The sequence below is a fragment of the Leiobunum rupestre genome, chromosome 6, assembly GCF_980474605.1.
Source record: "Leiobunum rupestre chromosome 6, qqLeiRupe1.1.hap1, whole genome shotgun sequence".
In the NCBI taxonomy this organism is placed as follows: domain Eukaryota; kingdom Metazoa; phylum Arthropoda; class Arachnida; order Opiliones; family Sclerosomatidae; genus Leiobunum; species Leiobunum rupestre.
In genome coordinates, this window is record NC_143389.1 from 13,303,803 (window position 1) to 13,447,981 (window position 144,179).

The following is a 144,179-nucleotide window of genomic DNA, read 5'->3' on the forward strand; positions in this document are numbered from 1 at the left end:
TATGAACTGTTAAACCTTCTTCATTCAGGGTGGAGAATAGGTAACGTAGATCGTTTAAGTGCTTTTCCCAAGATGGAGAGACTGTTCCTATGTCGTCCAGGTAAACTCCTACTCCGTTATTTCTTCTTATTGAGGTTGGGAAAATTTGATCCATGGCTCTCTGGAAGGATGAAGGCGTGGAAGATAAACCAAAGGTAATTCGTATAAACTCATATTTTCGATTATGACAAATGAAAGCGGTTTTAGGGATGGATGATTCTTCCATGGGAATTTGCCAATATCCAGCCTTCAAGTCCAAGGTTGTAATATATTGAGGGTTTCCTGTGTTGTCCAAGATTTCATCTATGTAGGGAAGTGGGTACTGATCTGGGATTGTAACGGAATTTAGTTTTCGATAATCTACACAATATCTGGTGTCTCAAGTCTTCTTTGGAACCAAGACTACAGGTGCAGCCCAGGGTGAAACAGAAGGTCTGATTATGCCTTGAATTAGCATGTCACTAATAATTTCTTTTATCTTTTCTTGTTTCGGAATTGAAACTCGGTAAGCAGGCTTGGAGATAGGCAGTGCATTTCCAGTCTCTATTCGATGTTTCACTGTTTTGCATCTTCCTGGTTTTACTCCAAAAACCCCTGGAAATTCATTAACAAGGTTCTCTAAATCCTTACGTTGTTTTTGTGTTATTTCTGAAATTTGTGTTAGTAGCTGTGAGGGTTGTATTTTCTTCATGTAATTGGCTAGAACCGAGAAAAGGATAAGTTCACCTAGCTCCAGCTATAGTAATGGATATGTAGTTTCTATGGAAATCTGCGGTGGCTTTTGTTTCTGTTAAGAAATATCGTCCTAAAATTATTGAATAGTGGGTCAATGGAAATTTCTTGAGAAATTGGTCCCTTTCTTTCAGCCTTTGATTCTCTGGTTGCCATGGTGATATCGAAGCTTGGCAGTTCCTCAATTGGATAATTGGGTAGAATTCTTGAAAATGTTTTCTGGTTAATGATACTATTTGTTACCCCATAGCCAATTAGTGCAACAAACTCTTTACTTTCCCAAACAATTGTGATACAGGGGTCTCTGATCGGGTCTGCGGTCATCATTTGAACTGTAGTTTCTTGATGAATAATCTTTGGACGAGTTGGTCCTCCATTTTGGGGGGGGGGAGTTGGTGGTAACCTGTTCGGACAGGTTCTAGCGAAATGATCCGTAGATCCGCAATTGTAACATTGAAAAGGACTAAATTCGGGTTTTCTTGGTGGCATTCGGGGAATTTCGTTATCTCGCATGGGTCCAGGATAAGATTCTTTTTTTCTTAGAGTCTATTCTCCCTAAGTCATTTGTGGAATTTTTCAGGAGGGTGTGCATTATTGGCTCCTACTGAGAAATGACAAGTTGTAATTCTCGAAGACTTCGTACATTACGCAGATAGACCAATGCTGCTACTTCAGGCAAAAGTCCTGTCTTCACTTATTGTAGAATAAGTTGCTCTGGAGGTCGAAGATATGGAGCTAGCTTATTGTACAGTGATATAACTTTCTGTACATATTCTTCCGGGGTTTCATTTGGGGTTTGGCGATAATTTTTAATTTGTTGCAAAATTTTTTCAGTATAAAAATAATCTAGGTAGGTCTGGTGAAAATAATATTCAAAATTATACCAGGAATTAAATAGAGGGGCATTTTCCCTGTACCAATGTTTAGCAACACCTTCAAACAATAAAGGGGTAATTACCAGTAAATCGTCTTCTGTCATTCTTGCTGCTCTTTGATATTCTAGTATACTAGCCTTAAAATCTTTAGGATCAGAATTACTCTCACCATAAAGCGTGGTATTTTTAATGGTTTAAGATTCTGTCCTGGCTGCGCAAATACGGGCTGACTTGGAACAAATGGTGGTGGATTAGTTACACCAAGTGGTGGGTGGTAATAATAAATTAGACCTATCCCAGGATAGGAAGGTGGGGGAAATTGTGGTTGGGGTGGTACAAACGTAGGATTAGTTGTAATGTATTGATATCTGGATGGAGTTGGTTGACTCCCAGATGTCCATATGTACTAAAGAGATTGGGGGGTGTCCTGGTAAAGGTTGCACTAGTTGTAGTAGTCGTGAAAGCAGGTGGCTGCAGAGGGTATCCGAATGATGTTCAAATTGGACCCGTCTTTCTCTATCCATATTCAATGTTTGAAAACTTTGACCTTGATCTCTTGGCACTTGCAGGCTCTCTATAGGAAGATAATAACATCTGTTGATTGTGAAAATAGAAGCTATAGTTACATCCAAATTTTCTCTGTTAACTTGAACACCGTCTTGATTAAAATTATTGCAAATCTGTTTTGTTTATGACTTTTTTCTAGTTCTGCTTCTGTTATATATGTATTTATACAGTGATTTCAGTGTCATGTGATACGACGTCACCCATGCTTTTTGAGTGAAACTACTCTATATGTGTATATAGAAGTTAAATGCTGTCATTTTACACGTAATCCTTTACAATAATTTTTTTTCTCAATTTACTGTTACAGTTTCAAGGCTCAAATTTAAGGAAAGGGTTTTAAAATATAAAAAGGTGAGGAAAATCGATAGAAATTATTTTAGAAATATATTTCGCTTCTGAAAATTCCAAAAACTAAACTCTTTAAACCTAAAACATTTTCAATATCTGCGCCTTCATAGATCTCAACTACTCCCCCTTCAACCTTTCAACTGCTTTAATAAAAGCATTTTTTATTTAATAGCTTTCCCTTTGCTCTGCCTCACAGGTCATATTTTGCCTAAAATTTATGTTTGTAAGAGAAAGCCATAAGTTGGAAAATAAAAAGTTTAATTTTTAAAAATATTTTAAATAGAACAGATCAATACTATGCTGTAGGATATTTTACTATATTATTGGATGTAATTAACAGTATTTAAAATATGTTATACTACAACGGATAATTGTTTTATGTCAAATTGACTTCTAATTGTCCATTAGGGTTTAGATAACAAGCTACAGGTTTATAACTGGCTCTAGTGAGCAAGTTAAATATGCCAATTTTTTCAGACAACTAGTTAACTTTTGAAAAAGGTTATTGGAATCTGTTGATTCATTTAGTACGGTTGTATACTATTGGACCGAATCCCGTTTGACCGAATCCCATTGAACCGAAAAGTATTTTCGTTTATAGCCCAACATGGCGGGATTCAGTTGAATGGGAAATTTAAATCTGGTTCGTTTTCACTTCGGGTAGGTTAGTTCAGGTGGGGTTATGTTAGGTTAGGTTAGTTCATGTTGGTTTGGGTTAGGTTCAGCTAGGTTAGGTTAGGTTAGTTCAGGTTGGGCTAGGTTAGGTTAGGTTAGTTCAGGTTGGGTTGGGTTAGGGTAGGTTAGGTTAGGTTAGGTTATGTTGGGTTAGGGTAGGTTAGGTTAGGTTATGTTGGGTTAGGTTAGATATGGTTGGCAACTATTTCACGTCGGGTCTTATCAAGGTTATTTTAGAAAATTAAACCCGGAAAATATCAAATTTCAAGGGAAAAAGGTCTAAAAATACACGTCGGTACGAAAAAATAAATATTTAAGACATAGTTTAGTACAAATTAGATATACTATCGTCACGTAACCTACGATATATAAATATGTATCACTAACGGTATATTGAATGAAAACCGCGTTTTGCGCGGTTTTCGGTCGATTGGAATTCGGTTGAATGGTACATTCGGACGAATGGGATTTCGGTCCAATGGTATACAATCGTTGAGTCCCAGTGAAAGACACAAATCTCAGAGAAAACTTCTCTTGATTTCCCAGTGGAATATTTCATTAATTCTAATGCGAAACTTTTTATTTTACAAGTGACTCAGCATTAGATCATCTGGAATTGCCAATTGTAGAATTTAACAGATTGAATCCTCGGAATGTAGTTGGTTATTTTTGCATAAGGTCATTAATATTGAAATTGAAAGACAAAGCTACTTGGATAGGTTTTTTTTATTAAATAGACAATATTTTGACATTTACATTTTGTATTTATAGCATTTTAGTATTTGATGGTTGTGATTATGTAATATGAAAACTGAACAAGTGAAAACATTGTTACAGATCTGTTTCGTAATGTAATATTGATTAAAAATAGATAAAGAATACCCTCGCAAGAACGCTTATCTAATAATTACCATTTATGTACAATAGTTTATTTTGATAACAATGATGTGACAGAAAGCTTGTAAAATTTTATAACAATGATGTGACAGAAAGCTTGTAAAATTTTATAACAATGATGTGACAGAAAGCTTGTAAAATTTTATAACAATGATGTGACAGAAAGCTTGTAAAATTTTATAACAAAATCCGCGGTTGACGTCGGTCGGACGTTAACAGACGCCCAAATGTCCGGTTTGTCTAGAGCCTATGGACATCCCTAGCCTCTAGGACGATCATAGAGATGTCAGCTGGATTTTTAATAGTTCATCTGAGGTTTTATTTTGAATTAATTTTGCACCAGCAACGACGTCTTAGGGACGTTAATTACTATTTAAAATTAATTAAAAATAATTTATTCACAGTAAATTTCAAATTTTCAGTGAAACTTAATTTAATAATTTAAAATATGAAAAACATACAATTGTGAATTACAAAATAAATATAACAAGCCATACATATTTTCTGCTATTTTAATTTTGAAAGCTATATATTAATTTATTACTGCATTTCAATAAATTATCGCTTTATAAATTTGAGCTTTAAGTGAACCCTTGACTGAGAGTGAAAAATAATAAAATGTAATGGGCCAAAGTGAACTTTGAAAACAGTGATCGTTCCGCTACTTTTCAAAGAGACCACCCCAAAAGTTACTTTTGGAGTTACAATTTGACTAAATAAACTACTGCTTTATGAATTAGGGCTTTAAGTGAACCCTTGAATGAGATTGAACAATAATACAACCTAAACGCAAACTAATAATAAGTTGTTGGCAGTGGCGCCGCCAGGAATTTTCCCACGTAGGCACTACAATTTGGAGCCCCCTCTTGCCCACCATATTTTAATATATTTACTTTAACCATAAGTAACATAAGAATGACACTACCTATTTACCTAATGCATTTTTTAATACTAGTAAATTATTATGTGACTAAAGACTAATAACTCTTGGCGAATTCCTCTTAGTCTTTGGAAATCGCCGAGTGATACACCCAAGGCCCCTTGAAAATTGAAATGCTTTCAAAAATTAAAATAACGCTTTCTATGTGTGAAAATATGTATGCATTATTATATAAGGAGATAAAAATAGCTATTATAAACATTAAACATTAGCTAGTTATTTTCGAATTTAAAACATGTGTGTTCGCTGGTATGAATAACCATCTGAAACTATACTACTACTATAACTAACAAAGTTACTTTGTCAACTTATATACAGGGTGATTCAATAGTCAGTCTGGTGGTTGTAGGGGATGATCTGAGAAGTATGCAGGTTTTTGTCGCTTTTCTCTGCGACGAGTTTAAAGAGCGCTAGAGGGCTTCAAAGTTTGACCTATATACTACCCCTGGAAGTAGGCTGCTGTAAGCAGGTAAAAACTATTTCAGGGCGTATTCACGAGATTGAACGGCATCGCTAGTCATTAGGGTGGACTCAAAATATCGTTTTATAGATCCAGATTGGCTCTTAATTAGAGTCTCTTCCATTTTGCGTTTTCTCCGCTTTTGGAAAATAAACCGGGTTTTTCTCAAACTCATTTTAAACTAGGTTGTCTCAAACGAGGTCTCAAAATTAATTTAATCCTACACTATTTTACAATCTGTATATGTATATAATTCAACTGTGATCGCGAGTTCTAAATTGCTGCTTTATCGTACAAAAACTGACTTTAAAATGAAGATATACAGGGTCTTTTTTTTGCTCGGAAAAGTGTTTTTTTTTCAAAAACTATTTATAGTACCGATTTCAAATTTGGAAGGTCAATTCTCTATACCGGGGACATCAGTTTGAGAAATTTGAGCGTTTTCGGTAATGTTTTTCACCAATTTTGAAAAATTATTTTTCGACCACTAGGTGCGAGATAAAAAATTTCTATTATAGGCCGTCATCGAAAACCCTTAAAAATTGTTCACTCGACGAAAAACAACTTATTTATCAGTGAAAATTCGAGCTTGAAAAATTTACAAGTTGGTGAAGCCAAATTACGATTGTTTGAAACGATAATTGAAAAGGGAACAAGTCTAATACAAACGTAGTAGAGTTTTCACACTTGAAAAAATGTACACGTTTGGTTTTTAAATGCACTGATTATTCGTCTAATGAGTTCCTCCCTAGTTTCAATGGGCGTGGCGTATACCTTTGCTTTACCGAATCCCCAGAGAAAATAATCCAGCGGTGTTGGGTCAGGTGACCTTGCTGGCCAATGCACTGGACCATTTCTCCCTATCCACCTTTCAGGAAACTCGTTGTTGAGGTGCTCAGTTACTTGCCGGGAAAAATGCGGAGGGGCGCCATCTTGCTGAAACCACAACTGACGTCTTTCAGCCAATGGAAGGTCGTCGATTGCGTCACTCAGTTCATTCTGTAGAAAATGTAAATACCTTTGGCCGTTGAGGTTCGTCGGCAGGAAAAAGGGACCAATCAAACGGTTTCCAACAAGTCCAACCCAAACATTGACCCGCTCAAATTGAACCTGGTGATGATATTCAAAACCCCAATGTGGGTTGATGTCAGACCAAAGATGGCTGTTTTGATGATTAAAGGGCCCATCTCTAGAAAATGACGCTTCGTCGGAGAACAAAACATGGCGCAAAAATTGTCTATCTTCTTGGACAGCATTTAGTAACCAGTTGCTAAATTCATAACGTCTTTGATGGTCTCCGTCAATTAGTCCTTGGTGGAGCGTAGCTCTGTATGGGTGATAGCGATTCTTACGAAGAATTTTCCACACACGATTTGCAGAACAACCCAAATCAGCAGCGGCGTTAGCGCAACTGTGACGAGGATATGCCACAAAGTACGCGAGTACATTGTTCTCGAAGTCTAAATCCGGTTGACCCAATCCGCGAAACCTAGGTTGCAAGTGACCAAATTGATTGAAATCGTGAATTGCTCGTCTTACTGTATTTACAGATGGTGCTCCATTTGGATGTCTTTCTGCGAAGATTTCAGTCACTCTTCTAAGGTTTTGCGCTGCTTCTCCATAGTAAATGGCAACTATCTCGGTACGCTCAGCTACTGAATAACGAGGCATTGTTCGAAATATTATCAAACACTGATAATAATCTCCCAAAGTTTTCCTTTAAATACCCAATGCATGTTTAGGATTGACCTATAGCCTCGTGTTTTTTAAATCCGGTCGTTTTTTTAACCAAAGTTTCAACTGGATTAGGTAATTCGGTTTCAATTATCGTTTCAAACAATCGTAATTTGGCTTCACCAACTTGTAAATTTTTCAAGCTCGAATTTTCACTGATAAATAAATTGTTTTCCGTCGAGTGAACAATTTTTAAGGGTTTTCGATGACGGCCTACAACTTTATAATAGAAATTTTTTATCTCGCACCTAGTGGTCGAAAAATAATTTTTCAAAATTGGTGAAAAACATTACCGAAAACGCTCAAATTTCTCAAACTGATGTCCCCCGGTATAGAGAATTGACCTTCCAAATTTGAAATCGGTACTATAAATAGTTTTTGAAAAAAAACACTTTTCCGAGCAAAAAAAAGACCCTGTATAAAAATTGTAAAGGATTTTTGAAATAGGCTCTACATATCTAAAAACTTTTAACAAAAGAGAAAGTGAGTCACCCTTTTTTTCTTTGAAATAATACACTACATGTCTACATCTCTGCCACTGACGGTCATTTCAAAATATAGCGAAGATAACTATATACAAGCCTTAAATCTAGTCACAAGATAGCTTGTTGTTTGTTTATTTTTAACTCTGTCGCACCTGTGCGCGTTCGTGTTTCGTCTAGCCACGCACGTACCTCCCCCTCAGCGGGAGGAGAAGCAGTGTTTCCACTCTGGGAAATTTGAAATTAACTTTTTCTATATTAGGTAATCAAACAAATTCCCTTTTTTCCCTTTTTAATGATAGAAATTCCCTCAGAATTTCCCTATCAACTTACATTGTTTTCCAGAAAAAATGTGAAATTCCTTTTTTTTTCAAATAAAAATCCCTTTTCTAATTTTTGAAGTTGAAAATTCCCTACAAAGGAAAGCACTGAGGAGAAGTGACGGCCGGCGGCCGCGTAAGGCACCCGTTGAATTTTTGTTTACCCCCTTACCCCCTTGTATTATACAATGGGTATTTTCCATTTTAAGTGGAGTAAATATAAACCCATAAAATATGTGCATTAGTTGATAGTCACAAGTTTGAAATTTTTCAGCAATTTCTCTATTAATTCCGCTACGGAAAATTTACCAATATGAAAAAATAGGGCCCCTCTTTTTTAATAAATTTGGGGGGCCCTCTAGTTTTCCACGTAGGCACGTGCCTACTCGTGCCTATTGCTGGCGGCGCCACTGGTTGTTAGCCAAAATGAACTTTGAAAACCGTAAACTCTCCATTATTTCAAAGAAACCACCTCAAAACTTACTTTTGTAGTTACCATTTGACTAAATAAACTACTGCTTTATGAATTAGGGCTTTAAGTGAACCCTTGAATGATAAGGAAAAATAATACATCCTAGAAGCAAAATAATAATAAGTTGTTTGCCAAAATGAACTTTGAAAACAGTAAACTCTCCACTACTTTCAAAGAGACCACCTCAAAACTTACTTTTGTAGTTACAATTTGACTAAATAAACTACTGGTTTATGAATTAAGGCTTTAAGTGAACCCTTGAATGATATTGAACAATAATACAAACTAAAAGCAAAATAATAAAAAGTTATTGGCCAAAATGTACTTTGAAAACAGCAAATCATCCGTTCCTTTCAAAGAGACCACCCCAAAACTTAATTTGGAATTACAATGACGTATTTTAGATTGGTTGTAGCAGGGCTATATGGACCATGCAGGGACGTCCTAGGGACGATTTGTGTTTGCTGGGTACTGATCAAGTGATAATCTTTCCTATAGACCATGAGAGATGTCATACTAATTTTTATCTTTGAGGCACCAATTTCAAAATTTTATTAAACGGTAAAGCTCTTAATTAATAATTGACAATAGTTAACAATGATAAAAATAATAATTGATACTAAATAATTAATTTACTGGGAATTGATACTGCAGCTCTTATCGTGTTTCATTCATGCGTGCGTAGGCATAAATTTTTAAAAGTGAAATAAAATTAATTTAAAAAGATTATGGTTATTTAAATATTTTAATAAACGATGTACACATTATTTAAAGCAGCTCAACCAAATAAACCATTAACTTTAATAAAAATGTTTAGTAATAATAGTTAGTACTATGTGATAGCTAACATTAAATATGTAAAAACTAACCGATCCAGAATGATTAATTATTATATAAGAAAGTTGTATAATTTAGCTATTACCGTGTACGTACAGGGGTGCAAATGCTTAAGCTTTTAAATGTTGATTACAATTTATTTACACAAGATTATGGTTATTTTATTTTAAAAAAATACTTTATGTATAATTAAATGCGCCACAACAAAAATTATTTACAAATAATACGTTTATTAAAACTTAGAAGATTTAAAACTTTTAAGGCGGTACCGACTACCAAAAATTTTATTTTCAAACTTTGGAACAGGGTTGCTCATGAACTTCCCAGCCGATACGTAAAGCCGTCATGTCAAAAATGTTTCAATAAAGCAAAGCCTTCGGTAGCATTTTACCTACTGTCGAGTAAACCATGTAATGTATTGCGATTGTGAAGGGTTTTATATTTTAAGTTGACAGTAATAACAAACCCGTTAAGCTACCGCTAGCCTCCCTAATACTGAATCTTGGGCATGCAAATCGCTTAAAATTTAAAAGTGGAAAAAAAAGCTTACGTTTTTCATAGCAATAATAGTGCTTTCAAAGTCTATGGAGAAGCATGTTGGCCCCTTATAAAGATTCCACTATCGTGAAATCTAAATAAAAACAAACTAACCTAATTGATGAACTGCATTAAAAATCTTAATCAGTCGAGAAAACGCTTAAAATAAATAACGAAGTAATGACGACCCAGTTAAAATCCAGACCAACATAAGTGTAAGAGCACGATGTATCCAACTCGATATTTTCTTCATAAATGAACTATTACGCATGAAAACTGATACGCTAAACACACAAAAGATAAAAATATACAACTTAAAAAACTAAATAAATTACAAAAAACTAACGGGTTCTACCATTAAACCATTTTATCTGCTGACGGCGCTAAAACCAGATTTGACCTTTAAATTTTCTTAACTTAAAAAATTTAGACTTTAACAAGTTCCCAAAAATTAAAAAACAAAGTTCAATAAACAATATCAACAGATATTGAATTCATCCGTTTATTAAAAAAAACCCGCTTTATCATAATGGTTCCTTTACCTTAAAATTTGCCCTAAGGAAGTCAATGGCTCGGCGGCGAACTTTCCGCATGGTAACAATGCGACCCGAGTTCAATTCCTGATTACGATAATTTTTTACATTTAAGTACTTAAATGTTTAATTAAATATACGATTAATATAATTTATAAATATTTAACTAAATATAAGATTAATATAATTTATAAATATTTAACTAAATATAAGATTAATATAATTTATAAATATTTAACTAAATTAAGATTAATATAATTTATAAATATTTAACTAAATATAAGATTAATATAATTTATAAATATTTAACTAAATATAAGATTAATATAATTTATAAATATTTAACTAAATATAAGATTAATATAATTTATAAATATTTAACTAAATATAAGATTAATATAATTTATAAATATTTAACTAAATATAAGATTAATATAATTTATAGATATTTAATTAAATATAAGATTAATATAATTTATAGATATTTAATTAAATATAAGATTAATATAATTTATAGATATTTAATTAAATATAAGATTAATATAATTTATAGATATTTAATTAATTATAAGACTAATATAATTTATAAATATTTAATTAAATATAAGATTAATATAATTTATAAATGTTTAAAATGATGTATAATAAATTATAGTACCTAACGTTATAACTTCGTAAAGGACATAACATTCGCCAAAGCTGTTTTCGAAAACACCGTAGCTTAGGAAGCGTTGGTGGCTCCGTTGTTAGAGCAGACTGGCCAATAAATTGCAAATTGACACTTAAAAGAATACCGTTAACAATAGGACGTTGAGAGGTTGCCATAACACTCAACAGACTCAACACCCACAACCGTCATATCACAAACACAACAAACTCAACACCCACAACCGTCATAACACAAACACAACAAACTCAACACCCACAACCGTCATAAAACCAACTCAACATGCACATCCAAGACATAAACATTACAATAACGAAATATCCAATCAAACTGACATCGCGAGTTACAGCTGTCACGACGGTGAGCGTTAACGAAAAAAAAACATCCAAACCAAACCCAACCGCAAATTAGTCCACTAACGCTCACCGTCACAGTTTGGTTTTGCCAACCCTTCGACTTCATTCCCTAATTCCTAGCAACGGCGAACGCAGAGATTTCGAGAAACTGCGTACGCAATGATTAAGCTTTGCACGGAAAATGCGAACGCGTTCGCAGGACAGACAGACACTCAAACAGACACGGTGATTGTATAACCCCTCCTTAGTTACATAGTACCACACGGGAGTCGGTTAAGGGTTGGAGTGCGGTTGAACGGTCAGTTTCATATCCACGACCAAAGTCTGATCCAAAAAGCTCTTAAGAGTTTTAGAATTAAAAATTGATTTGGACGTTTTTCATACTTGAACAAGACCTTACATTTTTATGATAATCTAAATTTAGGACATTTTATGTGTTCCATGAATGCAAAATAATTCAAATAACACTTTGCTCACACAGATAAACGAGTTATTCGATAAAGTTTAGAGTTTTCTCATTGTCTCAACATTTTTTAAAATTCGCGCCCGATCAATCGTAGCTCCACGTGCGGTCGTATATAGTATATACATACGAAACGGAATGATCTCTCAAACTTGTGCGGGCCTTTTTGTAACCTTTCCTAGGAAAATAGCGAGGGATTACACCTTTTTTCCAAGAATTGTTTCTACGTTTTACTGGATATTTCAGATTTAAACCCGGGGTACTTTACAAAGGAGGGGGAAGTACGATTCTACTTCTCACTCGATTCTTTTCAATGGTCGTTTCTCCACTAACGGGATTTCACGATATCGGGTTCACAGAACGGGACGTCTTTGTGGAACTGCTTGTTTACGCGTTTGGTTAGTTCGTCAAGATTTCCAAATCACGTTTTTCTTTTTTTAATTCTTTTTCTACTTCTGAATCGACCGTTTAAGGTTTGACGGGTGGATTGCGGGATTCTTCTTACGGACTTCTTACATGCCTGCGTAGGTACCGTAGGTTTTGGCCTGAATCGTTTGGTTAGACGAGGGACTCGGTCTCTTTCATCTGGCTTTCTTCTCTCGGAAAGGCCTGGTAGTCAGTAACCAACAGGTGGTGTATAAGGATGAAGAAGACATTGCTCTTAATATTGGATTCACGGCTGCTTTGATAATATTTTCTGATCGCAATGCCCTGGGTGGATGTCATCTGGGTTTTGTTGACCATGATAATTTTGTTCACGACATTGCGCGAGGGCTCTTTGCTTAAGTTGCGTTATTATGAGATTGGCACATTCTTTCACAGTTATATTGCTTTTACATAGCTTCTCTCCTACTTAGATCATCCGAAAATCGTCTCGCCGCAGCTGGAAAAATAGAACTCTGAAGTTTTGGGATCTGTCTTCGGATTTCATTGTTTCGGGGATTGTTGGGTGGAGTTCAAAACAAAAACAGTTAGGGACCTCACTTTTTACATTGGTCATTGGATAATTTTCAAGGTTCGTAAATCGTACTTGCACTAGAAGGTTGGCTGATAGAGCTAGATTTTGAATCGAAAATCCGCTGGTGTTGGTAGGGAGGGTAGATAGCGCTTGGCTATCTACATTGACGTCAGTGGGTTCCATCAAAGATGTTCCGCGTAAAGAGAAAACTAGAATTAAGTCCCTCTCCATTTTTTATCTTTTCCCGTCTTCCGTGGGCCATAGTGGACCGGGAGTACCCGCAGTCTTAGTGGTGGCTACGTCACCAAGATATAAAGTGGCAAGGCTTATCTTTGGTAAGTACAAAATCAATTTTATTTTATATATTGCTCTAATTAACTATTTTTGGAATTAAATATTTTTGTTCTAGTTCTCCAAAATGCCGGGTTACACAAGTGGAGTTTCCTGATTTATAAACAACGTCCAGAAAACCAAAATCAAGAACATATCATGTTACAGGTTCCCAGTGGAAAGCGATCTATGAGTCTATGACAGAAGTGGTTTGAAATAATAAAGGCAGAGCTGAACAAGATTAACCTTAAAAATGTTCCTGCCATTTTAAACTAGATAATTTAAATCATGATTAAACGATTCTCGGTCTCCAAAAAGATATTCACCTTTAAAAAACCAGCTCAACGAATGCAGAAAAAAGTAGTGTTCCATTAAGCTCGACAACAAGAAGTCACAATAAAAATGTTTCCGCTTTTAACTCAGTATTAAATCCTTATAAACACCACATTAATCAAATTATTAAAGTTTATTCCTCTAATCAATTTCCTTTGAATTTTATGAATGATTTTCTAAGAGACAAATTAAGACTTACGGAGGAACGGTTTCCGGAAATTCTAAATTTTTTTCTACCAATTCAGAAGGTTTTTGATTAATAACAAACTTGCCCAACCATATTCCCCAACTAAACCCTTATTTACGTTATCCACCAAATCACGAGTTGCCGACCAGATATAATTATGGTATCTAGCATGCTTAGCTGTTTCGTAAATAGGACAAAATATTTGTTTGGTAGAGACACCTTCTTTTGGAGCTTCTGAATTCGCATCCATTACTTAAAACAGTAAAATTTTATCTTATGCCAGTTCAACAAGAGGAATTTCAATATTTTAAGATATTAATATTGAAATAAGTCTTAAAAGTCTAACTCCTGCAGCATATTCACACTAGTTTCAAAATTTAGGGCTGCAAAAAAAAATTACAAAGCCTTCAACCAAGTATTTCTTACTTTGGTCAAATCAGATTTATTCTGCAAATAAAAGAAGTCTACAACTAGAGCCTTGGGCACGTCTTTGATTGAATTTAAATAAATACAGATTGAAAAATTAAACCTTCATTTACTGCCACCAAACATCTACAATTTACATAAAATGATGTTATCATTTTTAATTGTCCCCAACCCGTGTTAACTGTCACAAAAATTGGAAATTAGTACAGGAAACGGTTTTTGAGATAATAATTTTGACCAGGTTTGGGCTCAGTTCGCCCCACTGTGCGCCGTTACGCCACCTAGACTCGTTTCGGCCGTGAATATGTTTTATTATCTAGGTTTGCGTCCTTTGAAAATTTATAGGTACAAAGCGATCGCTTGGCGTTTATTTCCAGCCCCTCTTAGCATACCAAACCAATGTTTTGTCATATTTACGAAACCGCAAAGCATGCAAGTTACCATAATTATATTTTGTCGGCAACTCGTGAGTTGGTGGATAACGTAAAAAAGGGCAAGCCGAAGAGCGCGGGAAAAAATAAAGATAACTTACAAACTCAACGCAGAATAAATATCTCTGATAAAATCCAAATTGTGAACTATGATTAGATATCCCTAAAAATAATCGTAAATCCATCTTGACAGTATAATTAAAATAAGTAATTAAAAACTTTTATAAAAAATATACATTTTTAATTAGAATATTAACTATTGTTGTTTGACACTAAAATATTATTTAGATATGTAGGTTTTATTTTTTAATAAAACCAGTGGTGGCGCCATCTGACTTAAAAATATTTATAATTATCACTGTACCTCAAATGAGTTTCGCTATTTTTTGTAAATATTTAATAGAAAAATATTTGAATCCGTTTTAGCCTCAAAAACTGTTTCGGAGTGACAACTTATATTTACTTTATAATAATACAAGTTTGATATGAACTTTTAAACTTTGTGTTTTTTTAATTTTTTCTAAATAATTTAAAACGTGAGGTAAATTGGGATAAATATTAAAAATTGTAATTTTTATGGATAATTATCAAGTCCCTTAAATAATGAAATTTATTGGTCTCCGCCATATGGTTATTTAAAATGTAAAATTATTGGTCTGCTATTTTCGAAAACGTTCAGCGTTTTAAGCGAAGGGCTGACCACTATCGGTTATCGGTGTACAAACCCGAAGCTTTGACTGTACTAAAGTTATTTCATAATCGATAACCGATTTAGCACTACCAAAGGCTGTACTCACTGAAATCGGTGTACATTATTTGAGGAAGTGGTTAGCCTCTCTGTTTTACCCGCTGATTTCTGATATCCTTAACATCGAGTGGCCGTGTCGACGTTTAAAAGATTTTGCGTTTATCTGACCTATTCGTTAAAACAAAATGGAGTCTCATGTTTAAGCTCTACAATTATATAAATTCATTTTATTTAAAATTAACTACAAGTTCTTCAATTATATCTCTTCGGTAATCTGATGGCTAATGAGTTCAGCTTCTCTGGCTAGTTCGTGAAAAAGCGAAGACGAATCTTGGATGAGAATTTCCGGTTTGTCAAATTCAGCAACAGACCCTTGATCGAACACGAGCACTCTAAACAGAAAGAACAAAAACAATCGACAATATTTAATTGTGGTTTTGCAGGTGTATGACATTTCCTGATAAACAAAGATCAAGTTTTATAACCTCTTCATTTTTTAAATTTTATTTAAAAATGTATTTATTCGATTAAATGTTTTCGGTTTCTACTTTTTCCTCAACACATTTTTATATTGTAATCAAAAAAGATTTAAAAAGGATTGAATTAAAAACTTTTTAAGTCTTTGAGGTATGTAATAACATTAACTAAAATATTTGTAAAACACCCTACTCGGAACCTTATTCTAAAATCTGAAACTTTTAAATTAAAAATATCCGTTAACCGTTTTTAATCACGGTTTAAGGTTTTTAATCCGTGTGTAAATTGTAAATTAGAAATTTCTATTATAATCATTGGGAACCTAGAAACAAGTGGAAGTACAAGACATTGTCAAAACCACTTTCAGCTTTATGGTTTCATTGTCGGTAAAGGTAGTCTATTGAGAACTTATATAGCACTTAACGCTTCTTACATTATTTCACGTAAGACTTCATCTGGTTGTAAAATCTTGGATATACTAATATAGCCTTGCTCCAAATTTCAACCTTTGGCGATGAACCATTTTACCTGTCGTAATCCATAATGGTGTTAATGCGATGAGCAATTGTCAAGATGGTACAAGAAGCGAATTCTGTCCTGATGGTAGTCTGAATAAGTTCGTCAGTTTCCAAATCCACAGAAGCTGTAGCTTCGTCCAGAACTAAGATTTTCGCTTTCCTCAGCAGAGCCCGGGCCAAGCAAACCAATTGTCGCTGACCGACACTAAATACAATATAAACCATCATCTAAAGGGTCAATTGTTAAACGACCCTAGATGGCGTTGTGAAAACAACAGCCAAAAAGCAAGCTGTCATGAAAGCGTGGAAAAAAGAAAATAACTTTAAATATGAAATACAATACAAATTATTCTGCCCAGCCGACAGCGTTTTTGAAAATTAGCGTTTGGAAGATTTCTTACATAAACGTGATCAATCATTATTCTTTGTAGTTAATTTTAACTTCATTTACTATTTAATATATTTAAGTAAAATTTAAGTTTGAACCAATCGAAATAATATGCGTAACCAAAAATATTTCTTCCCCAAATAAATTCGTCCTATAAAATACAAAGCGTTTTATGGAATTTAACTAAATAAAAATACACTAATATGCTCTATAACTTATAACTCAGTAAAAAACCTGCTCAAATTATTCGTTTTTTTTATTTCACTTTACATATTTGAATTCAATATCAATGTATATGGTTTCTTAGAAATGTTAAAGTTCTATAACATTATAAAATTTAATCTTGTTTCGAAAGATAATTTTTAGAAAGTGGCTTTGTAAAATATTTTTTTTCGAAACGTAAATCCCTAATATTGGAAACAATACCAATCCTTTTACAGTGTCATATCCTTAACTTGAGGTTATGGCTCACAGATCCGATTTCTCAAAAACTATTTATGTGCCATAAAAAAGAAATACTTATATAATATTCGGTGTTTTAGAAATAAAGGTTTTTTGTAATAAGTTCAGAAAATTTTCGTCTTCAATTGTATCGAAAATAAATCGCTAATAATAAAATAATTTTAAGATCCCTGAGAAATCAGAGAAACCAAATTCTTATGTTAAAGCACCAGAATCTGATGAGCATATTTTATCTCTTTACAAACCTCAAATTTTTTCCGCCTTCCTCAATATCGTGGAGCAATCCTTTGTCGAAAGCCTTGACAAAGTGCTTCAAGTGAGATTGTTCCAGGGCTTTCCAAACTTCTCCATCACTGTGTTTCTCAAAGGGGTCCAAGTTCAGTCGCAGAGTTCCGAAAAAGAGAACCGGGTCCTGAGGGATGATGCCGATCCGGGAGCGAAGGTCGTGAAGGCCCAGCTCCAGGACGTTCCTGTCGTCGATGAGAATCTCTCCGCTCACGGGTTCAATCATGCGGAACAAGGCTAAAGCCAGGGAAGATTTGCCAGCGCCAGTTCTTCCAACTACTCCAACCTAACGTAACAATGTGTGTTACTTAATTAAAATTATGAACTTATTTAATGTATGACGTTACAAACTAAGGATACTAAAGGAAAAAATGTGTTTATATATTCCTTTTTAAGTTGTTCGTTCAAAATTAATCCTATAGCCTACTTTTGAAAAGAGCTTTTATAATCAGGCCGATAAAAATATTAATGCCAATTAAAATATCGTATGAAATATTTTTATCAAACTAACGATGATAACCTTTTATTCTTTAAGTAGTTATAACGGTTTTAATAAATCTTGCTGTAAATCTAAATATATGCATAAAAAGGCTTTCTGTAAACTTCACTCCTTTTCCTAATTTGTTTAGTGCACTGAAAAGTATTTAGGAATTCAATACTTCATCGAATGGTTTTTGAATTATTACTTTTATCAAGAATGTATTTAATTAGTCTCAGGGAGAATTATTATGTCTAGATAATTTTAAGCGTTTCTCCAATTCCACCCGTTGGGGCCCCCGGTATGCTCCTCCGCTTAAAACAATCCAAAAAATACTGCAATCTCATTGGTTCCTTAAAAATAATGTTTCCCGACACGATTGACGTAAACAGCTGGCGAAAGTTAAGCAAAAATAAGACCGCCTTCTTTTTATCCCCCCCCCCTCCTTAACGTGACGGCGTTAGGGCCTCAACGTGTCCGTGGATAGTCTCGACATATTCATTCTCCCCGAGTATAAATAAATACATTCTTGCTACGCGATAAAACTTAAAAAAAAACTATTTGGCTAAGTTTATGACAGTCCAGAAGTGAAAAGTTTTCACCCAAGTATGAGAAGGAACTCTGTTAACAATTAAGCATAATATCAGTAAAATTATAAATATTTAATAACCTTTTCCCTCGGATTGATAACGAACGATACATTCTTTAAAACCAAATCCAGCTCCTTTCTATAGCGAGTAGAGTAGTTCCAAAAAACGATTTTCCCGTTTTGCGGCCAAGATTCATCTAAAAGAGATTCCGGCCTATCCCACTCTGCCTGCACATGAAAAACTATGTAAATTTCTACTTCATAAAATTTTTGATTTTTTCATAGCTACAAATATGTAATGGTCTAATTGCGCAGTTCTCATTTGCGCAGTTCCCATTAGCACATATGCGGATGCGATTTTTCATTGGCAGGTTTTTCATTTTAACTTTTTTTATAAGCGCAGTTTTCCACTTGCGTAAATATTTTCCATTTGCATGGTTTTCGGTTTGCGCGGTTCTCTCAGAACTTAAATAATATATATAAGCCTTTTTCTTAGGAAAAAAGTATTTCGTGTCGTTTTTTTTGTCATATCTTTGTATAGCATCCAGCTGAACTGCTAGTGTATGTTTTATGTTCGGTCGTGCTATAAATACCAATAATTTTCATGTTTTTCTACGGTTAAATATTTTTCGTTTAACCATTCTCTAGGGTATATATGTTCAGTGGAATAGCAAATCGACCTACTTAGGCGTTTCGGCTGAGAAGAGATAGAAGTATTTGTTAAGCTGTGAATACGTTTCTCGGTTCGAAGGAAAAAATGCAGCTTGTAACAGTTGCAACAGATCTTATTCACTTGTATTTTGGAGAGGTTAAGCTTACATTTAGGTGGAAAATTTAGCAATCTCAGCGGGACCTGTGATAAAAATGAGCGTTTATTTAAATGTAATTTCGTATTTCTCAGGGGACAAGAATATTTTGGTTCATTTATGACTTATGTCACTTCAACTTTTACCTTCACTTTTTTAATTTCATTATATGTGATTGGCAACCCCAGTATTGGTCATATGTTAATCGACTTTTCCGACGTCAAGTTAGATGAGAGCCATTGGGAAAATATATGGTCGTGCTTTAAAGGGAGTATTTACTTTTAACTTTATGGGGAAACCACGAATTTCACATTTATGCCACCAGGTGTAACGTTAACTAGTAATAATTGGCGGTAGTGACGTTAGAAGGCAGACGATTTTTCGATTAATTTAAAGGCCCAGACTTTTCACTTGGTTACTATAAGTTTGTTTATGTTAGGTTAATATGAAGGTGGACAATACTTGTTTCGTTTTGGCTAGGTACTTTTCTCTAGGTCGTGTTATAGACGGCAAGAATGAGGTTGCGGTCGCACCATGCGCCCCCAGCGCTCAAAGGAAGTGAGTGCCCGGCGCCAATACATTGCGTATGATACTAAAGATTATCTCACATTTCAAGCGTAGTACAGGGTAAAGTTCCGGTTGAGTTAAGGTTCGGTTAGGTTTGGTTAGGTAAGGGGGCCACCGCAAGCTTAGGCTAGGATGGGTTAGGTAAGGTGGCCACCGCAAGCTTAGGCTAGGATGGGTTAGGTAAGGTGGCCACCGCAAGCTTAGGCTAGGTAAGGTAAGATGGATGCCGCAGGTCGGAGCTAAGCAGATAATATTTTCCTCCTAGTCGAACGGCCGAGAAGCTGCGATTCGCTGTTTGGATGGAAATATATTCCCAATAAAGTAATTAGACGAACGATATTTCACCTGAGGAAAACATTAAAATCATAGGTATTTACAGCGCGACAGGACCTTAATCGAACGCTAGCAGTTCAGGTGGATGCTAAACAAGGTTATTAAAAAAAAACCCACAAACAGCCCTTTTTCAAAGTAAAATAGCTTAATACGCAATATTAACGTCATGGCTTAATATACAATATACACGTTATGAGAAGCCGGTCCAATGGAAACCCGCTCTAATGAGGAAAATGAGAAAACTGCGGAAACGAAGAACGGCTCAAATGAGAAAACTGGGGAAATGGGAAAATTGGCGCAAATGATAAACTGCGCTATTGGGAAACTGCGCAAATTCACAGCATTGCAAATGGTCAATGAGAAAGTGCGCAAATGGGAACTGGGCGAATGGAAACTGCGCATACGGACCCAAATCGCTAGAAACACGTGGAAGATCTAGCAGAACCCGGTTAAACAGTGTATCAACGGGCGCTTTACTATCATTGTTCATGGCCTTAGTACAAAAGTGCCTGTTCATGATATTATGTAAGGCAACGAAACGCAGGTAATCCTAGATCATTTCCACCAAATATTAAATAGAGTGATAAAATTTGGTTTTACTTCTGGTTTTAATTGGGAATATTCAAATATTCTTTCAAGTGAAACAAATGAATTATCCAATACAGGCACACTACTGAGCAAATGAGGAATAGAAAACACTATCTAAGAGAAACAATATACACTAAGTATTGACAAAACACAATTACTGTTATCCGGACAATTTAAGGTTAGTAAAAACAATTAATATTAAATATGATATTTTAAGATCAGCGTATCTACAATTGTAGATACGCTGATCTTAAAATATAATGTTGATATTATTCTGACAACAATTATATTAATTTACTTATGCAAAATCATGTTCTGACGAGATTAAGACAACAGTCCTTAAATAGAAAGGTTGGCGTTGATCATTAAAAATTTAAGCAGGGTTAAAAATTGATCAAGAATTAAGGTTTCATTATCCATGGTGAAAATCGCTCACTGATGAAAAATGGCCAACAAAATGGACCCCGTAAAGGGTAATCTATACACACTTCCTGATAGTTGTGATAGCTAAAAAATCCTATTTCGCTATGTTGGGACCAACTGGCAGCCCAATTTGTGTTACTTCATCTATTAGGTTTCGCTTCTCATTAATATTTGGCCTTTCTTCAGGCTTTGTGGGAATAAGTTCTAGCCACAGGACTCCATGACGTTCTTAACTCTTATGATTTAAAACATTTAACGAAATTCTTACCAAAAACGTGAAGTAAATTAAATAAATGACTTTCGTCTAATTCTACGATATGCCGGTGAAATTTTATTTTGTTTTAAATAAACAGCTATAAAACATTGAATTTCAAAATCTCAAGTGGCTCTTAAGTTGAAATTAAGATTTAACATCAAAATAGGTCTCACTAATATTGAGGATAGGAATTTGACAAAAGAGAGATTTCCTGAATTTCAAAGTTGAAATTATCCGCAAAAGGGGGCGCTATTTTTGCGAACACGTACGACAAGAGTGAAACACTTTTGCGATAATAACTTTTAACTGATCATATTTCGGTGGAATAAGAGGCTCTATTATGGAAGAAGTGTCTAATCTCAATATAGTGCGATTTTCGATAAGATATACTTGATAATATCAACCTTTAATTTTAAATTGGTGAACTTTTGCAATTGTTTTAAGATCTAATTAAACGGTTCAAATTGGCCAATGAATACCGTGTAAATGTTTAATAGTTCAGTTTCTTACCACAGTAGTAGTGTACAAAATATATCCAAAGGAACCTGGAGAAAGTGAACCTTTGGCAAACGTTGCGCAGAGTGTAGCGACGAATTGAATTACTATTCCGAGAACTATCATTCTCACCGACAGCCACCTGTTCAAAAGAAATGCATTTATATAAAACTGTATTTCTCCTTTTTTAGGTTCGGGATAACAATGGCCAACGGGTTACACATTTTGTATATTAATAAATAATAATATTTACAAAAATATAAATTTTGATAATGCCGGAATTTTTTAAATTCCGTTTGAAGTTTTCTAACGTAAATATCCATTTAAGCAAAATTCGAACACCATGAATAGCGTAAATCTGAGAAATTCAGTATATTTTTGATCTGTTTTTGGGGAATAAATTGTTTTCTTTTGACGTATCAAAGTTTTCTCAAAATCATGGGTTCACATAATTCACGTTTCAATTTCAGCTAGGGACCAGTATAATTTGGTTATTTTTTCTTTTAAAACTTACCGCGACGCGTGTTGCAAATGGTAGTTAACAGATTCACTCTTGTTAATAAGTGCGAACGCTGTTTGCGTAAAAATATCCGTCGCTCCTAAGGACCGAATGAGGGTGGATCCACTCAGAGAGTCAGAGAAATGCGTGAACAAAGGAGAAGTTGAAGTCGCGGCCAGACTTTTCAGTTGACGATTAGTTCGCAAATAAAATCTCTGTAACGAAATTTAAATATTATACTCAACGATTTCATATAGCCCAGAAAATATTTCTGACTTTAAAGGGAATTCTTAATGTTATGAGTCAAATTTCAAACTGTTTAAATGATGATTGGGAAATAACCTAAAATTTTTCTTTATTTCTTGTGTTTGATATTTTGTTAATCCTAAGATTCATTTGATTTAATATTTTTATCTGCATTATCTAGAAAATAATTGAAGTTGTTAGTAAATTTGTCTAGAACATAATCTCTCTATTACTTTGTCTTACAATTTAACAATTTTGACAAATTTTTACAAAATAACAAACACCTTATGGTAAAGAAAACAGAACGTCTTCCAAAGAAGAACCCGACGGGAAAGTGTCCAGAATTGAGGCGGCGTTCCCACGTTGTATAGCGACGGCTATGCGTTGAATGAGAAACGCGACAGAGCGTTTTTCACCCGTCAAATGACGAATCTTCCGACCGATGGCATAAACCATTAATATTTGTCCAGAAAATTAGGTAGATGTTTGATACTTTAAAGAACAATTTGTTAAAAAACGAATATTTATTTACGACCTTGTATTTGGTTACTTCAAATGTAGGTAGCGCTTATTTTCTGGGTAATCCATTTCTAAAACTGAACTGGAGGAACGCGCTCATTAAGTGAATTTAGATGTTATTTATCGAATACTTAGATTTGAAATACGAATTTTAATGAACTAGAAAAAATATATATCATAGGTGATAGTTTTGCAAAAGCAAATTGTAAAGGTTTCGAATAGAATAAACAAGACTACCTTTTTTGCAAAATTCAAAAACAAAACTTATACAATTTCGACTTGGCAAAGGCCGAATCTAAATAAAAAAACTTCACGGATCAGTTGTTGTTGTTGTAAACTTGATTGAATTTCTTTTATTTCTTCAAAATATAGTGACGTTGACATCAACAGTCCTTTCTAGAATAACACATCTGTCTGCCTTATATACAGGGTGTTTTTATTTTGCTCGAAAATTTCATTATCATTCTTTCAAATCAAAAGCTAAAGATTTGGGTTAATATTCGTGTTAAAAAAGTTCGAAAAATGAACAGGTGTTCTTAAATTAATGCATTTTTATGGATGTAAAAATAGACGAACACTTACCAAAATTATGAAAAAGGGAATCGATGTAACTGCGATAGCCAAAAGAAATAACGGCACTTCAATAATTATTGCAATTGCTAAAGTAAGCAATTTCGTTGTGGTGAACATGGTGACAATAAGGTTATAAAGAATAAGTTGATCCACTTCTTGCATGTCTTTTGAGAATCGATTGATAATCCGTCCAACGGGTGTCGTGTCGAAAAATATCAAAGGAGATCGCAGCACATTCACTAACATATTGGAATGAGTTTTGATAGAAGCCTTCAGCATTCCTACAACTGTAAGTCCAAACGCGAGTAACATCAGCACTATATGCAGAACGGTGAAGCCGGCGAACCAAATTACTCTCTTATTCGTTTCAGACTGCGACTGGACATTGGTTGCATTATTGTAAGGGTTAACTGACTCATCACTCCAAAGTAACAACCAATAATTTGTAACAACAAAAACTGCTTGACAGAGAACGAAACTGGATACAATTGTAAAACACCAACTGAATCCAAGTATTTTAGCACACATCAGAAAAACTGAAAGAAAAACCTGAAAATACCACTTATTAAATTGTGTAATATAATAACATTGGGTCATTCTTTATGGTATTAAAGTTATCATGCCCCCGTTGGTCAGAGGGTTCAATATGAATTTTGTTTTTGTTTCTTTTCTAGTAAAACTACGATAAAGAAACTTGTAGGCTAAAATATTAATAAATAAGGGTTTGTTAAGATTTTGAAGCTAACCCCGGGGATTTTGAAACGTCTAAGACGAAAATGAAAGAGACTACTTCTTATTGAGTGATTCTGATAAGAATCTCTCACTTTGTAGAAAACAAAAAAGAATAGTTGGAGTTATTAGAATTAGGGTATTTTTGAATATTTCCATTTATAATTTAAATTTGTAAAATCCGTCGGCTTTGTATTTGAATCTTCCATAAGAACATGAAAATCTTAGGAACATAACGGACTGACCATAATATTCAAATATTATTTTCGTAAATGTGATATGTATCTAATAATCAATTTCACATTAAAACAAGAGATCATTTTCAGCGATTATGTCTAGCCATTTAAGGTCATGGTTTTTTTCAAGTATAACGTTGAAATTTATAAACCAGAAACATTTTATTTAGAAGACAGGCTTCAATTTTTATGAAAAAACTTATTAAATCTTAAATGCACATTAATAATCTGAAAATGGCTTACAGATTTGAAGATGTTCTTCTCTTTCACAATAATTTTTTTTCCATTTATTGTTTCGAGATCTCTTACTGTTGTTGGTTTTAACACGGCTTTAATTTCATCCTTTCGAGGGTTTTGTTTCCTGTGCGAAAATATGAATGGTAACTAAATATTGTTAAGCATAACCGTTATTTCAATTAGTTTATGTGCCAGGTTAAAGGTGCATTCATTTATCTGTCCAAGAATTTATATTTCGATACTGGCCCAACTTAGGAATAAATGATATCATGGAAATTCTTTAATTTTAATTATTAAATTTAAGCTTACTTGTATCCTTATTAGTACCAGGTTTAGTAATGACTTTCAGTTTGATATTTTTAATAAAACGTATTCTGTTCACTGCTCTGTTAATGTTTTTATAGGAGTGCTGTGTCTTTTGAGTTACAGATAACATAGCACATAGCTATTCCAACGAGCGGAGGCTAACTAATAGAATGGTGAAACCTCTGTTTAGTTAGCTATTCGAACGAGCGGAGGCTAACTTATAGAATGGTGAAACCTCTGTTTAGTTTTACTTTCTTCAAATGAGTTTTAACAAGTATAGTTTGATAAGCAATATAAACAAGAAATATTTAAAAAATTTCAATTCGCGTAGATTTTACCGTCACATTGAAAAACAATCGATCGAAAAATACTTATAATAACTGAATTGTATAAACATATTACCGTTTATTTAAATATCTAAATGCGTATACATATTTCTTTATCTCAAGAGAAATTCCAGTCTCTTTTTTCCGTTTAGTAAATCTCTAAAAACTATAGGCTGTTAACATTGTATTCTTTAGAACTGAAATTAAAACTAGAGAGAATATAAATTCTATTAGAGTGGCGAAAATGTATTTTGTTATGGAGTAACACGCTTTTAAAAAATGGCGAAGAGAGCAATATTATGTTTTCAACCACCAACGATCGAAATAAGAAAAATAAAACAAATGTTTGGAAAGACCTACTTTTAATCGCAAAATTCTGGCAAGATATGACGTTGTGGCGGCACTAGATTTAAATACTAATACTGGTATTCTCAAACAATTGAGTTGTTTTTACCTCTCTGAGGGAACTATAATTTCAAAGGGGTTTTACAAAAACTCGTTTAGCTGTTAGCTCGCGTGGCATAAAGGGTTTGCCACCACCCTCCTACGCATTGTAACCCAGCCACCTGAATTAATGGCTTTTAATAGTCGCTTGATGGCTTAGGCTTAAGGTGGTGCCTTGGGAATTAGCGAAGTTGATTATTTTTGTAATTATTAATATTACAAACACTTTGTCTGTCTTGAAATTTGGTAAAACGTTTTCTTAAACGCTTTTATTTCTAAATCCACGTATCTCTTTTTTCGTGGTTTTCGTACATAGCTATGCTGTTTTCATTACGTTAATTCGTGTGAATTGTGTTTTGTGTTTCATCGTGTTGGGGCGTGTGTTTCTTCATTTCATGTTGTTGGATGATATGTGTATTTGTGTTTTGTATGTACTGGGTAACTACTCTCCAAGTGGTTATTGACTTTTGGGATGGAACGAGTGCTGAGGGTTACGGGAAAAGTCTCAATGTTCAAATGGCTGGGCTTCCACCATATTTTTACGGTATAAGTCCCCTTCGGTTCGCGCTCCCGTCAATGTAAATAAAGGAGACGCGGCTGCTCGATGGAAAGAGAATGAGTCCGACTCCGAGTCTATTCATGGATTAACTAACTAAAGGATGTACCTCAACGCGAATAAAACGTTAGCATTGTGTTACGAACGGCACAAAGCGCCTGCAAAAAGCATTAATGGAAAAATATAAGTTTTCTAGACCACAACAAATCCTTCACGGGGTCGACGTGACTCACCACGTTGTTTTAGATTTTGTTCGCGTTTAGAGATTTTGATCACTTGGAAGCAGAATAATTTCCATGTTTTCGAATCATACGTTTGAATTATTGGGAATATCAATAACATTGAAAATATATTTAATTGAAGGCCGGTTGAAAAAAAAACAAATCCCAAGAACAACTTGGCAAGTAGTTTTAGAAATATCCTTTTTTATACACTAAAGCTTTTAAAAAGCTATTTGCGTTAGAAATTGTTTATAATAATGGTTACCACAATTTTAAACCAGCCTTTAATTAAATATGTTGTTGGATCGCTGTCGAAGTTGCGTTATTAAAAATCGCTTGATGCATTTTAGCTGTTTCCCAATTTCGACGAAAGTTTGTAAACGCGATAACTTCTCAACCGTTGGTTGTAGATAGATAATTTTTCCACTTTCTAAATATGAATCAACCATTGTGAATTCAAAAACGCGCGAGTCAGTGCCGTAGATCCAATATTTAAAAAGTTGTCAAAAATGAGTTTTGACGGTAACCGCCAAAACTATTTATTTTTGGCAGACGAAACCGATAAATAACGAAAGATATTGGAAAATAAATAATAGTTGCAATTGGTTTCATCGATCTATCTATTATAGTTTTCTAGCAGAATTAAAAAGAGGGCAAAAATTTCACCTGTCGAAGACTTTTTAAACAGAGTGTACATAAAGAAAATGTATTTATTTAATCAGCTTAAGGTAAGATATTATAATTTTCTAGTGTTTTATACATAAAATTTTAAAAAAACTTTAAGCCTTGGTGAAGTGCTTAGGTGAGATAGAGGGAATTTGAGGCTTTTGTTCTATTTTCAATTTCATATCTAAATTATTGGGTGTGAAAAGTTACTTATTATTATTCTATTAATAGAAGATGGATTAATAACAAATGCATCATCTTCCTCGAGTTTGTCAGAGATGGAACCAGTACTGCTGGCACCAAATTCTAATCTTACGCCAAAAGGTAAATCATTGCCGAAAAGGGCTTTACAAACTATCAATTTGTAAGTAATCCTCAATGTAAAGTTTTTAAAAAGTGCTCAGTTATTTTCTTTACTAAAATATATTTTATCTAAGTTCATTATATATTTTAGAAATGTTGGTAGCGATGTAAATGTTCAAGGCATAAAAGAAACGAATGTAATTGTTGATGGTTTGGAATATGTGTCAGTGTTTTCAATAGAGTTCTCTCTAATCCGTCATTACTTTCAGAAAAGCAATACAACGCTAAATTTCAAATAATTTGGGAAAGAGCCAAGCTTTCTCTTAAATTACAATTCGTAGGATTTCCAATAATGGAAAATTATCAGAGGATATTTGACTGGATACAGAGTCTGGACGACTCTAGTAGTATTTTCAAATTTCTCCATGTAGGATGTAAGGTTTTATTTTCTCAAACAAGTAACGAGAAGGTTAATGGTAAATTTAAACAATTATTGACAACAATGGGCATTGTGAAAGCCGTAGAAGGTTGCCCAAACAGTGAAGTACTTTTAATCTAATCAAACCATAACGAACTTGAAATTGTGATAAAATGTTTACTCTTATCTATTTTAAGGTAGAAGACCAAATCGTAGCTGCTCCGTCACCTACTACAGTCAAAACCTTAAAACCACAAGTGTCGAGTTTATGATTAGCTTCCCATATCAAGGAATCAAGTTGCTCCGAATATAAAGAGTGAGTGGCAAAATAACTGAAAGGATACTTGAATCCTGAAAATAAACCTCCAAGCATAAATTGCAGTACATGAGAGAAGTTTTATTCCTGATATATTTCAGTTGAAAGGTTGGATAATTTTCTTCCAAGTTGCTTAGTTGTGTATAGCTAATTAAATCTCCTGAATCTGACGAAAAACTAAATCTTCCTCAATTTTTATTTCATCAAGAACTAGGCTAACAATATTCAGTATACTTTGATTTGACAATTTGTTTTCCTCAACTTTGTAATTCCTTTTTCTAAAGATATCAGCGTTAAAACCAGGCTCAGAAGCCAAGTTTGATGCATGACGACGCAATGCGCTTCTTGAAGGCAATTGTAATATAACAGATTATTCCGTTATGTCGTAAAGAGAGCAGGATTTGTCATACATATATAGACACCATTGGATTATAGTTTGGTACCATCGCCTACGCTTTGCATGCTTTACTTTTAAAATGTTTAGTTGAGTTTTCAAGAATTAACGGCCAAAATCATCAGTTTCATTGACATTTTCAATTAAATAATGGGCTGAATTTTTTCCAGAATATCGTTCAAGAAGTCGTGTTTATCATCGTTAAGATCTTTTCCGTCGTCTTAAATCTTCTTTACAAGCTTCCGTCTCGTGCGTTTCAATTTTACCTCTCCGTGTCTGTCTGTCTATCTGTCTGTCTGTCTGTCTTTGGGTCTGTCAGTCAGGCCTGCGAACGCGTTCGCATTTTTGGGGCCAGGTTTAATCATTGCGTACCCAGTTTCTTAGAATCAGGGAAAAGGTTTTTCCAAAAGCGCCCTCTTTTTGTCATTTGGTGTAGTATAATTTTTTAAACGGCCGGGATTCGAACCCGAGCCCGCTTGCACGACAGGTGAGCGTTCTACAGAACCACCTATACTTTAATTCACTGTATTTTAATTACCTTACGCTGTTAGATAATTCTACTTTTGACATCTTGTTCAACCTTTTTTCGGAGTTTTGCTTTTTCGTTCTCCCACGAACTATGACACGAAAACTCTCTCTTTGTTTAATGCAAAAGAAACACCGTTGCTTCCTATTGTCTAGCACGAAAAGAGTGCAACGTTTACTATGAACTCCTCCTTTAAATTTAAAACCCAAAGGCTCGCTACGATTCAGAAAGATAATCACATAATATTCTTCAGTGTTACCAATGCAACGCTTCGTTTGAGACAAATGTTGGATAACTTTAGAGAGTTCATTGACGTCACAAATTGTTTTGGTTAATTTTGCAAAATACTAACGTCCGACAAACATTGACCACCAACTATATAATCTATTTCTAAACTTGCGTTTATGCTTAAGCCTAAGAGAGTGAGGTTTGTCTCTTCGCATATCTTCCGCGCCTTGAAATAATCTTCAAGTTTGGTCAAAGACCACCCTAGAGGTGATGAAAAAGTTTTAAATACTGGTGCTTCATTATTGGAATGACCCAAAACCTAAAGGTGCAAACGTTACATTAATGTTTTATCATAATTGAATTGGAAATATTAGAAATAGAAGACCGTTTTGATTTATATCAAGGCTACTACGAAAATTATTTTTATAGCGCAGGGATATTTGTAACAGAAAAGTTTATTTATAACTTATTTTTTCATTTATTTATAAAAAATATATTACAATTTTAAAAATAAAACCTTGTATGTAATAAACATAACCACTTTTAATAACAAAACTGAAGAAGCAAAAGATGTGAAATGTACAACTTTTCGTTTCAACCTACTGCCGCCTACAATTGTACAAATACAGTTCGAGATCTAACGCTCTACTATTTACTATTGGAAAGAGCGATTGATTGAGAGTCAAGCGCATTATGTTCGCAACATTTTTGGCTGATGAATGAAGTGACTCTATTTACCCCCCCCCCCCTTGAAGAAGATATACTGGGAGCTAGACTGGGCCTGGGACAAAGAGGATTATTTAAACTCCCCTCCCCTCCGTGGTGATTAGTTTGTGAATCTTTGACCTTCACGCGTATCCCCTCTTCTACTTGACGCAGTTTCATACAGTTTTCCCTACTTTGAGTGCATTGCTAGATGACAACAATTTAGTGAATTCCAATAACGGTCCAACTGCGCGCACTGCGCACGACGATTTATGCTAGAATGCCTGGAGCATTTCTAACTTCAATGAATTTCGACGATCTAACAAACCACGATTTGAAGTAAAAGAATCTACAAGTTTGGTCCCTTATTATCACCTGTAAAAGACGTGACCCACAATTTAGGGGGGGGGGAATATATTTCCTGAGGTTTTTTACGTTTGTCGTTTTTTTAGCTAATTATGGGTTTCTAATAAAAACAATCTTTGAATCTATAGTACATGAAACCTTTCTCTTGTCTTCAACATCTCTATCAAAAGATCTTTTACATACAAATAGGAGTTCGGTTCGTAAACAAGGACTATGTACCAAGCTTTCGTTCTCTTGCTAAAACACCGCGTATCTCTAAATATATAAAAGGAAAAAAATTTAAAATTTTGATTAAAATTGTTCTTTGTATCGAAATATTGGGAAATCGTGTCCAATGAATACCAACGGAGGGGTTCCATCTATAGTTTGTGCCACACGCCTATTACAGTGGAAATTATGATCAATGGCAGCTGGCATTATTTTCATACTGTATGCGTCAAAGCTATAACGGGGACCAAACATTTGATTATTTGTTATAATTTTCTAAAAATCCCGTGTGGCGAAAATTTACATTATATTCAATTTTTTTCATCAAATATGGCTTCATAACAAAAGAAGCGTCTAAGGCTTTACTGCCACGTTTTTCTTAGACATCAATCGATATGTAGGCGGGGAGTCATCAAAAAAAATAGACCAACCACTCGGTCTGATCAGACCAATATCTCCCGCATAGCTAGCGCATTCTCTTGACAAATTTTTGTCTTGAAAAGTTATACAGGGAACCTCTTCTATATAAATAAAAGCATTTTGTTCAAATAAATTCCAAGTTTCAATATTCTAGCAGTCGGGATAGGACCGGGATTACGTTTTTAGGAGGACGCTCTGAAAAAGTTGAGTGCCGTGTCCAGTAGTTAATACGCTCAAGGGAAAACTCTTCCGAGGAAAGGTATATTTTGCCTAGCCAACTTGTTTTTGCTTTACTTACATAAATTTAAATAATTACTGTTATATTTAAAAATAAATTTAAGGAAGTTTAATTAAAACTACTTGTATTTGCTATTATTAGGCATAGTAACGTTTAGGGACTTTTACGATGTATTTTTTTTACTCACATGGGCATTTTTAAAAGTGGGGTTCTGTTAGAAATGCTTAATTAATGTGGCTCCAATTATGGACTATTTTTAAGTTCTTGGGAGTATATAGCCAAACTCAGTCTAACGTTACTGCTGCTAGACTAAAAGCACCAAGATAACACAATAGGCCTTTCTATAAAGTATAACATACACCTTCTTGGTTAGATGTATTGGGCACGTCACTCGTGACGTAGAAATAACGTTTCACTATGTTAGCCCTGGGAAAATTCGACAAGTCGCCCTTTTTATAAAGATCTAACCTTCAAAACTGAACTGAACCCCTACGTATCTAGTGACGAAAACGATACATAAAAACAAGTTTGGCGAGCGTAATGACTTTATATATAAAGGCCTATTAAACGGTGTTTAAATTTTAATCATTTTCATTAAAGATGGATTTAATTTGAACTTTACCATTTTGGCGTGTAGAAGGGTAGATCTTTTTCTGTCTGGGCCAAATTATTGCTTTCTTCATTGGAAAATTCCGCGAGGAAATCCTTGAAATCATTATCTTTGGAGAAAATGTTTTCATACGTTCCACTTTCAGAGATCGTGCCGTCTTTGATGACGAACATCATGTCGACCTTCCGAAGAATCGAAACATCGTGCGTCACCAAAATTCTAGTCTAAAACAAAGCGAAAATACATTGTTTTGCCTAGAAAAAGGTTATTGATAGCAACATTTATCTCCAGGGCTACTAATAGATAACAAGTTGTAGAGTCCAAAACTGTCGATTGCTAAGTGGCTAATAGAACCATTGTTTTTTCTAAATTCTATAGCCCTAAAAGATAATGTCGATTTTATAAACTTAAGAATATTTATAAGTGAAGGAGATTAAGGGTTATCTAAGTAGTTTTAACAATAGTTGATTAAATAAGATTTTGAAATTTAAATAAGAATTTGAAATTTAAATAAGAATTTGAAATTTAAATAAGAATTTGAAATTTAAATAAGACGTTTGTATTAGCATTTATTAGCAAAGTGTCCAAAAAGTGAAGAAAACAAAATCATTACTATTTTTCTACTTAGCACCGGCTTCGGCGAATTCGAAATTTATTGCGACGCCCTTCAAAGCTAAAATGTGAGTCATCGGAAACAAGGTAAGTCACCTTGTGTTTAAGCAGTCCGTTCGGCCCAATCAGTCGGTTGAAGATGTGCTTTCCAGTATGAGCGTCCACTGCACCCAGAGGATCGTCCAGAAGGTAAATGTCTCTGTCCAAATAAACAGCTCTGGCCAAACTGACCCGTTGCTTCTGACCGCCGCTCAAGTTAATGCCCTAAGAGGAAAAATTGGAAAGTAACCTTCAGTCACTATCAATAATTAGTGCAACCGACATTTCCATTGATATTAAATTTGCAGAGTTCCTTCGTCAACGAAATTGGATCTATTCTATAGTCTTTGGTGTAATTACAAAACAACTTCATTATTACTTTCAATTTTTTATTTTTTCATTTTTTCTTCTTTAAAATATGTGCGTCAGACGTCTGTGCAAAGATTAACACAATTACCACGAAGACTTTCGGGCATTTGACAGTTTAAAAATAATTTCTTCAAATATAGTTAAGCTTACTTATTATCGCTCACTTTATTGCCTTTGAAATCGAGATAATTTATTATAATTAATATAAATTATTATTATTTTTTATTTCCTTAACCTTGATCATTGTTAGATCATTTAAAATTAAGACGCGTTCTGAATTAATACGGAAGTGTTATTAGGTTAAGCTCCATCTTCTCAACTTTTAAGAACAATTTGGCTTAGATCTATCAGCTCAACTTTTAAGACAAATTTATTTCAGATCTACTAAACTTGTTACAAAAATTAGGTTTAAATCTATCTTCTCAACTTTTAAGGAAAATAGAACGGTTCGTGTTATAACACAAATTTCCACTTAAAATTTCTGTAGCGATAGAATTTTCAAAGCAAATGCAATATAGCTATCAAAACATCTGTTTAAAATAAAAACATTAAAATAATGAAAATTTGGCCTTTGCCGACCGAACCAACGTTATTAGTAGGTTTTTATTGATTTTAGTTTCTGAGTGATTTTTTTTAATTTACAAAATAAAGCCTTTACTACATAAAAGTGTAAAACCCGCATTTGCATCCGCAAATGTAGGCTTTGTACCTAACAGCCTTTCCATTATTTCAGAGAGTTATCTCGTTGGTTTGGGCCAACGCTGCTGGGGAAGGTAGGGATGACTCATCCTCGCTCGCGTCGTCCACCTTTGGAATTCTCTGCATGCCGACTGGAGAAGAGACATAACGGACCGGAAGTCTTTCAGTGGATATCTGTTTCTTCTAGGCAGCACGGCGATTGCATGGTGCAGTAAGAAGCAAAAAACCACTGCACTGTAAACAGTAGAAGCAAAATATCTAGCCATGTGCGTGGCGTCGAAGGAAGCACTGTGGTTACGCAATCTACTAACGGAAATCGGTTTATCAAATATGGTGCGTGAGCCGTTCGGTATCCGCGTAGACAACCAAGGAGCCATGTGCTTGGCTAAAAATCAAACCACGCCAGATCGAGGAAGCACATCGACCTACTTTCTGAGAGAAATGGTGGAAGAAAAGAAGATTTCTTTCGAATACGTGACAACAATTGACAATCTCGCGGACATGCTAACGAAACCCGTGGGTGCAAATCATGTTGAACAACATTGTCAAAAATTTGGACTTAATGCAGAACGTTTCAAAGCCAACAACGGGAAGTGTTAGAGCTATGTTGGGCTCGTAACGCTAGATGGCGCAACGGTCGCTTAAGAGAGAACGATATTTTTGTTTATATAAATGCAGTCACGTGAACGCTCCTCTCTTTTTGTTTATATCTACCTCGGAGTTTTAAGTTCGCCGCTGACTGCTCGCCCACTTGTTTTGTTATTACTTCTAAATAAAGAAGTTTGTTTTTAGCTATAACCCCTTTCACGGCTCAGGTACTATTTTCGTACACTTCACGTTAAATATAACATGTGATTCCCCTCTGGTTTCGCTAGTTTTTTCGTAAATATTTGCTAGCCTTTAGTCACACCCTTGGTTGATAAAACTAGCGACAGCACTGACCACGGATGTTTTTTAACACTGTCACAGATATCTGCTTGCATAAATTCGTTCATTCCATATCACTTACCTTCTCCCCAATTTCTGTGTCATCGTAGGCTGGCAAGATGTCAATGTCCTCGTCCAAAGCGCAGGCTTCTATGATCCTTTCGTACTTGGCTCTGTCCATTGCTTGATAGAAGAGGACGTTGTTCTTGAGAGTGGTGTTTTGGATCCAAGCTTGTTGAGGAACGTAGGCCAACGAACCCTAGTTCAAATAAATACATCATGAACATTAATAAAGTAAAATCGATTGATAGCTACAACATAGTTTTTCCGAATACCATCATTTCTTACTTTAAAGTAAACGATTTAGAAAACACGCAATGATATATTTTACACGCTTAGAAAATAGTACCTTTATTATATGCCCATAATATTTCTACGTAGAAACGTTTTTCCAAAGTTTTTTAACAATAAGGAGCTCTTCATTAATCTCATAAATGGTTTAATCTGGTTCCGTGATGGCTTCATTTTCTATTCCTTAAACGGTTCTCTCTAGTCCATAAAAGAACCATCTATCCAAAGATTGAAACGCCCCGACAATGGAAAGATAAAAACAAATCTTATTGTGTCCATCTTAATTATATTAATGTTCTTTCCAATAGTAAAACGAAATTAATCTGAATGTTAAAAGCAATAAATTTCTTAGCAGTATAATCCAATAATTGATTAAAACCTCCTCTTATAAACGTTATTAAATTGGGCATAATAATATTAAGGCACCACCTTAGGCTCAAGTCCGCTGGCGAGCTTCCATGCCTTAATTAAAATCGATTATAATGAATTAAAGTTGAATAGCTCTAGAGCCTCATTTAATTTATTATTGATTCATTATCTTCCTCAAATGACCATCGGTTATCGCTTCCTTCCACTCATGCACGAATATCGCCACCGCCTACAATGGCTCAAAAAATAAAGGAATGTAGTCAAAAAGTAGTGGGACCTTCACCAACATTCCATCGGCTGATAGCGATCCCATAGAGACATTGTTAAATGCGCAGCTCCCCGACCGGCTTCCACGTAACCCTCACAATGAACAGAAGCGCCATTTTTCGTGTTTATAGAGTCTAGACCATGTAGATCGAAGCAAAAGACAATTCCCCCACTGTTGCCTAATGTAGAGTAACAATCACTACGGATAAAAATACGAATTAATAACCACGGATCATTACAGACAAAGGGTTGGCATTCTGATTTCTAACCACTCCGGATGCCTTTCCTTTTTATGTCACCCCATCGCAGTGGCGTAGCCAGAAATTCATCAAGGGTGGGGGGTCAAAGAATGGGGATTTTTAAAGGGAGTATAACCCCCTTGTTTGGTAGGGTGCGCTTAGACTATACCGAGTAGCTTCCACAAGCCTTCCTAGCGAGGGGCGGTAAGGAGTTAGTTTGATCGGGTTTACCCCCCAAATTCCGAAAAAGGTTATACACCCTAACTAAACTAACTCTTTGCCGCCCATCGCTAGGAAGGCTTATGGAAGCGACTCGGTATAGTCTAAGCTCACCCTACCAAACAAGAGGGGTTATACTCCCTTTAAGGCCAAGGTTCACCCCTCTTTTCGAAAAAAGGGTTCAAAAATCCTTTCTACTTCCCCCTCGAAGCCCCTATATTGTAGCGACGGTTGACCCGTTCCTCGAACTTCACGGTTTTAAAGGTTTATCCACAGGATTTTATTTATTGCCTTAGGAAGAAGAGAAAATGCTCACTTTAACGCGTAAACCGCCAACCTATCTTTGTAGCGCGTAAGACGTTAGAGCCCAAGAAAAACTGACCTTACCTCCGTAAATGCGACTAAAACGCGATAGTACTTCGAAATGTTTATGTGTTGGAAATAATAAACTAACGTTTACAAATTTCATTGGAATTAATTCATGTTTAATACACAGAACTTCAAACTTACAACGATTAAAAACTAATTACAGCGATAAGCTGCATTTCACGTCTTTTTGATCCTTTTTATTTAAGTATTAGGCCTAGATATTTTAAAAATGAGCGAAATACTTATTTTCAATAAAATTGTACACGTAATAGATTTAACATCTCAACTTTCTTTTATTTGTAATTATTATCGTTTTCCATGAACTTTCAACGAATTCTAAAGCCTGTTGTTGTTTTTTTAATATTCCAACCTGGTTAATCCAATCTAAAACGGCTAAACCACTTCGCAATTTGTACGTAGCTTTTCCAACAATTGGTATGAACATTACGGAAGTGTTCAATTACTTCAATTTTGGTTTCTGTAAAACGTCTGGGTTCCTCGGGGTTCCTCCCGAAAATATATCGTCAAATATAGGTGGTTTCTCATCGGATAACCTTTTCCCCCGAATTAGTTCTTGTCCCTTTGGTACATTTTCCCATCCCTATTGCGAGACTCTTTGCAGCGTGCCACCTGTCGTTCGAATTGATTGTATTAGGTCTTTCGCGTATTAGTTTGTTTACCCAAACCCCGTTGGTCATAAATGTAATTAAATAAGAATTAAAATTGAATTTGTTTTTAATTAAATATAATATAATCATTATAATAAGCTTAATCGCTGTAGTAAGTTTAATAGCTGTAATTAGTTTAATAGCTGTAATAAGTTTAATATCTGTTATAAGTTTAATCACTGTAATAAGTTTTTAATCGTTTAAAGTTTAAAGTTCTGTGAATTAAACATGAATAATTTCCAATGGAATTTGTAAACTTTAATTTATTATTTCCAACACATCAAAACTTCGAAGTGAAATGAAGTATTTACGGAGGTAAGGCTAGTTTTTCTCGCTACAAAGATAGGTTGGCAATTTACGTGTTAAAAAGAGCATTTTCTCTTTTTCCTAAGGCAATAAATAAAACCTTTCAAACCGTGAAGTCCGACGAACGGGTCGACCGTCGCTACAATAGAGGGGCTAAGAGGGGGAAGTAAAAAGGATGATTGAACCTTTTTTTGGCAAAGAGGGGTGATCCTTGGTCTTTAAGAGGGGTCGAGAAGGGGGTGGTAATTTGGTTCAGTCAAAGGTAGGCCCAAGGGTGGAGGTCTGGACCCAGAAACCCCCTTGTCTACACTTTTCCCCCTCGCTCTGATTTGATACACACCAGGAATCTAACCAAGCCTCGAAAATTCTTGTCATCGAATAAGGGTCATTGGCAAGTTTAGTCTTAAAGAATTTTAATATTTCGTATTCATAAATCAACCTGAACTATAACTTCTCCGTCTAATTTGTCCATTTCACCCAGAATGGCCGATACCAACGAAGACTTTCCGGACGCAACTTTGCCAACGACTGCCACCAGCGCTCCTTTGGGGACTTCCAAGTTAATATTTCTCAAGACGGGCTCGAGGTTTTTATCCCATGAAAAGACACCATTCACAACTTCAACAACTAGAAACACAATATTACGAAGTATTTGGTTATGAATTTATTTATTTTAACTTTACGAACACAAGTACCTCCTTTTATGACATTTCCATTGTGAATCCTCTCTTTTTGAACGTATGGCGTCAGCACTTCACCGCCGAGAACTTTATTGATTCGACCCAAAGAAACATATACCTTCGATAGTATTTCAGAGTTATTTTTGTCAAATGATTTTCTGTTAAAATGAAATATTCACCATTATTACAGCATTCATTACTTCTGGAATTACGGATAAAGGGTAACTGATGATAACGAAGAGACGCAAGGAAACAAACACGGTTATTGGAGTAAACAGCTCCGATTCTTCCGAATAAGCAAATGCCGTGAAACATAGGAACGAAACCTGTTTGTAAAATGTCAAGAAACCATTAGAGTTTAATAAAACCAAATAAGTAAACTATATTTATCGCTTGAAAAATAGAAAGCGTGAAAAGGATTTTTCAATGAAAAATAACAAACAATTGCCGATAATATAAAATTTAGACCTGTTTGTTTAAAATGTCGACTTGTATGGAACCTTATACCGTAATAAGTGTAAGGAGTTACTGGCTCGCGTGGCATGGATGGCTGGCCATTATCCTCCTATGCATTGTATGTTTGTCTCATGTTTAAAAAAAAGGATAAAAACGTGCGTCTTGTTGATGTCTTGGCCTATGGTGGTTCCTGGGGTATTGAATATATGACTTTCTGTGATTTTTAGGTGACTTATGAAATTTAATTGCCGGTTTAAAACAACACGGTCAACTATGGGCATTACGGGAAGTTAATCTAAGCCTACATATACTCAATTATTAGTATTTCTTTAAAATACGAGAAGGAGTTTCTAAGGTTTTATACGTAAAGCTGTAACATTATTTTTAAATTTAGTGTAAAGAGTGAGTCAAATGTCGTGCGAACCTCCTTGCTTTAACAATTACTATTAAAATCTCTTGTTTAATGTCTAAGGTTTAAGGTCTCGGGTCTAGGGTCTCCGGTCTCGGGTCTAAGGTCTAGGGTTTAAGGTATAGTATCTAAGGTCTAAAATCTAAGGTCTAAGGTATAGGCTCTAGGGTATAAAGTCTAAAGTCTCATATCTCATCTGTCATCTTACATCTGTCATCTGTCATCTGTCATCTATCATCTATCATCTATCATCTTTAATATAAAATATATAACGTAACGTGAGATAACGTAAGACAACGTAAGATAACGTAAGGTAACGTAAGGCAATGTATTGTAAATTATAATAAAATAAAATAATATAGAATTCGAAATATTTTGTTGTCCAAAATTAAATTATGTTCACTGTCACCCGCTTGAAAGGCATTTTAAACGCGCTTAACAAAGTCGAAAATAAGTTGAGCTTTAGGACTACCAAATTTTATTTTACTTGAACAATTTTCAAGAAAATAACATACATAAACTAAGAAATAGAAAAATAATCCGCAGTCGTTTTTTCGAACCGGAAATAAGGTAGTGCGTTAATTTAATTAAAGGAGATTGCGATTTATCTATAAATATTAAAACATATTTAAAAAGATTTACCAAAGCTGGTGTAATAAAAATGGCCGATAAAAAGATTGCTTGAAGAAAGTTAATTTTCTTTAAATATATTATTTCTTGACCCCTCAGTGATTGAACTTGTTGCTGAAATGATTTTTCCCAGGCGTACAGTTTTAAGATTCGAATCCCACTCAAGACTTCGTTCATTAATTGAATACGTTTATCCGCACAAGCCATTATCTTTCGCTAAAAAATGAATTGCAAATAAAACGATTATACAAAATTAAGAAAAGTGTATATCTGTTACAGTTATTGAATATTTATAACAATTTATATAATGAAAATCGATATACAAAATTTTTTCAAGGAAACCGTACGATTCTTCAACCAATAGGCGTTCCAAGCGAAAACCGACTAGCGCACAAAACAAATGTTCTAAGCTATAAGGCTTAGAGGCGAAAGTAGCGCGAAAAGGTGGGGTGGTGAAGTGGTAAGCAAGAGTAACCGGGTACGACCGTAGCTCGTGCCACTGGGTGAATACTCGGAGCTACTCCTTCTGCGAAGGTTATAACTAGTTATCTCCTCTCTAGTTAAAGGATTTTTCCGCAAAATTTACCGATTCCGCTTCTATATAAACTTGGTGTGACAAACGGTTTATGAAGGGCTATCCACCACTCTCTTACGCAGTTGAGCCATGCCACCTGATTAAATGGCATTAAAATTCGCGAGCTGGCTTCGTGGTGCCTTGGGTTTTTATTATTCTCTTAATTTCTCTTAGTTTTATTTACAAGTTGGTGATCTGTTTTATATCTTTATGATCCATGCCGTGCTTATGTTCAGATATCACTTATGACGTTTTTATTGATTTTCCAATTTATAGAAGTGTTATTCTTTTTAAAACCTTTGACCCTACCTGCAGTTGCTTCTTCCATTTTGCGATCAGTAAATTGAAAGGCAGCGTAAGCGTCACGCAAGCGAGTGCCACTAAAGCCGACACTCCGAGTAGATTCCACAAAAACACAGTTGCTATTATGATGGTAAAAGGTGCCGCCACGAAGTAATAAGCGTGCATAACAAATAGCCGGAAACTATACGAGTCGACTGCCATACAATTCAGAAGTTCTCCGGTGTTAATATTCCGCCTCCCAGTGCTTGAGAGCTTTAAAGCCTGCAAGGAATTGTTTCGATTAAATTAACTTTAATTTTTTACGCATTTACAAAATTTTATATTGTGTTTTTGAAACTAACTCGTATCTTGCAAATATCGGTTATACTATTTGCATGCTAACACCTAAATTTATATCCGAAATGTAAGAAAAACTCAATGGAATTGTGTAGTACAAAATAAGTTTAAGTGTAAAGCCTGGTTTTCACTGGGCTAAAAAAAGCGGAATTGGCTTTCCGCGCCGTTTGCGGAAAAATATTTTCCGCAAAACTTTACGGAAAGCTTGCGATATTCCGCAAGCGCGGAATGGAAGTTCTATTTTTCCGAATTTTAAAACGCAACGCAATGTGCTAACCAATCAGTGAAGATCGTGCGTTGACGTCACTTTCTCACTACTCTCGGTTTGATTCAATTTGTTAGACTTAAAAAGCGATGCGTTTATTTTATAAACATTGTTATTGTAATTTAGTCAGTTTGTCACGATGACTTCTAAGCAGAAAAGAATGAATGACGAAGAGGTTCGCGCTTATCCTTTTTTATATGACAAAGCAAATAGATGTTTTAAAAGCAATGAAATGAAAGAAAATCGGTGGACTGCTATCTATGGCGTCCATTTTAATTCTGTGAGTCAGTAAAGATACAATCTTCAGCGCATGCGCTATCGAAACCGCCAAATTACAAACCGCTTGAAAATCCCCAGTGAAAACCAGTTGCGGAAAAGCCTTGGAAAATCCGCCGGAAATATATTTGCGTAAAACAGTTTCCGCCGTTTTTTAGCCCAGTGAAAACCAGGCTTGACAATGTAATCGTTTTTCAAACGGATATTAACGCGTGAAGAAAAATTTGGTGGGGCCTGAGGGAGGGTATCAAGCTCAAAAGTAGAAATAATGTCGTTTGGCGGAAGCTTCGAGAACTAAGGCAGCACTGGTTAGGGCTAGCTGGTTTGTACAATATTTCCCACTCGACGGATACGCAACCGAAATCTAATATCGTTTTAATACAAAACACGAAAGAGTAAACCAGAAAGGGTACGCATCGTCCACCCTAGCCTAGCCTTTTATGTGGTCTATCTCGATTAAAGCATCAATAGATCTGTAGCAATGGAAAGTATAGGAACTAGCACACTTTTGTTAAATTTGTCACGTTTGTCATATTAGTAAAACTGCTCTACAAATGTCGGTCATTGGTTATATTTTAGGTTTTTCTTAATTACGCGAAAACTGTAATTGTTAGGTATCTTTTGTTAAATACAATGGTGGGTTTCCAAAAACGGTTCTTATATTCTGATGAATATTTATTCGCTAATATTAAAACGCTTTTGTTAAAATATCAGTAATTTTGTCGTAGATTATTTTATTTAATAGGTTAATAAGATAATTTCGCTATCATGTAGCCTTCTGCTTTATCACACATGCTAAAAAACTTGTTACTTAAACATTTGGTCAACTGAACGGATTTTGTATTTTTTACACCACTCGCGTATATACAGGAAAAGTATGACACAAAATTTAGGGCGTGTTCTATGGGTCCTAATGCGTCGAAACTGTTTAATGAACATGAGTCCTAAAATGTTTTGTTTCAGAGTTTTAGGTAAGAAAATCCCGGCATCAAAGCAGCGATATAGCTAGTAATGTGAGGTTCGGTATTGTGCCTGAAACGTTATTGTTTCCAGTAATTATTCAACGGTGATGCCATAAACACAATAGTAAATGCCAAAAGTGCATTATTAAACTAACAGAAGTCGGCTAAATTCCACAATTATTTTATGAATACCAAATTCCATTATTCCAAAGAATCGAGTCTCATACACACTGTTAAACATGGTCAGAAATTTTGGACTAGGCCAATGTGAATTCAAAATATTTTATCCGGTGAATGTTGGGATAGCGCTTCTTATTTTGGAAAGCGAACAAAAGCGAGATACGAGAGTTAAGGAAACTGAGGAAGACACGAAATGTTTCTGATTCAATTTCATTTGCGTAAAGTCTGACCATTTAGCCTAGATGGAAGAAAAATTACACTAACAATGTACCAATGGGCTTAGGGAAATAGTGTAGAAGCCCAAAGGTTATAGAGAGTACAGTTCCCTAAAAGACCGTTCCCAGATCACGAACATTGGCCGCTGTTGACAGACGCTTGAGAGAACATGGATCAATTCAACCCAGACAAACTCAAGAGTGAATGCAAAACGTACCAGAAGACCTTGAGAATCAGGTACTTACACTAATATGATTCAACTAGTTTTTTTAAATGTTTTTCGATATGATTCGTCTAAAATATATTTAAGTAAGTTACTTTATTGAATTGAATTTAAACCCTATTTACTTCAAGGTCTTTCCATTGTCGGAAATGATCCTGGAACAAGAACACGGCGAGCTGGGAAACGATTTGGTGAAAATCACGTTTTTTTGGTGAATTCGGCATGGTCATTAATTTCACTCGTATCACCTTCAAAAGGTTCCAGCTCTGAATGACGCAGACGTTTTTAGGCGAGTTGACTTTTCCAAGTGGTTTGTTTAAATAGTATGCGTTCACTAGTTAAGAATTCTGTTAACAGCGAAGAAATTAATTTTTCTTGTGACGATATACTCAACTAGCATTACACTCACCAGAGGAGTTAAGATAATCCCCACGGGTCTAGCGTTAGATATCTTCTAGTGTCTTAATGTTTGGTGTGGTATCGTTTGTGACCGATTTGGTGTTATTTTTTTCCTTCCGCCTAAGTTTATTGTTCAGGCATATTTAAAATTTCTTCAAAATAATTAACTCGAGCTACTCGAAGACTAGTCGTTAGAAACGAGAAGGTGTATGTGGTTTACAAGACATAAGTTCGGGATGTTGACGACAACGCATAATTGATGGCTCTGAATTTATCCGCCACACAGTTAGAATAGTTGAAAGAGATGGAGCAACGTTTTAAAATGAGCTGGTCCCTGTTTAGGTGCCGGAGGTGACCATTTTAAAGAATTTTTAAAATGATTTAAATTAAACAGAAATTTTCAGTTTTAACTTCAATTCTAAGTTATTTACATGTATGCAAATTCTTTGAAAACTTCATTTAAGTGTTATTAAAACCATTGTAGGACTAATGACGCTTAATACTCAAGTCTATTAATGACATCAGATATGGTCATAATCGTTTCACTATTAAGAAAATAAATAATTACTCTATGGAAGCATTTTTATGCATCCTCAAGAACTATTTCACGTATGCAACACAAACAAGCACCATTCCGTGTCTTCAACAGTAAAATTACCTTTATGTTTCCTTAGCTATCTTATCTCGCCCTAGTTAGCTTTTTAAATAAGAAGCTGTCAAAGATTACGATAAAAGACTTTTTATGTATATGTTAAAAACAAACATGTTATGTCAGAAAAGAATCTTGTTTATATTTTTAAGTATACAGGGTCTTTTTTTTTGCTCGGAAAAGTGTTTTTTTTCAAAAACTATTTATAGTACCGATTTCAAATTTGGAAGGTCAATTCTCTATACCGGGGGACATCAGTTTGAGAAATTTGAGCGTTTTCGGTAATGTTTTTCACCAATTTTGAAAAATTATTTTTCGACCACTAGGTGCGAGATAAAAAATTTCTATTATAAAGTTGTAGGCCGTCATCGAAAACCCTTAAAAATTGTTCACTCGACGAAAAACAACTTATTTATCAGTGAAAATTCGAGCTTGAAAAATTTACAAGTTGGTGAAGCCAAATTACGATTGTTTGAAACGATAATTGAAAAGGGAACAAGTCTAATACAAACGTAGTAGAGTTTTCACACTTGAAAAAATGTACACGTTTGGTTTTTAAATGCAGATATTTTATTCACATAAATTTTTACAAAACATTTTCAATAATATCACCATTGGCTGCAACACAGGTTTGTGCGCGGACAATTAAGTTCTCAAACGCTTTCTCTACCATTTCTGGTGTGACGTCTCGGCAAGCACTGATTATTCGTCTAATGAGTTCCTCCCTAGTTTCAATGGGCGTGGCGTATACCTTTGCTTTAACGAATCCCCAGAGAAAATAATCCAGCGGTGTTAGGTCAGGTGACCTTGCTGGCCAATGCACTGGACCATTTCTCCCTATCCACCTTTCAGGAAACTCGTTGTTGAGGTGCTCAGTTACTTGCCGGGAAAAATGCGGAGGGGCGCCATCTTGCTGAAACCACAACTGACGTCTTTCAGCCAATGGAAGGTCGTCGATTGCGTCACTCAGTTCGTTCTGTAGAAAATGTAAATACCTTTGGCCGTTGAGGTTCGTCGGCAGGAAAAAGGGACCAATCAAACGGTTTCCAACAAGTCCAACCCAAACATTGACCCGTTCAAATTGAACCTGGTCATGATATTCAAAACCCCAATGTGGGTTGATGTCAGACCAAAGATGGCTGTTTTGATGATTAAAGGGCCCATCTCTAGAAAATGACGCTTCGTCGGAGAACAAAACATGGCGCAAAAATTGTCTATCTTCTTGGACAGCGTTAAGTAACCAGTTGCTAAATTCATAACGTCTTTGATGGTCTCCGTCAATTAGTCCTTGGTGGAGCGTAGCTCTGTATGGGTGATAGCGATTCTTACGAAGAATTTTCCACACACGATTTGCAGAACAACCCAAATCAGCAGCGGCGTTAGCGCAACTGTGACGAGGATATGCCACAAAGTACGCGAGTACATTGTTCTCGAAGTCTAAATCCGGTTGACCCAATCCGCGAAACCTAGGTTGCAAGTGACCAAATTGATTGAAATCGTGAATTGCTCGTCTTACTGTATTTACAGATGGTGCTCCATTTGGATGTCTTTCTGCGAAGATTTCAGTCACTCTTCTAAGGTTTTGCGCTGCTTCTCCATAGTAAATGGCAACTATCTCGGTACGCTCAGCTACTGAATAACGATGCATTGTTCGAAATATTATCAAACACTGATAATAATCTCCCAAAGTTTTCCTTTAAATACCCAATGCATGTTTAGGATTGACCTATAGCCTCGTGTTTTTTAAATCCGGTCGTTTTTTTAACCAAAGTTTCAACTGGATTAGGTAATTCGGTTTCAATTATCGTTTCAAACAATCGTAATTTGGCTTCACTAACTTGTAAATTTTTCAAGCTCGAATTTTCACTGATAAATAAATTGTTTTTCGTCGAGTGAACAATTTTTAAGGGTTTTCGATGACGGCCTACAACTTTATAATAGAAATTTTTTATCTCGCACCTAGTGGTCGAAAAATAATTTTTCAAAATTGGTGAAAAACATTACCGAAAACGCTCAAATTTCTCAAACTGATGTCCCCCGGTATAGAGAATTGACCTTCCAAATTTGAAATCGGTACTATAAATAGTTTTTGAAAAAAAACACTTTTCCGAGCAAAAAAAAAGACCCTGTATAAATTCACCTGGAGCTCATTTAACTGTGTCACTTAGCTCCGGTTCCCTTGGCAGCTCATTCAAAATTGTCATAGCATGTTTCGTTATTTGTCCGTTAAAATCATATGTGAATAAAAAACTTTGCCTTATGGAGAATAATTTGGAAATAAGATTGAATATCGGGAGCAAAATTGTAATAACCTCAGGGTGAGAAACATAACATTATTTGCTTCATAGGCACGATAGAAAACATAATAACTAATCAATGTTATGAGAAAACAGAAGCCGACGTCAAGGAAACCAAAACTCGAATTGTGAAAACCGGATTAAAGATTCCTTGAGAAGATTTTCGACTACAGGGTTTCGAAAGTAATTGCTATCCGAAAATTTAAGGAATAATATTCAAATTCAAAAGGTGTTAATTGCGTGTAACATAACGTGTTGGCACATTTTTTACAATTTTACATATGTGGAGAGGTGGAAGATTTTCCAGAAACGCTTATTGCGTTTTTCGGTAAAATAACCTGTGAATTGGACAGTGTGCAAACCAAAACTAAATCTTAAGAATAAGCAAACGCTCTTTTAAGTTTCATTCAGTTCAGGTCATACGTTTCACCAGTTATTTGTGCAATTGCCATCCACTTACACCGGAAATATGACTCGAAACATGAACAGGATGTACTATGTAAGCTTTATTTAAGCCCAGGTAGCACGAGCAGGGTTATGTTAGGATGATATAAAGTATTTATCGTTTCTTTCCGTATTGAGAAAGATTAATACGTTGTATTTTAAACACATTGTCAATGAAGTGTTCCACTATACTTATTTTCTTTGTATAAATAAATAATATTCATCATTAGATTGGTCTACCAATAGTAGATATTTTACTTATTTGGAATGGTGCTCAGCTACACTTTGGACTCACGTATATTTTGCTGAATAAATCAATAAATTTTCAAACAGGTAGATATTTCATGTATAAATATTAGATAAATTACTAGGTGAGAATGGTGGTCTGCTTTAATTTTGAATGATTGTCAGGTAATTGACCTCATTAGTTTTCACATGATTGTGCTCGTCACAACTCGTTGAACCCGCAGCACGCACGCGTGGGGGGAAGAAACGAGCTCCTCCCGACACGCATCTGCGGGGGAGGGGGACATGAGGGTGCCCCCCACGTGTGTAGGTAAAGGGCCCCTAACTACTAGCGTATATTTACAGGAAGGGTTTTGAAAGAAAGTCAAAATGAACAATCGTAAACGATCGTAACTTTTGACTAGTGCCGTATCAGGAAGGTGTCACAAGCTCAAGTGCAAAGGGCCCAGAAGCCAATGGGGAACATAAATGGGCCTTTAAAACAAACCACAAGTATTTGAAATTTTATTGCGAACAGATACGGGGCTCAGATCTTGCTGTCGAAACTAATTGTTAAATCGTTATGGTACATCATGGAAATGTTTGTAACAATGATAAAAATTTAAGAAATTTGCAGAATGTAACTAGTGTGACATCTAGCATTTTCCTTTAAAAAATAAATGATGTTTATCGTGATGCCGTCCATTCATCACAAATCTTCACGGGACGTCGGTAGTTTTGGATAAATCATTATTTTATTTCAATTTCCCAGAATAGTTTTAGCGAACTACGTAATTAACTAGTTTCATCAAAAGCGGCACCAGGATAATAAGAGGCGTAGTCTCTCTTTTAAATTTTTAAAATTTATCAGTATTTATGGTTTATGTTTGGGAGCTAAAACCGTAAACAGAAATCCAAACGAAATCGTATCTGTACTGCCTTTAGCACCGAAGCTTTAACCATTTTTCCAATACTAACATATCAAGAAGTCGATGAATAAAAGTGAGACGCCGAAACAACCTTCTTGATATGTTAGTATTGCGTGCTGCGCCAATTAGTTAAATGCGTATTCTCCCCTTATATTTAAAAGGCCGTAGCTCGCGAACTATTGGTTGAAATTTAAAAATTCAAACACTTTTCCTATTTAAATCGACCCAGATGAATATGCAAATCACAATTAAAAATCAAATTTCTAAGCGGCAAAAAAAGTTACAATTCCACATTTTGGAAAGTTTAGACGAAAATAGGTCAAAACCTTTACGTTTCCTTATGTCAAAATATGTGTATTGTAGGGCTTTTTCTGTTCTTGTCAAAAAGCTAGGAACTTTGTTACTAGCATTTCTAGAAAATATATTATCCCCATTTAAATTTTTAAATTATAGGACTAACAAACTTTTCAGACAGACTGTACATTGAACCGCATTATTTCAGATGGTAATGGGCCAACTGCGCAGTTCCCATTGCCGCATATTCAATTTCATGGTTTTCAATTTGCGAAGTTTTTATTTGCGCAGTATCCCATTTTTGCATTAACGCGTTTTTCATTTGCGCATTTTTCATATGGGCAGTTTTCCACTTGCGCAGATAGTTTTCATTGGCACGTTATAACATTTGCGCAGTTTTATTAAGATACAACTTAAAAACAAATATTAAAGGTCAAATACAAGGTAAGAACTTTTCACCAATTTTAAAATATTATGTTTTAAATATAACATCGGTAAAAATGTGAGTTATGACGAATCAATAAATTTTATTTCGTATTATCAATTATGTTCCCCTCGGCCAGCGAATTCAGTACAAAAAACCAACTTTGCACAGGACCCATGAAAAAATAGTCCCGCTACTAATTATAGCACCTTGAAGATATACAGTTTTGATCTTACTGGCGTTTGTGTAGAAGTGACTGTGTCCTTGATTTCAAAATATAAATACTTTTTATGAATTTTACTTAGTCAGAGCAGCCTCATATTAAGTGATATCGCTTTTGCTACATTCGACATGAGTGTTACATACATTATTTTGTGTTGAGACCTTATTTAAATATCGGTTTGTAAAACGAAGGAAGAAAACATTTTTTATATTTAAATATAGTTGCAACTTTGCGTTATCCTAATGAAGTTATTTTCAAGGACAGAAAATAAACTATCAGTCGACCTAAGCGATTTCAGATTTAAATGTAAAACTTCAATAAAGACCAAAAATATTAGAATTTGTTTTGAAATATTTAAAAAATATCGGCTGCAAATTAGAAACCTTGACTACTACAACTGCATCGCGCATTCCGAATTGCATAAGTCACAATATTTTGAGTAAATGCTAAACATACTTTTTTGTAGATGGTGGTCGTAAGAGATGAACGCAGACGAGACGACAAGTCAACACAACGTTTAATACGGAATTCGATCAATAAAAGCTTCATGACCTCCGAAAGGCAAATGAGAATTGCGTAGAACACACCTTTCCAGATTGGTTCCTTGCTCGACGCGTACTCCATTAAATATCTATTTGAAAAAATAAAGATGTTGTGAATAAGAATTAGTTAAATCTGAAATTTTCACCCTAGATCTATAAAGAAGCGCTTATTTGTTCGGGCAACATAAAAAATCTAGTTCTTTAGTAACATGAGCCAAGTCTTTGGAAACTGCCTTAGCTGTTTATAATCTAAACTCTCAAATGTTTTCTTGCGTTCAATTTGTACGATCAATTTCTGATTGATTTAACATTAAATAAGGCATATTCTTAAAATGCATAAAAATCTTATTATAACCTTTTTCTTAAAATATTTTAAACTGCCTTAAAAAGACGATTAGAGAAAAAAATTCATTTAATCGTAAGTTTTATCAAAAATCGAAATATGAATTGTAGATAGAAGATTCGTGTAAGGTTAAGGTTGGAAAAAGGTAGAAAATTGCAAATTTTAACCAGCTATGCATTAAGTACAGTTTTTCAAAACAAAACTAAACATGCGTATAAATTTAATACTGTGGCCTCGAGATATTTCTTTAGTTATCTTCTCCTTTAAAATTTGATATATTTATAAAACAATGTTTAATAATGTAACTAAGGTGTTAACAAAAATTAATGGGCATTTCTTTTCAATTTTCTTCTTATAATTGATAATAATATTTGTTTTAGTTATTTGACTTAAATTAAATTGATAAAAATGTCAATTTTGAACTCAAAAATTTCATTGTAATTTCAGACTCTGCTTTAGAACTTCCCATTGAAATCTTTTCTCAGCCGCCTTTGGTTAAAAACAATCTAAAACATAAAATATTTTCTTCATTTCGAAACAAAAAATATTTGGAATCTAGATCGATCAAATTGAAACGCCCTGTAACAAGTATAATGGAAAATATTAGGAAAACAACAATAACACTGACTGAAGCAAAAAATTTGGGAAATTTTAAAAGAAATCACAAACTAATTGGGGCTTTAAATCGAGTGACAGGTTATTGCCGTTTTCCATTCTTTTTACTTGGACAATGCAAAAACAAAACCCTTTAGTACTTGTTAGTGAGCCATCTATTCGGTGACTGTCCTTAAAAATGTCACTTCTTAAAAATAAATTTCAACCAGTATTATGGTAAAAAAAACTTATTTCTTCTGTGAAAATGATGAAAGCCTAGGATGAGTAATTGGTTTGCGAGGAAACTCTTTAAGGCAACCTTTAGTTGGTAGTTTAAAAGGTATTCTCGACAAGAAGGCCTACAAAATGATTCAGGCACAGAAAGAGGGAAAAATTAAACCAAGTATAGATTTGAAGCATTGCCTAAAATGGTCTTAGGTAACATAGATCAGTACTTACTTTTTAAACAATCCGTAAAGGCAGTTTCAACGCGGAAAATAATAAGGTATTTTAAAACACAGTACTTACGCCATTAAAATTGGAGCCGCGAAATTGAGTAGTTCGGCAATTATTTGAATAGTACAGGGAAATATGAGCTCTGGCCCAAAGGTTTTGATGAGCGTAGTTGTAAAGTTTCCGCGGCTTTCTCGCGATGGATCCTCATGAACTAGAAGATTTTTTTCAAATTTGCCACTTTCCCTGAAAATAGTTTTGCAAAAATTTTAATTAATTTGAGAAAATGTGGAGAACCAAAATTACAATTTTGATAGTAGAAATACTATTATCTCAATATTTATTTCTTAAAATAAATTTATTTTTAAAGCAATTTCGCGCTCCAAATAAAACTCCTCTTATACTTTTTCCCATTAAACTATCATATCTGCAACGTTAAATATTTAAATTTTACATCCAATGAGGAGCTCCGGCAATTTCTCAGTTCAACTGGAGAATAAAATATTTTACCGTGTGTGATTTTCATAATTTTATTTACTTTTGTTCAATCTATAATTTTTTTTCAATTTAACGTGTTAAATTCAAGATACTATGACTTGAGCAGCGCCGCGCATGACCCGTGGCAAATATACTGCCAATATTCTCAAATCTCAATAAATCTCATTTAATAATCGAAATTGGATAGGCAGCCAAAACGATATCGATCCTACCATCCACATCCAACAGTTAAACCGTTACTTACCCAGAAAATCTTCCGTGTATGAAACTGATATTCTAAAAGAGAAAACAGATTCATTTTTATTTACCTTTCTTTGTTTTCATTTTCTTGCGTTTGTATTGAGATGGTGAATTTATCTAGATGTTTATGAGTTTCTGCAGCCTTTAAATCAGGTCTCAAATCATAAATGTCGGAATCATTTAACGGCTGTTTGTATCCTTTAAGAAGCAATCTAATAAAGACAAGGACTTCTTGTTAATAAAAATAAGAAATTTTTAATGAAAAACTCAGTATAACGGTGTTGCGAAGTACTAGAAAAATAAAGTTGCTTGGATTCCTGCTTGTATTTCTGGAAAAAAACACTTTCGAAAATTCTTTCATCGTTCGGTGTTTTCCCCTGAGAGTTTTATTTTACTGTGCTCTGATAAAGGTTTTTGTGTTAGCAATTATAGTAAGTTTAGGGAAATAAAAGCAATTTTAAAAAATATTGAACTACCCTAGACTAACCAAAATGAGGATTATAGATTTGTAAGTGTTAATTTTGCACAAATTAAGTTGTAAAAATTAATTTTACCATAATGCTTTAGAGACTGAAAATTTCTGGTAAGTATTCAATATTATAAGTAACTAGATAAGCATTGTAACCTGTCCACCTGATTTAAAGGAATTTAATGTATCTAGAAGTCTTAGTGCTCAGGTTGTGACTTGGGTTTTCGCGAAGCGGATTATTCTTTTAATTATCTAACAAAACATACCCTGAGGGAGCTGTTGGTTCGCGTAGCATCAATTGCTCACAAACCTACTGCGCATTCTAGCCAGACCACCTCTAATAACAATTATATAAACTATACAACAAAAATTAGGCAAGTTTTTAGCTGACATAACCTTGGAAAAAACATCGTTACGTGGATGGTATTTTTATGAAAAATTCCTTATTAAAGTAATCATCAATCATCAACACTCGCCCTTGATAAAATGATTTTCGTATGCGATGAGGTTCAGCTTCTTCATGGATTCCAGCTCGTCGGACATCGTTTTCTTCTTTTCTTCTGACTTGGGATTGAACGAGCTTCCATGGCACACTGTGGTTATGCATCACAAATCAGGAATGCTCCTTAAGCGATACGACTGCTCTGGTAATCACTTCATCATGCGATTCTACCGATCAATAATCAGCTAGGCTAATATCCAAGACACCACCTCAGGCCTAAGTCAACAAGCTATTTTTAAAGCCATTAATTCAGGGGAGCGAGTTACAGGTCATCATGCGATTCGACTGATCTGGCAGTCACGTCATCTTGCTATTCGAGGGACCTGTCGTGTCTTATGATATATTAACGAATGTAACTTCTTGATTTGGTTATCTTTAGAAATTTAATTCCATTCCTGTCCAATATTGGGCCCTAACCGTTTTTTTATTCTCTTTTGCTATTTCAAAAGAGTTGCGCGAGCCACGTTACAAATCCCGCGTGTTTTCTTTTCTTAAATTTTAAAAGCCGAAAATATTACAGGACCGGCGAGTTACGTCATCATGCGATTCGACTGATCTGGGAGGCACGTCATCATGTGATTTGACGGATCTGGGAGTCACGTCATTATAAGTTTCAACGGATCTGGCAGTCATGTAAATTTGCGATTCAACGGATTTGGGAGTCACTTCATCGTCACCTGCATCGGATTCTGAGATACAACCGTTTGATTCCGGACCGTGGGAATTCTTAATCTACTCGCCCAAGCTGGAAACATCATCTTCTGCTAAACTAGGAAACCAGGCGTCCACTGTCCATGACGCGTCTAACAGGATTGAACTAGACATCGCGAGACCGTAAGACGTCGTTGAGTTCAGGAACGTAGATCCGATATCTTCGAATCCAACGAGTACTCCTTTGTACGCCATCTTTCCCAATTTCTTCCTCTTTAAATTTGGAATATGTTCGTAAAATTCTACATTTTGAGAAGCTTGATGGACGAATTCGGCTTCCCAGTCCAAAGCTTGTTTGGTGTCTTTCTGGAATACGTGTTGGTGCAGTGCGGTTAAGGATGTGCGTTGTGATATTCGCCCATAACTTCGGTGGTAGATCTGGATTGGCATGGAACATCGCTCGGTCGAATTCCATGACCATGCGATTTTAACGCTTGGCTACTCCGTTCCGTTCAGGTGAGTTTGGAATTGTCCTTCGATGATTCTCGCGCTCTTGCGTTTTCAGTTGTCGAAACTCCTCGTTTACGTACACCGTACCGTTATCAGTGACCAGCTCTCGGATGATGCGATCGTTGTTGCGGCACAGAGCAAGGTAGTCTTTGAAACAGTGGGTAGCTTCTGACTTCTTCCTTAGAAAATATACGACCTTCAGGCCTAAATATTCATCCTTGAACAACAAATAGTAGCGCTTTCCCAAAGATTTTAATGGATACGCTCTCCTGGCTTAGTAAATGTATCTGTCCGGGTGCCGAAGCTCTGCCTCGTCAACTCTCCATAGACACAGCCTTCGCAGCATATTTTGATCTTTGACTCGATAACCCCGTAGCCAAGTCCCTTCAGCGTAGCTCATACGTGACGCTTGTCTTGGTGATCCATGCGTTCGTTGCAGACTTGGATATGTGACTTCCTTCCGTTCTTCGGATCTGTGGCGAGGCATGTCACGTTATCCGGCTGTTTTAATATGTTCACGAGATGGTAGAGACTGTCGCAAAAAAATTTCCTATCTGCTTCTCGTATAAGCCACAAGACGTTGCTGTAGCTTGTTCTTCCAAGTCCTTGTTTCTCGTAACTGCGCTCTTCAAGGAAAAAACATTATTGGCGAAACGTTTTGTGTGCCAGACATTGTGAATTAATTCTCAGCGTCTTCGCTTCCTGACACGGAAAAAAACGGCAGTCATCACAGCTCTCTTTCCATCCTGCGTATCAAAATACCAAGCTTTTTTTTGAGGATGAGTGTGCAACCAAACCATTTGCCGCAAAGAGACCTTCGCCGCCGATGATGCTACCTTTACTGCTGCATTCTCCATCATCTTCACTCTGCGATGCATCCTTTGGTTTCAGACAGTCTTTAGTAATGTGACCATGCATAGAGCAATTGAAACATTCCGACGTCTTTGGTACGTTGTTGAAACCCCTTTGGACTCGTCTGGTAAAAAGTCCGGATGACTCTCCAATGGCGTTGCATCTCGGTTAGCACGGCCAAACAGCAGTTACTCGAATTCAGTTACCAACTGCTTTTCTTCTGGCAAGGTGTCCCACAACATTCCAAATTCCTTAAACTTATCTTGTGGCACCGACTCAAAGATACAAGCGAAGAGAATCGAATAATCGAAAGATACATCTTATTTCTCCGTCTTTTTAAGGGAATCGGCCCACAACGCCTGCATGGATGATAGATTCAAGGCCATGTCGAGCTCTGGATCCTAGTTGTACGCATCAGCGGGTCTTAAGGTTTCGCAGTCTGCTCGACGACAATTAACCAAAAATGTGGAGGAATTTTCCCTTATCTCCTCGGGCTCCTCACAGTTCGTGATCATGTTGTGGACATTGTTGGACCTCACTGACCAGATGAGTGCTCGGGCAATACTGAAAGCTACTTGAAACTTTTTCTTTCTGGTGGCGTGCGTTATGATTGCTGATTCTGCTGCCATTGAGGACGGTGCTGTCAGTGCAACGTGTTCGCCAGTGACTCTGTCAAATCATTTTGGATCATGAGCATGTAGTGGAGTTGCTGTTTCCAGCTACTAAAGTTTTCTGGCCTAACCAACTTCTCAACGTCATTGCGTGGAAACCCTTCAACGGTGATCAGGATGCAAATGGTCGGGATCGTTTCGTCACCAGGATACTAATCATCAGAAACGTGCTGCTACCAGAATCCAGGAACATTCGTTGTTGTCTTCATAGTCTTAACATTAGGTTGCACATTGGAAGCGTGCTGGGCCCATAACCTATTGAGGTTTCTAATCTCAATAACGAGCACAGTGATGAAATTACTCAGAACAATAAATAAAAATAAAGTAATTTATTTTTAAAAACAACATTTTAAATGAACTGGTAACGAAATGAGCTACTTAAGACAGTTTCAGGAGAGTATACAGGGTGGCACAAATTTACATGCGTATTCTTTGAGTAACAAGGAGAAAAAAACGTCCTTAGAAACGTTTTCCTAAATTCGATTTATTGGCAGTCAAAAATTGGCCTTAAAAATGTCGAAAAAACTAGTATCAGAAGTGCGTTAAAATATAAAGAAGTAAGGTACGTTTAGAAAGAAAGTACAAACATGAATTTCCACCCATACCCAACTTTTAGTTTGGGGGAAATCTAGAAAAACTGGTTCACAAGACTGAAGTCCGCAACATTGACTAACAATCGCTGTGATACTATTCGCGATCGAAAGGGGTCTAGATTACGCAACGCTGCCAAACCGTATAAGGGGTCTTTTTAAGGCAAGCGTCTGCTTAAGTTTATTACCTTTTTCGAGTAAAAACAAAACTAGTATCAGAAGTGCGTTAAAATTTAAAGAAATAAGGTACGTTTAAAAATACGATTTACCAATAACAAGGTGTTCCGAAGTGAATTTGCCTATTATTAAATGGAATTGTTGAATTTCGTTTATTCATTATTCTTATACTTTAAGAAAGTACAAACATGAATTTCCACGCATACCCAACTTTTAGTTTGGGGGAAATCTGGAAAAACTGGTTCACAAAAGGGGTCTAGATGACGCAACACTGCCAAACCATATAAGGGGTCTTTTTAACGCAAGCGTTTGCTTAAGTTTCTAACCTGCTAGCTTCCACATTGCCTTAAAGTTGACCTTCGACAAGTAGTTCCGCCCACCACCGTTAAGGAGCGCAAACATAGTTTTCGGTCGCGAATTCGTTACACGCTTCGAATTTTCGAACGGGTTCAAGTAAAATTTGCGTGTGCCCCAGGTGATTAATTTGTACATTTTATGTTATTCAGTTTAATTGGTAATTATGGCATTTGAAGAACAAAACTTTCTTTCAATTGACGGGGTGACTAGGAATCATCTTGTTATTGTTAAATTCTACACGTATTATACTAAGTACTTTCAATAAAAAAAAGAATTTTTGATACTTGTGATCGTTTTCTTAGCATTTGGTTTTTATTGAAAAAGATAAGTAAATGGAAACAATTGGGTCCAAGGATTAATAGAAACCGCAAATTGTTGCGTTTTTCGACGTTTTGGAGGATGAATTATGACGGCCAATTACTCGGATACGGTTTAATTTAGGAAAACGTTTCTTCGGACCTTTTTCAATCTTTTTTCACAAAGAACCCGCCTTTAAATTTGTGTCAGACTTCTCTGAAACAGCTTGTATACTCTATATTACAAAAACAATACAGATTCTTATCTGACATAACCTCGGGAAAAACATCCTTACGTGTATGGTTTTTTAAATATACATAAAAAAGTATTTTACCGTTATCTTTAACACAAACAGTTTGGTTTTCTAAAAAGGATAAAACAATAAAAACTAAAAGGCACTTACTCGTTCATCCACGAATAAAGTAGACTTGAAAAGAAAGACGCTTCGTTTTCGGGCGATTCATTCTGATCAGTAAAATCAAAATTAATAAAGAAGAGACCTTTCCGCTTATGAATGGGTATTTCTGAACTCACCAATGTTAATGAATCGTCTTCATTCGGTATTTGATAAACTGATTTGTTATCCGATACAAACGATAATGCGAACATCAGAAACGACAATGGATATTCGATCATAAACAAAGTAAAAGGAACTGGATGCTCTAGAAATTGCTGCGCAGAAACATTTTAGAGATTATTCAAAAATAGTGCAAAACGTTTATTTAGCTAATTGACCTTTTTAGTTTAAAACTTAACAATTGTTAAATATATGGCAGTCATATAGCACTGACGTTTAAGGTTAAAGCCTTATAGACAATTAACAGCTCTTAGAAAAAGTACAATAAAACGTAATTACTTGATAATCACAAAAGTGTATCTGCTGCAAAAAAATACTTATTTTTCGATACTACTAATTTGGTTTTCTCAAAACCAAAATATTTCATTCACCCTTTAGCTTTTTTAAAATTAAGCTTCAAGATTCAAAAAATTTTACATAAAAAATTACACAAGAAAAGAGTTCTAAAACATTTTGTTAAGGAATGAGTGGAGGTTAACAATAATAGAATTTTCAACATTGGATTTATACGGACATTTTCCTCGTAAGAAAAAGGAAGTTTTTTACAGGGCCGCATACTTTCATAATTTGGAAATTTAGTAGTACAACAATAAAAAAAGCAAGTATATAATTTAAATTATCATTGTTATGTCTGTTTTTTAACAAAAATAAAAAATTCAAAGAAATATAAATCTTTAGCCGGCCGTTCGCCAATCATAAGTCTTACGATTTTAAGACCCCTCTGAAGAAAGATTAACCGTTGCTAGAACCCCCACAACTTTGATTATGCAGGGCCGTGTGAGCAAATTTACGGGCCCTAGCTAGGGTTTCGTACCGGTTTCATTTCTGAGTATTGGTATGAATTATGGTAGTAATACTTTAATATAATTTTGGTTAAAATACTAAAAAATAATATAACTCTGTTACTCTTGGATATATAAAAATAATTTAATAGATTTACGGTTTTAATCAATAAAATAACTTAATTTTCATTCAAAATTTTGTTTCAACAAAATGGTCAACTATACGGTCATAATATATGACATTGTTGAACAAGTCGTTTTTTAATTTATGTCAGACGGACGGACAATATCTGTTGGGAAATTAGACGTATTTGTATCTATTTGGTATCGATTCTATCGAGCTCGTTAACCAAATACCTGCGTGCGTAATGGATTTACCCATGAGTAAATTAGTGTAAAAAATGTAAGTTCTTGGTCATTTGTTTCGATTAATATGTACTCTGTTTAAATATACTCTGCATATTGAGTCATAGCTTTTATCGCTATGCAGAAATAAGAATTGAAAATACACTTAACATTCGAAACCTGTCTATTTTGCTAAAAATAAAATTACGCAAAAAATACTCAACTCTTCTTCTAAATTACAGTCAGATTTAAGAAAATTTATTAATGAATCGAACAAATATAAATGAGAAAGCAAGTATTAAATAATAAGCCTTCCTAAAAAATGTAAACATTAAGTTCCGGTGGCCTCCCCTTCCCCTGTAACATTGATAAATTATTGTACAAACGCACACCCTTTTCAAATTTGGAGTAACTTTCACTTGCTCGGCCAATTTACCATTTAAGAAGGAATTTTGTTTCCCAACAAAAGTAGCCATCAAAGTCGTTTTAATAATATCATATTTACCTTTTGATGAAAGGTCATGATAAACGATCTAAAAGTGACCATGCCTGTAATAGCCAAAAGGCACCAAAACATGAACTGAACTCCAGAACGTCGAGTACCATAACTTTTTCCCATGACAATCAAGGTGAGATTTAAAACCTTTAAATAATTTAAAATCTTTGTCAATAGCAGAAGCTGACCATTGTCTTCCTTCAAACACGATTACATACTGTAGTTAGGTAACAAAATGGGAATCAAAATCAGCATGTTTATTTTCAACAGATAAATCTACTCTTTGTAGTTCAGTTTTTGAATAAGTATATTACATTAGAATAGTGACTCAAATATTTAGACGAAATCGTAGAATTTTTAAATTAACATGTTAACTGTGAGCGGGAAGAATTTTAGTTCGTTCCTAGTCAGGAGTGGATGTTAACAAGATTATTGCATTATTTCCATCCACTACCGTTCGAGTGAAAAATAAATTTGAAACTTTGAATTGGCTACAGAGTTTATGTGAACCAGATCAGAATCAAAATAGTAAAAAATGGCGTGCTATTAGAGTTTCTCCCTATTTCACTTGTTGATCCAGCGAAACGTTATAGTGGTTTTCGGCCCTAGTGTTCAGGCGCGGTAAAGCGGTTTGCGTCGTCTGCTGTAATATATGGGTTATATTTCATGAAGTCTCAAAAGTGGAATTATTTTAATGGTTAGTTAGTTATTATGGTATGGATTAAAAATTATCAGATTAAAGAAAATTTATAATTTACAATTAAAATTGCATAATGCATTTTTGGATAATTCTTCCACTAACCAAAGGAAAATCCTTGGCATTAAGGCATTATTAGAAGGCCGTGAAGTATTTTTATATTATGTATGATAAAATATCAAATAGCCAGGGAAATGTCTTTTTGGGAGTAATACCTTAAGACAAAGTTAAGATATCAAATGTTTAAAAAAATACCAAAACCTTAATTGACTGGTACAACAGCATAGGTGGTGATTTCCCATGTTTCACCTTTTGTAAAATTTTTGTTTATGTGACTAAACCAATCGAATGCCTTCAAGTTATTCATACTAATGGGAAAATTTCTTATAGTCTAATCAAGGAATATCTCCCTCATCGGGAAACTGTGGTTGTCAAGCAAGAAGAGAAACTTCCTATAGATGTAGACCAATTTGAACGGCATGATTGGAGGAGGATGTCTAGGAGAAACCTGGAAGGTCTCCCAAACCGGATTATTTTCAAAACATATGGGAAGAAGAACAGCTTACACCAAATACACTGCGGAAATACAAAATTTGGTTTTGGTATACGATGAATTATCGATTGCGCCAACTATAAAAAAAATCGGTCAGATTTTTGGAATCCGCATGAAAGACCCTATTGGACTGTTTTTACGAAAACCAGAATTCCAATCCTACTTAAAGGCCCTCAATTTTCCAAAGAGGAAGGTGTTTACGCTTAATGGGATTAAAGTCTATGGCAGAAACCTGGCAATAGTAAGTCCATTTAATAATGGTTAATAAATATTTACATCTGACTAAGGGTGATACACTTTTGAAATATGTTAGATTATATTATCCAGACTTTTAAATACTTTAAAACGTGTGCTATAATGCATCCCAAACTACTTAAAAATGTTTTTATCGTGAATGGCAAAGAAAAATGCTGCATGCTACAACATTGAAAGGTTGCACCTGCCTTCGTGACATGTTTTTTGTAGTTAAAATTAAAAAGGTGTTAAAGGGGGATGAAAAGTCACGATTCCCAAAATCGTCCAGATCTGATAAGGCACCCAGTTGGACCCTTGAGCGGGGTTACAAGATTTCAGCATAGACTATAAAATTTATTTTGGAATTTATGTATAATTTTTTCATAGTAATCCATGAAGTCAGCTGCTTAAATTCGTTCACAGCGAAAAATAACAAAGACACAAGCCCAATTGGTAGGGTTATTTAACATTTGATTTTCGCTTAAGCTTAAGATATTCTGATCCTGGGCTTAAAAAGTGAATATTGCTATATGTTTTTGACGGACCAATTATTTCCACATTTCTGTCCCAAATAAAGTTATTTGATAAAATTAAATTTCTACTATAAACATGGTGTACTTAGCCTCCGCTACGACCCTCAATATACGACGGAACAATATTTTGAGAAAACATAGTGCTTTTACCCAAAGACGTCGTCATTTCGAAGAAAAGGGGAATCTTTAGCTAAAATAAATTAAAAGTCGCTTCTAAAAATAACATTATTCCTCCAATTTGATTTCGGAAAATTATCAAAGAAACCGAAAACATAGTCCCTGCCTTAAATAACATTGTCTCGACTAAAACCCGACGTAGAGGAAGGAATATAAGATTTTTTGAATTGTAAACTCACAAAGGTGACGAATTTCAATAGAGCTGCCAGAAATTCATCGGATAAGAACACTTGTCCGCTGTTCAGATTTTGAATTATGTTTAGTAATGATATTAGAACGAGCCCCGTTGTTAAAACCTATAAATGTAAGCAAATTTTTAATGACATCCCAAACGTAAACATAACTTAATTATATTAAATACAATAAAATAAAGAGTACAACTACAAATAATGTTTTAAAGTTTTATCCACTACGCCGGGCAATAATGTGTTGAAATGGTGTTTACCCAACAATTATCTAGCTGTTAGTACAATGATAACAAGTTCGCTAAGAAGTCGATCATATTATTTCGCGCCCGTATTCCATTTAAGCAGGTAGGAGAAAATCATGAATTGGTAATAAACCTTTAATTTGAGTGAAATATTTCTTCTGGCCATATACGACTTCAATAAGAAAGTGCAACACTTATTTATTACTACTGACCAAATACGGCTCCGATAAGTAAGTGTCACACTTACTTATCACTTATGACCATACACGGCTTCGATAAAAAAAGCCACACTTATTTATTACTTATGACCAAACACGGCTTTGATAAAAAAAGCCACACTTATTTATTACTTATGACCATACACGGCTTCGATAAAAAAGTGCCACTTTTATTTATTCTAGCCAAACGCGGATTCGATAAGTAAGTGTAATCGAAGTCGTGTATTTGCCAGAAGTAATAAATAAGTTTGGCACTTACTTATCGAAGCCGTGTTTGCCCAGAAGTAATAAATAAGTGTGGCACTTGCATATCGAAGCCGTGTTTTGCCAAAAGTAATAAATATGTGTGGCACTTTCTTATCGAAGCCGTGTATGGTCAGAAGTAATATAAAGTGTGGCCGTTGCTATTTTCCCCCATTTTCGGTGGTAGATAGCCTTTATCTATTTAAAATCGGGGGTAAATAGCACCACCACGCGGCCATTGCTATTTGCCACCGAAAGTCGGGGGTCATGAATTTCGGTGGCATTTAGCAAGCGCCGCGCGATCGAGACTATTTTGCCCCGAAAATCGGGGGTGTCTGATTTTCGGTGACAAATAGTCTAACCACGCGACCAAAGCTATTTTCCACCGACACGAACCAAGCCCCGACTTTCGGTGGCAAATAGTCTCACCAATGACGACGGCTATTTTACACCTTAAATCTGAAGTTTTTCCGTTTCCGTGTTAAAAAGTCTTCGCCGTGCGTCCGTGCTATTTGCCACCGGATGTCGGTCTTGTATTTTAATGCTATATTACAAAAATACGCTTTCTTATTACAATTATTTTTCACTTTATTACATATTTATATTTTTTTATTTTCTGGCTGCTCGTAGCGTCGGCTTATTTGGATATTAAAGTAGAGGTCGTCTCTAAAGGAAAACATGCTTCATCTTATTTTTAAAAATAAACAAACAGGGACATAGATATCACGTGAGATTTTTACAAGTTTATCATTCGACATTGTCCATTATTCAGTGGCTGTTCATATAGACCAAAAAGTTTTAATATATTTTCGATAAAATTATCTGTTTTAGCTTATTTTATTTTGGAAAAAAAGGTTTGACGGCGGGAATTATCCATTTTTATATGTAGTCAAGATGGGATAATCTATAACGATTTAGTTCGTCATTATAAGTGAAATAGTAGTAGAAATTATGTTTAATTCAGAGAAAACGGCATGGTATTAGAAGATAAAACTTATTTTATACAAGACGTTTCGAGCCGAGGCTCTTCTTCAGTCGTTCGTTAGTTTTAATTTGATTTAAAATTTTACCACACGTAAATTGTTAAAATCAGTAAAACTTTTGTTTATTTTTTAACACGCTGACCTTCTGCTCGCGTGATATTAGAACTTGAATATGGCGCGTGGTAAAATTTTAAATCAAATTAAAACTAACGAACGACTGAAGAAGAGCCTCGGCTCGAAACGTCTTGTATAAAATAAGTTTTATCTTCTAATACCATGCCGTTTTCTCTGAATTAAACATAATTTCTACTAATATTCACCATGGTAAATAATAAGTTTAATATATAAGTGAAATAATTGAGAAAAAAAACATTTATTGCAGCTTCCGTGAAATTTTACCTGTCTTTGTTGGTAGTGTCTGTTATCCTTAAGAATGGGTTTGATTAAAATCTGAACAATTGATGACCAAATATTTAACCGATCAAATGTTGACTAAAATTCGATAAACTATGGCTAATATTTTAAACTTTTATTACGGTTTCGTCAATCGATTTTTTATAAACTAATTTGCGTACGGTTATTAATCTGTATATGTAGGGGTTGTTCATATAGAACGAAATGTTCATTTGGGACAATTTTTGTAAAAAGCATATAGAAATAAATATTCAACATAAGCCTAGAAAATAAAAGGCTTAAAAAAAAGAAAAACTCTTCTTTGAGAAATAGACGAAATTTCAATTGGCTCACATGAAAGTTGAATTTTTTAGAAGTTGAACAATAAGGAGTCTTACTTTACTTCACTGAAAATCAACAAAAATAAATGACATGGCACTACAGATGGTTTGGGGAATAAGCTTTAGTTAATTTTATGTTCAATTTACAAATACACTATCGCCGTGGCCTTTCGGTTGATGAATACTTAAAATTTTATATCTTTGAAAAATTATTACAATTTAGAAATTGGTTCAAATAAACAAAACTGCCCAGTTTGAACCGGGAGTGGTCATGATGGTCGAAAATGGTCAGTTAGAATTGAGAGTGGTCCAGGTGGTCGAAAATGGTTAGTTTGGTTTGGAATTTGTCAAGATGGTCGAAAATGATCAGTTTTGGTTGGGATAGTAAATAAAGGTCAGTTTGTGATGGGAGTGCTTAGTGTTCCAGAGAGCCCAAATCTTGGAATACATTCCAAGAAAGATGATGTCGAAATATTTTTATAAATTCTTGTTCAGTACACTATACGATTTAATAAAATATAATTCAAATTGGAAATTAATGTACATGAATTATATACATTAAAGTGCGACGTAGTACGTAAACAAATGTAAATCAAATAACAAATATTTAAATAAACCAATTTATCAATATATTAGTGTACATGAAATGTATGTACGTAAACAAATATAAATAAAGTAAAAAATATGTATGTAAACAAGTTAACAATTTTAGTGTACATGACCTTCAAATACGAAAAAAGTAAAATAAATAAGTAAATAAAACAGTAAATTTAACATAATTCGTCATTTTCTAAAACAAGAACTTGCATATCATCCGAGTCCATATCGTAAATCTCTTCTACATCATTATCAGAGATCGATGGCAATTTCAGATCCACTTGTTCCGTTTCTTTCAACAAAAGGATAACAGCGGTAGGTAGTAGTTGGTTTTTTATTTTTAACTTCCTTTCTGTTAGAGAAAAATCTTAAATCACCGAGTCAGATGAATCTAAAGACCGGTTGAAGATATCAAGCAGGTTGTCTTTTCGGCTAGTTTTACGAGCGTGGAACTCTCGATATTGGCGGTAAATCTTGTTTCTGGATTCTGCAGCTTGTTCATTTAGGAATCCTAATGGTAGAGTAGCAGACTTGATGATATCTTTTCCATGGACCAGACGTTTGTGGACACTTACAGGCATATAGTACCAACTGTACTTTTCAAGATATTTGTCCAGTAAACCTCTATAAAACTCTCCAAATTGTCCTCGTCTACTGGTAGCTCACATGACATTGTGACGAGAATCACGTGCAGCTGTTCTACCAGCCAATACTCCAATCCTAGAATGTCGGCGAAATTTCTTCGGTTACGTTCGTGAAACGCTCTTCGGTCTGTGTTACCATAGTTCGAAGAGCCAGTCCCACCCGTTTCAGGAAAGTCGACCCTCAGTTACCATTGAGCCTTTAGTTTCTCTTGGATTCCCAATTTGCGCCTTTGAAAGATTTCTTTTTTTACGGCCCCGTCTACGCGCCAACATCTTAAACCGTCGCAGTTTCGATAGCCCAGGTGAAGACAAAATTCTAGGCATCGAATCCATGCATGAAGTGGGCTTATTCCGTATTTGAGGTTTTCGGGATTTGGGGTGAACGAATTGAAAGCGATCTTATTGAAATGGGATGGAGTAGCTGCGCAAATAGGACAAGACTGTTGCGATTTAGTCCCTGTTATGACATTCAAAACCTAACCATCAATGATTATAATGATAAAGCATAATCGATGGATATTGTTTTGTTCAAACTGATATTAATATCAAATGGTAAAAGAGATATAATTTTTTCATCGACTCTATACTTTTTTCCTCTTTAATTACCTTGGAAGTCTCTTTGCGAAAAACGAGTCTCAAAGGTCGACAATATCGCACAGATTGTGGAGTTGGGTTGTTCCATACAATATGTCAATTTTCAGACTTTAAATGGAGAGGAATAACAGTAGTGGCAAACAAGCTCTGGTCATCGTCATTCGAGGTATCATTACTCACCAACGACTGTTTGTATTGTGAGTGTCAAGAACTCCCATCAAAACCCCCAGAGAGTAACAGCTTAAAACGCAGCTCTTAAAAATAAATCAGCTAGGCTAATACCCAAGGCACCACCTTAGGCCTAAGTCATCATGCGACTTTTGAAGCCCTTAATTCTACATGTAATATGTCTAAGAACTGATGAATAACTTCGGATTGCAGGTTTACGATGCGTGAGACAGTATGGTTCGGAAGGAATTGCAAAGGAATAACCGCTAAAGTATCAGAAACTTCTACAGGTTCCACGGGTCTGGACTCCTTCTTTACTTCGAGAACTTCACAATACAAATCGATACCATGGGATTTTGCCCCTTCTCTTAAGCGGTTATACGTTTTCACCGTTAATTCTTCGTCAATTATCAGAGCAAGAGCTTCTTGCGGGGTATATTTTCGAAAAACATTAGGTTACTTATAATTAGTGAGAATTTTCTGTGATCTTGAAGGATTTTTCAGCGCCTCTTTTAAAAGATTGGACATTTCTCTCTCTCCATCACGTCTAGCTGATAATTGGACAGCCTTCAAAACTTTCGTGAAAGGTTGCTCAGACAAAGAATTTGAAAACTCTGATACTTGTCTTCTCTTTGACCGAGGACATACCATAGACCAATCCTTCGTTGGCCTCCCAGCAGCTGAACTAGTAGTAGGCTCAGAACAAAAATATTCGCCACGCGCCGTTTTTTCTGGTGTAACCATGGTGAAAGTCGTGTCTAACTAACGAGCATTCTTTGACAGGAAATGGTTTTTGTTCCGATGGCTCTGTTTGTACTTGTTCTGGATTTTAAATTTTTTATCTTTTGAACTTGTAGCTTCAGTTGCGATTCATCGAGCGTATATTCCAGATCCTTGGCCTTGATGAGCTCTAATAAAAGTCTTAATTCTTCACCGGCTTCATTTCTGTTTATGAAAATCTCAACGAGATTGCGATTTCTAACAATTGTCGTTTCGCCAGTAGATTCAGATATGTTATCGGATCCTGGTTCTGACATTTCACCTTAAATCTTTTAAAACGCACATGGAGAATAATAAATGAATATAATAATATGAACAATTACAGACACTTGGAGAAGTCGCTCTTTGAATATAAGTGGGTTCGAAAAGGACCATCGGTTGTCGTGTAAAAATGAAGTTAAAGAATGTGTAAATTTTGAGATCCAGCAGTATACGTGACGGACAACAGAGAGCGAGTGTTAATTAAAACAAAACATACTACATCATTATTTAGCTATTTAAAAAACGCCACCTTACTTAAAATTTATTTTTTAATCATCCAAAATCACAGCGACTGCGACAGTATCTTGAAAATAACGGGCCTAACAAAACAATTTCGAAGAAAACAGCAAAGAAAGCTCGCTAAAGTGTTAGTTTTGTCTCACGCCTACACCTAGACCTCAAAGGTAGTTTTCTAACATTATATTGGAATCCGAGACGTGCGTGAGAACTAATGAAACGAATAATAAATTCTACTAGCAGTAGAGCAAAATAGAAGTTTCTCCACTGTAGTAAAGTTTATAGTGGATAGTATAAAAACAAGATGAGCAGAGACAGCATAAAATAGCGTTTACAAACAAATTTAATTCTTTTGATAAATGTGTATATATCTTTTGAAGTTCGATCGCTGTCGCATTCTGTTTTTTTTGCAGGCTATTCTACGGAAACTACTCTACAAGACAGCGTTTCAAAGTACTGCTACAACTTGCGATATTTTGGATAATCGCCTTTTGAAAAAGCCTTATTTTGGTTAAAATTGTACCTTTGAGTGCTTATTACAAAGCTTCTGTTCAACCAAATTTATTGAAATTTAAAATTTACGTTCAACTTAAGTCTCTACATTTAGTGAAAAAAGTAATTTACCCTAATTACCAGAGGAAAACGTTCGGCCCTCTGGTGGCAGTTACAAGAATATAAGTTATATATTCGTATAGAGCTAATGAATCTGATCAAAAATATATACACATTAAATATATTTTATTAATATTTAATTTTGTCCCAAAAAGTCGATTTCGAAACAATGTGCAATAGCACGGAAAGCGCGGCGAAGACTTTTTACCACCGAAACGAAAAAACTTCAGATGTAAGGTGGAAAATAGCCGTCGTCATTGGTGAAACTATTTATCACCGAAAGTCGGGGCTTGGTTCGTGTCGGTGGAAAATAGCTTTGGCCGCGCTGTTAGACTATTTGCCACCGAAAATCACACACCCCCGATTCTCAGTGCAAAATAGTCTCGATCGCGCGACGCTTGCTAAATGCCACCGAAATTCATGACCCCCGACTTTCGGTGGCAAATAGCCGTGGCCGCGCGATCGAGACTATTTACCCCAGACTTTCGGTGGCAAATAGCAGGGGCCCACACTTCACATTTCTTCTGACCATACACGACTTCGATAAGAAAGTTCCACATCAGGCCTTTAAACACGCTATTTCAGTGTTGTGTACATATTTTATTGCACGAGCCTTAGCGATGATCATTTTACGAAAAGGGGGGAAAAAATTTCCGACGGCAGCAGGCGCTAAAGCTCTCTCTTCTCTCTCGTTCCATGCTATCTACTTCAAGTTAACCGATACTGCTCTGCGTGATTTGAGCCTGTAAGTGCCACTTTGTCACCATTACTTTGGAACTGTTTCTCATTTTCTTGTTCTCCACACCTTTTCAATCAGAGAGGTTAGTTCGTTGGCGTCTATGAGATTTCAAACATAAATTCATCTTCCTCGAGTCTTTACGAGTACTACCAGCTAACCTCATTATAAGCATATTATCTTTATCCGTTTTGAACGCAGAAGTTTTTTTATAGGTTAACGGATACTGTTCTTCGGGACTTGGAGCAGTAAGCGGCCACTACGAGGTGACTGATTTCCAGTTTTCTCCACCATTTCTCTTTCAGAGAGTTTACCCGTAGACCTCTCTTCAATGTCGAACGGTTCTCTCCCGCATTTTCGGAGCAAAGTGTAATCGCTGCGTACGCAGTTTCTTAGAATCAGGGAAAATGATTTTCCAAAAAAGCCCTCTTTTTGCCATTGGGTGTAGTTTAATATTTTCTAAGGCTGAGATTCGAACCCGAGCCCGCCTGTACGACAGGTGAGCGTTCTACCGCAGAACCACGGATACAGTTACGCTTCATTGAAAATTAAAAACTCTTCCGAGGAGAGGTACATTTTGGCTTGCTAATTTGTTTTCTAACTGCATCTGCATGCGTTATCATGACAATTGATCTTTAAGTTGCTTTTGTACTAAGCCTATCTCATTTTTGTATTATTTTATTAAATAAGTTTTTGAAATAATAACGAGCTGTTGAGCTCAAATAACTTATTTTTAATAAACAATTTTAAACGATTAGCTTTATCCAATATATACATACTAATACAAACCGACACACACTATTATTCAATGCCAAAAGGGCCCATAATATTCTTTATCGGCTCTAGTAACGTTTTTAAAGTTTATAATAAAGTGGCAAAGCAAAGTCTCGCAGATCTTATTGATATGAGGAAATGGAAAACAAAGACGTTTATAATTTCAATCAGCAGATGTGTGCGTGCACTAGGATTTCAATCATCTGATAAATTTAAACGGCATTTCACATTTCAATGAACCCCAAAAGAAATATAACAGTTTCTGTTTAGTATACTGGCCTTATGTGTAATAAAATGATGTTTGAGATCTCACCGCTTTGGCGATGGTGAGTTTGGACCATGGAATGTGACATTTATTGGATTTCTTGAAGGAGTAAATCTCCGAGAAGAAAAACAGCCAGAGGAATCCACAGGGAATCCACACGAGCACCGTATTCTGAAAACACGGAGTGAAATCCGGGTTGGATGTGTACCATGTTAGGTTGGAGTCCTATATCAAACCGAAAGACACCATTCATCAAATTAAGTGATTTGGATAGCTCTAAAATGTTTATTTTTTTACAAATGTAATGATACAGACACTTATTGAAAATATTTTAAAAAATGTTAATATTTTTTATTTAACTATCTAAAGAACGGGACCAAACAGACTGAAAAATTCGGTTATCCTTCTTGTCTCTAGTCATTACCCTGTCTTTCAAAGTTAATCCCATCTTATAGTTTTGGCTTCAAGAACATACCAATGGTGGAAATAATTTCCGTTGTGTTTTTAAAATTGCAACTTAATCTGCCCTAATAAGAATGACTTACGATAAAATAGTGACACGAGCATAAAGCCTTTCAGTAAAAGCTATTGACTTCTAGCTCAACACTAGCTCGCTCCTTATACTAAAAAGACCAAAGTGCGAGATCTCACGATCCAGGAGATCAGAGAAAGTGATGTGGAACCCTGTTAATCAGCCTGTTTTAATAGTTTTAAACCTTAAATAGAAAAGCAATCGAATCAAGTAAAATAATAATATTTCCATTGCTTTTCTAATTAAGAGTTTTTATCATAAAAATGGGCCACAAAAACCAATATTATGTCAGAGAGGGCACCGCACACAAGGTTATTTGGGATATCTATCGAATCCATAAAAAATAGGTTCAATTTAATAAATCGAATAATAGTTCATGACAAGTTGATTTAAAAGTAAATAATCTGTGGCATACAAAGAAAAACTTAACATTGCGGAATACTGGCAAAAGCCATAGTTTACTATCACCTGAAAAAGCGAACCCCGTTAGCCCGAGAAAGATTTGATAAGAGTATTTGGATTTTGGATTACGTTAAATTACACCCTTCAACTTAAAGATTGTCTCTAACATGTATAAATCGAAAATATTGGAAGTAACAGGCTTCACATGTTTATTTTCCCGTCTAGAATTAATCAAACCAGAAGTTTAATTTTCCTTAATTGTCTAAAGTATGATAAGGTTTCGGATTTATATCTGCATTTCAATCTTTAATTTTTAATACAAACAAATTTTTCTAAGCTTAAATATTTATTAAATTCTTTACTTATTAAATATTAGTAGTGAGAGCGCATAGTTATAAATTGTTCGGAGTTGGTAAACTGCCCTTAAAATTGATATACACGTACCTTGAACTATACTCTCTAGTACCTTATTTATATTTTTCAAAAAAATTTACTGCAAAAAAGTTAGTAAGAAAAAAAACCGGGTTCTTACCGAGGACGCGCGCATTTTCGTTTTAGAGTGTTTTTCAAATTATATATTTTATGTTGCAGCAAATCTTTGCAGCTATACAATTAGAAAATGGTCAATCGCATGTAGGTTGGGTGGTAAAGGTGGTAAAGTAATGCATTTATTATGGTGATACGTGTCATGGTACTACTTTAAACCTGATATGGAGCCACATCGAGATATTTTTTAACAGATATTTTTTCTTAAATTTGTAGGTTTTTTTTTAAATATTTGAGTATTACGACTCCCCAATAAACAATAAAAACTTCAAATGCAACTGAAATTGTCTACGTTTATACATATTTAATGCAGTATGATTTTTATAAAAACAAATGACAATTATTTTATATTTATAATTATAAAACAGAAATATAGAAAAATGGAAATATTCCTTTTGCGTTAAGAGAAACTGCATTACTTGAACCTATTCAACGAGTAAGGCATAGTATGTGAAATGTTCTTAACTATCCCAATTTTCTTCCAGTGATGCCAGATTGAGGGAAATTTTCCACATCTAGGGAAATTTTGATCCTTAAAAACGGTGAACACGGAAAAGGGAAATTCAATCAAAAATTAGCTAAGTCTAGGGAAACTCGAGGAGAAAAATTATTTTAATAAAAGTTTACATAAAAAATGGAAACCCTTCATTAAATTTAATAAAATTGGCGACTAAGTATATTAGTCCATTATGAAAAGGGATATTAAAGCTAAACCCTAAACGAATTTCAAGAAATTTAAAAACTTACTAATAGCTCGTACCGATACGTCTTCGAGCAAACAAAAAGACGCGAAACTCGGACCAAATAGATCTTCGTAAATTAAATTAACTTATTATGAAAGAGTCAATTAATACAATCATAAGATTTTTGTTGGATTTTCTTTAGCTGGCAATTTCTTATAGCAATTTGGAAAGTCGTCTGCTAAATAACTGGCCCACAGGAACTAGTTCGAACGACTTTTGGCCCCCTCCATCCCTAGTACAAACTGATTTTTGTACTGGTAAATATTTTCCTAGTTTTTATTCATTGTTAGATGAAAATTAAAGTATTATTTACCAGGACATTTTTTCTTTTTTTTTTCCCACAACGTCCCAAGTAATTGTTTTACACAAATATCATCAAAACGAAGGAAAATAAAGTCCGGAAACGTAAATTCTATTTTCCCGAGCTGGCATCAAAATTCCTTCACACGTGCACCTAACGGTACATTTGAGGTTATCCTTTCCGCATTTGCAAATCAGAATAAAGCAGGGAAAAAAATCGATGCACATGGTTCCATATCAGGTTTTAAGTAGTACTATGACACGTATCACCATAAAACAATTCTTAACTTTACCTCCTTTACCACCCGAGCTACACGTGATATACCATTTTAAATTCGTTAAGTTGCCGAGATTCGGTGCAACGTAAGCAATAAGATTTTAAAAACACAAATAAAAGAAGATGCGCGCATCCTAATAACAAGTGGGTTTTTTCTTATAAACGTTTGCCAGTTAAATGTTTTGAAAAATAAATCTTAGGTAGTCGAGAGTATAGTTTAAGCCACGTGTATACTAATTGTCAGGGCTATATTCCAATTACGAAAAATTCGGGTGTTTTTGTAAAAGTGCGCTCTCACTACAGATTGTTTTTCTTAAGTTGTTTGGTTTTCTCTTCCATAAAAATTGTTGAGGCGATAATTAATAGTAAGCGATGGGAGCTGTTGGTTCGCTTGGCATGAACGGCTGGTCACCACCCTCCTATGCAGTATTAATTGGCCACATTAAATAATGACATCAAAAGTCGTTATATGACCGGCACCTAAGATGTTGCCTTGCTTATTTGTTTTTATTTGAATTACATAATTGACATAATTATTGGAATATTATCTTTTAATGTATATAACATAAATCAATCTGCTGGTGGAGAGTTGAAAAATACCAAATCCAGAATTATACCCGGTATCTACTTAGCTAATCCCATTTCTGAACATCACATACGGATATAAATAAATGAGATAAATAAGCATCCCTGAGACTGATTTCCATTTACATTAATTGGTTAAACATTTTAACTTACCCAAAATTTATTCCCACAAAGTGTTTCCATAACGTTAATTCAAAACATTATATTTCAGTGCAACTATTTTCTAAGCAGTTGTTGAACCTAAGCTATTGAAAAGCATTTATCGTAATATGCAAAATGCTTCACAGTATATATCTCTGCGATAAATGTTTTCCTAACAGGCGAAAGTGTGTTAGCCGAGAAGTTAATATCATTAAATATTTCTGAGATAAAATATATGTCTACGATGGAAAAAACTCCGCAAATGTACATTTACATGGCCGATAAAGGTCTGATAAGCTCGCAGTTTTCAACCGCAGTAGAGTTTGAAGCCGAAGAACATTTCAAGTACGATCATTTTCCGTCAGTCGAATGCCGATAACTAAAGAAACAAAGAAAAGATAGATATAAGGGCTATTAAAATGGACCCAAAACACTTTAATTGTAATGTAAGATAATTAAATGGGGTAACCTATTTTTTTTTCTATCAGAATATTGGGCTTAGTTTATAAAGAAAGCCCTTAAGCGCCAATCGTGATTGCCAAAAATATATTCAAACATTTAAAAAATAACTAGACCAATTAAACACTGTGGTTGATACATTTCAAAATAAACTCAAAAAGCTAATAGTATTTCAGCAAACTATCTTCTAACAATCTACACCCTCAAAAAACTGGGTCAAAAAGTCTAACCCAAAACTGGGTCATGTTTTAAACCCATTCTGTTTGGTTTTTAACCAATTTTAGGTTACATGTTCTTTGAACTTACAACTGAGTTACAATATTCTTACGAAAATTAATTATGACGTCACTATCGTAAATCTTTAATATATGAGTTAGTTAACTATTCAATTGACCAAATACGCCTAGTTCTTGGAATTATTTGTATGGTATTATTAATATAATCGAAAATGATTATCCACTATAACCAAATTTACTTAAATATCTTAGATGAAATATATTATCCACCTATTGTGAAAAAATGAATTTTTGTAAGCTCAGTAGCGAGTGGGGCTAACCATCTGATGGTTTTCAAGAAAAATAGTAGTACACTATATCGAACAAAAAACACATTTACTACTTGGTAGTAAGTAATATCTACTACAAAAATATTTCATATAATATTTATTTGTGTATGGCCTCTTTGCGATAAAGTGCCCAAGTATTCAAACCCAAAACAGATTTCTACCCAATCTAATTACTCATGCATATTGAAATAAAATTTATTTTAATCCTGTTAGACTTCGTCATATAAAAATGTATTTCCAAATTTATTAGATCACTTAGTAGAATTTTGGGAAAAAAATTTAAGAGCAGTAATGTGTGCCGGGGGTGGAAGGGGGTAAAATTATCTTCGCCGAGGAAGGAATTCTACTTGTAGAATGGGAAATAAGCGTGTCTCTCCCTCTCTCTCTATCGGAAAACTCCTCCGGCCCACGTAAGTAAGGAAGGCGAAGGCGGACCGGCGAAGATAAAGCGACCCGTGGAACAGAGGGAAACCGAGACTGCCTTTCTCTTCATTACTGAGGTGGCAGTGCCTACCCTTTTCGAAATCAGATGGCCGCGATTTCAAACCCGGCTTTCGACGCTTAACATTTTTACATTGAATTTCATTTAATTTTTTTGAAAATTTAATTTTATTCTTGAAAAACTATATTAATCCTTATATTAAATTAAATCATGATTAAAAGAATTAATTTAATTTTTTTACGTAATATGAAAATACTCATTGTAAAATATTTGAAGCGTCGAGAACCGGGTTTGAACTCGGGGCCATCTGATTCCGAAGAGAGTACGCTCTGCGTGCGAGCTATGCTGGAAAGATTTTCGCTCATTGGAAGCCAAACCTTTTCTTTTACACGAGGGATTCTAGGTTACTCGAATTTAATACGTACGCTTAAGCCTACTTTAAGGGAAAGGTTTAATTTATTAAAAATTGAGCTTAATCGAGTCAAACGCGAGAGTATAATTTTCGGACTTATTTCCCATTTATAAATCGATAGAAAGTGGGTTTTTTTCGACTGCAATATCCCTTTCCTATATTGCTTCGATTGATGAAGTCACTCATATCGAACAGTTTTTCCGCGTCAGTGGCGGATTCCCCCCTGCTCCACCCTCTCTACGCCACTTTAGCAGATATCAACCAAAAAATGGTTGGTTTTTTCTAAAGTGTCACCCATAATAAGACTGATCATAAACAGAATTTTTAAAACCAGGAATAAATAAGTTTGAAAGTCCTACGGAAGTGCACTATATTGTGTTTGTGAAAGTGTTTTCCCAGTTTAGCTAGGGAATTATAGAAAGGACTGTTCACTCGTAATTTATTAGTATTTTTGTGGTGGAAGTAGATTGTATTAATAAAATAAATTAGCAAAGCTATAGCTGTCATACTTATGGTTATGATGTTACTTGGGGTTTGGGGTATAGTTTTATTTCCATTATAAAAATACAAGCAGAAGAGCCATTTCGTGAAATCCGCGATAGAGTCTAAATGTCTAGGCTTGCCTAGAAAGCTTTGTTGAAGCCAAACTTCCAATTCCCTTTCACCGTCTCTCTACTTCATTTCGTTCTGTTGTTGGTGTTGCCTACGACGTTTGTGGCATTTTCACCTTTGTCTATGCCCGTCATAGTGGGGCCAATATTGTTATCTGTAGAGGAATATATTCGGAGGGGGTCGGGTCGCGTGATAACTGAACTCTTTTAACTGGGCGAATTCAATTTGGTTTTACAACAACACCCCTCTCCCCACTCCCATTTTCATTTCTCATGACTCCTCCTTTTTGCAGCTCCTTTTTGACCAGCGTTGCACGCGCGTAGTTAAATTTTATCTGTTTCTGTTACATTTTGGGGATTTTTCGCTTTTTTTTGGCCATTACAAGTCACTTGCTATTCTAATTGATTCGTAAAATTTCTGCACCTGGGTATAACCATATTTAGAATGGATAATTCGTGGCTTGAATTCGTTGACTTGGTGGGGACCCTTGATGAATGGCCAGAACAAATTATAGCTTTGTTTTGGGGAAGGCCGAGGACGTTAAGTTTTTGTTGTGTTTGTATAAAAAATACCTTCTTATCTTATCAAGACGTTATCTTCATTCCTTCTTTGATAACGACCGGACTATAAATATAGCACTGTATTGTAAACCGGCACCAGATGCTCAACGGTCCATCATGTAAACATAATCATGTATATATATTTCACCAGTAATAAATCTTATACTTTTATTATTTAACTTGTCGTATTATCATTATGTTGATATACAACAGTTTTGAAGACATTTAAAAAGTTATTATTGTTATATCCGCCTTCGGCTTTGTAAATGGTGTACCTAAAGATCCGTTGCCCCATGTGATACGCCGTACTCGATTCCCTTTGCAATTTGGAAATTGTCAAACAGATGTTTTTGCGTTGTACGAAACATGGCGGACAAGTAATAACCTACGGAAGAACATTTGGTCCTATAGTGTACTCGAACATCGTATGCTGGATTTAAACCACGAACCGTGAGTTCTGAAATATATTTACGTATAACAGTAAAAATTTATTACTGGGATGTTTTTGTATAAAACCGGGGGGGGGGGGGGATAACGGTTGTGTAAGGCTCTTCTTTACATAAAAATTTAAATAATTTTCCTTAGGGTTTGAAATCATTTTTTCCTTGGATACATTTGGACCTATAGTGTACACGGAGATCGCATTCTGATTACGAAAATATATGATTGGTCCATTTTGTATAAAAGGGGGAATAAGAAATTAACATTTCACTTCTCCCTTACATAAAATTTTAAATAATTTTCTTTTGGATTTTTAGAAAAATGTGAGATAGGGGGGGGGGGCGCTAGTAAGATCAAAAGTAAGAAACAAATTTGACACGTAGAATCTTCTTTCTTTCGTGAGGCCAAAAGTAAGAAGTAAGTGTGGAACATAAAAATTTCGGATTGAAGGTTTATTTTTGGTTTCTTTCCCTATGCAATGTTCACCGGGATACGTGATACAGTTTTGATAAATCTCACACTTATTTACTAATTCTAGGCATACGCGGAAAGCGGTGCGTACTGCTGCGATCAGTGTTACTTCTGGTCAGAAGTTAAATGTGACGCGTACTGCTTCGATATTAAAGGGGAAGCGCCAAGCTTGTCCAAATATCGGTTTAATTGCGTTGTAAAAGTTGAACGAATCCTAATTATTATTTAAAAACACATTTATCTCCCCGGAATTCTATTCTCGCGCGAGAATCTATCGATACTTGGTAAGTTTCTATTTTGAAAGAGGTCTTTGCCCAATCAAAAACTTTTCCATATCCATATATGCTGAAGAAAGAAGCACGCCAAAATGTTATCCGGGTCTTCAAAAAGTTCTTAAAAGAGATAGAAAGGGTTACGAGTGGCACCTACAGCCTATTAATAGTTCAGAAACTTGAGAGTTCTTAAATTACCGTACTTTTGGAAACCAGTCAATTACGCGGTAATTTTCCACGTAATTTACCGTTAAGCTAGGTTTACACTAACTTTGACAAGTGCTTTTTTTTTCAGCCGTATAATAAAATACCTCGAGACCAACGCTAGTAAAAACCTAAAGTACCTTTTTAACTGGTCAATATTTTTTTTATTTCACTAATTATTTAGAATTTTATTTATCTAAAGGAGTTCGTTTTTTAATATTTTAAAACCTAAAGGTAATTTAGAAAGAATCCGTTTGGTGTTTTTAAATATCGCGTCGGTTACGGATTAAGAATCAGTGATACACGAATATGAAGGTAATTTCTATTTTCGTAATTTACCTGGAAAAATTATAAAATACTGTTAACAGGGTAATTTTCCGCGTAAATTACTAGGGCCAATTACCGATTCGTTTCTCTATCAGAAACGCGGCCGGCTCGAAAGACAACGACGACATTTCAGTGGTTTCTGCGGCGACTACTAAATGGTTCTCATTATTGATTGATCATTTGATGTTCCCTGTTTCAATATAACACGGGCACCGAAATAATATAAACGCCTTCTTGGCGAACTTGTTCGTCTTGGGATACACTTTTTCGTCTTGGGAGAAACGTTTTCCTTTTTTTCATTTTGGGAGAAACTTTCTACTTTTTTCCACTTGTGAGATATATTATATATTATATTATTATATACTAAAACAAAAATGATTTGTATTTGAGATCAAGAAGTACTAACAGTGATTTTTTTCATTTGACCGACTTTCATTAAATGTAATTTAAATCCCTACTGTTCGTATCAGTTCCTCTGGATGATTAGTATTTTATAGCGAACACATTGGAACCTAGCTCGTTGAAATAGGTGAAAAATCAAAAGTAGCAGTTCCTTTAATTGGGAAAAAATTCTTATGGGTGAAACGATACTATGTCAAAGGCTTAAGTCACTCTTGGTCAAAATTTAAAGGTTAGATGTTAGCATCACCGGTTTTATCTATATCACTTTCAAGTGGATGTAATTTTTTTACATTAAACAAATAAAATTATGTAGACTTTTTTCACTTGTTTTAATTTTATTGAAACAAAACCGGAGTTGGATTGGCTTTTTGCATGCGCCACCTTTTGCCATTTACAATTGGTATATCCCATTCTAAAAAGTGATCACTACAAATGAAATCATGATTTGACGGTGTCCAGTTTTCGCGATTTATAGCAATTATTTATTGAGAACGTAATATAGGTTTAAATAAGGGAAACCTAGAGTTAAACCAAGATTTTAAATCAGAATGAGTAATCATCTTAATAATATTATAATATAATCCTACTTATGGAATGAAATATTTGCCGGTATTTTTTCTTGTTGAAAAGTTATTGCAATGCGTAAAAGCACAAATTTTAACCAATTTTATCAAACAAAAATAAATTTTCAGTAAAAAACTCTTTTACTACTTCTTTTAAAAATAAAATCATAAAACATTTGGGTTTTTAGTTATAAAACATGTTAGCCATTTTTGAAATTCACCGCTAAAGTTTTGTGTCTCATTTTAAACCCGATAAATATTCTTAAGCGTTAGGTAGCGCTTTACACGGAGTACCCCAGGAATACGGAATAACTGCCGGTTGTCTGATAGTTATCACTCCTGTATATTTTTGGCAAATGAAACTCCGTATAAGGTATTTTATATAAAATGTATTGTCTGGATGGAAACGGGGTTAATAGAGATGAGTTTATTGACCTTTAGTGAATAACTGAGTAATTGTTATGGCAAAATATTTAACTTGACCTTCCATTTCGATGAATGAATTATTCTGGTATTTTTTTCAGAATAAAATAGAATTTAATAATTAGGGAGGAAATGTTTCTAAGGCTTAGCCGTCCATTCAGTATAGCAATATAATTAATCGTGAGTTAATCAGATTTATTGTGATTTAATCGGCTTAATCTAGATATAATCAACTTCATCGAGATATGATCAACATTATTTTATCACGATTCAGTTCATTTAATCATTTTTATCATGATATAATCGTTTTTAATCGACCAAGAGTTAAAACTTAAACATCGAAGTTAACTTTCCTTCAGTGTACTTTTTTAATTATTTATTGAAACTGTTACCATTCATCGTGGTTTGGTTATAAGATCTATATTTTATCGTTTAAATTAATTCAATATTCAACCCCAAGACCAAAAATGTTTCTCCCAAGAAAAAATAAAAAAATAATTTAAATTTTTATTTATTTTTTCTATACTTGTTAGTATGGGAAATAACCATAAACTGTGTTTCAGGGTTATAGGTCAGAAACAAACTGACATATTTCAAATACATATTTTGCTATTTAGCTATGTAGTAGAAATAACTATGACACGCCAAACAAGACCAAATTCAGTTCAGGTCTTATGATAAACCTTTTCGTCTTGGGATAATTTTTTTATTTTTTTCGTCTTGTGAAAAACATTTTTAGTCTTGGGATAAACTTTTTTTAGGTCTTGGGTGAAACTTTTTTGTCTTGGGAGACAGTATCATTACATCAATATTCGCGAATCACGTCAGAGTACTTCACAGAAAACAAACACGAACACGTGATGATTTTTTATTTTATTACCTCCTCGACAGGCGTCGCTTAAACGTAATACTCCTAGGGCCCTAATCTGAGGCTGTCGATACCTTATTGACTGAAATCTATCCGATATGTTTACCGACCATCCTTAATCGACGATTTCATACCGATTCAAATTTTCGTATTCTAAGTTCGTGGAGATTCCATGTGGGTAATAGAATCGTCGGTAAACCAGCTAAACCACGGGAAGTGACGTTATATTTAAAAAATAATTTTTGGTGACGCAAAAAGGCAATCCGGCCAATAGGGGAGTGAAATTTTATGGGCTTTTCACGCCACATTTCTAAGAATGACAACCAAAGAGCAGACGAATTTAACAAGAGAGTGCGGAAATCTTTGTAGTGGAATTTCAATTTTCTGCCAAGCTAATAATTTAAAATGAATTAAAATAAAACAAAAACGGGGAGAATAAAAGAAGAGCAAAGGGTGTTATAGCTGGAATTAAGGAAGTCCACAAAGAATTAGCGGAGTGAAAGTTTAATGAAATTTCACAAAAGCTACTGCCCAAAAATTATGCGCAGAAATAACAGAGATGTTAAATATTTGTGCAGATGGACCATCTAAAAACCCGGAAAAATGGAAAAGGGTAAGTGTATTGTAAAGCAATATACACGTATTTAATATAATAAAAAAAAATAAAATAAATATTAGAGTTGGATTGAATAGAAGCGTGATACCTAAAAAAAGCAGAACAATCCGAGAAGACAGCTTCGGGGGCTGGCGATGGTCCGAAACTAAATGTGATGTGGACCTTACAGATACTAAATGCGATTACTGGCAGTAATAGGATAAAATTGTGTTGAAGGTGACAAAATGTTGAAGAGGCTGGATTTTCAAGCACCTAAACATAAGTTGTGGTAAATCTACAGTAATCATAACCAACCATTATAAAAAGTTATATTTGTGGTTTGTTTTGAAACAGGATTAAACTATAGCAGAGCAGCAAACAAAACATAACAGCTTCACCTATTTCAACGAGCGAGGTTACAAGGCTTTCGCTATTAAATTATAGTCATCCAGAGGAACTGATAGGAACAATTGGGAATTTATTTACAGTTAATGAATGACGGTCAAATGAAAAAAATCACTGTAAGTACTTCTGGATCTCAAATACAAATCATTTTGGTTTTGGTAATTTCCCATTTATATAATAATATATTTAAATAATAATTATTATTTAATTCTAATGAAGGATGGAGATATTATATGACAATTTAAAACATGCCAGAGTGAGCAGTTTTGAATTAAATAAATTTAGGGTTATAGTATCTCTGTTCTTAATGTAGCTATGGTTAAATCCTTAATTAAATTACTAAAACAAATGGTTCTTGAGCTGGAACTATAAATGAAATGGAGCATAGCACTAGTGCTTATGGCCAGGCTGATAAAACAGGTAATGGTTTGACTAAAGGTGTTTAAAGAAGTAAAGATACTTCTGAGAAGTTGAAACCCAACAAAAATGTTTCATGTAATTTAATTACTTTTCATTTTGAAATAGTTTTTCTATGCATATCTGACTACATATATTAGGTAAAATTGACCACTTTTCTGTGGCAAGTGAAACTCGGCGAGAGATAGGGGATTAAAAAAATACTCAGGTAGAAGCTAGGTGAAGAATAAATTTTCAGAAATTAATTGTTGCATGTCATTTGTAATCAACCAAAAATTATAATTAATAAAACTTAAACAATAGAACATTTATATTGTTTATTCAACTTGTTCGTTATCGACTTTCGGCTCGCTAATGAACGTAAAAATTTAAATAAATAATTAAATTATCACAAAACTACAATGAAAATACCTGAATAGGTATCATAAACTTATATGTAATAATTTAAAAGTATCAATTTACATTTATTAGTGTTCATATTTAATTAAATGAAAAGAATTCTTATTAAAAAATGATACTTTTTTCTTAAAGGCCTACTACATGGTGGATTAATGTAGATTATTTTAGCCATGGAAGTAGGCGGGCTGCATGGCACGAGTGCTACGCAGACAGCCTACTTCCGAAAGAAAAATACTGGTCCATGACACAGGAAAAAGTTCTGGTAAATCTAAAACAAAACAACTAGCAAGTTCTATAAAAATTCGGTCCAAATAGCTTCAGCCTTAGAATTAAATGATATAATCGAAAGTATACTATGCTTTGATTGGTTGGCGTGGAATGTGAGAATCTCCCACTTACTATTTTCACGCCCCCGTGAGAATAGCCATTTTGCTCCACGGGGGACGTTAAAATAGACACATCCTAAGATAAATGGGAAACCATTTTATTTATTTTGGAACCGGCAGGGCCGGCGCTAGGATTTTCTGGCCCCAGGTAAGGGTTCTCCACTCGAATTTTTTACTCAATTTTTATTGGAAGTAGTCAGAAAATTTTAGTGAGACACCCGGGCTAGTGGGCCCCTTTCGGAGGCCCTGGTCCGGGGTACTTTTGCCCCGCTTACCCCCCTGAGAACAAGGACTGACTGGTAAAAAACCCGTTAAAATAGTTCCTTATTTCTCAACTCACTATCACCACTCAATAAAGGTGGCGCTATCGTCGCTGTGCAAAGGCCGATGGAAACGGAATAAATAATGACAAGGTTTTTGACCTCTAGTCAATAACTGAGTTTTTAATGGATTTTGAAGTAGTTGTTATATTTAATATTTAAGTTAACCTTCCATTTCGATGAAATAATTATGCTTAAGTCATTTTTAATCGACCAAGAGTGCAAACTTAATCATCGAAGTTAACTTCCCTTCGGTGTACGTTTTATAATTATTTTTGAAACTGTTACTATTAATCGCGATTTGATTATAAGAATTATATACAATCGTTTAAATTAATTCAATATTGAACCCGAACTGGGAAACATTAATTGTTTACAATTGATTTTCAATAGTTTAATTACTAATTATATAAAATGAAAATAATTATTATGATACGAGAAAAACTAAAATTCAAATTAACCGCCTTATTTTCGAGAGAGGGGAGAGGAGAAGCTTTGAAAAAGTTCTAAAAGAGGCGAAAAAGTTTCACAAGACGCAAAAAGTTATCCAAGAAGAGAAAAATGTTGCTACGCATGCGCTTCGCTTCCTCTTCCCACTTTCATTACCCCGGCTTCCCTCTCTTTCTCCGTGCGGCCCGAAATGATTTTCTCCCAAGACGAAAAAGGTAAGTAGATTATCTCAGGACGAAAAAAGTTTATCCCAAGAGCAAAAAAAAAGAAAACGTTTCTACCAAGACGAAAGCAGTTTCTCCCAAGATGAAAAAAGTAAAATGTTTCTCCCAAGACGATAAAGTGTCTCCCAAGAAGAAAAAAAAAGTAGTAAGTTTATCCCAATAGGAAACAAAGTTTATCCCAAGTTTATAGTTTGGCCCGGCCACCGGTAAATAAGGCATTAAAAGTCGCAAGCTGACTAAGACCTCTGGTGGTGCCTAGGGTATTTGCCTAGCTAATTTTTATTATTATTTTTATTAAATTACACTTTTGAATGATTAAGCTTAAGAAGTGCAACTGGTAAAATGACTTGGAATTAGTATTATTAAGAATGGCCGGTAGGCTAAAATTAATACAGCCAAGCGCAGGAGAATCAATAGTCTGGTCGCTAAAAATTTTAAGACTTCATTTTAAGCGATTTTCATGGCCAAGATTCAGTATTGTGGATCCCTAGCGGGATTATACTTACTGTCAACAATTATTGTCTGGCAGTACTACAGTTTATTTTAATGTATCAGCGAGAAACGTATTAGAATCCCGTCATTTAACGAAAGTTAGTCGACTGTAGATAAGAACCTTCGTACTGTAATGAGTTAGAGTATCATTTTTGACATGGAAGGCCAACTGATCAGCTCGTATCCAGTTTCCCGGAGAAACGCAAAAATCAAATTTTGTCCGTCTTCGAGTTAATGTTGTTTTTCGCAATTTACTCAAGAAATAATAAACCATTTCTTATGGGAACTTTATTTAAATCTCATTATCTATTCGTAATTAAGTATTTTTTAACTAAAAATTATCAATATTGTAATGAATTTAATTGTAGTGTAATAGTAATTAACATTTTACCGTTAAGCCTTTGCTTCGTCGGGAAAATTAGCCCGTAGAACCCGAATTACCCGATCATATATTCTAGGTTAAAAAATAACGTATTTAGATAATTTAGTAGTACCAGAAAGAATTTTGTGGAAAGTGAAATTTAGTTTAAAGTTAATTTTGTTTTATCTCTTCCATAAGTTTTTTTTAAGAAGCTGATTTTTTAAAAAAAAATGAATAATTAAATTTTAATTTAGGTGTATCCATCCTGCACTGTGTAAATAATTTTGGGAATTTGAATTACAGTAATGAAGTATGGTAAATATTTGAATAATTTTTCATAACAATAAACATTCTGGGAATTCAAACTTAATCCTCTATGTAAAGGCGTCTTAATTATTCAAAAGCTTAACGAGTGAGTAGACTGAAATTATTGTTATTTGAGGATCAGTTATTGTTTCGTATGTCAGTGACTACACGAAGTTGTTTAGATAAAATACGATTTATTTACATGATGAAGGCAGGTACAGAAATGGATATCGTAGAAATAAAAACATGAGTATTTATAAGGCTAGTATTGCGTAATACAGAGGGGATAAATAAACACCGATAACGTTATCTTTAGATAAGACTAACCTATGACCTGACATCACATCCCCTATTGTTTTTAATTCTTTTACAATTTAATATTTAATTGAAATCTTTCGGTTGGTTTTGATACTCTCCCACTTCGAGTAATTGTCCGATCGTTCGAAGACTTCGGGGTTGGTTGTTGGTTACTTGCTGACTCGTTGCTTGAGTGCTGTCGTGATTCGGTGATTCGCTGGACTGGGTTGATCGCTGGCTGATTTTGCTGAAGGCATTATCTGGTACAGGATTCTGAATAGGTTCGGCGATTTGTGACTGAACTGGAACCACGCTACCAAGACCTGGCTCAGTGGCGACGTTCTCTGGACCGATGCTTTAGAGTAGTTTACGGGATCGACTGTACTCTTCTGATTATCGTCTGGGAAAGGGATGAGATGGAGTCGATTTCTTCGGATTGTTCCTGAAGTTGTCCCAACTACGTACGATCGAGGCTCGTCGGCTTTTCTTACTACTGCCCCTTCTCTCCGCAAGTCTGTTATCCATACTCTTTGTCCGTCTTCGAGTTCGGATAACTCTTGGACTGCATGGCGGCGATCAAAGTTTCTTTTCTGGGTATTTTTCTGGACGATATGTTTCTCCTGTAGCGTCGCTGCGGGCGGAATGGAGGGTATCAACATGGACGGTGTGGTCGGAAGTGTAGTTCGTAGCCGTCTGTTCATAAGCATTTCGGCGGGACTGAATCCATTGGTTGTTGGTGTTGAGCGGTAGACCAGTAGTCCCAAGGAAATGTCGTTTGTTTTCTTTAATAAAGATTTTGAGATTTTCAAAGCGTTTACACGCCCAGGTCAATGCGTATGCCTCCTTTTCAATTTGAGCGTATCTTTGCTCTGTAGGTGAAAAGGTTTTTGAAGCGTAGGCTATTACCTTGTGGGTACCATCGGTCTGTTCTTGCTCCAGAAATGCACCGATCCCATAGCTCGAGGCGTCGGCAGATACGGTAGTAGGTTTCTGTGGGTCAAAGACACCCAAGATTGGCTTGTTTGTTAAGGTAGTTTTCAAGTATTTAAAGGCTTTTTCTTGACCTGGACCCCATACCCAGCTGTTTTTCTTACTAAGTAGGCTGGTTAACGGCTGAAGTTGCTCGGCCATGCACGGAATGAACTTCCCAAGGTAGTTCGCCATTCCCAACAGTCGGCGTAGCTCTGGGACATCGGATGGTGGTTCCATCTCAGTAATCGCACGGACCTTCTCGTCATCGGGTTGAATACCGGAACTATCTATTATATGGCCCAGGAACTTAACTCTGGTCACTCCGAATTCACACTTCTTCCTGTTGAGTGTGATTCCGTTTGCCGCCAGTCTCTCGAGGACCATTTTCAAATTCTTGTCGTGTTCTTCGACGTTTTTACCCCATACAATGATATCATCTTGCATACAGATGGCGTTACTGATTCCTTCGATGCAGGTGGACATTTGACTTTGATAGTGCTCAGAGGCTGACGTTAAACCAAACGGTAAGCAATTGCAACAGTACCTTCCGAATGGGGTGATAAAAGTAGTTAATGGTATGGATTCAGGATGCAATGGTACTTGCCAATATCCGGAGTTGCAATCCAGCTTAGAGAAAACCTGCGCCCCGGCCAATCGTCCAAGCATATGATCGACCGCTGGAATCTGATAGATCTCTCTTTGAACATGATTATTGAGTGCCGTGAAATCCACACAGATGCGCAACTCTCCTGAATCTTTCATCACCACCACCATCGGGGCACACCAATCCGTAGCTTCTTCGATTTTGCTGATAACTCCCAGTTCAGTCATGCGCTTTAGTTCCTTTTCTACTCTCGTCAATAGCGGTATCGCAACTCTCCTTGGCGTCGTTATCGCATACGGTGTGGCTCCCGGTTTTAGTTTTATCTTGTATTGGCGCTTAACTCGGCCAAGTCCGGTAAATAGTTTCGGGTACTCTTCCATTGGTCTGACGGTTGACAATTCTGTTAGTTGCACTTCGTCGACGCGTTGAACGATTCGAAGATCTTCACTGGCGTCGAGGCTCAGCAGTGGAATTAGCAATCCAGCTACTACGTAAAGCTGGTCGTGAATTACAATGTTCTTGTTCGATAATCGTGCTTCGACCATGCCTTTGCAATGGAGCATAGTCTTTCCCGGCCCAAATAGACGTCGGTCAGGTTTCTTCAATGGTAAATCTTGAAGAAAATCATTATAAATTTTGTCTGATATAACACATACGTCAGCGCCTGTATCGATCTTGAATCGGATTTCCACTCCATTTACTCCGATGTCTATCATCGAACCTCGTACTGGCTTTGTATTTGTGATTTCACCCAGGAAAACGTCTGACGTCAACGCTCCGACTCTGCTGGACATTGCTTCCGTGGTGACCTCGCGGGCTGCAGATCCCAAACATACTCGCTCATAATGGCCCATCTTCTTGCATTTTCGGCAGACTGCTTTGTGCGCTGGACAATTTTCTCGGTTATGTCTCTCGAGTTTTCCGCATTTCTTGCAAGATGGTAAATAAGAATTCCTAGAGCTTTTATTTGGAAGACTTGCCTGTCCGATGTGTCGGAGGTTTTTCGACGGCTTCTGGTTTCTTCGCGAGCTGGGTTGTCCCCGTAATCGGTCAATAGTGGCGGTTGGTCCATTACTGAAGTTTGAACCATGTAGAGCTTGTTGCTGTCTTCTAACCTGTTCCGCTTGACGGGCTGTGGATATGGCCTTCTCTAGCGTCAGGGTACCATCTAGCTGCATCTTCTCCGATAGCGCTTTATCTCGTACTCCTACGACTATACGGTCTCTCAGAAGTTCATCTTGTAGCGTGCCATAGTTGCATTTCTCGATCTGAGCTCGGCAAGCTGTTATGAATTCTTCCACTGGCTCTCCGTCTTGCTGGATTCTTGAATTGAAAGTCGCCCTTTCGTAAATCACATTCCTACGTATAACGAAATGATCTTCAAATTGCTGTTCGACCATGGAATAGTTTTCCTTTTCCGCGTCAGTTGCGAAGGTAAACGAAATGAAGATGTCGTCCGCCTTGTCTCCCATCATGTATATCAATGCGTTGACCTGTTCCTCGCCCGACTTGGAGCTTAAACCAGACGCTATGCGAAAACGCTGGAATCTCCGTTTCCATTTCGGCCAGTCATGAGTATTTATAAGGCTAGTATTGCGTAATACAGAGGGGATAAATAAACACCGATAACGTTATCTTTAGATAAGACTAACCTATGACCTGACATCACAGTTATCATCAGTAGTGTTACGAGCCATACCGTTGTAAGGTAGTACAGTCACCTTTCAAGTACTGTTGATAAATGTTTGCCTTTGTGGCTATTAATTACACGTTTGCCTTAGTGAATATAAATTACACGTTTGCCTTAGTGAATATAAATTACACTTTGCCTCGGTGAATATAAATTATACATGGTTGGTTTTTAATTTGAAAGCTCGGCAGAGTTGGAAACTCTTGATAAAGTAAACGATTAAAAGCTATTCACAAATCATGCTATGCTACCCATAAACACTATCTCATCAAAGGTCTGTTTTTTATTGAAAGTTTTACCAAAAAGTCCCAAATTAGCATATTTCACTTGCTTACTAGAACCAGTTATACACCTATTATATTGTTATCTAAGTCTCAATGTGAAATTAAAACTCAATTTGACATAACCAATTATCATCATTATTTCCCAATGTGTAGTAAAATATTTAAAATAATATTCAATATATTAAATTACATTCAATAATATTAAAATTTCTGTTCAAAATATATTTAAAATTAAACCTATTTATTTTCTAACTTATGGCTTTTATTTTAAATTATGAATTTTAGGAAAAATGTGCCCTGTGAGGCCGAGCAAAGGGACAGCTATTAATAAAAAATGCTTTAATCAAAGCAGTTGGAAGGTTTATTTAAGGGGTAGTTGGGATCTATGAAGGCACAGATATTGGAAATGTTTTAGAATTAAAGAGTTATTTTTTGGAATTATTTTAAAAAGCAAAATATATTTCTAAAATAATTTCCATCGATTTTCCTCACCTTTTATAGATTTTAAAACCCTTTCCTTAAATTTGAGACTTGAAACTGTAACAGTAAACTGAGAAAATTTTAAATTGTAAAGGATTACGTGTAAAATTACAGCATTTAAATTGCTGAAACTCATTATAGAAACTAAACTAGTAAAAAAGTCATGAATAAAAGAGATTTGCAATAAATTTAATCAAGACTGTTCAAGTTAACAGAGGAAATTTGGATGTAATTATAGCTTATATTTTCACGAACAACAGATGATATTCTCTTCCTATAGAGAGAGCATGCAAGTGCAAGGAGAGCCATGTGTCTTGTCCTTTAGCTTAGAAAAGATAAGTCATGAATTTTCTTTAATTAAAAAGACTTCCAAGAGACCCTCTAGTCAATTTAAAATACGTAATTCAGTTTCCGTACATTGTGAACCCAAAGTTACGACTGAATGACTTATTTCAATTCGACTAGGTCTTTCTTGAAAGTCCCTTTAACAATTCAAACAGGCTACTGCAGTGTAACTGCACATATTTCATCAGGTCTTTCTAGAAAGAAATGTGGTCATTTTAAGGTACATGTTACTCTTTTTTACTACCAGCGGGTACTTGACTTGTGAGGATCTTCAGTTTTTCATGATGTATGCCAAATTTAAATACTGATGTATAATTCTACTTTAAACCAGAAGTTTAAAATAATAAGTGCAGACTTGGATAGATAGAATTTAGTACATGTCTGTCCTGTTTTATAAATTCGTTAAGAGAATTAGTTTAAATAGAAAGTTGCAAACTCCTTTAACCGTTTAATTTCTTATGTATTTATACAAAATTTTAATTTAACATATAAAACAGCATGTTAATTAAGGTTATAATATTTTCCGAGTAGTAGTTTGAAACACAAAACTGCAGAATCCAGTTACGACAGCATAGCAGACGTCTATACAGGGCTTTTTTTTTCGAGACTCGCACACATCGGTGTCGACCCTAGGCCTTAGACACCAGCACACACAATAACTGATTAGTCAGGGTGAGATATGTGTAACGGCCACGCCAACGGGGGGATACGTGGGGATAGGGGTGGGGCACCCGTGGGGGAAGTATCCCGACCACTTATACTTAATTCTGAACTAAACACGCGTACTCCTTTACAATTTAAAATTTTCTCAGTTTACTGTTACAGTTTCAAGGCTCAAATTTAAGGAAAGGGTTTTAAAATCTATAAAAGGTGAGGAAAATCGATGGAAATTATTTTAGAAATATATTTTGCTTTTTAAAATAATTCCAAAAAATAACTCTTTAATTCTAAAACATTTCCAATATCTGTGCCTTCATAGATCCCAACTACCCCTTAAATAAACCTTCCAACTGCTTTGATTAAAGCATTTTTTATTAATATTTTAATTGACCCAATGTCTGTAAATTCAGTTATGCGAAAGTTGATTTTTTCAATAGCACACATTACTGATCTTCATTTTTTCGCCAAAATTCTACTTCAAGATCTAATAAATTTGGAAATACATTTTTATGACAAAGTCTCTCAGGTTTAATAGAAATTTTATTTTAATATGCATGAGTTATTAGATTGGCTAGAAATCTGATTTGGGTTTGAATACTTGGGCTTTTTATCGCAAAGAGGCCATACACAATAAATATTCTATGAAATATTTTTGTAGTAGAAATTACATACTACCAAGTAGTAATTGTGTTTTTTGTTCGATATAGTGTACTTCTATTTTTCTTAAAAACCTTCAGATGGTTAGCCCCACTCGCTACTGAGCTTTCAAAAATTAATTTTTCACAGTGGGTGGATTGTATATTTAATATATGATTTTTAAGTAAATTTGGATATTGTGGATACTCATTTTCGATAATATTAACAATACCATGCATATAATTCCACGAACTAGGCGTATTTAGTCAATTGAATAGTTAACTAAAACATATATTATAGATTTCAATATGCTTGTGTGTGCATAGGTCTACTTATTATTATTTTTTTTTTATTCAGAACTCAATCAACATGACTTAGCCTAAGCCCGATAAAATACTTTGTCATATACACTTTGAAGCATACTTGTATAGGCTTAATGGGGAAAGAACCTCGGATGAACTTGTTCTTTTAGCCAACAAGAAAGAACCGTGCAAGCATAGCTTAAATATCCCTTCCAGGTGGGATAGTGCATACTGTACTGAAGCGGCGTAAGATTGCACTTTTACCCTCAATATTTATTATGAAGATGCTGTTAAATATACTCGTTAAAATTATTATCTTCGCCGCGCCGTATAATTAAAAAAACTAATAAAGAACAAAATCCGAAATCACTCACTTGAACCTCTACCACTTTTGCCCATAAAATATGGCGTCGTGCAACTAAATTTTCTGACAGGTACTGAAGCGTCATTACGATAGTGACGTCATTATTAATTTTCGCACGAATTTCGTCACTCAGTTGTAAGTTGAAAGAACATGTAACCTAAAATTGGTGAAAAACAAAACATAATGGGTTTAAAACATCTAGGTTACCCCATTTAATTATCTTACATTACAATTTAAGTGTTTTGGGGTCATTTTTAATAGCCCTTATATCTATCTTTTCTTTGTTTCTTTAGTTATCGGCATTCGACTGACGGAAAATGATCGTACTTAAAATGTTCTTCGGCTTCAAACTCTACTGCGGTTGAAAACTGCGAGCTTATCAGACCATGTAAATGTACATTTACGGAGTTTTTCCTTCGTAGACATATATTTTATCTCAGAAATATTTAATGATATTAACTTCTCGGCTAAAAACTTTCGCCTGTTGCGAAAACATTTATCGCAGAGATATATACTGTGAAACATTTTGTACAATAATATTAGGAATAATGCTTTTCGATAGTGTAAATTCAACCACTCCTTAGAAAATATTTGCGTTGAAATACAATGTTTTAAATTGAAGTTATGGAAACACTTTGTGGAAATAAATTTTGGGTAAGTTAAAATATTTAATTATTGTCCATCGAAATCAGTCCAGATAATGCTAATTTATCATATTTATTGTTATCCGTATGTGATGTTCAGAGATGGGATTAGCAAAGTAGATACAGGGTATAGTTCTGGTGTTGGTATTTTTCAACTCTCCACCAGCAGATCGATTTATATTATGTGACTCAGATAATATACATTAAGCTATAATATTCCAATAATCATGTAAATATAAAACACATGAGCGAGGCTAATACCAAAGGCAACAACCAACACCTTCAATGCCAGTCATGAAGCGACTTTTGATGCCATTAATTAATGTGGCCAATTTATACTGCATAGGAGGGTGGTGACCAGCACGTGTGAAGGAATTTTGATGCCAGGTCACGTAAATGGAATTTTCCTTCCCGACCCTATGCATTTTCCTATAGCATTAATGATATTTCCGAAAAACAATTACTTGGGACGTTGTGAAACGAAAATAACAAATATCCTGGAAAATAATACTTTTATTTTCATCTCGCAATGAATAAAAACTAGGAACAATTTTACTTGTACAAAAATCAGTTTGTACTAGGGACGGTGCTTGGAAAAGTCGTTCGAAATAGTTTCTGTGGGCCAGTTATTTAGCAGATGACTTTCCAAATTTCCATAAAAAAATTGCATAGGCGCCAGCTAAAGCGAATCCGACAAAATACTTATGATTTTCGGAGTGTGCAATAACTGGTGCCTTTACCGGGGAGTCGGGGTCCAGCTCTTGTAAGTTGTAACCCTTAAGCGCGGTGGCGCGCTGTGAGATGTTAGCTCCGAACAAATGGTCCTATCTCCACCTACGACTTCGGTCAAGTTTGGGCTGGATACTGAGCTTCAGCTCATGCTAACGGAGACGGTCCGTGCAAACTGGCCGAAGCGGCGGATTGGGTAGCCTGCTCTGGGGCGGCGAGCCTCCGTATGAGGGTACGGCGGTCCTTTGTTTCCCGGCCTTTTGGAGCCACACCGTGATCTCCGGTGCCAGCTGTGCCGGGTTATGCGGGCTGCTGTGTGCAGCTCTCTCCATAAGTAGGGTGTCGGCTGGAGTTGCTATAGCATCCGCTCTTAATCCTACTGCTTCGTGCGAAGTGGGACTTGGTCCGCCCATTGCTGCACCTTCTGCTGGGTTCAGTGGCTTGCGTCAAAGGTGCGACCATCAGTAGTGGGGTTCTCCTACCCATGCTGGCTTTGTCACCTGTCCGGGTTAGGTGGACGATCTTTAGGTGGTATGGTCTCTGTTACTAGGTATACCGGCCTAGAAATTCTGAAACACTATATTAATTGACTCTTTCATAATCAGTCAATTTAATCAAGAAGGATTAGACAAGGAGTGGTTATGTGAAGTCGCGCTGATATATTGACTGTAATTCCAACCACCCACAACCGGGAGTAAAAGGGGAGAGGGGAAAGCAATGGTAAAGTTTTATCACGTGGTTTTGGAGTCATCGCATTTCTTAAACGTACCTACGTAGCTCCCTCTCTTGACGAGTCCGTGAGCTGAGCACATCTAATTATATTTTACGCGCGAACCGCCAAGGCTTAACTAACAAATTGGTTATGTTCACAAATTTTCATTAAAATGGGAAAATACTGCTTATATCGATCGTGTAAAAGCAATGATATATCAAAAGTGTCACGCGCTCAGGGTTTGCGTTTTTTCTCGGTTCCCAAGCCGAGTACAAAGTATGAAAAATGTGTTCTATGGGTTAATGCAATTAACCGTGATGATATCAATACAGTGGATATAAAATCGCACCACTATGTATGTTCCAAACATTTCATAAACGGCATTGGTCCAACCCCAGAAAATCCTGACCCGATTAAAGAGATGAAAGAGGTAACCTATTTAATATTTTATTATTTTGTTACTGTTTAAAACTAATACAAATTTTGTAACTAGCCTTCAATAACACTGGATCATAACTATGCCTATTCTTCAAGACAAAACGATTATGCTCTTCCCAATTACCATGGAGAATTAGATTCTCCAGTTTTAATGTGTAATGCAAAATTAGCTTCGAACCCGGATACAATCGTGGCTTCGAACCCGGATACAATCGTGGCTTCGAACCCGGATACAATCGTGGCTTCGAACCCGGATACAATCATGACTTCTAACCCGGCTACAATCGTGACTTTTAACCCGGCTACAATCGTGACTTCTAACCCGGCTATAATCGTGACTTCTAACGCCGATACAATCGTGACTACTAACGCCGATACAGTCGTGGCTTCCAACCCGGATACAGTCGTGGCTTCCAACCCGGATACAGTCGTGGCTTCCAACCCGGATACAGTCGTGGCTTCCAACCCGGATACAGTCGTGGCTTCCAACCCGGATACAGTCCTGGCTTCCAACCCGGATACAGCCCTGGCTTCCAATCCTCAATTGGTTGTGGAAGTCCTAGAAAGGTCAAATATCGAGGTACACCCTCTCAAAAAAGTAGCCCATGATTTTTTGGTTTATCAGGCAAATAATATTGAGAAATGTGATTGGTCAATTGAAAATTTGAAAGAACTCCAAAATAATCAATCTGTTATAAAATCTTTGAGGTTAAGGAAAGTATCAAATAGTTGTTTAGTAATGGTTGAAATACTAAAATCATTATATGCTACTATTAAATTTTGCAACGAACCAGTTTCTTTCGACCATATGTTATTTTCTACAAGTTCTGTTGATTTTCACAAACCAATTGTTTCTCTTGAAGATTTACTTAGTATTCTCTACGAAATTGAAAACTGGAGAGCCTGTGGTGGTATACAAGGGGAGTTATACACCCATTTTAGAAACAAGTATTTAAAATCAACCAATGTCTGCTTACCAAGCCAGGCACTCAGATCAGGAAAATGTAAGCAATTATTCATGGGCATCACGGCTAACATTTGTCAGGCTTGTCAAATATCTAAAAAGGTTTTGGAATGTCGAAAAAAAAGGGAAAAGCAAGTTAGATTAGGCACCAATAAAAATACCATCATCCGTTACATGTCTCAAGATCAAATTAAAGGAAAGTTTTCTATTTTGAATAAGAAAAATGTTGCTTTAAAAAGAAAGGCTAAACTAATGGAAATCAAACTTAAAAAGACCTTTAGAAGTGAAGCCATTTTATGTCGGAAGAAGAAAGTAAAGATTTTGAAAACATTATTGCAAGAAATCCCTTTGAGAGCAGAACTATTTTTCAAAAGCTATTAATGCGAGAGCAATTAAAGATATTAACCTCGAAAAAATCCAGACCCAAAAAATGGCATCCGGCAATAGTTCAATGGTGTCTTTCAATCAAAGCAAAATCTGCTAGTACTTACGAAGCTCTAAGACAAGTTATTCCTTTACCTTCTCAAATAACTCTCTTTAATTATTCAGTTGAATTAAATACCAAAAGTGGCTTCAATGAAGCTGTATTAAAAGAAATGAGCCAAAAAATTGATATCAACAACTTGGAAGAGCACCAAAAATATTTCACACTGATTATAGATGAAATTCAAGTAAAACAAGATTTGGTGTTTAATAGTAGTACTGGGGAATTGATAGGAGCAACGAATTTGAATACCTTCAGGAATAAGTTCAACGACATGGAGAGGCGAATTAAAGGAACTTCTGAGGATTTAAGAAATAAAATAAACCTAGCTTCGCATATCCTTCAGTTAATGGTTCGAGGGATAACCACCAATTTCAAATATCCATTTGCCTACTTCCCATCTGGAAACAACAACGCCGAAGATTTATTTTCTATAATTTGGGATGCAGTTGAACATTTGCAAGCAATTGGATTTATTATTCTTGCAATTGTATGTGATAAGGCTACCTCAAACCAAAAATTGATCAAAATATGTACTGAAAGTGACCGAAACAATCACCAAGTAGGTTTTCAAACTGAAAACCCATATAATAATGGAGACCCTCTTTATTTTGTATCCGACATTTGCCACAATGTAAAAACTGCTAAAAATGGCTTAAGTAACAGTGGTAAGATGAAAAAACAAAAAGATGGTACTTTAAAACAAATTAGGCTACTAAAAAAAGGTGGAAAATTTATTTTGTGGAAGCATGTAGTTGAAACTTACGAAAAGGATACCAGTTCTCTGTTGCGGCTTGCACCAAAGTTAACATATAATCATGTCTATCCTAACGCATTCAGCTGCATGAGAGTGAAACTTGCCACACAAGTTATGAGCTCCAGTGTTGCTAATGCAATGGAAGTGCTAGTCGGTGATGAAGCCTCTGAGACTGTCAAATTTCTGCGTTACTTCGATACATTTTTCGATATTTTGAATGTATCAAATGTTTCAGCATGTATTCACAAAAGAAAACCAAGGTATAAAATAAATAAATAAATTGATGAATAATGTTTTGCAGTATAACAATTTTCTTTCTCCCTAGTGGTTGGTAGATGACTTCCTTGCCTATTTGGACGAGTGGGAAGAAGAAGTCAATCAACTTGATACGGAAGAAGATAAATCTCAAATGCTTCTTAGCAAGGAAACCAGAGAAGGTATCCGAATAACTGGTACGTTACATGCCCTCAGTGGCGCACCCAGACATTTTGCCTGGGGGAGGGCAAAGGCTTGTGTAAAATGGGATCTTCTGGGGGGACTGCCCCCCTGCATGTCCGTAATAATTTAACTGCAATGAATGCATTCATAATCTGTTAAACTCTTATTTTATTTTTCAGTTTTCTCAACTATTGAAATTATTAAGTTTTTATTGGAAAAGGGAGCGCCTTTTGTTTTAACAGCCAGATTGAATCAAGATTGCCTCGAAAACTACTTTGGCACCCAGCGTGGGGCTTGTGGTTCTGGTGCCAACCCAACAGTCGATCAGTATGGCCAAGGAACTAAAAGGATAAAACTTATGAAATCTTTATTGAAAAAAGTAACTAATGGTAACTGCACTGCCACAAAAACAAAAAGCTGCCCGTGATGCTTTTCAAGATCGTCCTCAAAATATTAAAATCATTTGAAATATGCCAGCTTCCTGCAATTTTTTTACATTAAACATCTCTTTAAAGCATCCTTATTTTTGGTAGTTTTTTGTGTTAAAACTTTGAGTTCTTGGCGTATGCCACTGCTATTTAAGGAATCTCTTTTTAACGCCTGAAATTTATTCTTCACACTTCTGGTTAACCCCTTTAAGTGACAATTAATGAGAATCGTAAAACACTTCCTCTTTGCAGCATTTAAATTTTCCCTATCCTCACCCCACAGATTATCCCAAGTTTGGTTAACATATAAATCATTTCCTAAAGCCAAAATTATTTTGGCTTTTCTTTCTTCATTTAAATTGAAGGGATCATCTGCATTAATAAAATTCCTGATAACATCACAAATATGCTTAAAAAATTTGATAGCTTCGGTTGAAAGAAAAAGGAGTCCTCCCCTATCTTGTTTACTACTCCATTCGTGAAAATCTTTCGTTGCTTCGGATTTTTTTACAAGGCAATTTTCCCAAAATGTCTGACAATTATAGAGGCCAATTAATTGATTAACGGTGTATCCCGCCATTTGGTGTATAACTTGTAGCTCTTTAGTTCTTTCATCCTTCGGGCTTAGTTTTATCGTCTTAGGGTGTTCTTTTTTCTCGTTAGGCACAACTAAATCTGCTTCTTTTTGAAGATAGTTCACATGAATTTCATTAAATAAACGGTTGGAAAATATTGATGTTACAAGGTACTGATCCTTCTCTTCTAGAGCCTTAAATGGTGGCATATTTGAGAAAGATTTCTTTAATTCTGAACGAAAATCAGCATTGTTAATTAGTTTGTGCCTTTTGGTGGTAAATTTCACTTTGTCCAGCAATCCTGTTTTTTCACCAGCAAAGGCAGACAGAAAGTCAACAGCTTCGTCTGTTATCTTAATACATTTAGATTTCCTTATTTCTTGCAATGCATCCTATTGAAAAGATTAGAATAATTAAACCAAAAGGAATAATTCATTCTGTATCCACAGTAAATTATGCCCCTTGCGGAATTTGATCATCAGTTATAACATGGCTAGTAACAATCAGTAATTAAGAACATAGGTACCAGTAGAACAATTACCTATTATTTTTAATACTTACGATCACTGGTTTTGGTCTGCCAACAAAAGTAACCTTATACAATTCGGAAGCATTAGCAAGTATTACATTTAGATTTTCCATTAAAAATTCTTTATTGAAACCAATACCTAAAAAGAAATAATCGTGCAAAGGCTTAAATAAGCATTGAAACTTTTGAAATATTTAGTTATCATTTTTAATTACCTGTATCGATTTTCCTCCGCTGCACCTTAGTAATCTTTTTAACTATTCTAATTTTGCAATAGGTATGATCATTTTGATCCATAATCACAGTTACGCTTTAATTTCAGTGAAAAATGAACAATTGAAACTAATATTTACACGAGGAGACCATTTCTTTATTATTTTTGAGATACCTTTCTTCGCCTGCCTGTAGAGGGAGCCGTACAGTGTTTCAATTTGGTCACGTGCTAATAACTTGCAAAGTGTTTCCCCCTTTAAAGTATCACCCCCTTTCTCCCCACAGTGGGAGTGTTGGCCGTCGGAGAAGATTTTTGAACCTCTTAAATAACCACTCCTTGTCTAATCCTTCTTGATTTAATGAAGGTTTGCCATTTTTATGTTAGCTTTGATTAAAATAATATTTCTCGTCGAGTTTCCCTAGACTTAGCTAATTTTTGTTTGGATTTCCTTTTCTTTTTTACCATTTTCAACATTCAAAAATTCCCTACATGTTGTAAATTTCCCTCAATCTGGCATCACTGGCAGAAAATTGAGATAGTTCAGAACATTTCACATTCTTTCTCGTTGAAAAGGTTCAAGTAATGTAGATTCTCTTAATGCAAAAGAATTATTGCAATATTTCCATATTTCTGTTTTATAATTATAAATGTACAATAATTTTAATATGTTTTAATAAAAAATCATACTGCATTAAATATGTAATAAACGTAGACAATTTCCGTTGCATTTGAAGTTTTGTTGTTTATTGGGGAGTCGTAATACTCAAATATTTTAAAAAAAACTACAATTTTAAGAAAAAAGTTGAATAAAGAAATCTCAACGTGGTTCCATATCAGGTTTTAAGTAGTACCATGACACGCATCACCACAAAAATTCATAACTAAACCACCTTTACCACCCAAGCTACACGCGATTAACAATTTTTATTTTTTAAGTTGCGTAGATGCGGTTCGAAAAAGACATGACAACGAAGATGCGCGTGTCCTTGGCGGCAACAAGCGAATTTTTTCTTATAAAATTTTATCCGTAGGTTTTTTTTAAATATAAATTAAGTAGTAGAAAGTGTAGTTCAAGGCACGTGTTAAATAATTTTAGGGGCTGTATACCAACTCCGAACAATTTATTAGAATGTGCTCTCACAACTGATATTTATTAGGTACAGAATTTATTTCATATTTAAGCTAAGGAAAAATTGTTTGTATTAAAAATTAGAATTGAAATGAAGATATAAATCCGAAACCCTATTATAATTTAAACATTTAAGGAAAATTAAACTTCTGGTTTGATTAATTCTAGACGGGAAAATAAGCAGGTAAAGCCTGCGCTAGTAAACGATTCGGGGAAAATTGTAGAATTCTAAAGTAGATTTATGGTAAACAATCTTTACTTCTTCACATTGTAATTACACGTTTTCAAGAAGTGGCTTACTTCTGTTAATTAATAAATGTTAGATATTCTCATTAATTTTATGCGCATTTTTTAACTACGCAGCGAAGTATAACAAGCTTAACGAGATAAAACCAAGTTTTCGGAAATCATCCTTAAATAAGCTTTTTCCTGAACAATATAGTAGAAAATTTAATTTTGTTAATTTAATTTTTTTATTTTATATTTCAAATGTTTTGAATGAAATATTTTAAAGGCATTCATTAAATTAAAGATTAATAAGAGACCAATTTAAAGTAATCCAAAATCCGAATACTCGTATCAAATCTTTCTCAGTCTATCCGCCTTTTTTGTTTTTCGAATTCGCTTTTTCTGGTTATAGTAAATTATTGGTTTTCCAGTTTATTTTTGTATGCCCGACAGACAATTTCATTTTAGGTCAATGCGTTATGATTTATTATTATATTATTTATAAAATTGGCCCTACCTATTTCGATTCGGTAGATATCCTAAATAACTTTGTGTGCGGTGCCCTCTCTGCAAGTCGACAAACGCCTTTGATGTCCGCTACATAATTTTAGCTTTGGTGGCCCATATTTTTCTAGAAACTCTTGATTACAATAGCAATGGAAATGTTATTTTACTTGATTCGATTGCTTTTCGATTCAAGGTTAAAAACCATAAAAAGGAAGGTCACTTTCTCTGGTTTCCAAGAGAAACCTTACACCATTTATGCTCGCGTAACTTTTTATCGTAAGTCATTCTTATAAGCACAGATTAAGTTGCACTTTTAAAAACACTGGGGAAATTATTTCATTGGTATGTTCTTGAAACCAAAACTCTAAGATTGTGGTATAAACTTTGATAGACAGGGTGGTGACTACAAAGACAAGAAGGATTCCAAAATTTGTCGGGTTTTTGGACCGTTCTTTAGATTGTTAAATAAAAAATATTCACATTTTATAAAATCTTTAGAAAAAGTGTCTGTGTCATTACATTTTAAATATTATAGAACTATCCAAATCATTTAATTTGATGAATGGTGTCTTTCGTTCTGATTTAGGACTCCAACCTAACATGGTACACATCCAACCTGGATTTCACTAGGTGTTTTCAGAATACGGTGCTCGTGTGGATTCCCTGTGGATTCCTCTGGTTGTTTTTCTTCTCGGAGATTCACTCGTTCAAGAAATCCAATAAATGTCACATTCCATAGTCCAAACTCACCATCACCAAAGCGGTGAGATCTCAAACATAATTTTATTACACATATGGCCAATACACTAAACAGTAACTGCTATATATTTTTGGGTTGTTTGAAATGTGAAATGCCGTTTAAATTTATCTTCTGATTTAAATCCTAGTGCAGTAACACATATGCTGATAGATAATATAAACCTCTTTGTTTTCCATTTCCTCATATCATTAGGATCTGTGAGACTTTGCTTTGCCACTATATTATAAACTTTAAAAACGTTATAAGAGCCGATAAAGAATATTATGGGCCCTTTATACATTGAAAAATAGCGTGTGGGGGTTTGTATTAGTATGTAGATATTGGATAAACCTAAGCGTTTAAAATTGTTTATTAAAATAAGTTATTTGAGCTCAACAGCTCGTTATTATTTCAAAAACTAATTTAATAAAATAATACATAAATGAGATAGACTTAGTACAATAGCACCGTAAAGATCAATTGCCATGATAACGTTTTAATATCATTATTAAATATTATTTTTCCCCCCTTTTCGTAAAATGTTCATCGTTAAGGCTCGTCCAATGAAATGTGTACACAACACTGAACTAGCGTGTTTAAAGGCCCGTTGCGGAACTTTCTTATCGAAGCCGTGTATGGTCAGAAGTAATATAAAGTGTGACACTTACTTATTGAAGCCGGGTTTGGCTAGAAGATATAAATAAAAGTTGCACTTTCTTATCGAAGTCGTATATGGCCAGAAGAAATATTTCACTCAAATTTAAGGTTTATTACCAATTCATGATTTTCTGCTACCTGCTAGAATGGAATACGGGCACGAAATAATATGATCGACTTCTTGGCGAACTTGTTATCATTATACTAACAGCAAGAGAATTGCTGGGTAACCACGATTTCAACACATTATTGCCTGGCGTAGTGGATAAAACTTTAAAACATTATTTGTCGTTGTACTGTTTAAATTATTCTATTTAGTATAATTAAGTTATGTTTACGTTTGGGATGTCATTAAATATTTGCTTAAATTTCTAGGTATTAACAACGGGGCTCGTTCTAATATCATTACTAAGTATAATTCAAAATCTGAACAGCGGACAAGTGTTCTTATCCGATCAATTTCTGGCAGCTCTATTGAAATTCGTCACCTTTGTGAGTTTATAATTCAAATAATCTTATAATCCTTCTTCTTTGTCCGGTTTTAGGGCGAGACAATGTTATTTAAGGCAGGAACTTTGTTCTCGGTTTCTTTGAGAGGTTTCCGAAATCAAAATTGCAAGAATAATGTTATTTTTAGAAGCGATTTTAAATTTATTTAAGCTAAATTTTGTAAAGATTCCACTTTTTTTCGAAATGACGCCATCTTTGGGTAAAAGCACTACGTTTTATCATTATATTGATCCGTTTTTGAAGGTCGTAGCGGAGGCTAAGGACAGCATGTTTATTGTAGAAATTTAATTTTATCAAATAATTTTATTAGGGACAGAAATGTGCTAATAATTGATTCATCAAAAATATATAACAATATTCGCTTATTAAGCGCAGGATCAGAAATTTAGCAGCTTGAGCAAAAATCAAATGTACAATAATCCTACCAATTGGGCTTGTGTCTTAGTTATTTTTTCGCTGTGAACGAATTTAAGCATCAGACTTCATGGATTACTATGAAAACATTTTACGTAAAATCCAAAGTAAATTTTATTGTATTCTGAAATCTTGTTACTCCTTATCAGATCTTGACTTTTCTTGTAGCCAGACATGTTCCTTTTGCCATTGTTTGCCTGGCTGATTTTGGCAGTCGTGACTTTTTATCCCCCTTTAACACCTTTTAAATTTAAACTACAAACAACATGTTACGAAGGCAGATGCAACCTTTCAATGTTGTAGCATGCAGCATTTTTCTTTGTTATTCGCGATAAAACATTTTTAAGTGGTTTGGGATGCATTATATCTAAGTGGTTTGGGATTCAATATATCTAAGTGGTTTGGGATTCAATATATCTAAGTGGTTTGGGATGCATTATAGCACACGTTTTCAAGCATTAAAAAGTCTGGATAATATAATCTAGCATATTTAAAAAATGTATCTCCCTTAAGCCACGTTTTCACGAACGCTTGTAGCTAAAACTTTTCAGCTTGAGCAAGAAATAGTAATTGAAAAACGCTCACGCTCATACAATTTCTGTTTTTATGAAAGCTGGAACCTTTTGTATGTGGAGTGCGCTTGCGAAACTAGATCGGTGTCTCGCGTCAAGCACCGATCAAATCCACCTAGATATTTTCCAGCCCAAGGAAAGGTTTCGCGCGTGACGTCAACCCACGTGGTGTTTATCAGCGAATGAGGAAGTAGGTGCGATTGCTCACGCAAAACCCGGTGACCGTGTGACGGCTTTGTTTCATAGGCTTTAGCTAGTCAACCAAAATGGGTGGGACCAAATTATTAACAAAAATCAGTCAGAAAATAAAAGGAAGATAAAAAGAGAAAAGACATAGAATTAAAGAATAGATTAAATAGTTTTGTAAGGGATAAATAAATTATTTGGAATAAGAAATTAAAAGAAAACAGAGATAGAGATGCAGTTGAATTGGCTTGGAATGCATTAAGTGAGACCATGCAAATGCCAAGTAAGGGAAGTTTTCTTAAAGTATCATTACTATATTTTTCATATTGTTCCATAAATTCTAGAGGAGGATATCAAAAAAGCATGGAAATCCCTTATTGATCAATTCCGAACTAATATAAATTCAATTAAAAGTGTGAAATCTGGAGACCCCTACGACAAAGAAAAACAATTTGAAAGCGTTCAGTGGCCTCATTTTCAACAATTACTCTTTTTAAAAGACACAGTAGAAAAGAGAACGTACGGCAATTTATTTATTATATTGAAACTGAAATTTTAATTAACACGTTCCTTTCTCTAGAACTTGTTCAAACTTCGCTTTTTTCCATGACAATGGAAACCATTCAACGCAAATTGCCAATGGTAATAGTCAAGAATTAAACATGGTATTACAATTTTTTTTAATTTATTAACCGTAGCAGCCTACAACTTTTAAAATTAAATTGGATTTTCTTTTACCTATTCCCAATTTTAATTACTTAAATTTCGTTATGTTAATTTCAGTTAATTGTGATTAATGGGAAAATATAACTATGCTATAAAAAATTAAGACTATTAAAAACATAAACTAATTGTATATCACTATTTCCAATATTGAAATCCCTCTGTACATGTATATACATTTATCATTCAATATTGGTAGTGGAAAGTAAATCTCAGGAAGCCCAGCGGTCCTATATTATCCTATAATTGGTTTAAAAAAATCCTATTTTCCTATAACGATTTCTTTCTGGGCTTTTTGAAATCTCGAAAAGTGAACATGGGTTAGATATTAAATAAAGTTTTTTTTAATTATTTTAAAATATCCTGATTAAAGCTTTACAACAATTATTAAGTAAAATTCCTTATTCTTAGTATTTGAAATAAAATCATAAATATTTCAAAAACAGTGGCCTGGCTCTTTAACTAATGTAGGGAATTTCAATTATTTATTCACTAAGTAATTTTATTTAAAGTTAATTTTTGGGTGCACCACCAAGAATGTATTTATTTATTCTCAGGGAGAATGAATATGTTGAGATTATTTTAAGCGTTTCTCTAATTCCACCCGTTGTGCCCCCCGGTATGCTCCTCCGTTTAAAATAAATCCAATTCGTCCTGCAATCTCATTGGTTCTTAAAAATTACGTTTTTCGACGCGATTACCGCTGCTGCGAGGACGCAAAAAATAAAACCGCCTTTTTCTCCTCCCCCCCCCCCTCTAGCGTGACGGGGGTAGGGGCTCAACGTGTCCGTCGATAGTCTCGACATATTCATTCTCCCTGAGAGTAAATAAATACATTCTTGGCACCACTATTCAAGAAAAGAAATTGAAAGTTAAATAATAAATATTATTTGAGAAACATATTTGAAATATGGCAATTGTACTTTTTTAAATATTTTAATACCTTTATGATACTTATGGTAAAGTTTTCAAATATAAACCCTGATTTTTAGGAATACAATAGCATTCCATATGTTATTGATCTATTACCGATCGAGGACCAACACTCCCGGTCTCTTGCCAGTGGCAATACTGCGATTAACAATTTGTCTACTCTGAACTCTGTAGAAAACAACTTGCCAACTCCGAACTCTAACGAAAATAGTGGGCCTTCCTCAAACTCATTAGAAAACAACATGTCTTTTCCAAAATCAATGGAAAGCAACTTGTCTATAACCAAGTTCATCGGTGAAAAGCCAATTTGCAATACCAAGAAGCGCAGAAACTGCAACCAATTCGAGGGCCGAGTGTCCACAATAAAATAGAAAACCAAAGAAAAGGCCACATGAAGATTTTTTAATTTTAGATGCATTGTCTGAATTAAATAAGTACTAAACTTCTGCTAAGAAAGTTAAGATACCATTTTTAAAACATTTCATTTTTAGGCAAATTGATAACTCTCAAGATGACTGTTAAAAATTTGGCCAGTATATTGCAGCCATGGAGCGACGGGTAAAGGAATCGGAAAGAGCTGACTTTGGGTATGAAATAATCACAGCTGCTAGAAACTTTATGAAAGGATTAAGAGCAACAACTAATCATAAATGCAAAATTTAACCATGGTTAGTTTAAACTAGTAAATAGTAAGTAATATACTATAGAGACAAATACTTCATACCCAATATTCTTTTTAATAAAAGTTTATTTTAAACCATGAAGTATCTGTCTCTATAGTATATTACTTACTATTTACTAGCAACAACTAATAATTAAAATCTTATGAAAATAGTTTAATTTTGTAAAAAAAATATACAATAAAGGTTTTAATAAAATACAAATAAGAATTCATATTTCCGGTCTAATCACACCAGGGGTTATATCCCATTGCCAGTAAACCTCTCCTTCTTTGCTAATAAAATAGTCCGCAAATAACTCCCTATTATTTCGTGCATTATCTCTGCTGTGTGCGAAGTGGGGATTGGTCCACCCATTGCTGCACCTTCTGCTGGGTTGAGTGGCTTGTGTCAAAGGTGAGACCATCAGTAGTAGGGTTCTGCTACCCATGCTGGATTTGTCACCTGTCCGGGCTAGGGGGACGCTGGCGTAGGGCACTATGATGATAGGCCTCCGGTGGTATGGTCTCTGTTACTAGGTACACCGGGCTAGAAATTCTGACACACTGTAATTGCGTGCGGATGTTGGTGTGATGTTTAGAAACGCATTCGCCGGATTTTGCCTTAGCTCGCCGTGAAAATACCCTTCAACTAATTGACCATTTTCATTCAATGGTCAGAATAATCTTGAGGGCAATAAACTTTCGTACTGTTTTTTTCTTCAGTCATTAAAAAATTGTGAAGAGCATCCATGGCTAAATGGGCTACAGCCCAGGGCCCCGAAAAGACCAGCTATACAGCCTCTACTCTAGGGATAAGGGTTTAGTTTGATAAATATTATTTATGCTCATTTAATGTTATGTATCTTTTAGTTACGTCTAAAGTAATTTGACTCTTCGCCACATCGCGTATCATACGGTACGAACAATTTCTAAAACCTAACAGCGAGTCACTGTCAGTAAAATCTTATTTACGGTAGATCTATGTTATACTTTTGAAATTAAAAGTTTTGGTTTGATTATTGTGTAGTTGAATTTAGACAACGGACATATAAAGGCTGACCGTTGGGGATCGCAAAGGTCTTAAGAAATAATTTAGCACTACAGCGCCTGCGTAAGCCGTAAGATCAGTAATTTAATTTTTACAAAAGGGTGGTTTATAGCGATGTGTGAGTACTCGACTCGAAACTTGAAAACCCAAATCGAAAAACTCGAAAACAAAATAGAGTACTCATTTGAGACCTAGGCTTATTTTTTCGAGTTCTCGAAACGTCTATTTTATCCAAGGCATAACTTGCAAGTTTTGAAAAAACCGCCAAACAACGACCATTTTTGTTTTTTTTCCGTGTCCCCGCCCAAAGACCTTGATTGGATATGATTTTTTGAACGTGAGCCATATGAAAATGAAACCTGACTCAGAGCGCCCTGCTTTTGAGAACAGTTTGTATGTTCTACTCAAGCTAATACTTAACTGTAAGAGTACTCGAAAGCTTAACCTAACTTTTCAAGTACTTGAAATCCTTTTTTGAAATAAACCTAATTAGTCGAAAACTCAGGAAAAAATAAAACTCGACTCGAAACTCGATAATAAAAATTTTAGAAACTCAACTCGAACTTGCATTCCTTTGGGTCAACCAAAATGTGAAACATGGGAAATCAACACCTATGCTGTTGTACACTGATAAAAATAGTGGTTTATAATGCGTTTAAAATTGGTTTATATTTTTTTGAAAACTACAAATGGTTTAATTTTAAATGTTTAATAGTTTGAAAATGGTTTCGTAATATATTAGACCTTTTACTTATTTATTCCATTTAACCGAATGATCGTTTATATTCTCAAAATAGAACGTTTATTAACCATTATTTTAATGGTTTATTTTCTAACTAGCAAAGTACTTATTATTACCAAAAGTGGGGTGAAAAATATGATATGTACAATTTTTCACTTTTATAGAGATTTATCATGTTTTATGTAAAGACAGGCAAATTGAATGACTTTGGCTAAAGACGAGTTAAGATTTAATATAATAAGTTTAATTTGTTATAGTTCTATTCGCTAATAGTTGTTATTTAATTAAAGTAATTTCAAAAAAATCAACTTTATCATAAAATATTATAATAAATGTAAGATAAACTATTTTAAAAACGTTTAAGATGTTATCTTCATCATCAACAATATAAATCATCCAAAAAATGACACATCTGAGCTCCATTTATTAGTCGAAACTTAATTCAAAATAAACCCCTAACCATGGCGCCACCTGTCGTGTATTGGGAAAACCATGGACACTGTATCTCTAACCGGACGGGAAATTGCCTAAAAGAGGTACCCCTCACAGTCCGTTTGCGTTATACTTCGTATTAGCTGAAATAATCAGCCGTACTCGATTCGCAGGAATGTAAACCCCCATTTCAAACGGAACGTTTTGTCGACCACGTGACGAATTATGTGGCCTTGACAACCCGAAACTTTCAAAATTCTTGAACCTCCCCGCCCCTTTACAGAGAGATGGTGGCGGCGGCAGGTGATTTTGTATGGTGGAAGCTGCAGCTTTTCCCGTCCGGTTAGAGATACAGTGTCCATGGCAAAACTAAATAGTCGTGGAAAAAAGAATGGTAGCCAATAAAAATGGAAAAAAGCTAAGTAACAATAAACAAGTCAGAGCGCTCTGCGGACGTCAGAGCAACTTCCAGAGTGTTCCAAATTAGAAGAAAACGGGACTTTCTAATGGAGTCTCTCATTTAATCGTTCTTAAAGTTACTGTGACGTCAGCAGATATCACCGCTCCAATCGAGAGCGCTCTCAGTCTGGGGGAAAATTTAATAATGGCTTCCAAATTATGCCACCTCTGGCTTTTAAAATGATCTATAGGTAGTTTTGGCCGAGACGCCAACATTTTTTACACATTAGAAATTTCCTATAGAATGGTGTATCATACGTAATGGTGGTCATATTAATAGTATTGGGGTATTCGCCTTAAACCTAAAGCTGTAGCTCGAGCTGTAGGGCATTTTATTTACTATTTAACCTTACGGAGCATATCCTGATAATACTACTTGCTGTTCTTATGCTTCAAAAAGTATAATTGAAACTATATTCAAACAAGATATCACGGACATGTGTTAAGTACATCTGGCATATTGAAGACAAATTGAAGACAAATTTAATAAAGTAAATCGCACTTCGTCTATGGCATTTGGCTTTCGACAGATTGCTTACAAATTAAAACATGTTGTTAAGCTTGATCAAAGGACCAAAATTGTCCATCGCCATTTTTCCCTACCTCTTATAGTTTGTCCAGTATCAGCGGTCAAAAGTAGACAGAACTTACAAGGAGACGACCCGAGGTGGTTCTCACCGATTTTGTTCAAAGTTGGGGGATTGTTAGACCTAGATGTAACATGAAACCAGTTAAAGGGAAAAGTTACGCTGGGCTTCCGTTTTGCCATGGCAACCAAAAATGTTTTTAACAACATAAAATAAGAAAAGGTCTATGTAAAATAACATGCGAAAATGATAAATTCTAAGGGTCCCCCCTGTGCAAAATTTCAATAAATCAAAAAAACAATTATTTTTAAAAAAAATTAAAAAAATAGTAAATTTTACATTTTTGGATTACTTTGGACAAATAGGGGGAATAAAAACCATTTTGGGTGAACTCGAGCTAATTTGAATAAATAGGTCGAAATTTTAGGTATAATACAAAATATTTGTAAAACTTCTGCCGTGATAACTGCCATTTATTTTCTCCGATAAATCTTAAAATTTCTACATTACATTATCTGAACGATGTAAACAGATTTTTAGATTTCGATAGAAAAACGACGCCATTTTTTAAAATGGCGGATACAAATAAAAATCATGGTTCAATAAGTTAGGTAATTTGTATCCGATTAACCTGAGATTTTCTACGTTACATTATCTGAACGATGTTAACAGATTTTTAGATTTCGATAGAAAAACGACGCCATTTTATAAAATGGCGGATACAAATATAAATCATGGTGCAATAAGTTAGGTAATTTGTATCCGATTAACCTGATAATTTCTACGTTACTTTATGTGAACGATGTTAACAGATTTTTAGATTTCGATAGAAAAACGACGCCATTTTATAAAATGGCAGATACAAAAATAAATCATGGTGCAATAAGTTAGGTAATTTGTATCCGATTAACCTGAGAATTTCTACGTTACTTTATCTGAACGAGGTAAACAGATTTTTAAAATTCGAAATTTTCTACTTTACATTACCTATTAAAGATAATTAATCCTATAAATTTTAATATAATTCAAGGCCATTTGGAAAAATGGTGGATGTCAAAATGTCTCACGGTCATATAAGTTCCGTAATTATTCGACGATAAATCTGAATTTTTCTGTTTCATTAAATGATCGAGTAAATAAGTCCTTTCTATTTTGAAAGAATTCCGAGGCCATTTTGCAAAATGGCGCATGTCTGAGAAGATCCGTAATTATTCGTCAACTATTCTGAAATTTTCTATTTCTGACCGAGTATATTAGTCCTATTTCTTTTGAGATAAATACGCTGTTTTTCAAAATATCCATGTATCCCCTTGGTGCGATAAATTCCGTATTGTTATTGTTATAAAAAATGTATACGAAACTTCCTATAAAATGGGTAAATTTTAATACATTTCAGCAAAATCCAATAATATTGGGTATGTTCTTATATCATTGGATTAATATAAAATAATTATGGTTAAATTTATCATTTAGGCATAATTTGGGTAAATTGAAATATTATTAAATTAGTTCAATTGGCATTGTAGAATTATTGGTAATTCGCGAAATGTTTGGTAAATCAGAAAATGGTTGTAATTTGGGAAATTATTGGTAATTTGGGAAAAAATTTGTTATTCTGGAAATTATTGGTAACTAAGGAAATTATTGGTAACTCGGGAAATTATTGATAACTCGGGAAATTATTTTTAACTCGGAAAATTATTGGTAATTCGGGAGATTATATGCCAATATGTCAAAACATGGTCAAAATCAGTTATGCGCCAAGGAAAGGTAGAACTAATTAAAAATATTTTAACGTTTGGACTTCACTACAGCAAAAGAGTAGGGTTAAAGTATCACCTATAGGAGGCGTAATATTGGTCTATATATTTACTAATTTGATTAAAGAGTAGTAAGGTTATGTGTAGACCCCTGAAATAGCCAATCACTATATCTTCTCCTTCCCAAAATTCCCCAGGAAAATCGTTGCAAAAATTTAATAGCTGATTTCTTTACTCGTCTATTTACAAAATATAATATACATTTTCCGATATTTATTTTAACCAAATAATATATTATAATATAAACTTACCAAAATTATTATAATTCGCCCAATGGTAAATGAACTTACACTTTATAAATTGGATTTAGTGAAAATTAATAGACTGTAAACAAAATTATGTTAATTGCACAATATTATTGGAATTTTCTCAATATATTCAAATATACACAATATTATTTAAATTTACCAATGTTATATAAATATACACAATACTATTATTTCAATTAACCAAATATTATTGAATTTACTCAAAATTGTTCCAATGTTATCAAAATTATTTGAAGTTACTCAATATTATTAAAAACACCAAATATAGTTTGTATTTCTCCCAATTTATATGAATGTCGAAAATGTAATTTGAACTAATTTAATGTAATTCCATTTTACCCAAATAATAAGTATTTACATAAATGTATTCCTTTCCAAATTTAATGTAAAATTAACCTTAATTATTTCAGTTAACTAAGTGGCTTATTAATTCGGTCAGATAATGTAATGAAGAAAATTTTACGTAAATCGACATATTATTTCGGCAGATATCGCATCATAAGTTATATTTATATCCACCATATTTCAAAATGGCGTCGGATTATTATTGGAAAACCCATAGATCTAATTAGCTCGGGCAGATAATGAAACGTAGCGAATTGATGATTAATCGACGAATATTTACGGAACTTATCGCACGATGAGTTTTATTGATATCCGCCATTTTACAAAATGGTGTCGGATTTCTATTAAAAACTATAGTACGAATTTATTCGGGCAGATAATGTAACGTAGAAAATCTCAGGTTAATCGGATACAAATTACCTAACTTTTTGCACCACGATTTATATTTGTATCCGCCATTTTATAAAATGGCATCGTTTTTCTATCGAATTTTAAAAATCTGTTTACCTCGTTCAGATAAAGTAACGTAGAAATTCTCAGGTTAATCGGATACAAATTACCTAACTAATTGCACCATGATTTATATTTGTATCCGCCATTTTATAAAATGGCGTCGTTTTTCTATCGAAATCTAAAAATCTGTTAACATCGTTCAGATAATGTAACGTAGAAAATCTCAGGTTAATCGGATACAAATTACCTAACTTATTGAACCATGATTTTTATTTGTATCCGCCATTTTATAAAATGGCGTCGTTTTTCTATCGAAATCTAAAAATCTGTTAACATCGTTCAGATAATGTTATGTAGAAATTTTAAGATTTATCGGCGAAAATATATGGCAGTTATCACGGCATAAGTTTTACGAATATTTTGTATTATACCTAAAATTTCGACCTATTTATTCAAATTAGCTCGAGTTCACCCAAAATGGTTTTCATTCCCCCTATTTGTCCAAAGTAATCCAAAAATTTAAAATTTACTATTTTTTAAATTTTTTTAAAAATAATTGTTTTTTTGATTTATTGAAATTTTGCACAGGGGGACCCTTAGAATTAATCATTTTCGCATGTTATTTTACCTAGACTTTTTCTCATTTTATGTTGTCAAAAACATTTTTGGTTGCCATGGCAAAACGGAAGCCCAGCGTAACTTTTCCCTTTAACTGGTTTCATGTTACATCTAGGTCTAACAATCCCCCAACTTTGAACAAAATTGGTGAGAACCACCTCGGGTCGTCTCCTCGTTAGTATAGTCTATTTGATAAAGGAAGAAACGGCCCATCGGTCGCTAGTTCAGTCTCATTATCAATAAAGTTGTTTTGCCAATATTCGTGGTGCTCCCCAAAAGTGAGCGTCGCATTTGGCGTCGTTGTGATCGCGCGATGAACGAACTCAGTAAATAAATAGTTAAATATTGAGTTTTAACTATCGTGTGACCGTGACTTTAGACGACTGTGTGACTAAAATGGATAAATCAGTGTTTGATCTGTTGTGGTGTGGCTGTGTATTCCCTATCAGCGAGTGTTCAACGAAACGGTTAATCATATATATTCTGATTTCTTAAATATTTATTTTATCTTATGTTATGTTTAATTATATTATTGCTCATAGAATATTGAACAATAATTAATTCCACATACGATAATTCAATGAAAAATAAGTTGCGAGAAAAGAAATAATAATGAAGTAGAGGTGTAAAAAGTTTGGCAAGAAAACTCTATTGATAGTGAGCCCGGACTAGCGACAAGAACGTGACATCTTTTAACGAATAGACTATACTAAGTTTTGTCCACTTTTGACCGCTGATACTGGACAAACTATAGGAGCTAGGGAAAAATAGCAACGGACAATTTTGCTCCTTTTATCAAGCTTAACATGTTTCAATTTGACAAAAATATGTTGAAAGCCAAATCTCATAGAAGAAGTGCGATGTTTTTTTTTAATAACCCCATGCACATTAACTTAATAAGCGCATCAACGACGTCATTTCACAAATGTTCAGGAGGGGCCAGAACAAAACAGGTTTTTTAAATAGAAAAAACGCGTCAAATTTATTTTTTTTTTGCATTTTTAATAGGCCCTGCTATAAAATAAGCTACATGTACGCTTGCTGAACTTGTTTTTACTTAGCTCATTCGTCACGAAATACGTAGAAGTACTGTTCATCCTATACTTAAAAACAGGGTGCCTCGTCCAATTTAACCTTATGTTTAGGGCTTTTTGAAGTGAAACATCATCCGTGACGGTACATTAACTTGATAAGCGCAATAAAACATTCTAAGACAAATTTTACTAAAATGTGCCATAACTCTCGGTTAGAAGGGTAAATGATACCCCAAACTATAGATAATAACTGCTTCTTGATAGCCTAACATTAAATTGTGTGAACTTTATTGGGGGCCATATTAGTGATTTTGGCATTCTTCTACTGAACTCTTCACTAGATGGAGTTGCATTAACAACGTTTAGGTAAAAGAGGCGGGCGCAGCCTTTTCAGTCAGGACGAAGAACCATATGATTTTGAGCCCCTTATCCTGGCACCCCCTATTATACAACAATTTACCTTTTCTTAAAATGGGGTTATCATGATTTACTTTTAAAAGTAAATACTATTTTATATTTAACGTAACTGGTTTTATTAATTAAAGATTTGAAGTGTGAGTTCCTTGCAATATTATTTATGTAAACAATTATTTAACATTTTTTTACCCGTACTACTATACTATACGTTAACGTTTTAGGAATGTGAAAAAACAATAAACGGTATTTTCATCCAGCCGAAGTTATCGAGATGCCTAGTGTAAATATAAAACGAGCAACATCACCAGTCTGCCAGAACGGTTTTTAATTCTCATTAAGCGATTTTTCCCACCTTTTTCATTTTTGAAGCCGTACTTTCCAAAAATTTTGCCCCTTCAGTCAATTTTGGGTCGGGCACTGGCCCACCCTTACGCATGCGCAGGCTTTTACCTTTATTAAGAAAACCTTTATTATACCATCAATGGTTTTATTCAGGACGTTTAAGGCTCTCGAACTAAACCAAAGAGTGTATAGATATGGTTTAAATAAAGAATGATTTATAAAATATGATCATAAAATAGTTGGAAAACAACACTTCGTTGGTCTGTTTATAAACTATAAAAGCATGGCATGTCCTGGAGATGGTTCCCAGAGAAACCATTAAATTATAATTTTATAAACTATTTAAGATATTGTTCTTAACAGAAACCTTAATTATACCATCAATGGTCTTATCCAAGTCGTTTAAGGCTCTCGAACTAAACCCAAAAGTGTATATATATGGTTTAAATAGAGACTGATTTATAGAATACTAGCTTTAATACCCGGCTTCGCCCGGGGTCTTTTTGATTGGTACGTAATAAAAGTACGGTACCATAACAAAACCGTCTTCAGAAAACTTCGTATTGTTAATTTCTTCTGATGATTCTTCCTAATAACTTTTGGGAGAGCTTTTAATTTCCAAATGACTTGTGTTGAGTCCGTTGAAGAGCCCCCAAATTCGACCCACCTACCTGTCCGCCAATGTAGAGCCTAGGGGGCGTCTTAATTTACATGAGGCGATTTTCCGCCCCCCTCCCCCCTTAGTGAGATTTGGCTCGTCCCCCTACCTCCCTTGTAGAGTCTTCAACTGGGATAGAAGTTCCGACTTTAAATTCAAATGACCGACTGAAAAATCATTTGAATTCCTTTTACTAATTCTAAATTATGCGCAAATAATATTTCATGTACTTATGCATGCGTTTAAATTATACATATTTTTACTTTTTAACAATATAATTTTGGCAGCGTTATATTTACGAATCAATGGTACGAAAGAAAGACTAAAGAACAAAGTAGTAAAATTTTAACTAAATGCGCGACATTTTTCACCAACACCCCTAATATCAAGTGAGATTTTTCAAAATGCGTATTTTTAGTGTAAATACGTTAAGGCCACTATCAAAATGCGTATTTTTAGTGTAAATACGTTAAGGCCACTATCAAAATGCGTATTTTTAGTGTAAATACGTTAAGGCCACTATCAAAATGCGTATTTTTAGTGTAAATACGTTAAGGCCACTATCAAAATGCGTATTTTTAGTGTAAATACGTTAAGGCCACTATCAAAATGCGTATTTTTAGTGTAAATACGTTAAGGCCACTATCAAAATGCGTATTTTTAGTGTAAATACGTTAAGGCCACTATCAAAATGCGTATTTTTAGTGTAAATACGTTAAGGCCACTATCAAAATGCGTATTTTTAGTGTAAATACGTTAAGGCCACTATCAAAATGCGTATTTTTAGTGTAAATACGTTAAGGCCACTATCAAAATGCGTATTTTTAGTGTAAATACGTTAAGGCCACTATCAAAATGCGTATTTTTAGTGTAAATACGTTAAGGCCACTATCAAAATGCGTATTTTTAGTGTAAATACGTTAAGGCCACTATCAAAATGCGTATTTTTAGTGTAAATACGTTAAGGCCACTATCAAAATGCGTATTTTTAGTGTAAATACGTTAAGGTCACTATCAAAATGCGTATTTTTAGTGTAAATACGTTAAGGCCACTATCAAAATGCGTATTTTTAGTGTAAATACGTTAAGGCCACTATCAAAATGCGTATTTTTAGTGTAAATACGTTAGGGTCACTATCAAAATGCGTATTTTTAGTGTAAATACGTTAAGGCCACTATCAAAATGCGTATTTTTAGTGTAAATACTTTAAGGCCACTATCAAAATGCGTATTTTTAGTGTAAATACGTTAAGGCCACTATCAAAATGCGTATTTTTAGTGTAAATACGTTAAGGCCACTATCAAAATGCGTATTTTTAGTGTAACTACGTTAAGGCCACTATCAAAATGCGTATTTTTAGTGTAAATACGTTAAGGTCACTATCAAAATGCGTATTTTTAGTGTAAATACGTTAAGGCCACTATCAAAATGCGTATTTTTAGTGTAAATACGTTAAGGCCACTATCAAAATGCGTATTTTTAGTGTAAATACGTTAAGGCCACTATCAAAATGCGTATTTTTAGTGTAAATACGTTAAGGCCACTATCAAAATGCGTATTTTTAGTGTAAATACGTTAAGGCCACTATCAAAATGCGTATTTTTAGTGTAAATACGTTAATCCCACTATCAAAATGCGTATTTTTAGTGTAAATACGTTAAGGTCACTATCAAAATGCGTATTTTTAGTGTAAATACGTTAAGGTCACTATCAAAATGCGTATTTTTAGTGTAAATACGTTAAGGTCACTATCAAAATGCGTATTTTTAGTGTAAATACGTTAAGGTCACTATCAAAATGCGTATTTTTAGTGTAAATACGTTAAGGCCACTATCAAAATGCGTATTTTTAGTGTAAATACGTTAAGGCCACTATCAAAATGCGTATTTTTAGTGTAAATACGTTAAGGCCACTATCAAAATGCGTATTTTTAGTGTAAATACGTTAAGGCCACTATCAAAATGCGTATTTTTAGTGTAAATACGTTAAGGCCACTATCAAAATGCGTATTTTTAGTGTAAATACGTTAAGGCCACTATCAAAATGCGTATTTTTAGTGTAAATACGTTAAGGCCACTATCAAAATGCGTATTTTTAGTGTAAATACGTTAAGGTCACTATCAAAATGCGTATTTTTAGTGTAAATACGTTAAGGCCACTATCAAAATGCGTATTTTTAGTGTAAATACGTTAAGGCCACTATCAAAATGCGTATTTTTAGTGTAAATACGTTAGGGTCACTATCAAAATGCGTATTTTTAGTGTAAATACGTTAAGGCCACTATCAAAATGCGTATTTTTAGTGTAAATACTTTAAGGCCACTATCAAAATGCGTATTTTTAGTGTAAATACGTTAAGGCCACTATCAAAATGCGTATTTTTAGTGTAAATACGTTAAGGCCACTATCAAAATGCGTATTTTTAGTGTAACTACGTTAAGGCCACTATCAAAATGCGTATTTTTAGTGTAAATACGTTAAGGTCACTATCAAAATGCGTATTTTTAGTGTAAATACGTTAAGGCCACTATCAAAATGCGTATTTTTAGTGTAAATACGTTAAGGCCACTATCAAAATGCGTATTTTTCGTGTAAATACGTTAAGGCCACTATCAAAATGCGTATTTTTAGTGTTAATACGTTAAGGCCACTATCAAAATGCGTATTTTTAGTGTAAATACGTTAAGGCCACTATCAAAATGCGTATTTTTAGTGTAAATACGTTAATCCCACTATCAAAATGCGTATTTTTAGTGTAAATACGTTAAGGTCACTATCAAAATGCGTATTTTTAGTGTAAATACGTTAAGGTCACTATCAAAATGCGTATTTTTAGTGTAAATACGTTAAGGTCACTATCAAAATGCGTATTTTTAGTGTAAATACGTTAAGGTCACTATCAAAATGCGTATTTTTAGTGTAAATACGTTAAGGCCACTATCAAAATGCGTATTTTTAGTGTAAATACGTTAAGGTCACTATCAAAATGCGTATTTTTAGTGTAAATACGCTAAGGTCACTACCAAATGCGTATTTTTAGTGTAAATACGTTAAGGCCACTATCAAAATGCGTATTTTTAGTGTAAATACGTTAAGGTCACTATCAAAATGCGTATTTTTAGTGTAAATACGTTAAGGTCACTATCAAAATGCGTATTTTTAGTGTAAATACGTTAAGGTCACTATCAAAATGCGTATTTTTAGTGTAAATACGTTAAGGCCACTATCAAAATGCGTATTTTTAGTGTAAATACGTTAAGGTCACTATCAAAATGCGTATTTTTAGTGTAAATACGTTAAGGCCACTATCAAAATGCGTATTTTTAGTGTAAATACGTTAAGGTCACTATCAAAATGCGTGTTTTTAGTGTAAATACGTTAAGGTCACTATCAAAATGCGTATTTTTAGTGTAAATACATTAAGGTCACTATCAAAATGCGTATTTTTAGTGTAAATACGTTAAGGCCACTATCAAAATGCGTATTTTTAGTGTAAATACGTTAAGGTCACTATCAAAATGCGTATTTTTAGTGTAAATACGTTAAGGTCACTATCAAAATGCGTATTTTTAGTGTAAATACGTTAAGGCCACTATCAAAATGCGTATTTTTAGTGTAAATACGTTAAGGTCACTATCAAAATGCGTATTTTTAGTGTAAATACGTTAAGGCCACTATCAAAATGCGTATTTTTAGTGTAAATACGTTAAGGCCACTATCAAAATGCGTATTTTTAGTGTAAATACGTTAAGGCCACTATCAAAATGCGTATTTTTAGTGTAAATACGTTAGGGTCACTATCAAAATGCGTATTTTTAGTGTAAATACGTTAGGGTCACTATCAAAATGCGTATTTTTAGTGTAAATACGTTAAGGCCACTATCAAAATGCGTATTTTTAGTGTAAATACTTTAAGGCCACTATCAAAATGCGTATTTTTAGTGTAAATACGTTAAGGCCACTATCAAAATGCGTATTTTTAGTGTAAATACGTTAAGGCCACTATCAAAATGCGTATTTTTAGTGTAACTACGTTAAGGCCACTATCAAAATGCGTATTTTTAGTGTAAATACGTTAAGGTCACTATCAAAATGCGTATTTTTAGTGTAAATACGTTAAGGCCACTATCAAAATGCGTATTTTTAGTGTAAATACGTTAAGGCCACTATCAAAATGCGTATTTTTAGTGTAAATACGTTAAGGCCACTATCAAAATGCGTATTTTTAGTGTAAATACGTTAAGGCCACTATCAAAATGCGTATTTTTAGTGTAAATACGTTAAGGCCACTATCAAAATGCGTATTTTTAGTGTAAATACGTTAATCCCACTATCAAAATGCGTATTTTTAGTGTAAATACGTTAAGGTCACTATCAAAATGCGTATTTTTAGTGTAAATACGTTAAGGTCACTATCAAAATGCGTATTTTTAGTGTAAATACGTTAAGGTCACTATCAAAATGCGTATTTTTAGTGTAAATACGTTAAGGTCACTATCAAAATGCGTATTTTTAGTGTAAATACGTTAAGGCCACTATCAAAATGCGTATTTTTAGTGTAAATACGTTAAGGCCACTATCAAAATGCGTATTTTTAGTGTAAATACGTTAAGGCCACTATCAAAATGCGTATTTTTAGTGTAAATACGTTAAGGCCACTATCAAAATGCGTATTTTTAGTGTAAATACGTTAAGGCCACTATCAAAATGCGTATTTTTAGTGTAAATACGTTAAGGCCACTATCAAAATGCGTATTTTTAGTGTAAATACGTTAAGGCCACTATCAAAATGCGTATTTTTAGTGTAAATACGTTAAGGTCACTATCAAAATGCGTATTTTTAGTGTAAATACGTTAAGGCCACTATCAAAATGCGTATTTTTAGTGTAAATACGTTAAGGCCACTATCAAAATGCGTATTTTTAGTGTAAATACGTTAGGGTCACTATCAAAATGCGTATTTTTAGTGTAAATACGTTAAGGCCACTATCAAAATGCGTATTTTTAGTGTAAATACTTTAAGGCCACTATCAAAATGCGTATTTTTAGTGTAAATACGTTAAGGCCACTATCAAAATGCGTATTTTTAGTGTAAATACGTTAAGGCCACTATCAAAATGCGTATTTTTAGTGTAACTACGTTAAGGCCACTATCAAAATGCGTATTTTTAGTGTAAATACGTTAAGGTCACTATCAAAATGCGTATTTTTAGTGTAAATACGTTAAGGCCACTATCAAAATGCGTATTTTTAGTGTAAATACGTTAAGGCCACTATCAAAATGCGTATTTTTCGTGTAAATACGTTAAGGCCACTATCAAAATGCGTATTTTTAGTGTTAATACGTTAAGGCCACTATCAAAATGCGTATTTTTAGTGTAAATACGTTAAGGCCACTATCAAAATGCGTATTTTTAGTGTAAATACGTTAATCCCACTATCAAAATGCGTATTTTTAGTGTAAATACGTTAAGGTCACTATCAAAATGCGTATTTTTAGTGTAAATACGTTAAGGTCACTATCAAAATGCGTATTTTTAGTGTAAATACGTTAAGGTCACTATCAAAATGCGTATTTTTAGTGTAAATACGTTAAGGTCACTATCAAAATGCGTATTTTTAGTGTAAATACGTTAAGGCCACTATCAAAATGCGTATTTTTAGTGTAAATACGTTAAGGTCACTATCAAAATGCGTATTTTTAGTGTAAATACGCTAAGGTCACTACCAAATGCGTATTTTTAGTGTAAATACGTTAAGGCCACTATCAAAATGCGTATTTTTAGTGTAAATACGTTAAGGTCACTATCAAAATGCGTATTTTTAGTGTAAATACGTTAAGGTCACTATCAAAATGCGTATTTTTAGTGTAAATACGTTAAGGTCACTATCAAAATGCGTATTTTTAGTGTAAATACGTTAAGGCCACTATCAAAATGCGTATTTTTAGTGTAAATACGTTAAGGTCACTATCAAAATGCGTATTTTTAGTGTAAATACGTTAAGGCCACTATCAAAATGCGTATTTTTAGTGTAAATACGTTAAGGTCACTATCAAAATGCGTGTTTTTAGTGTAAATACGTTAAGGTCACTATCAAAATGCGTATTTTTAGTGTAAATACATTAAGGTCACTATCAAAATGCGTATTTTTAGTGTAAATACGTTAAGGCCACTATCAAAATGCGTATTTTTAGTGTAAATACGTTAAGGTCACTATCAAAATGCGTATTTTTAGTGTAAATACGTTAAGGTCACTATCAAAATGCGTATTTTTAGTGTAAATACGTTAAGGCCACTATCAAAATGCGTATTTTTAGTGTAAATACGTTAAGGTCACTATCAAAATGCGTATTTTTAGTGTAAATACGTTAAGGCCACTATCAAAATGCGTATTTTTAGTGTAAATACGTTAAGGCCACTATCAAAATGCGTATTTTTAGTGTAAATACGTTAAGGCCACTATCAAAATGCGTATTTTTAGTGTAAATACGTTAAGGCCACTATCAAAATGCGTATTTTTAGTGTAAATACGTTAAGGCCACTATCAAAATGCGTATTTTTAGTGTAAATACGTTAAGGCCACTATCAAAATGCGTATTTTTAGTGTAAATACGTTAAGGCCACTATCAAAATGCGTATTTTTAGTGTAAATACGTTAATCCCACTATCAAAATGCGTATTTTTAGTGTAAATACGTTAAGGTCACTATCAAAATGCGTATTTTTAGTGTAAATACGTTAAGGCCACTATCAAAATGCGTATTTTTAGTGTAAATACGTTAAGGTCACTATCAAAATGCGTATTTTTAGTGTAAATACGTTAAGGCCACTATCAAAATGCGTATTTTTAGTGTAAATACGTTAAGGTCACTATCAAAATGCGTGTTTTTAGTGTAAATACGTTAAGGTCACTATCAAAATGCGTATTTTTAGTGTAAATACGTTAAGGTCACTATCAAAATGCGTATTTTTAGTGTAAATACGTTAAGGCCACTATCAAAATGCGTATTTTTAGTGTAAATACGTTAAGGTCACTATCAAAATGCGTATTTTTAGTGTAAATACGTTAAGGTCACTATCAAAATGCGTATTTTTAGTGTAAATACGTTAAGGCCACTATCAAAATGCGTATTTTTAGTGTAAATACGTTAAGGCCACTATCAAAATGCGTATTTTTAGTGTAAATACGTTAAGGCCACTATCAAAATGCGTATTTTTAGTGTAAATACGTTAAGGCCACTATCAAAATGCGTATTTTTAGTGTAAATACGTTAAGGCCACTATCAAAATGCGTATTTTTAGTGTAAATACGTTAATCCCACTATCAAAATGCGTATTTTTAGTGTAAATACGTTAAGGTCACTATCAAAATGCGTATTTTTAGTGTAAATACGTTAAGGTCACTATCAAAATGCGTATTTTTAGTGTAAATACGTTAAGGTCACTATCAAAATGCGTATTTTTAGTGTAAATACGTTAAGGTCACTATCAAAATGCGTATTTTTAGTGTAAATACGTTAAGGCCACTATCAAAATGCGTATTTTTAGTGTAAATACGTTAAGGTCACTATCAAAATGCGTATTTTTAGTGTAAATACGCTAAGGTCACTACCAAATGCGTATTTTTAGTGTAAATACGTTAAGGCCACTATCAAAATGCGTATTTTTAGTGTAAATACGTTAAGGTCACTATCAAAATGCGTATTTTTAGTGTAAATACGTTAAGGCCACTATCAAAATGCGTATTTTTAGTGTAAATACGTTAAGGCCACTATCAAAATGCGTATTTTTAGTGTAAATACGTTAAGGTCACTATCAAAATGCGTATTTTTAGTGTAAATACGTTAAGGCCACTATCAAAATGCGTATTTTTAGTGTAAATACGTTAAGGTCACTATCAAAATGCGTGTTTTTAGTGTAAATACGTTAAGGTCACTATCAAAATGCGTATTTTTAGTGTAAATACGTTAAGGTCACTATCAAAATGCGTATTTTTAGTGTAAATACGTTAAGGCCACTATCAAAATGCGTATTTTTAGTGTAAATACGTTAAGGTCACTATCAAAATGCGTATTTTTAGTGTAAATACGTTAAGGTCACTATCAAAATGCGTATTTTTAGTGTAAATACGTTAAGGCCACTATCAAAATGCGCATTTTTAGTGTAAATACGTTAAGGTCACTATCAAAATGCGTATTTTTAGTGTAAATACGTTAAGGCCACTATCAAAATGCGTATTTTTAGTGTAAATACGTTAAGGCCACTATCAAAATGCGTATTTTTAGTGTAAATACGTTAAGGCCACTATCAAAATGCGTATTTTTAGTGTAAATACGTTAAGGCCACTATCAAAATGCGTATTTTTAGTGTAAATACGTTAAGGCCACTATCAAAATGCGTATTTTTAGTGTAAATACGTTAAGGCCACTATCAAAATGCGTATTTTTAGTGTAAATACGTTAATCCCACTATCAAAATGCGTATTTTTAGTGTAAATACGTTAAGGTCACTATCAAAATGCGTATTTTTAGTGTAAATACGTTAAGGCCACTATCAAAATGCGTATTTTTAGTGTAAATACGTTAAGGTCACTATCAAAATGCGTATTTTTAGTGTAAATACGTTAAGGCCACTATCAAAATGCGTATTTTTAGTGTAAATACGTTAAGGTCACTATCAAAATGCGTGTTTTTAGTGTAAATACGTTAAGGTCACTATCAAAATGCGTATTTTTAGTGTAAATACGTTAAGGTCACTATCAAAATGCGTATTTTTAGTGTAAATACGTTAAGGCCACTATCAAAATGCGTATTTTTAGTGTAAATACGTTAAGGTCACTATCAAAATGCGTATTTTTAGTGTAAATACGTTAAGGTCACTATCAAAATGCGTATTTTTAGTGTAAATACGTTAAGGTCACTATCAAAATGCGTATTTTTAGTGTAAATACGTTAAGACCACTATCAAAATGCGTATTTTTAGTGTAAATACGTTAAGGTCACTATCAAAATGCGTATTTTTAGTGTAAATACGTTAAGGTCACTATCAAAATGCGTATTTTTAGTGTAAATACGTTAAGGTCACTATCAAAATGCGTATTTTTAGTGTAAATACGTTAAGGCCACTATCAAAATGCGTATTTTTAGTGTAAATACGTTAAGGTCACTATCAAAATGTGTATTTTTAGTGTAAATACGTTAAGGCCACTATCAAAATGCGTATTTTTAGTGTAAATACGTTAAGGTCACTATCAAAATGCGTATTTTTAGTGTAAATACGTTAAGGCCCAAACACACATACGGATACGGTTCGCAAGCGATTTCGCCTGCGAATTTTCGTGCACGCGCCCATGCGCCATGACTTCCATTCTATTTAAGTCACGCGACGCAACGCGATTTGCCAGCGAAATTTCGCGCGCGAAGGCTATGTGTGCATCCTCCTTAATTTGGGTTGGATTTATTTATTTATGCGCAAAGGTGTTTTTGTGTAGGATTAGGCATATTTCAGTGGATAATCATGTTTTACTTAATTTTACTCAGTTTTACCACAATTCTACACTGTTTCTTGCGGGGGGGAAAATACGTGATATTTGCCGAAACCCCCCCTCTCCTCCATGTGAGATTGGGTGAGATTCAACTCGACCCCCTCTCTCCCCTAAACGCCTCACGTAATTTATGGACGCTCCCCTACGGGCGACTAAGATAAGCCCTTCCCGTCCAAACCTCCAGCTGAGAGGTGGAAGTCCAAAGTCGAGTAAAATAAAACTGAAAGTTTAATTAGATTAGTAACCTTGTCAGGTATTTGAAATTAGGCGCGTTTAGTTGGAAATCAGGCCCTGAACATTGAGTTAAATTTTCAAAGCTCTAGAGCTGACCGTTCTCGAGTTTTTAGGAACATGACATACAAATAAATAAATAAATAAATAAATAAAAGGACAAACTTTAAGACTTATAGTTATAGATGTTCCTAAATTAGTTTGAAAACAACACTTCGTTGGTCTGTTTATAAACTATTAAAGCATTGCGTGTCCTGGAGATGGTTCCCAGAGAAACCATTAAATTATAATTTTATAAACTATTTAAGATATTGTTCTTAACAGAAACCTTAATTATACCATCAATGGTCTTATCCAAGTCGTTTAAGGCTCTCGAACTAAACCTAAAAGGTTATATATATGGTTTAAATAATGACTGGAAAATGGTTTTAAGTGAAACCTCTATATTTGGAAGTGAACCATTAATGGTCTTTCGTGGCTATATTTATGGTTTATTTTTAACCATTATAAGAGGCTTTAATTAGTCCATTTCTACAAATGTTTTACATTTAAACGTTTCATTAGCGACAAAGGTCTGATTTAAAACGTATTAGGGTTTCGATTTTGGACAAAAATTTTAAAACCCAATTTGGTCTTCAATCATACCTTTGTTTTTTACAGTGTACCAGTCAATTAAGGTTTTGGTATTTATTTCAACATTTGATATCTTACATGTAAGCTTTCGGCGTTGTCTTGAGGTATTACTCCCAAAAGAGTTATTTCCCCGGTTATTTGATATTTTATCATACATATTATAAAAATACTACACGGCTTTCTAATAATGCCTTAAATGTCAAGGTTTACCCTTTGGTTAGTGGAAGAATGATCAAAAATTCAATAATCAATTTTAATTGTAGTGCATTAATTTTCTTTAAACCGATAATGTTTAATACTCTCTTCTATCAATTCTATCACCTTACCTAAATCCATACCATAATAATTAACTCACCATTTAAATAATTCCACTCTGTCGCCTTCATAAACTAAAACCAATATATAACAGCAGACGACGCAAACCACTTTACCTCGCTTGAACACTAGGACCATAAAACCACGGTAACTTGACGCGGGCTCAAGAAGTGAAATAAGCCGAAACTCTGATAGCACGCGATTTCTCACTATTTTGATGCTTCCTCCCATTATCCACATCTGGTTCACATAAACTCTGTATCCAATGCAAAGGTTCAAATTTATTTTTCACTCGAACGGTAGTGGTTGGAAATATTGCAAGAATCTATTGTTAACAGCAACTCATGACTAGGAACGAACTAAAATTCTTCCCGCTCACATTTAACATGTTGATTTACAAATTCTGTGATTTCATCTAAATATTTGAGTCACTATTGTAATGTAATATACTAATTCAAAAACTGAACTACAAAGAGTAGATGTATCTGCTGAAAATAAACATGCTGATATTGATTTAGATTTTGTTAAGTAACTACAGTGTGTAATCGTGTTTGAATGGTCTACTTCTGCAATTGACAAAGATTTTAAATTATTTAAAGGTTTTAAATCTCACCTTGATTGTCATGGGAAAAAGGTTATGGTACTCGACGTTCTGGAGTTCAGTTCATGTTTTGGTGCCTTTTGGCTATTACAGGCATGGTCACTTTTAGATCGTTTATCATGTCCTTTCATCAAAAGGTAAATATGATATTATTAAAACGACTTTTATGGCTACTTTTGTTGGGAAACAAAATTCCTTCTTAAATGGTAAATTGGCCGAGCAAGTGAAAGTTACTCCGAATTTTAAAAGGGTGTGCGTTTGTACAATAATTTATCAATATTACAGGGGAAGGGGAGGCCACCGGAACTTAATGTTTACATTTTTTTAGGAAGGCTTATTATTTAATACTTGCTTTCTCATTTATATTTGTTCGATTCATTAATAAATTTTCTTAAATCTGACTGTAATTTAGAAGGAGAGTTGAGTATATTTTGAGTAATTTCGGCATTAGCAAAATAGCCAATGCTCAGGCCCATATCTTAGGAAGGGACAGGTTTCGAGTGTTAAGTGTATGTTAAGTTCTGGATATCGATTAAAGCTATGACTCAATATGCAGAGTATATTTAAACAGAGTAAATACAATGCATTAATCTAAACAAATGACCAAGAACAAATATTTTACTTTCATAGGTCACGTGTTATCTTAACGAAATATTACGTGCGCAGGTTTTTCGTTAACGAGCCTGATACCAAAGATATGCAAATACGTCTTATTTTCAGACAGCTGTGGTCCGTCTGTCAAACATAAATAAGAAAAAGAATTGTTTAACAATATGAAAAATTATGACAATATTATTGAGCATTTTGTTGAAACAAAACTTAGATTGAAAATAACGTTATTTTATCATTTTAACAGGTAAAATATTTAAATTATTTGTATATATCAAAGAGTAACAGATTATTTTTTTGTGTTTTAACCAAAATGCTATTAAAGTATTACTACCATAATTCTTTCCTATACTCAGAAATGAAACAAAAATAAGAATGGGGTCCCAGTTCGAAAACCATGCGTAGGGCCTAGAAATTTGTGGGGGTTCTACCAACGGTCAATCTTTCTGAGAAGGATTTTCAAAAAAGTTTAATTTATGATTCGCGAACAGCCCCTAAATTTTTTTATTTATTTGAATTTGTTTTGTTAAATAAGCAGACACAAAAGTGATAATTTAAATTATATAATTGCTTTTTTTGTTGTTGTACTACCACATTTCCAAATTAGGATTCTGTATATACTGATATTGGCAAACCTTTTAAAAAATAAAAGGGTGGCGGAATGAGATTTCAGACAGGTTGATTTATATGGTTTCATATTTTATACTTTTTTCTGTATGACTCAGAGAAAGATTTATTTTGTGCCTCATTTAAAGGGCAAAAAAAGCATATTTTTAAATTCGTATGAAAAAGACAGTGATGATATAACTTTAATTACCAGGCACCGCAAAATATCATCATTATGTTAATTACAATTGGAGGAAATGCTGCTAAGCACGCCTGTCAAAATAAACTATCATTTCCTTCAGAGAAAATGAAAGCAAAATATTTTTTAAGCTAAAATTGTAAATTTTTAACTAACAAAACAAACATCTGAAGGATCGTTTTTTCCGAGAATTTAAATAAATATAAGAATTTATAAAGGCAATCTATTTGGTCCGAGTTTAATTTTCTTCAAATTTGTTTAGGGTTTAACTTTATTATCCCTTTACATAATGGACTAATCTACTTATCCGCTAATTATATAATCCTTAAAAAATAAATAAAAACATTTTTAAAACAGCCGAAAGGCTTGAAACATTACTCGATCATTAATCAAAAGGTTTAATATATTACTTATCAGTTATTATAATATAAAATTTTAGTGTATGATACGGATAACCCCAAAAAAACGATTCCTCAGACAAGCGAGGAAAGTTTGAAAAGCTGGAGCTCAGTTTGCGTTTCTAACTTTCAGGTTATTGGAAAAGGCCTAGGCAAATATATTTCAGCTGACTCTATTAGACTGATTTATTTTTCTAGAAATAAAGGGATTTAAAATGTTTGTAATGCATTCTAAGATGCCGGGGTTTGACAAATACAAGCGAGTGAATGAAGCTGAATCCGTTGAGCTCAAAATTAGAACGACTGAAATTGAATGTCGCTCTTGGTTTAGAAAAAAGACCACTCTTTCTTGAATAAAGGGTATTTTTCACTCGAAATGGGTTTCAAAGACGCTTCAAAGTTAAAAATTTAGGCTAAACTATAGCATTAATAACATAAATAGTGTGTGAGCAATATCTCAATTGATTTTAAAAAGAATGCGGCACTGCAAAAGACCACCCTTTTTCTTATGAGAAAATGTCCGTATAAAGCCGTTAAAAATCAACGTTTGCCCACCCAAAATGAGTGTCTACGAAACTGCCGAAAGCACTATAAACTATGTTGAAAATTCTATTATTGTTAAGCTCCACTCATTCCTTAACAAAAGGTTTTTAAACTATTTTCTGTCGTAATTTTTTAATTTTTTTTTTAAATCTTCAAGCTTAATTTTGAAAAACATCAAGGATGATTAAAATATTTTGTTTTTGAGAAAACAAAATTAGTAGTGTCGAAAAATAAGTTTTTTTTTGCAGCAGATACACTTTTGTGATTATCAAGTATTCATATTATATTGTATTTCTTCTAAGAGTTGTTAATTGTATATAAGGCTTTCACCTTAATTTTCTATAACGCTTTAACCTTAAACGTCAGTGCTATATGACTGCCATATATTTAACAATTGTTAAGTTTTAAACTGAAAAGGTCAATTAGCTAAATAAAAGTTTTGGCACTATTTTTGAATAATCTCTAAAATGTTTCTGCGCAGCAATTTCTAGAGCATCCAGTTCCTTTTACTTTGTCTATGATCGAATATCCATTGTCGTTTCTGATGTTCGCATTATCGTTTGTATCGGATAACAAATCAGTTTATCGAATACCAAATGAAGACGATTCATTAACATTGGTGAGTTCATAAATACCCATTAATTAGTAGAAAAAGTTCTTTTTAATCTTGATTTAACTAATCAGAATGAATCGCCCGAAAACGAAGCGTCTTTCTTTTCAAGTCTACTTTATTCGTGGATGAACGAGTAAGTGCCTATTATTTTGTTCCCCTTTTTAGGAAACCGAGCTGTTTATTGATGCATTTTTTCTATTATTAACATTAAAAGATTAGTTTCAAAATTACTGGTTTCAATTAAGGAAACCAATACCGAAAACGCAGTTGATCTAGGTTCAGATAACAACGGATTAGGTTACACGAGATAAAACAATGGTATTTCCAAAATAAAAGTACAACAATCAAACGCAACAAAGTTATCCTTGCTCCGCGAGATATGAGATAATATCGGTAATTAAAAGAGTTAAAAATAATTGATTAAATATGATAAAGATTTTAATAAGAAAAGATTTGGAGAAATTTGACAACTTTTTAAGTTAAAGACGATCTAAGGATAAAGATTACACAAAAAATTATATAATTTAATATATACGGGGTGTTTAAATTTGATCGGAAGAGGCATTCTACTCAAAACAATTTATTACCTAGCGTTAAAGAAATAAAAATCTCAAAACTCTGAAAAATGTGTACATCCTTAAAATTTCACATTTCTCGGTAATATAGTTTTTGAACTGAATGCCTGGGGTGATCAAATTGAACCACCTTGTGTACAGGGTATTTCAAAAGGTTATCCAAACATTTTAAGGAGTTGAGAAGTATGCATGTTTTTTTTACGCGATTCCCTCCTTCCTTCGACGCTGTCGGCTTTGTGTAAGCATGGACTAATTAACACAGGGACACCCCGTTCCTATGATATTCCTATAGGGACCTTAACTATACCGCCAGAGCGCACATTTAACAATCGCCCGAAGCAAATATTCGGGAACGGGGTGTCCCTGTGTTAATTAGTCCATGGTGTAAGAGGTGAAGGAAGAAACTTCAAACATTTATTGTAACTTGTACACAATACACATTTTCCTACTTTGTTCTTCTGTGTTTAATTAAACTCATTGCCGATTTCTTATTGACTCATTTGTTTTTTGTTATTTATCTCATCTCCGTCGCATTCGCAAATTCATAGTACCCCTGAAATCACATTTCCCTGCTGCTTGGTTTTGTGCTTGTTCCAGCCTACTTCCAGGGGCTAGTAGGCCACATTTTGAAGCTCTCTGGCGCTCTTTTAACTCATCGTAGGAAACTGAAGAGAAGCCAGGCATACTTCTCAACTCACCCCCTACAATTCCCTTAAATTTTTGCAAAACCTTTTGAAACAACCTGTGTATATATATATATATATATATATAAAATATACTGTTTTTAAAATCATTTTGAAATTGAGTCCTATAACATTTGACATACTTAAAACACTTTATAAATAATGAAGTTATGCCTGCCTTATATATATATATATATATATATATATATATATATATATATAAGGCAGGCATAACTTCATTATTTATAAAGTGTTTTAAGTATGTCAAATGTTATAGGACTCTCAATTTCAAAATGATTTTAAAAACAGTATTTTTCTTTGAAGCAGTTGTTTTTCTTTAATGTTCAAATGATTCTTACATACCTGTTATTTTAGTTTCAGAAAAATAATATTAATCAATGTTTTTGTACCTATCACAGTATCTAGTTACTTAGTCTCCACGGCATTTTGACAAGTGCTTAAATTAATTTTTACAACTTAATTTGTGCAAAAGTAGAAATTACTAATTAGTAATCCAAATTTTGGTTAATTTTTGGTAGTTAAATTTTTTTAAATATGCTTTGATTTACGTACACTTACTTTAACACACAAAAAATTTATATGAAAAAAATAAACAAAAAAAATCGTTCATTTTCCCTAAAAATGAAATGCGAAAATACTTCCACAAATCGGAAAAATAACAAATCGAAACATACATATTTTGTTCATTGTTTTTATTCTCGACTAATTTAGAGTCTTAGTTTTACTTACGGATTCGACAAAAGGAGGCGAAATTTAAATTGGTCAACAATATTAGGCTAATCATGGAGTAAAATCTACGACTTACAACTCTAGAAAAAGGGTTAAATTCAAAATTGTTTTTCCAGGAATACAAGCTGGAATCGAACCAACTTTATTTTGCTAGCACTCCGCAAAGCCGTTATATTGAATGTTTCATTAAAATTTCCTAATTTTTATTAACAAGAAAGTCATTGTCTTTATTAGATTGCTTCTTAAAGGATACAAACAGCCGTTAAAAGAATCCGACATTTATGATTTGAGACCTGATTTACAGGCTGCAGAAACTCATAAACATCTAGATAAATTTACCATCTCAATACAAACGCAAGAAAATCGAAATAAAGAAAGGTAAATAAAAAAGGAATCTGTGGATTAATATACATGTTTTCTCTTTTGGAATATTTTCTTGCTAAGCGTATAATTTAAATAAAGTAACGGGTTGTGGATGGTCGATGTCGATGTTGCTTTGGCAGCTCGTCTAATCTCAATTATTTGGTGAGATTGGTTAAGATTTTAAAGCTTAAGTAAGGCCACTAAATATCTGCCGTATATTTGCAACGGGTCATGCACGTCGTTGTTCAAGTTAGGAGTAACAATCTCAGCACCCCAGGTTCAACTCATAGTCTTTTGAATTTAACACGTTGACCGTCTTCAGATTAAACGTCAAATTATATAATTAACATTTTTATATTGAACAAAAATAAATAAAATTATGAAAAAGTCACGCGGAAAAGCTTATCAACAGATAATCTAGTAGATGGAAAAGTTTTCAAGAGTTAACAATAATTTTAGTCTCCAGCTACACTGAGAAATTGCCGCAGCTTCTCGCTAAGAGTAAAATTCAAATATTTAACGTTGCAGATCATGTAAAATTGTATAGTATTTAAAGAGGTTTTATTTGGGGACCGAAGTTGCTTTAAAAATAAATTAATTTTATGAAATAAAAATTGAGATAATAATGTTTCTACTTTTTCATCCTTTACAACTATCAAAATTGTAATTTTTGTTCTCTACATTTGCTTCAATTGATTAAAATTTTTGCAAAACTATTTTTAGTGAAAGTGGTAAATTTGAAAAAAATCTTCTAGTTCGTGAGGATCAATCGCTAGAAAGCCGCGGAAACCTAACAACTATGCTCATCAAAACCTTTGGGCCAGAGCTCATATGTCCCTGTATTATACAAATATTTGCCGATCTACTCAATTTCGTGGTTCCAGTTTTAATGGCGTAAGTATTGTTTTTTGAAATATGTTTTTATTTTCCGTTTTGAAACTGCCTTTACTGATTTTTTTACTACGAAAGTACTCATCGATGTTGCCTAAGGTCATTTTAGTTCAAATCTATGCCGGGCTTAATTTATCCCTCATTGTGCGCCTGAATCTTTAGGTATAGGCCACGTGTTGTAGAGAGGCAAGGAATACGTGCCGTAACTAATCATTAAAGGTTGTCTAAGAGGATTCCCTCGCAAACCAATTACTCATCCTAGGCTTTCATCATTTTGACAGAAGAAGTTAGTTTTTCTTTTTCCTTGATTTCTTTACTTGTTGAAATTTCTTTTTAAGGGGTGAAATTTTTAAGAACAGCCACCGAATAGATGGCGCACTAACAAGTACTTAAGGGGGTTTGATTTGGCATTGTCCAATAAAAAAGAAGGGTAAAGGGCAATAAACTTTCACGCGAGTTCCCATTGATGTAAATAGCTTAAACCCACAAGTACTTACAAGGAATGTACCCGAGGTGTTACCCACCGATTTTGTTCAAACTCGGGTGTCATGTACCCCTGAATGTAACTTAAAAAACCTGAAAGTGGAAAATTACGTTGGATTTTCGTTTTGCCATGGCAACCGAAAATGTTTTTGACAACGCAAAATGAAAATTTTCCTATTGAAAATAACATGGGTATCTGACCGATTATAAATTTAACAATTTAAAAATAGAAACATCAAATTTGATTTCTGATAAATCATCTTCGTTGGCTTGAGCGGATATCAACAGCCTTTGAAACAATACGGAAGGGTCGATTTCTACATTCTCATTTGATATTAAAACAGTTAGTTTCTTCTCCATATTAATTGCCTGGCTTTTCTCCTAAATGTATAGTCACTAACACTTTTCCCATCCATATCACGCATTATACGAACTCCTATTGTCGCTCGCTACTATTCCAGTCGCAATGTTTTTCAACGTAGATTTTTCTTCAAAAAGATCGGTTTTAAGCACAAAAGTCTTCTAGAACTTTGGTGTTATTTTTGTCGCGATCTTGTCGCGATAAAGCCAAATCCACATGTTGATCTCGAGAGGGCGTGTGTTTCCCTGTGAGTTCTTCCATGGCGTCAGTCATTTCAGTGCAAATTGGTCTCGATGGCAACCAAATAGCTCTTTGCATTTCCCTCATACCACGATCTCTAGTCAAACCTCCGGATGTTTTAATTCCTCTCATTAAAAGTTGCTCGATAATTAAATCGGTTGAGATTCCTGCCCAAAATTTGTTTGACCGCCTAACAACGTGATAGCCGTCCTCGAAGAATTTGAACGTTTTTGGCAATTCACTTTCAAGTCTTTGCATGTTTTGAACGTATATTCTAGCTGATCTCGCGTATTCATTATGCCCAGATGCGGCGAAATATGACAACATTAAACTAACCGATTTCAAATGTAAAGACCAGTCACCAGTTCGTTCGGCTTTTATGAAAGATGCCACGCCGGGGTGTATATCGAAGTTGGCAGTTTCCATATAGCCATTCCAATTTGGTCTCGGGGTTTTAAGTAAACGAGAAATTCTCCAAAACGATTCTAAATTACTTGTCGGAAGCTTTTCGAAACTTTCTTCTGGTAAAGTTGTATATTTAATTAAAGAGATTCCGTTTGCGCTACTTTTAACGGGGAATCTAATTGCAATCTTTTCCGCCTGAAGAATCTCATCTTCCGATAGTTTTGCCCGCTGGATGACGCTTTTATCTTTGATTGCTGGTGTTATTGCTGATATTATTCCCATTCCGTGAAACGTTCCGTAACCATCTATCGTGCATATATTATGATCAACATTATCCGCCATATACTGTACAAAATGTTCCGATGAAAATTCACCAACATTGGATCGAGATTTTTTAGCGGCGCATTTTTCAAAGCGTGGTACTTCTTCGTAGGAACAGGAGAATCCCATAACGTGTAAAACTTCTACCACAAATTTTGAAGCTAATTTGTGGTGCATTAAAACTCCAAGCCCAAGCTGTAAAGGCGCGATTAAAATGCGTGGTCGGAAAGCTTGCATTATACATTGACCTACGGACGCGATTTTAACGTCAACGTTTTTGCTAGTGAATAAAAATCGCAAAAACATAAGAAAATGTTCTGGTAAATATTTTACATTATCAGAATTTTCCGCAATTTCGAGTGATGAAGCGTAGATATCCTTTCCGATATTTATTTGAGCGCATTTTACATCGCTTCTTATCATTTCTGCTAATGCTTTATGAAGTCGTTCCTTCTCTTTTTCGATGCTAGTATCAGATGTTTCACGGAGATGTTCAATATAAAGGCAGCTGTTTTACGAAACGTTGCAATGTCATCTTTTCCATTGATAGCAGTTATTACGATTTGGTCTTCATAACGATCCATTAATTTTTTTTTCAAGTATTTCGCGGAATATGGCTCGTAGCCTGTCCCTTCTAAATAGGTTTCCACGAGATCCCTTAGGTCGTGAACGGAAGTTAGTTCCTCGTCATTATCCTCTAGGTAATTAGCGACTTGATTAAAAGCACGTAGCCTTACTTCGTCAATTGGTCTTCCGGAATGTTTTAGTGGGTCGTTTTCCTTAGAAGAATACCGCGATGGAACGTTGCGCAAAGTTCTAAAATTTGTATCACACAATTTATGATAAACCGCGTCGCTCGCGTGTAAATCATTAAACATTTCTAGTCTTCCTTTAACTTCAAGTGCCCAAGAATCATTTCGCTCTCAGCAAATGCTTTGTATTGTATGGTCGTAATTTTTGGTTCTTTTTTCACTTTAGCATTTTCTGATACTTCATTTCCACAAAATAAACAGTTTTTCTCAAATGCAAATTTGCTTCCTTTCGACCGTAGAGTTGCTTTACTAGTCGTAGCTTGCGAGGCTCTCTTGGCTTGTTCTATCGACTTTGCATGGATGAAATCGGAACGACATTTGCTATGAACTTTTTGGCCTTTTTAACTTAAAATATGCAACGTATACTCGAAATACCTTTTTCAGTTAATCCGAAAACTTTGTCATTAGCAGTTATTTTGTTGTTTCAAAAAAAAAAACAGTTTTCAGAATCCATCCTAACTCTAAATGCTCAAAATATCCAATACTATGGTCTCTTTTGTTTTCGACTGACGCTCCGACTTAAATGCACGTGACAACGACTCAATTGGCACTTTGTTCTTACGGACGAAAACACGCGCATCACCGAGTCCATTTGTGCTTTGCCCTCTTGGGCGGTCCAATTATAACAGTATAGTAGGTCTAGCGGAAGAACTGGTGGGAAGGTACGAACTGCATTTTAAATTTTATATCGCATTCTCTATTTCTCTTTTGAATGGTACCTTAAATTTTGGCTGGCTTTATAAAAATGTAGCGCATTTAGGCAATTTTATTATTCGTACAATAAAACGGCGCAACACTCCCTAATGATCGGCATGTTTGCCTAATAAATATTTTTTTGCCTTAATCGATAAACATTTTCCTAAGAAATCGAATTTTTTTCTCATTAAACACAGATAAAATTGTATTTCTAAAAAAAACACGAGTGTGAGGGAACCTTTAGGCTTGCCCAACTTGTTAACGGCTAAGCGCAGCGATTTTTATTAAAGAAACTTAATTATAGATAATGACGTGAGTATTCTGAAAATGTATTTGGGTACCAAATAAGTTACACAGAACTTGAGCTACAGGTGAATAAGTACTTTTCGCCCCAAAAGGGCGGCAAAAAAGGGGGAAGGAAACGAGGTAGAGTGGCAAACATACAATATTATCTTGCAATTTGATCTAGGTACCAATGTATTTTTTCGTAGATCGACTGTGCTAGTAGGCGGCTGAGAAAAGTTTTCAATGGGAAAGTTCGAAAGCCTGGTCTGAAATTTACAATACATGTCTTTTATGTCACTTAAATTTAAATCAACTAACGAAAACAAATATAATTAAGAATGATAAGTAGAAAATTTTAAAACAAATGACCATTCATTTTTGTTAAATCTTTAGTTACATTAATTATTAACCATTGTTTCATAAATAAATCGAACTTTAAAGATGAAAATAACTAAAGAAATATCTCAAGGCCACAGTATTAAATTTAAATGCATGTTTAGTATTGTTTTGAAAACTGTATTTAATGAATAGCTTGTTAAAGTTTGCAATTTTCTACCTTTTTACCATCCATACGAGTGCTATATAAACCCACAAAAAAAGTTTGCTTGAAATTCGTCACTATCGAGCAACAAACCCTGTCGATTTCAGAAATAATTACTCTTTTCTATTATTATAAAACTTGGTTATTTATTATTCCAGAAAAATGAATGAATATATATACCACGTGACATGCGGTGAATCAAAATTACTGAAAACTATTGATTCAAGCTCAACAGTTTTATTGTTAATTGAGAAAATATCAGTTGAATTTCCCTGCCCCTTAAAATGCCTTCAACAGTTTTCACCTGAGTGGGATGATTTTAAAAATATTATAAATAGTGACAACATACCAAAGGATAAAACCAAGTTACGGGCTATTTCAGAAAAAGAAGTTAACGAAAATTTTCAAATTAGGATTGAAAATGGTTCTGGCAGGTAATTATATTATTTATAATATGAACTTTTGTACGTTGTCTGAAATATATTTATGTACCCAGTTCTGATCACCCTATTACGTCTACGTTTATACAAACTTGCGATGAAGTTTCAATGGATGCTGAATCTGATGCACACGAAGAAAAACAACTACCCGTGGATTACAAATTACCAACTTTTCCAAAGGACATTGAAACTATGATCAAGGAGAAAAACACAAACATCTTCCAAAGAAAATATAGGCCAAAGATTACCAATGCTTTATATAAGTCTATTCGAAAATACAAATTGTAAGATTCCACAATAATTTTAAAACTATATATTATCTCGAATTAACTGGAAATATATTATTTGCAGGTTTCCTTCACCTAGGATAAAGTCAGGGTGTGTTTTGAGCTCGTAAAAACCCACATACAGTATTTCTCAAGGACAAAAGCTATATACGGAGCAGCACTGGATATGTATGTTAATTACATTTGATTAGTTATCGAAATTAATTTCTTTTTGTCATTTAAGGATTCCTGATATCACATTTTGGACCAAAATTTTCGACATGAGCGTGAAACTAGTCACCGACCGTAAACAAAAATATTCCTATCTGAATAGAAACCGGAAAAGAAACGCCGTTGAATCTACGTCAAATACTGGGATATCCAAACGGAACAGAGGAAAACAGTTTAGGTATTTTTCTTAAAATGTACTACTACCATAAGTCTAAAAATTATCCAAGTGTGTCACTTACCTATCACCACCATATGAAATATTCACTGATCAAAGTCCTTGTCCCCTTGTCACGATGAGCCCATGCCAGATGCCTCGCTGAATCGAAGGGTCAGCATGCGCGAAGTTTCAAATGACCCTCGCTAGAGGTTCTTATCTTTTTAAGCGTGACGTCAAATCTACGTCACTCTGAGGTTGACTTAATTTTTTTCTATTTCAACTAACTGATACACTTTTGTTAATAATTATAGACTTATGCTACAACTGAACAATATTATAGTTTAATAATTTAGAGTAATATCGAGGACCTTGCGGAAGATCAAAGTTCTCTAGAGTCGCATATTCTGGCGCTAACGAAGGAATTAGGCAAACAGAAACCAGATGGTGCCGTTCTCAAGGAAAAGATGACCAAAACGTTTGGAATGCGCCAAAAATTGGCTAAGATGGAGAGTACAACTATTAGCACACTGATTGATAAATTTCCTTTGTTAAAAACCGAACTAGGAGTATGTAATTTGAGCCAATTGATTTAACATTTATCTAATTCTGTCCTCTTTATAGTTGGTTGGAGAGCTTTCTATATTATTGAGAAAATCGATATCAGAATTGGAACACCTACTGTGGAGTCATCTAAAAAAATAGCAAAACCGCTGATCAAACAAACTACCAAAGGCCACTGAAATTTTAAGGGAATTAGAGAATAGAAGAGACGTAGAACAGGAAGACTTATTTGAAGGTAATAAATTGATCATTTTTAGGCAATTTTCTCACATATTACTGAAAACATAATCTTTAATTTTATTCAATATTTATATTATTACATTGCGAGGCACTTGCATCTTTTTTGTTGTTGCCAATCGCCCTGAATGAAAATCATAATTTGTTATCCGCTTGCCAAAATGTGAGTATTTTACATAAAAAAATCTAAGATACTTTACTAAAGCTTTTTTTTTAAATTAAGGATTTGAATATACCAGTTACGCCACTGATGGTTTACGTAAATAAAAACTTCTACTCGTCGGGCGTTAATGTGACGTTAGAAGATAAGGAAATCCTTTGCAGTAATTCAAAGCGAGCAATTATTTGATTATTTAGTGCCAATTACACCTTTCATTTAAAATATCCTGCAAAAATAACTAAATCCATGGAATATTTACAAAAGGTAATTTTTGGGATTGATGCTCGTAAAATGTCTATTTCCGTCAGCAATTTAATAAATAAACTTTTGTAATTTGTACTGATTTTGTTTGTATTATTTTTTCTCGCTTTTACGTCAATTGATTTATTTTCCATAATACATGGAAAATTAAGGTGTCGAATTTAAATGTTTACGAAATAACAATTCATTATAGTTTATAAATAATTATACCTAGTTCTACCGTGTTCTAGAAAACCGTGTAACTTTCTAATTAGAACCGTAATCTATTTTCCCCGAGAACGCTGTAACATACTAAGTAGAACATTGCCTACTTTTACCCGAGAACGCCAGAAAATTCTAAGTAGAACAGTAACTAGTTTGATTCGGGAACGTCGTAACATAATAAGTAGAACAGTACCTAGTGTAAGCCGAGAACGCTGTATCATTCTAAGTAGAGCAGTGTACTGTTTGCGACGAGAACAGCGTGAAATACTTGACCCAAGAACATCCTTAAGTACTAAAAGAAACAGCACGAAGGTCAAACTGAGAACAGACTGGAATACTAAAGAGAACAGGTATGAGTTCGCCCAAGAACATAATTAAATGCTGTGAAGAACAGTCAGAGTTCGACCCAAGAACATGTTGAAAGACTAAAGGGAACAGTACCAAGTTCGAGCTGAGGACAGCTGGGAATACCAAAGAGAACCGTAATGCGTTCGACACAAGAACACCATTAAGTCTTTAATAAAACAGGTCTTAGTTCGAGCCAAGAACATCGTTAAGTACTAAAGGGAACAGTACGAAGTTCGAGCTGAGAACAGCTTGGAATACCAAAGAGAATCGTAATGCGTTCGACACAAGAACACCATTAAGTCTTTAATAAAACAGGTCTTAGTTCGAGCCAAGAACATCGTTAAGTACTAAAGCGAACAGTACGGAGTTTGAGCTGAGAACGGCTGGGAATACCAAAGAAAACCGTAATGCGTTCGACACAAGAACACCAATAAGTCGTTAAGAAAACAGGTCTTAGTTCGAGCCAAGAACATCGGTAAGTACTAAAGGGAACAGTACGAAGTTCCAGCTGAGAACAGCTTGGAATACCAAAGAGAACCGTAATGCGTTCGACACAAGAACACCATTAAGTCGTTAAGAAAACAGTTCTTAGTTCGACCCAAGAACATCGTTAAGTACTAAAGGGAACAGTACGAAGTTCGAGCTGAGAACGGCTAGGAATACCAAAGAGAACCGTAATGCGTTCGACACAAGAACACTATTAAGTCTTTAAGAAAACAGGTCTATGTTCGAGCCAAGAACATCGTTAAGTACTAAAGGGAACAGTACGAAGTTCGAGCTGAGAACGGCTGGGAATACCAAAGAAAACCGTAATGCGTTCGACACAAGAACACCATTAAGTCGTTAAGAAAACAGGTCTTAGTTCGACCCAAGAACATCGTTAAGTACTAAAGGGAACAGTACGAAGTTCGAGCTGAGAACGGCTAGGAATACCAAAGAGAACCGTAATGCGTTCGACACAAGAACACTATTAAGTCTTTAAGAAAACAGGTCTATGTTCGAGCCAAGAACATCGTTAAGTACTAAAGGGAACAGTACGAAGTTCGAGCTGAGAACGGCTGGGAATACCAAAGAAAACCGTAATGCGTTCGACACAAGAACACCATTAAGTCTTTAATAAAACAGGTCTATGTTCGAGCCAAGAACATCGTTAAGTACTAAAGGGAACAGTACGAAGTTCGAGCTGAGAACGGCTGGGAATACCAAAGAAAACCGTAATGCGTTCGACACAAGAACACCATTAAGTCGTTAAGAAAACAGGTCTTAGTTCGAGCCAAGAACATCGGTAAGTACTAAAGGGAACAGTACGAAGTTCCAGCTGAGAACAGCTTGGAATACCAAAGAGAACCGTAATGCGTTCGACACAAGAACACCATTAAGTCGTTAAGAAAACAGTTCTTAGTTCGACCCAAGAACATCGTTAAGTACTAAAGGGAACAGTACGAAGTTCGAGCTGAGAACGGCTAGGAATACCAAAGAGAACCGTAATGCGTTCGACACAAGAACACTATTAAGTCTTTAAGAAAACAGGTCTATGTTCGAGCCAAGAACATCGTTAAGTACTAAAGGGAACAGTACGAAGTTCGAGCTGAGAACGGCTGGGAATACCAAAGAAAACCGTAATGCGTTCGACACAAGAACACCATTAAGTCGTTAAGAAAACAGGTCTTAGTTCGAGCCAAGAACATCGGTAAGTACTAAAGGGAACAGTACGAAGTTCCAGCTGAGAACAGCTTGGAATACCAAAGAGAACCGTAATGCGTTCGACACAAGAACACTATTAAGTCTTTAAGAAAACAGGTCTATGTTCGAGCCAAGAACATCGTTAAGTACTAAAGGGAACAGTACGAAGTTCGAGCTGAGAACGGCTGGGAATACCAAAGAAAACCGTAATGCGTTCGACACAAGAACACCATTAAGTCGTTAAGAAAACAGGTCTTAGTTCGAGCCAAGAACATCGGTAAGTACTAAAGGGAACAGTACGAAGTTCCAGCTGAGAACAGCTTGGAATACCAAAGAGAACCGTAATGCGTTCGACACAAGAACACCATTAAGTCGTTAAGAAAACAGTTCTTAGTTCGACCCAAGAACATCGTTAAGTACTAAAGGGAACAGTACGAAGTTCGAGCTGAGAACGGCTGGGAATACCAAAGAAAACCGTAATGCGTTCGACACAAGAACACCATTAAGTCGTTAAGAAAACAGTTCTTAGTTCGACCCAAGAACATCGTTAAGTACTAAAGGGAACAGTACGAAGTTCGAGCTGAGAACGGCTAGGAATACCAAAGAGAACCGTAATGCTTTCGACACAAGAACACTATTAAGTCTTTAAGAAAACAGGTCTATGTTCGAGCCAAGAACATCGTTAAGTACTAAAGGGAACAGTACGAAGTTCGAGCTGAGAACGGCTGGGAATACCAAAGAAAACCGTAATGCGTTCGACACAAGAACACCATTAAGTCGTTAAGAAAACAGGTCTTAGTTCGAGCCAAGAACATCGGTAAGTACTAAAGGGAACAGTACGAAGTTCCAGCTGAGAACAGCTTGGAATACCAAAGAGAACCGTAATGCGTTCGACACAAGAACACCATTAAGTCGTTAAGAAAACAGGTCTTAGTTCGACCCAAGAACATCGTTAAGTACTAAAGGGAACAGTACGAAGTTAGAGCTGAGAACGGCTAGGAATACCAAAGAGAACCGTAATGCGTTCGACACAAGAACACCATTAAGTCGTTAAGAAAACAGGTCTTAGTTCGAGCCAAGAACATCGGTAAGTACTAAAGGGAACAGTACGAAGTTCCAGCTGAGAACAGCTTGGAATACCAAAGAGAACCGTAATGCGTTCGACACAAGAACACCATTAAGTCGTTAAGAAAACAGGTCTTAGTTCGACCCAAGAACATCGTTAAGTACTAAAGGGAACAGTACGAAGTTAGAGCTGAGAACGGCTAGGAATACCAAAGAGAACCGTAATGCGTTCGACACAAGAACACTATTAAGTCTTTAAGAAAACAGGTCTATGTTCGAGCCCAGAACATCGTTAAGTTCTTAAGGGAACAGTACGAAGTTTGAGCTGAGAACGGCTGGGAATACCAAAGAGAACCGTAATGCGTTCGACACAAGAACACCATTAAGTCATTAAGAAAACAGTTCTTAGTTCGACCCAAGAACATCGTTAAGTACTAAAGGGAACAGTACGAAGTTCGAGCTGAGAACGGCTGGGAATACCAAAGAGAACCGTAATGCGTTCGACACAAGAACACTATTAAGTCTTTAAGAAAACAGGTCTATGTTCGAGCCCAGAACATCGTTAAGTTCTTAAGGGAACAGTACGAAGTTTGAGCTGAGAACGGCTGGGAATACCAAAGAGAACCGTAGTTCGTTCGACACAAGAACACCATTAAGTCGTTAAGAAAACGGGTCTTAGTGTTAACTAAGAACAGATTGCAATAGTAAAGAGAACAGAATTAAGTTCAGACCGACAGCATCCTAAAATACTAACTGAAACCGTAAGTTGCCTTTTTCAGGAAATCATGTTTAGTTCTATATGGAACAGCACGAGGTCTGTTCTTTTGAACGCAAAACAATGTTCTAGATAAGGGACAACCACTTAGAACAGAGTTAAGTTCAAACTGGAATTTTTTATAAGAGTGTATTTTACATTTGGGATTGCAATGGGGTCTGCTCGAAATCAAAACATTTTCGAAAGCCAAAGAACTTGGAGAAACGATACGAGAAGCAATAGAAAATAAGCGAGCACCATGTTTGAAACTTCAGGTTGATGGGGAGATAAAATTAAAAATAAATCACAACTACCATTATCAAGTACAATGCCAACTTGGAGTTGCAGATTTTCAATGGTGCGATTTTTTTATTGTAACTAAAAATGACTCTTTTTGCCAAAGAATTTATTTCGATTCTGAACTTTTGCACAAAACAATGGTTCCTAAACTTTGTGATTTTTATTTAAAATATTTTGAAAAAATATGTTAGGTTACTTTGAAACTGAGGATGATAAAATACGCGAAAAAGTAGAATAGTCCGTAATTAAAAGGGATAATATAGCTAAATCCTAAACAAATTTGAAGAAATTAAAAAACTTACTAATAACTCGTATCAATAGGTCTTCGAACAAACAAAAAACGCGAAACTCGGATCAAATAGATCTTCGAGTAATAAACTAAATTAAAAATAAATACAATAGCCAGAAATTCCAACGGTAGACCGGTTTCGTTCTATTTGGAACTCATCAGTACCGTGCGGGAAATCTGGCTGGCGACTGTCAAATCTAAAAGAGAAACTAAGCCTAAACATTAAAAATTTCAAAACGCGTTGCATTTAGCAACGGAAAGCCGAAAGGGGGGAGTGTGGTGGAGAATAGTATTTACGATAAGTTAAGTTAGAAGAAACCACCTCTGGACTTTGAGAAGGATGATAAAATACGCGAAAAAGTACAAAAGTCCATAATTAAAAGGGATAATATAGCTAAATCCTAAACAAATTTGAAGAAATTAAAAAACTTACTAATAACTCGTACCAATTCGGCTGCCCCATGGCAAAACCTTATAACCAACAATTTTTTTAAAAATTAGATTTTTACGCATCAGTATTACTAAGGCATGTACAAAAGAACAGTAAAAGTTTCAGGTAAAAGTCATAAATATTTATGACTTTTACCTGAAACTTTTACTGTTCTTTTGTACATGCCTTAGTAATACTGATGCGTAAAAATCTAATCGTATAACTCCTACTCTAGCAAATGGGCCAATCATTTTTTATACAATCCATGTAGTGAAGCATTAAATGGTGCTTTGGTTTCAAAGTACGTTCACTAAACAAACTAAGATAATATTCGTGGTGGTCACTTATTATTTGATTAAGGCATGGAAGATTATGTTGATAGATGACTAGTGAAAAGATAAAGTCAATGCATTCCAAAAGCATGAGAAGAAGTTCAAAAAATTCATTATCATTAGGTATCAGTTCACCAATTATTAGAGGTAAATAACGAAGTAGACACCATGACTGCGCAGCGGTTTGTTCAGTTGCTCCATCTGGGTTAATCAACATATTTATCGTGATAGCTGATGGTTAATCTTTTATGTCAGGACCTTATAAAAATGATGACCATCGAGAGT

General features: G+C 34.6%; 2 protein-coding genes and 1 long non-coding RNA gene across 5 annotated transcripts; 1 reads left to right on the forward strand and 2 right to left on the reverse strand.

Annotated features, from left to right (window-relative positions):
• Positions 1 to 15,545: 15,545 nt before the first annotated feature.
• Positions 15,546 to 73,220, reverse strand: LOC149939320 (ATP-binding cassette sub-family C member 3-like). 2 transcript variants are annotated; one of them, XM_090179826.1, is made up of 26 exons: positions 73,084 to 73,220; positions 69,594 to 69,770; positions 61,449 to 61,565; positions 59,085 to 59,222; positions 57,410 to 57,547; positions 57,279 to 57,340; positions 51,868 to 52,011; positions 51,137 to 51,307; positions 49,586 to 49,760; positions 40,794 to 41,048; positions 39,923 to 40,126; positions 38,595 to 38,741; positions 38,431 to 38,533; positions 38,175 to 38,362; positions 35,030 to 35,206; positions 33,010 to 33,177; positions 32,314 to 32,525; positions 25,058 to 25,175; positions 23,859 to 24,398; positions 22,527 to 22,726; positions 22,028 to 22,154; positions 20,851 to 20,952; positions 18,626 to 18,772; positions 17,438 to 17,763; positions 16,353 to 16,547; positions 15,546 to 15,739 (listed from the first exon to the last, which is right to left on the reverse strand). In XM_090179826.1, exons 1-26 carry the CDS (start codon positions 73,111 to 73,113, stop codon positions 15,604 to 15,606), a joined length of 4,497 nt encoding a protein of 1,498 aa, XP_090035952.1. In that variant the 5' UTR covers positions 73,114 to 73,220; the 3' UTR covers positions 15,546 to 15,603. The 2 variants fall into 2 exon arrangements, with proteins under 2 accessions (XP_090035952.1, XP_090035953.1); XM_090179827.1 differs by lacking the exon at positions 20,851 to 20,952.
• A 24,355-nt stretch (positions 73,221 to 97,575) lies between these two features.
• On the reverse strand, positions 97,576 to 98,346 carry LOC149939321 (uncharacterized). Of its 2 annotated transcripts, XR_016481401.1 has the most exons (4): positions 98,168 to 98,346; positions 97,995 to 98,089; positions 97,812 to 97,844; positions 97,576 to 97,642 (listed from the first exon to the last, which is right to left on the reverse strand). It is a non-coding gene; the product is annotated as an uncharacterized LOC149939321 (long non-coding RNA). The 2 variants fall into 2 exon arrangements; XR_016481400.1 differs by lacking the exon at positions 98,168 to 98,346 and having other exon boundaries at positions 97,995 to 98,138.
• A 27,551-nt stretch (positions 98,347 to 125,897) lies between these two features.
• On the forward strand, positions 125,898 to 132,039 carry LOC149939322 (putative ATP-binding cassette sub-family C member 13). The gene is made up of 5 exons (XM_090179121.1): positions 125,898 to 125,939; positions 128,639 to 128,776; positions 128,842 to 128,903; positions 131,013 to 131,156; positions 131,865 to 132,039. Exons 1-5 carry the CDS (start codon positions 125,898 to 125,900, stop codon positions 132,037 to 132,039), a joined length of 561 nt encoding a protein of 186 aa, XP_090035247.1.
• The last annotated feature ends 12,140 nt before the right edge of the window (positions 132,040 to 144,179 follow it).

Bases quoted from the DNA above. Each gene is read 5' to 3' on its own strand.
- LOC149939320 (XM_090179826.1), bottom strand. From the start codon at position 73,113: ATGGAAACACTTTGTGGGAATAAATTTTGG. The intron at 59,223-61,448 runs GTGAGTTTACAA...AATTATTTAAAG, and splicing joins TATTGAAATTCGTCACCTTT to GTTTTAAATCTCACCTTGAT. The intron at 16,548-17,437 runs GTTTGTAAAGAG...TATTGTATTTAG, and splicing joins GAAGGCGGAAAAAATTTGAG to TGTCGGTCAGCGACAATTGG.
- LOC149939322 (XM_090179121.1), top strand. From the start codon at position 125,898: ATGGTCACTTTTAGATCGTTTATCATGTCCTTTCATCAAAAG. The intron at 128,904-131,012 runs GTAAGTGCCTAT...TGTCTTTATTAG, and splicing joins CTTTATTCGTGGATGAACGA to ATTGCTTCTTAAAGGATACA. The intron at 131,157-131,864 runs GTAAATAAAAAA...AACTATTTTTAG, and splicing joins GAAAATCGAAATAAAGAAAG to TGAAAGTGGTAAATTTGAAA.